The 144,179-nt window shown below is 43.2% G+C and overlaps 1 protein-coding gene and 1 pseudogene across 1 annotated transcript; one reads left to right on the forward strand and one right to left on the reverse strand.

Annotated features, from left to right (window-relative positions):
- The first annotated feature begins 445 nt into the window (after positions 1–445).
- GIPC2 (GIPC PDZ domain containing family member 2) lies at positions 446–79,122 on the forward strand. Its single transcript, XM_008139459.3, has 6 exons — positions 446–685; positions 27,714–27,899; positions 37,654–37,834; positions 57,469–57,575; positions 66,406–66,487; positions 78,971–79,122. Exons 1-6 carry the CDS (start codon positions 446–448, stop codon positions 79,120–79,122), a joined length of 948 nt encoding a protein of 315 aa, XP_008137681.3.
- A 12,969-nt stretch (positions 79,123–92,091) lies between these two features.
- LOC129150312 (E3 ubiquitin-protein ligase RNFT1-like) lies at positions 92,092–98,799 on the reverse strand (annotated as a pseudogene).
- Positions 98,800–144,179: the final 45,380 nt, after the last annotated feature.

Raw genomic sequence — 144,179 nt, forward strand, 5'->3', positions numbered from 1 at the left:
ACGAAGGCGCGTGTCCCAATCGTGTGAGTGCCTACCACACATTTATGAAAGGCACCGCAAGGGCCAGCGTGTTTATATTCTAAGACGTGTTGTTGTGTAGCTTCAGCACCCGAAAGCTTTTAAGGAAATCCAGCCATTTTTTAAAAGGGGGTTGGGGGTTGGGGAGAAACCCGGAGTTGAGGTTCGAGAATGGGTATAACTTTTCCTCTCTCCAGATTCATCCGGAGGGATGACAGAGGGCTGCTTAGGGTCCAGATGCCGCTCCTCGGGGTGGAGAAAGGGGCCCTGCCCCGCAGCAACCAGGCGGAAGCACCTGTGCCATTGGCCCAGCGGCCGCTCTCACCTGCGCGGAGCCCTAGGGACCGCGAGCGCAAAGTCCGCGGCGCCGGGCCAAGGAGAAGGCGGCCGGCAGCGCAGGTGGGCCCCCCGCCCGCTGTCAGGCACGATGCCCCTGGGGCTGCGGGTCAAGAAGAAAGCCAAGTCCAAGGAGACCTGCGCGCTGGTGGAGGGCGAGCAGGCGGGCGCGGAGGGCAGCCACCTCCCGGCACCCCCGCGTTCCCCGGCCAGGCTGGTCTTCTACACGCAGCTGGCGCACGGCAGCGCCACGGGCCGAGTGGAGAATTTCTCCAGCATCCGGGAGCTCTACACCAAGATCGCCGGCGTGTTCGAGATCTCGCCGTCCGAGGTAAGGGCCAGGTGCCCGGGCGCAGCCGCTCGCCCTCTCCCCGCCTCTCCCACCTGCGGCGCCGGCGGAAATTGGCCCGGTGCTGGGGCTCCTCCTCGGAGGCGGTGGGAAGCGCCCAGGGGCAGGGAGAGAGTCTGACCGGGAAGGGGAATGGTCAGTCCCAGGACCGGAGAAAGGGGCATTCCTCGTGCTCGGAGATCCGGCTTTTGGGAAACCAGCGACCTTCCTTTCTTCCTTAAGCAAACGGGGCCTGAGCGCCTTTCCAGACTTCAGTTCTAGCTGCGCGAAAGAGCGCCTCCACGTTATCTGGACTTGACTGTCCTGCTTCCTCTTCAGGGGTGAGAGGGCCACGCTGAGCATCTCCCAGGAGAGGGGAGAACGGAGTGCCTTTCAGGGGATACCAAGCAGAGGCCCACTTTGACCCAACTTGCCCCCCATGTCACTAATACCAGAAACCCTTTGGTGGTATTTCCAATAAGCTTATTATCTGCACTAATAAAAGAGAAAGATGCAAATTGATCATACCTTTGCAATGCCCACCAGCCAATCAGGAGTGAGTATGTAAATTAACCCAACAAATATGGCAGATTAATTTGCATATGCAGCGGCCAGGGGTGGGGGCGGGATGTTTTCGTTGTCGCCATGGTGATGACGCAGGCATTCTGCAAACCCCCCCCCCCCCCCACCCCCCCACCTCTAGCAGCTCTGGGCCTTTGGGCAGCTTGGGAAGGCAGAAAAGCAGCTCCAGCAGGAGCAAAGGCGATGCCCACAGCCAGGGGAAGGAAGGCCCATTCTTGCACGAATCTTCGTGCATCGGGCCTCTAGTTTCCAATAAGGGTGGGCAACAGAGTTATACTTCACTATGTGGGATTAGTTAACATTTTCGGAGGAAATCAGCTCTAAATTTTACACCGTATCCTCGAAAATGGACCGAAGTTTGCCTTAATTCCTAGTAGATGGACCGAATGGTGCCGGGAACTGGAGTTCGGGTATCAGTGTGATTTTGAAAGCATTAGTTTATGTGAACATTTATGCAACCACGTCATTGACGCTTGCCCGAGCGAACTGCACAGGTAGGTGTGAGACGTTAGCCCAAGAAAGTGTTGGTCCACCTTTCAAGGAAAAGCACAAGATCTCATTGCCCCGGACTCCTGAGAGCAGGGGGCTGACTTAGAGTGGCACGGAGCGTGCGGCATTTGGAGATCTGTTCTTGAATGTTGTTTATCAGGTCTGTTCCGGCGAAATTGAGGTCAAGGCAAAATTCCAGGAGGAGATGAAAGAGAGCTTGAAGTGTAACCTTTTGTTCTTTCAGGGTTCCCAGGCACTGGGGTAAATCACAAACCTATGGTGAATTATTTATATTGATGTAGCCTAGGACGTTTTCTTTGTAATAGGACGTTTCGGTTCAAAAAGCACTTTCACAGGAATAACATCCTTTGATCCTCTCTAGAAGCGGCTGGTGTCGGGTAGTTCCTTGGGTCCCTAAGGACAGGATTGGGGGACTGATAAGCCTGGCTGTGGAGCCAGGCTCTACCACTTATTGGCTGTGTGGCCTTGCAGATGTAATGTCCTTCAGTTTCAGCCACCTATACAATCTATACTATAGAGCAGGGGTCCTCAAACTTTTTAAACAGGGGGCCAGTTCACTGTCCCTCAGACTGTTGGAGGGCCGAACTATAGTTTAAAAAAAAAACTATGAACAAATTCCTATGCACACTGCTAAGTCGGCTGCTAGGCAGGACAGGCAGCGGCGGCAAAAACACCCGGCGGGCCGGATAAATGTCCTCGGCGGGCTGCATGTGGCCTGCGGGCCGTAGTTTGAGGACCCCTGCTATAGAGATCAGAACATCTACCACGAAGGGTGATTATGAAGGCTGAAGTTTACATATAAACTGCAGGGGTTCAGAACCAGTCACCCCAAGATGTGCCTCTGTGGTAGATGAGGATTGTTTTGAGCTAAAGACATCCAAAACCCTGCTGGCTCAAGAGAAACTTTTGCCCTCCCTTAACTACCTAGAAGAACTTGAATAGGGACCTTGCTTATCATATCAGAGGTAACCATTGGGTAAACTTCTAATTACTGAATATCCGCTTCTATCCTTCTGTCTTTGAACCTCTCATGTATATGGGGTAACCATATGTACCTATGTATTAAACTTGGTTATTTTCTCTTGTGAATCTGCCTCCTGTCTCTTTGATTGTTAGGCCAGCTGAAAGAACCATGAAGGTAGAGGAAAGTTTCTTTCTCCCCCACAAAACCTATCAGATCGCATGGAATATGGTCAGTGTTTAACAAATTGTAACTAATCATATTAATACCTAACAGTTAAATGAGGGGGCTGAAGTACAAAGTGATTGGGCCTTGGCCAAGGGCATGCAGCTAGCCCCCACCCCCTCCTCCCTCCCGCCCCCGCAAAAAAGCTGGGCTGTTACTTAAAGTTGGATCTTGAGTGAAGTTGTTAGCATACTTTAACTGACCCTCCTGTACCCAGGGACTCCAGATTTACTAACTTTGCATTAAGTCTTCCTCATCATAAGATGACATTATTTTGAGCTCAAGATGCATTATTTTATTCAATCCACTTAATTCCTGAGAAGTATTATTCATATCCTCGCTTCACAAAGAGGAAACTGAGGCGTTGGGGCTCAAACATTTTTTCAAAATTACACATGGTAAGTGGCAGAGCCTGAATTTAAACCCAGGTTTTTCTCTGACTGCAAATGCCATGAAGTAATATTGCTATGTTGCTTCCCAAGTTTTCCATGGTGTTCCAGCTGTCGCTTGACAGTCATGTTCAATATTTTCAGTTTTCAATGCACTGACTTGCAAGATAAATTCCAAGATAATATAAACAAGGGGTTTTGATGTGCTATATCAAAGTTCATAAATTTTTATAACCTCAAATATATTAGTATGTTTATGCATATACCAAACATTAATGCATGTTTTCCATTTGGATTAAAAAGAGTTAAGTATATCCAGGATAAAGTATTGGCTATTATAATATAGTAGGTGATAAATGTCACAATAAGTTTGAAATAGAAGTCATTTATTAAAGTAAAATGAACACCAATGAGATCCCATTACCCATCCTATTCCCTCCGCAAGAGAAATAGTGATGTAAAGTTTTGAGATGTCAGTGTGGACAAAATAAAAATTTCCCCCTTACTAGGTTGAAAACATGGTTAACTCAGAAGTCCTACCTTTTCTCTAGAGAGGTGGCTATGGAGATATAAATAGCACTGTATGAGGAGCTCTTTACTGAGGAAAACAGGGAAGGAGTGGCCTGACCTGATGTCTGGTGCAGCTGATTCAGGCAAATTTACTGGGGGTCCATGATGGCTGGTACGTAAGTCTGCAGTGTGATCGTTCCATCCTCAAGGATTCTTTTCAGTTTGCAGTTGGGCTAAGTGAGCCTTTGAGCATCTTGTCCAGAGTCAGGGACAGAGCCAACATTCGAATCCAGGTTTTCTGGTTCCAAGACCATTACATAGCAACTGTGAGATTCTTGGTCACTATACTCAAATTCCAAATACAAACCAGCAAAGCTTCTTCTTTTTTTTTTTTTTTAAATTGTCTCTTCAATTAAAGTCTCAGACTTATTGCCTCAAGAAGATGCTGTTGTGAAACTGACAACTGTGGTTTATCACCTATTCATGGTCCCTGAAGGAAAAAGCTAACAAAACCTATGACTCACTTGCAGGGTACAGTCTGTGATCATTACCTTGAAACAGATGGGCAGTTATGCAAAAATCCCTTACAGCTGACATTGTTTTTTTTACTAAAGGACTAAATGAGAAAGTAAATTAATCTTGTCTAAAAGAATAGTTAACTCATAACATTAATGCAGGGCAGTTTTACAAAAAGTTTAATATCATTTAAAAATATTCAGGTTATATAAATGAGTTGATCATTAAATTCTTGAGCCACAGTCATAAAATTTATTGAAGGGGCATTTTGAATAATTGACCACTGTAGTTATTTAGCAAGTAGTTTGTGCCATGACATGTTTTCTTAATTCTCTACTATGGGAAAAGATTGTAGGAAAAAGATAATGAATTTGAAAGAGCTTTTTAAGAAATCAGTTTTGTAGTTAGATACTTTACATGTGCAGAAACTAAAAACTCAAGTTTCTTTATATGTTTCAGAAATTATTTCCTTTAACTTGGTTATATTAAATAGTTCATTGAATAAGTGGATCAAGCAAATATAGCCCCTTCTCAATATATAAAGGCAGTCAGTCAAATAAAGCAGTGTACTTGGGAAGCAGAAAAGGCAAGAATTGTGATTTTCATTTCAAACCCCATATTCAACATAAAATCATGCTGTTATGTCTCTGAAAAATGAAACAGACCTTCTCTTTTCACCTGCTCCCATCCCTGATGCTGTTACAGAGATTCGGAACAATCAAACAATGCAGGAGAGTTTGGAGATCCACTTTATTCACTGCGGTGGGCTTAGAGAAAATGAATTCAAATTCTAAGCAAGGCTACAAGCAGAACTTCCCTTTTTATTAAGGAGCCAGCCCTATGTGTGCTTAGTGGTTATCTCACTGCTGGCCTTGAAAACAACACAGTTCTATCCAATTAAAAAGTACACCTGGCATGGCATTGAAATTATGGGCATATCTAGTCTCTGCCCTACAAGGTCAGACAGCTAAGTTTATCTTCCTCATTATTCAAGCAGGCTAAAGCAGGCTAGAAAGCAAAATTATTTTTTTTTTGGAATAAGAGTCTGTCTAAAACAACAGCAGAGAATTCCAAACAGTAGTTTTACAAAATAGGGGTTAGCCTTCTCAATGCTATTACCCCATTTCTCTCTTAGAGCAAAATTTAAAATTTGCTATCACCAATGAGATACATTCTATATCTTCTCTCTCTGCTTGAAACTCTCCATCTTAACATAGAACAAAAATCCAAAATCCAATGATAGGCTACAGGCCCTGTTCCCTCTCTAACATCATTGTTCCTTCTGCTTCAGCTAGTTTCCTGGCTATTCCTTGACCTCTGGAGCCTAAGGGCTTTTGCACTGGCTGTAGCCTCACCTGAACCTCTTCCTGCAATTGCTCTTCCTTCAAGTCTGCTCCAATATCCCCTTCTCAGTGCAGCTGGCACTAATCATCCCATTTAAAATTACAGCACCCCTGTTCCCTTCCTCACTCAATGTTCCTCCATGGACACTAACATCCTATGTATATGTAACTTACCTGTTTTGTTTATTGTCTTCCCTCACCCCGTGTACTAGAATATAAGCTCCATAAAGGCAAGGATTTTGTCTATTTTGTTTACTGATGTAGCCCCAAGGGCCTGGAACTGTACCTGAAACATAGTTGGAGCTCAGGAAATACTTGTTGAATAAAAGAAGCCTCACAAATATAGTACTTAAAATCCTGTAGCTTTAACACAAAGCTCTAATACCGGTTACAATACCAGTATCTTATGTAGGTGTTAATATTTTAATGTTGTAGTGTGAGGAAAGAGACCAGTCTGGGATGGGGGTTGGAGTGAGGAACATCACGTGTATCTTGAAGGGGGAGGAGGAGTAAGAGGGTGAAGGATGGAGACTGGGAAGCTAAGTAAGAGGCATTTGTGTGGAATGCGTCTCTACAAATTCCAGAAATTATGAATTTGGAGGCTCCGTTTGCAGGCAAAATTGCTTCCTAGATGAATTACAGTGTATGGGGAGCTGCCTTGTGAAGCTTCCCAGAAACTGCTTCCTTTTCTCAACTTGCTGGCACTGAGCTCTCGTGAAAGTCAATCTTCTGTATTTATGTGGCGCTTCTGGAGAACATGAACTGCACTGCGGACTTTATCATTTCCCGAAAGGCAGATAATTGGCAAGGGAAACCGTGGCTTTCTGCTTCATAAATAGGAATTCTGGGAAGAACAGAGTGAAGGGGGCGGGGGGGGGGGGGGCAGGTCACGGGCTTGCATATTGGCCTCCAAGGAAAAACAAATAACAAAAACACACCAAAAGTGAAGGAATTGGGAATTCAGTGTGAATTTTACTATTGAGCTCTGAGCACTATGAAGCCCAACACGCTGAGTAGAAAGAGTGTGAGAGGGAGAAAAGCAGCCCCTGATATCGGGGAGCTGGCCTGACACGCTCAGGTAGGCCTTGCACATCTCCTGTTTGACATAAATGGTTTCACAGAACACTGACCTCTGATAAGCCCACTCTGACTCTGATGGATCAAGACAAAAATAAGAATACTCTGTAATCATGTTTGAACAGAGACATGAATATGAGCGTTGTCCAAACCACAACAATGACCAGGTGACCCCATTGCACCCATTTCCTGACAGTACCTTACCCAGAGCAAACCCACATGTTGTTGGACCTGCCCCCAAATTGCCTAACACAAGCCCAAGTCCTTCCCAACACCCTCTTCCTAAGCGCCCTCCCCCCTTAATTCCCCATGGTGTGCTGTCTCCCTTGTTGTAAGTCTCAAGAAAACTAGGGGTGAGAATTCCTGATGGTCCTTGGCTGGGCGGCATTGACAGTTGTCATTGCTGGATTAGTCCAAGGTGGTTTCTAAAGAGGCATCTGACTATGGTTTCCCTGACCCCACCCATCCTCTATTTTAATATTTTGATGCTCTGATCATATGTATCTCAAAAAAAATCCTTCAGGCCTCTCAAGTACTTACAATACCACGAACTGGGTAGATCACACACAACAAAAAGTATTGCTCATGACACCAGCATGGTCACCTGGTGAGGGCCCACTTTCTGGTACATAAGCGATGCCTTCTTGTTATGTCCTCACATGGTGGGAGGGGCTGGTCTCTCTGATGAAGCACTAACACTTTTCATGAGGGCTGTACCCTCATGACTTGAGAAACTGCCTAAGACCCTACCTACTACTAATACTATCCCCTTTGGGGATTAGGATTTTGATATTTTGAAAAAATTTTTTTTGGCATATACAAACATTCAGACCATAGCACTTACAAATAACCCCCTCCAGCCAAACAATGTCTCCTATTCCTGCCTGCCTCTCAAGTCCTATATCCTATGCCTACTGCTCCAACTTCATCTAACAGTCCCTCTACTTCTTTCTGAGGCTGAGACTTTAAAAATAAAGCTTGTTCCTAGAGTCACTAGATGGTTTAGCTGCTTCATAAATGTCTGATAAATAAAAATTTGTGGATGCAGTAGGAGATAAAGCTGACGATGTAGATAGTAAGAATACAAATGTCCTTGAAGTTGTACATATACTAGTGGCCCGGTGCACGAAATTCGTGCACGGAGGGAGGGATTCACTCAGCCCAGCCTGCACCCTCTCCAACCAGGGACCCCTTGGGGGATGTCCGACTGCTGGTTTAGGGATCAGGCCTAAACCGGCAGTTGGACATCCCTCTCACAATCTGGGACCACTGGCTCCTAACTGCTCACCTGCCTGCCTGCCTGATCGCCCCTAACTCCTCTTCCTGCCTGCCTGATCACCCCTAACCTCTCTGCCTGCCTGCCTGATTGCCCCTAACTGCCCTCTTCTGCTGGCCTGATCTCACCCCTAACTGCTCTCCCCTGCCAGGCTGATCACCCCTAACTGCCTCTGCCTTCCTGATCACCCCTAACTGCCCTTCCCTGCTGGCCTGATCTCGCCTCCAATGGCCCTCCCCTGCCGGCCAATTTGGTTCTAATTGGTCGGTTTCTATGCCAGTCAGCGTCAAAAGCTCTGCCTCCTAGGCAGCCATTGGCTCCTCACAGTTCATCCAGATTTGGTTCTAATTGGTCGGTTTCTATGCCAGGCAGCATCTCCGGGCCTATCTCCGGGTCTGATCAGTGAGGTGGGGCTGATCAGCAGCCCCTGCAGAGGCCCAGAGAGAAACAGAGGCGCGGCTGCTGGTGAAGCCTGGAGAGAAAGAGAGAGGCAATGGCTGATCTATAGCTGCCACAGAGGCTGCGAATCAGACCCTGCCTCTCTCTTTGGGCCTCTCTCTGGGCCTGATTCGCAGCCCCCTCAGCAGTCAGTGCTGGGTCACCACACCCGCACCAGAGGCAGTCAGTGCTGGGTCGCCACGGCATCCCAGCACTGACTGCAGGACTAACTTTCGGTGTTCGGTCGAACCTTCGTTCGGTCATTACAGACCCTGGGTTTTTATGTATTAGGATTATTCTATAGGCAACAAGAATAACTCAAATGTTTTTCAGAAGAGGAATGACACGTGTTGTATAGAGTAGAGACATAATCAACCATTCATTCAGTGTGTCTTCTTTATAAATGTTTGGTTTAAGTTGGATACAATGATTTTCTGGAATTTCATAGTGTCATCTGAGATGTTCTAAATATATTACAATCATTATGTATGCTTATTCTCTCTCATGAGCATCAGCCTCATTTTTGTATGAAAAACTCAAGCAACAAAACCCAAAAAACAAAACAAACCCAAACATGACTCATTTTGAGAACTGGGATGGTAATCTAACCAGTTACCTTTTAAAACCTCATTGCTAATAGGAAGATAAGAAATGGATAAACCTGGCCAGTGTGGCTCAGTGGTTGAGTGTTGACCCAAATCAGGAGGTCATGGTTTGATTCCTGGTCAGGGCTCATGCCCAGGTTTTGGGCTTGATCCCCAGTTAGGAGCATTCAGGAGGCAGCCGATCAATGATTTTCTCTTATCATTGATGTTTCTATCATTCTCTTTCCCTTCTTCTCTGAAATCAATAAAAATATATCATTTTAAAAAAAGAATTGGATAATACTTTTTTTTTTTTTGTGTGCTGGAAATCTCTTGAAGTTTCAGTGTGGACACAATTCTAGAATAACGTCCAAATTCCTGGGTAGGTGCCAACCACTCCCAAAGCCCCTATTACCTCACAGGCTGAGGGCTGGCCCCTTCTCTCACTGGCTCCCGGCACTCCAGTGGGCATGGAAGGCTCTTATAGGTTGCAAGAGATGGGGACACTTAGGATACCTTGGGCAATTGTATGTATGTGTCTGATTGTTTATATTACTAGGTTACAGGGAGGTAAGGAAGCTTGGGATAGCCTCTGCACTGGGCAGTCAGGTGCCATGGACATCTAGAACATAATTCATGCCGTCCAGGTGAAAACAGTAGCTCTAGGCTCTGGAGAATCAAGAACATGTCAAGGTGTCCTTCACTTTCCATCCCGGCCTCTCTCTCCCTCTCTCTGCTTCTTACTCTGTTCTTGACTGATTCTCTCTTCTCATCCTTTTGACTTTGCACCTTTAAGGCTCTTATTGTATCATCCTTCTGTATCTCTTGTTTCTTTGCCTCTCTACTTTTTTTGTGCCTCACTCTGTGTCAAATTCAAACTCCCTAGGAGAGAGTCTCTGTGTTGGTGAGTTAGGGGACAGTGCAGGTGGGGTAGAACTCTTGGGCCTCTGGGTCAGGGCCTCATCTCTGGTCTAGTGTGCAGGGTCATGTGGTACAAAGACAGGTGAATAGTGGTTAAAGGGGTCCTGTTGGAGAGGATCATGGGCATGATCATGAGCAAGATTTCTTGAATTAGGGGTTTGGCAGGTATCTTCCATATCCTATCCAGAACATGAAACTTTTTTCAGTTCCCTATGACTTTTATGCATTGTTCTTCCCTTTACCTGGAAATTTTTCTTCTACTCTTTCCCTGTTAACTCTGTTGAAAGATAATCTGAGGCATATAAATAACTTTGAGCAAAAATTGATTATAATTTGGGCAGCATCAAACCACAAGTGGTTAGGAGCCCTTCATAGACAGGAGCTAGGGGCCAGGATTTTATGGAGAAGATGTGGACTCAAAGCAAGGACATTATTTAATTGGCTATAGCTTAAGCAGTCGAATTATTTGGGAAAGCCTCCTTGGCTGCTTGCCCTTAGATTTTGATTTCTTAACCTTGGGGCATGTATACTAGTAGGTTTAGGTTTTGGTTTGCTTCTGCAGGCTGCTGAAAGAAATTACTCTGTGAAGCAGAAGTCCACAATGGAGCTACATCCAAAATGATGTTAAAACCAATTTTTACCTTAATTGAAAAAATAATCTATGCACATAGTAAAAGCCATCACCCACTACCATGGTCTCCCAGTTCTCTTTTCCAGAAACTTTAGCTGTGGCACTTTCTGGACCATCCTTCCAGAAAATACTCTATGAATTTGTAAGTAGGTATGTATGTGCAAAGGAACATGCATATCTCTGTGAGTATAACTCCCCCCCACCTCACTTTTGTTTTAACCCAATTAGGACTACTCTGTACTTACGTTCTGCACAGTTGATAGTGGCAGAAGCAAAGGTGTGAACCTAAGAAAGAGGAAACCTGGGAATGGCAGAGTCACTGGGGTCCTTGTGGCGTTCCCAGAGAGTCACCAGTGTGTGTGTCTTTAATGGCAATGAGTCCATTTTTAAGTCTGCTTGTCTTCTTGAAAGGGTTTTCTGTGCTCTTTGCTTCCTGGATAAGCCCCCATCACCTGAGGTAAACAAAGGTGTTCCTTGATATACTCAGATTGACGTTACTGATTAACGAAACCCTTTTGGCTAGATACTCGCAGAGGGAGACAAAGAAAAGAGGAAGCCAACCAAGGCCCGTCACTGCTGCTCTGGATTGGGATCTAAAACCCCCTGGCCTTTCTCATTCATCTTAGAAACTAGCCCTGCTGGCTTGGGTGTGGTGAGAGTTCTGAGGCTTTGGTGATTGAAAGGTGTGGTGAGAAGTTGAAGCTTGGGCGTGACTAATACCAAGGAGGTCCTGGGGCTTCTACGGATCAGTGAAAGGCAGGAAGGGACCTTTGGCCCTGTCCATGATAGAATATTTGTTTTTTTAGAAACTTATCTGACCCACGATAAGTGGCAACTGAGAGGCTCAAGAATCTGAGCATTTAGAAAGTATATTTGCTTTGTATAAACATCTCCCTGGAGATAATCAAATCACATGCCAAAGAACAGTTCCAGCTTTTTTTCTTTTTTTTGAAATGGCTAAAACCCAGGACCTACATCTCAGTCTGTAAAAGTCACAGGTTCTTAAGTTACAGTGTTAACTGTAAGGGCCTTAAAGGGACACACTGTGACAAGGTTGAGAAAATGGTAATTCTGTTCCATTCTTGAAAGGATTTATATACGTGTTTATTGCCTTAATGTAGCAGTGGTTATGTGACTGCTATAAACACTATGTTGTTCTTGACCCAGGGCCAGAACCCAATTTAACCACCTGAACCTTCTCACTAAAAGCATAAAACCAACAGGAGGTTTTCTGGTGGTTCTGGGTGTGGGTTGGTAGTAGGTGCTGGTTGTGATTCCTGTCCCTCCCTTTCTCCTTCTATGTCTTTTATACTTTCCCTATCCTATCTTAATTTTCTGAAAGGTGATTGGGGGAAGAGAAGCATATCTTGAGCATTAAAGAGAAATAAATTATCGTTGAATACCTACCACCATGACGTAACCTGTGTTATCTTGTCTGAAAGAGCAATTCTTACCAGAACCCCCATAACTGATTACAGTCTATAGATGAGGCAGCTGGATCTCAGAGCAAAAGGAAATTACTCAAGTCACACAGTTCAAAGAGATGTCTTTGATCTTAGGTTTATCTGACTCCAAAGCCTATGTTCTTTTCTTTACTTAAGTGGTTCTTAACCTCATTGGACTAAAAGCTCTCCTTTTAATAACAAATATTTAAAAAATGTTTTTATTGATGTTAGAGAGCAAGGAAGGGAGAGGGAGAGAGAGAAACATTAAGGATCGGCTGCCTACTGCACACCCCCTACTGGGGATCAAGCCCACAACCCGGGCCCATAACCGGGGCATTTGTCCTGAACATGAATCGAACCGGCAACTTCTCCATGCATGAGATGATGCTCAACCAACTGAGCCACACTGGCCATGGCATCAAATATTTTATGGCACCACTTTTACTATCCGGAAATAAAGTTTAAAATATTACTTACCTATATACATAATTAAAAAAAATTAATGAATGTCTTACCTCTAATATTAGAAATAAATATGGATTTTAATATGCAAATACTTGGAAAAATCTATCTTAGAAGACATAATGTAGCAGTCAGGTGCTTGTACCTAACTTCTAGTGAATAAGTTTGGATTTAAGCAGAGTAAGAGCTTCCGCGCTACCCTGGGAGGGCTCCATACGGCTTTGTTCTCGGTTCTCATGTAACTTACAGGGAAACCATTCACAAAGTCCAGAGCCCTTGATGTCCTACGGATGAAGGAGGAGGAGTCCTCAAATTCCGTGCAGCAGGAACCCCCCTAGGTGGCACCAACCGTGACTTCCAAACGGAGCAGTGCGTCTACAGAAGGAAGCGTGATGGCACCCACAGCAGGAATCTGAGGAGCACCTGGGAGAGGTTCCTGCGGGCCGCTCGGGCCATTGTTGCCTTGAACACCCCGCTGATGTCGGTGTCACATGGTCCAGAAAAACCGGCCAGCGAGCTGTGCTGAAGTTTGCTGCTGCCACTGGAGCCACTCCTGTTGCTGCCGCTTCACCCCTGGAACCTTCCCCACCCAGATCCAGGCAGCCTTCCGGGAGCCAGGACCTCTGGTGGTTACTGACCCAGGGCTGAGCGCCGGCCTCTCACAGAGGCGTCTTCTGTTAACCTGCCCACCATCGCTCCATGTAACACAGACTCTCCTCTGCGCTATGTGGACATTGCCATCCCTTGCAACAACAAGGGGGCTCACTCAGTGGGGCTGATGCAGTGGATGCTGCCGGGGAAGTACTGCGCATGCGTGGCACCATCTCCTGTGAACACCCGTGGGAAGTCATGCCTGATCTTTACTTCTACAGAGATCCTGAAGCGATTGAAAAGGAAGAGCAGGCCGCTGCTGAAAAGGCTGTGGCCAAGGAGGAATTTGGGGAGAATGGGCTGCTCCAGCTCCTGAGTTCACGGCTGCTCAGCCTGGGGTCACAGACAGTCTGAAGGCTCAGGTGCCCTCTGTGCCCATGCAGCAGTTTTCTGCTGAAGCCCGGAGCGCTCAGCTGCCACCAAAGACTGGTCTCAGCCCCCACTGCTCAGGCCTCCAAATGGGTAGGAACAACCTCTGAGTGGTCCTAAGTTGTTCTCCCACAAACTCTTAACAGAACGGAACTAAGGTTGATGGAAAATAAAGTTTCTAAAAATAAATAGAGTAAGAATAAGACAATATTCAACTGACTGTTGACTTTTTTTCTTTATATGTTATATTTTAAATGAGGATAAATAATATTTACCCTTTAGATATTGATAGAATTACATAATCTAATGACAATAGAAGCAGGCTGATATACTTTTTTAAAAATTAAAATTTTTTAAAAATTGATTTCAGAGAGGAAGGGAGAAGGAGAGAGATAGAAACATTAATGATGAGAAAGAACATTGATTGGCTGCCTCCTGCACGCCCCCTACTGGGGATTGAACCCACTCCTGGGCATGTGCCCTTGACCGGAATAGAACCTGAGACCCTTCAGTCCACAGGCCAACTCTCTATCCACTGAGCAAAACCAGCTAGGGCTGATATAAATTTTTTATGTTGAAAATTCAAATAACATGATCAGCATTGTTGTCAGTGATTTGATTTTCTGAAATTATGTACAATCTTTGGTAAGGTTCTGCACAATTACCTTGATTTACAAAGGCAGCCCAGAAAATCAATCAATCAATCAATCAATCAATCAATTTATTACAGTTAAAGAGAAAGAGGAAGAAAAAGAGAGGGGGGGGAGGAGAGAGAGAGAGAGAGAGAGAGAGAGAGAGATATTTGTTGTTCTACTTTTCTACTTGATTGGGGATTTAACCTGTTACTTTGGTCTATCAGGACATTGCTACCTGGCCAGGACTTCAGGAAAATTCTTAACAAAATATATACTTTATCTGTAACACAGAATTAGGGTCTAGGCTTATATAATTATACGAGAGGCTGGGTGCATGAAATTTGTGCATGGGGGGTGGGGGTGGGTCCCTCAGCCCGGCCTGCACCCTCTCACAATCTGGGAATGCTGGCTCCTAACTGCTTACCTGCCTGCCTGATCACCCCTAACCACTCTGCCTGCCTCCCTGATTGCCCCTAACCGCTCCCTGGGGGGTGGGGCCAGCTGGGGTGAGGGGCCCTGGTCATTCTGGTCTCTGGTCATTCTGGTCATTCCACCATTTCAGTTGCTGGGCTTTTATTATATAAGATACATTTATTTTCTTTTCCCAACATGACTCTCTAGTAGGACATTTGAAAATCATGTGGAATGCCAGACAGTTCTTCACTGAGTGGGGCATCTAAGTGATAGAGTTCATACAGTCTTCTTACCTCATCCCTTGTCTCTCCCAAATGCCAGTTGTGTCACACAATCATTGTAACAACAAAAAAGCCACCACAGAATTTCCACATGTTTCATTAGAGGCCAATGTCACCCTACCACCTAGCAATATTGCTTTATGCCAGGTTGCCTGAGGTTAAGTCCTTGCTCTACACTGTGAAGTTAGGAGGTAAGGGGAAGGAAGTGGGAAAGCAAGAGAGAGGTTTGGAAACCAGTAGAAAGACCTCCTGTTGGTTTTATAGTTTTGTTTTAGCATCAGTATTCTAGGATTGTAATTATACAGAGTGGGACATGTGGTTGGTTTGTTAAATTTGTGATGTTTCAAAATTTGTGACAATTTCACATGTTTACTGGGTCCTGTGATAGATAAGAGAGTTAGGCCGGTATATGGAAAAGCTTTGAGGTCAGTCCAGTGGGGAGGTGGGTTTTAGGGTAGGTTGGCATGCCCTGGGTTTGATTCTGGAGATGCCACCATATAGCCTCAATTTCTGACTGGGAGAATATAAAAATAATATATTATAGGATTATTATGAGAATTGAATGAAGTCGCTTGTTAGATATCTAGAACAATGGTTCAATAAATGTTACTTCTCTTTCCTTCTTTTCCTAAAAAAAAAAAAATCTTTTTTTTTTGGTCAATTTATATATATTTGCATTTTTTTTCTTATAATTTTTCTCTTCTAGCTCTATAATTTTCATTCTCCTACCCTTTGCCTAACCCCAGGAAATAAAGAAAACAAATTTAAAACTATATCTCTATACATGATCCTTAAACTAAGTTTTCTCAGTGTGGAATTCAATTTTATAGTAACTATTCTGGACTCTTCCGATGAGGCTTCTTCAGGACAGTGTAGTACAAACCTAATAAACAATTTTCATCAACAAAGTGGAAGATCCCAATTAAACTTGAGAAATATTAAATATACCACTTTAGTCAGAATTGTCTTGCATTGCATTTGTCAGTGCTTATTTCTCCTGATCCAAAAATAACTCTTTAGTAAAACCCATATATTTTTTTAGACAAAAACATATTTTTATTGATTTCAGAGAGGAAGGGAGAAGGAGAGAGAGATAGAGACATCAGTGATGAGAGAGAATCATCGATCAGCTGCCTCCTGCACACACACACCTCACCCGCCCCCCCTCACCCCCACTGGAGATTGAGCCCACAACGTGGGCCTGTGCCCTTACCGGGAATCAAACCATGACCTCCTGGTTCATAGGTCAAGCCACCCCAATCGGGCCCCCTATTTCTTTGTATCCTATTTCTATGCATAGAGAATTGCTTTGACATGCTTTATCTCAGCATTTAATTCTATTATTCTACTCTCTTTTCCCCACTGAACATTTAGAGCTCATTTTCAATTCTCCCCACACTTATTAAGTCTCCTAGAATCTTAATTGTGCTCAAGTCACAGACACTGATTTTTTGCTTTTGGGGAAGATTACTTAGATGCTGAGGGACAGAAAAACTCCACCATTCCTTTTTCTCAACACCCAAATCCTGTGTTTTTATTTTAATTTTAAAATCTCGTGCTGTCTTAATCTTACCACTCTGAAATGGGAACATGTTTATTTGATCAGACAGAGAATGCATTCAAAAATAGGTGGCCCCATAATTTATATTCCAAACCCAGACCCTTCAGACAGTGAAAGGGGTAACTCACTGGGACCTGTGCCATCCTCAGAATAACCAAATTGCCCGCTCAAAAAGGAGAAAGAAGAAAAATATGTGAGAAGGTTTATCATCCATTTGTTAATTAAGCACCAACAACACACAAGCCCAGTTTCCTGGGCAGTAAGGAAGGTTTTGAACTGTAGGCATTTAGGGATGAGGTGGGGAGAGGGGAGTGTGGTCATAAAAATAGAAGCAGGTAGTGAGGGCGCAGTGTCAGCACGGAGCCTGGAGCCAGGGGACTCTGGTACTCCTTGTCCTGGCTCTAGCCTGGTGACACATTCCTGGGAGTTGGGATGGAGTCCTGGGGGAGCCTGCCAGCTTCTTCGGGAAGCCCCCTGACACTGCTGGGTCCCCCTCCCCTCTTCTCTGCCTGCCCAGTCCCAGGAGTCTCACAGGCAGGCATGGCAGGAATGTTGGCACGAAGAGGGTGGGAAGAAGTGGCTCAGAATGGGGAGCAGGAGCTAGTAAGAACTCCAAGCAAAGGTGACAGTTTTCCATCAGGGCTGTGCCTGGGTGTCTCCGATTCTGTGACAGAATTCTATTTTTGGCAGCTCCTCTCCGCCTCTTCCAGGCCTCAGTTCTGGGGGCTCTCTATCCCTGGGTGGCAGATAGCTCAAAATTGGGTGACCCCGAGCCTAGAAGAATCTACACACACACTCTCCAGATTTAGGGCTAAATTCACTGTGTCACACCGGCCCTGCCTATTGGCATATTTTTTAATGCTTCTCAAATTTTCTAATGCACAATTTAAGGGTTTATGGTAGTCAGTGAGCTAGCCTCCGCCCCCTTCCCTCAACTCTTTGTCACCTCTCACCTAGGGAACCCTGTAGTACATTTTCCTTTGTCACCTCTTACCCTGCTACTCTATAGTACATTTTCTTTCAGGTGTCCTAGTTTTAGAAGAAAAAAATCAATTTCAGTCTTTCTCTCTCAAGATGTTTATAGTTTCACACATGGCCCAGTTTTTCCCACAAAGTGCTCATCTTTATTGTCAGAAATTTTGTTCTAGGAAATAGTAAGAAATAGACTACCCTCCTCCATCACTCCATCTTGACACCTGAGCAGCTCACCATGCTTGCTTTTTCAGTGTTCCATGATTTATTTGGGCGGTTGTAAAATATCACATGCTTTGTAGACATTTCACTGTAAGACTGAGTCCGCTTCCTGTGCTAATATGAAAACAGTGCTGAGCATTCTGTCAAACTTTAAAATTGTGTTTAAGGACCCTTTGGGACCCAATGGCCATGTTTAAATAAATTATATTTGTGTATTTATTTGGTAAACTGGAATGTTTGACCACAGGTCTTTTTAGTAGTAATGATAATCATAATATCATGTTTCACAAACCGCCCTACTGTGTTGCTCTCATTGTTTCCATGGAGATGTGAAATGGCTCCTTGTCAGTCTCTCCTTGCCCTTTCTGTTTTCTTCCTTCCTAAGTGTCCAGCAAGAGGAGGCTTTTGAGAAAAGATGTGGTTTAGAAAGCCGGAAACTTTGAGGCTGCACCTGACCAGGGCAATAGCAGTGATTTATGATGTCTTTAAAGTTGGCAGGTAACCTTGTAGCATTATTAGACTAGGATGGAGCTCAGATAACTCCTCTGACTGGAAGAATATTGTGGAAGAGGATGCTATTTATAGCGACACGCATTGGATTTATTTTACTTGTTGGGTTAGTGTCTATGTAATGTCCACAAAGGCAAGACTAAATCCTTTACCCTATTCCTTTAACCTTTTCTGTGTTTCAAGAATTGATTGGAGATTTTGACTTTCTTTGATACATAGTTGCTTTGATTAGACTTCACTAACAAAATAAAGTAATTATTTTGCTTACTCTGGGAAGTCATTTGGTAGATTAAAAAATGTGAATTTTATTCCCCCCCCCTCTGTTTTTGGATATATTGCTTTTTGTCACATTATTTTGCTTATTAAAAATACTAGGGGAAGAAAAGTAGTGGTACCAGAGAAGGAAGAGTACAAAGGATGATTCACCTTTTATTTAAGGCTGGCCACTGCTGACACATGGCTAATTTAGAAGTGAATCATTTATAGAAAGTTCTACACAGTTCGAGGCAGGGCTTTGTACTATATCCTTGTGAAGGTCTAAATAGAGCATACAGTATCAGGTTTCTAAATCTCTGTCTTGGAGCCAATTTTATATCTTTCCTAAACTGTGGAACTTATTTCTAGATGACTGTGACTGTTGACAAGGTTAAGGCAAAGGCACTGTATGATGAAAAAAATGTATTTTTAATAACAAATCTTAGAAATTTATTATGTATATTACACTGAGATTTTATTTTTTACAGAGAGGAAGGGAGAGGGATAGAGAGTTAGAAACATCGATGAGAGAGAAACATCGATCAGCTGCCTCCTGCAAACCCCTACTGGGGATGTGCCCGCAACCAAGGTACATGCCCTTGACGGGAATCGAACCTGGGACCCTTCAGTCCACAGGCCGATGCTCTATCCACTGAGCCAAACCGGTTTGGGCTTACACTGAGATTTTAAATGTCTGTATTTATAATACAAATAAGTTATTGTAGCTAGGAAGTTTTATTTTATATTTTAATCCTCACCTGAGGATATGCGTATTGATTTTAGAGAGAGGGGAAGAGAGAGAGAGAAACATATTTTTGAGAGAGAACATTGTTGGTTGCCTTCTTTATGTGCCCCGACTGGGTATCAAATCCGCAAACTTTTGGTATACGGATGATGCTCCAACCAACTGAACCACACCAGCCAGGGCATAACTTCTCAGTTTTAAAATGATTTAACTGGAAGAAATAATTTAAAAATTACTTATTTAAAATAGATCAAATTAAATAATGTTATTAATATTTTTTATATTTATTAATCACCCAATACATTTGACTTTTAAAGTCCAATGATGCACAGATACTTTTTGTAAGCTGTCTTCACCATTTTTAGGAAGTGGGTGGTTTACTAAATAAACAGTGTACTTGGCTCCATATAGATAAAAAACCAAAACTGCGTAGTCTCTGCCTTCTAGAGGTTTTAAATTCAAAGCTGAATTTATATTTACGTCATCGGTATAGTATTATGGGTTAGAAAAGCCCAAAAGTCCGAATTCCAGTTTTGACTCTGTTATTGACTAGCCATGTGACCCTAGGCAAATTACCTGAAGGGTCTGAGTTGGTTTTCTCCTGTGCACACAGGGCATAGTAATGCCTGATGATAATCTCACTCACAAGATGAGTTGAGCTGTTGCTTTAGGAAGTGATCAGTAATTTAGGTGTCCGAATGCAGATATTAGGTGGCAGAGAGTTGAACAGTCAGGGCTGCGGTTACATTTGTACCAAATACTACTTCACCACAAGCCAGCTTATCTTTCTAAGCCTTTGCTTTCTAATCTGTAAAAAAAATGGGTATACTAATACCACTCACAGAATTGCTGTAAAAATTAAATGAGATAATATGTGAAAGTACCTGGTACACATAAAGAATCAATTAGTGTTTCTTTGACCTTACTTTTGATTAAAAAAAAAAAATTCTTCTAGAACTTTATCTCCCCAGTTCCTTCACTCTCACAGTACTTTACTGGAAGTGGGAGCCAGTATGTACACTAAGTACAGCTAAGAGGGATGAGCGGGTGCCTCAGACTGTGACTGTAGCTGAAGAATTGTTTGAGTTCTAGAAGTTCCTTGATACAACACATTTACCGGATATTTTTTGGGGAGTCATGTTGGATAAGACATACAGAGTTTTAGGGAAGAGTTTGGAGTAACACAAGTCTGACACTGTAGCTTGGCTAAAGTTACTTCCTCTGTTCAGGCATTCAGAGTAAAGGGGTAATGCTTCCCCCTAATAATGATTTTGTTCTTAGTTTCAGGTTGTTTGTAATTCCTGATGTTTTAAGGGTAATTAACTAGACAGAGGTAAGGTAAGTTTTTTTTTCTTTTTGAGAAAAAGTCTTTGAGACTTACATAATAAAAACAGCCTAGATAAAAATATTGGTCATTAACAAAGGAAATATAATCCAAGTGGTTTTCTTGGGTATAAAGGTGTGGTATTAACTTCTGATGAAAGTATGGCTTCGTTAATTACCAGGTTTATTATTATTATGCACTTCCTTTTCTTTGTTTTCTATAATGACATTGGCTGATATTTCTATAATGCTTACTTTAGAAAATATAAAAAGTTAGCAAGGTTCTTGGGGGTGGATTGAGATGTAGGAAAGTAGTGTTAAAATATTTAGTAACACTGCTGTTTTAGATAACCACAAGAGGTAACTGTTCCAGTTGCTTATACTTAAAATCATATCCACAAATAATGTAATATAAGCATGCCAGCTACACAAACCCATAATTTCTTCCAGAGATTTTTGGAACATGTGGAATCTTGGGCCAACCCAGTTCCTGTTTAAGGAAAGCACTAAACAAAAGAAAGTTGAAAATGAACTTCCTGGAGTTGTAGAAATGAATTTTGATGTGTTTTTGAGACATTTGTAATCTGTTTGTGGTATGTTAATGGGCTCTACACAGTAATTCAGACTTTCATCATCCTAGCCATATTGAGTTTCAAGGATGAATAAACATAGAAGAACTATAAAGTAGCAATTGGTATATAGAGGCATGGTAAGATTACTGTCTATGAATTATCTTTCAACAACAAAAGAAAGTTGAAGGATAATGTAATTTATGGGGGAAAATGAAATTTGTTCTGGTTGTGACATTAAAAAGCAGCAAAATCTGTTATCTTTAGGAAAAGCAATGCAATTTAAGAAGCTGTTAAGCATAGGGATATTATTCAAGAAGCACCTGTATTCTAGGAATAATAACAATAACCTTCATATAGAGCTTTTTATTTTAAAAAGCATTTTTATATACACCCGGCCAGTGTGGCTCAGTGGATGAGCATTGATCTGTGGACCAGGAGGTCCTGGTTTGATTCCTGGTCAGGGCACATACCCGGGTTGTGGGCTCGATCCCCAGTAGGGGGGTGCAGGAGGCAGCCGATCAATGAGTCTCTCTCATCATTGATGTTTCTATCTCTCTCTCCTTGTCCCTTCCTCTCTGAAATCAATAAAATATATATTTTAAAAATATAGATCCAGATCTCTTACCTCTAAATTCATTGTGCTTTTCTCTTTCCTTTTATAACCTTTTCTTTCTTTTTAACAATCATTACAAGGATGACATAGCTCCTCTTTAGAGACCTATTTATTTTGCTGATATTGGAAATATTGGCACTTTTTTTTTGTTCCTGAAATTTTTGATAGAGAGGATAGAATATGAAATTAAGATAACTGCATAATATCTTAATGCATTAAAGGAAACACAATTTACCATGCACCTCAGTTTTCTTTTTAAAGTAGGTAGGAAGAACTTGTAAACTGTGAAGAATTATGAAGATCCAAAGGATAATGATTCTATTAGTCATGAATCTTTTAGTTGAAAGCAACAGAAAATCCAATCCGGAATGGGCTGGTGAAATTATTGGCTCATGTAACTAAATGTTCTGGGATAGGACTGTATAACATATAGGATGTTTTCAGCTGCAAGTAGCACAAAACTATTTATTCAAAGTGGCTTAAACAAAAGCATTATTTTATGCAAGGCAGAGTGGGCTCCATAGTTGGAAAATAGATCAACTCCCAATGTCAACAACCTAGGCCTACTCCATCTCTGCTTTGCCTTTCTTGGCATTAGTGTCTTGCTCAGTTGGTAAGTAAGATGGTGCAGGAAATTCCTAGACCATATACAGATGAGGCAACATCCAGGGGAAGAAGAAGATATCTTTTACTGTTTGTTTCCTAGTAAAAAATAAATATTTTCCATAAGCTTCCTGGATGTCTTCCTCCCATATCATTTTGGCCAAGATTGGGCCATATGCCTACTCCTAAATCAACACTTAGTCTGGTTTTTGTCTTATGCCTGAAACAGAGGATATGAATCATTTTCCTCTACAAGACATAGGAGATATAGATACTTGATATCTGCAGATTATGTTAAGAGGGGAAAAGGGTAGACAACTCTCAGTGTCCACCCTTTAAGTAAGACACTGGATCCAGAGGCTCTGCCTTTTTTCATGTGTTGGCTTTGTCCCCAGGCTCACTCTTCTAATATTGCAATGGTGGCTGCAGTAGTTTAGGACTCCATGTGAGGGGGAAGATGGAGGAGGGGGGAAGCAAGGAAGAGGGGAGAGGAAGGGAACAAGGGAGGGAGAGACCTTTTCGATAGTTTCCATGGAAAAGAGGATTCTTTCCCCAGAATCCTCAACAAATTTTTTCTTGGATATTGTTGGCTTAAATTAAAGTCCGAATTAATCATAATGGATTTAAACCTAATCATGATTCATTCCCTGTGAAACTGAGGATGGGGTCACTGTCACTGAAGCTACCATGTGGCTTAACATGGGAAGGAAAGGTTTCCCAAGGAAAATCAGGAGGGAGGGGAATGGATACTATAGATATTGATGTCCTGCATGAAAGCAGTGTAAGGCCCTCCATCATGTGGCCCCAAAGGGCAACAGCTTCTCCTCCCATTAATCCATTTCTCCTGTAGATAGGCACACAATAAGACAAATAAGACAATAAGATAACTCTTTACATACTAAAATTATAGAAAGGAGCATGTAAGTCTCATAAAAGGTGTATGAAGTCTAATAGGTATATAGAAGACGAAGAAGTAACGTTAGCCTATGGTGATAATAATAGAAAATGTAGTATTTTAGCTAGGCTTTATTGGATGGGAAATTTTTTTTTTTTTTTTTTTTTTTTACATACACAGACTGGGTTTAGAAGTTGTGTTTAAGCTATGACATTTTTGGCTAAGGGAACAACATGTGTAGACATATGGAGATGGAAAAAATACAAAGTACAAAACTGATAAAGACATGACGTTCTAAAATTGAACTGCCCAGTATAATAGCTGCTAGCCAGATATGGATAATGAGCACTTTAAATGTGGCCAATTCAAATTGAGGGTAAGGTGTAAGGGTAAATAACCACCAGATCTTAAAAACCTAATAAAAATGGAAATTATTTTGCCCTAGCCGGTTTGGCTCAGTGGATAGAGCATTGGTTTGCAGACTGAAGGGTCCGGGGTTCGATTTTGGTCAAGGGCATATGCCCGGTTGTGGACTCGATCCCCAGTAGGGGACATGCAGAAGGCAGCCTATCAATGATTCTCTCTCATCATTGATGTTTCTCTCTCTCTCTCTCCCTCTACCTTCTTCTCTGAAATCAATAAAAAAAAAATCTCAATTTTTATATTTATTATATGTTGAAATTATATTTTGGGTGTATGGCGTTATATAATTGAGGAAATTAAATTAGATTAATTTCTTCTATTTACTTTTGTTAATGTGATTGTTAGAACATTGAAAATTATGTGGCTTGCATTATACTTCTATTGGGCATTGCTGCTCTAGATAATCGAATAGTCATGAGTACTCATTCTCTCCTATGAATATTGGCAATGATGGTGGTGCAACACCAAATATAGATACCCCAGAAGATGTTAAGCATTACAGTTTATAATGAAAAACCTCAGAAAGGTTTATCTAATAATAGATATTTTTCTTTATATGACACCTTGCCTTGAGAGTACTACATCTTATCTAGTATACTTATACTCTGGAAGCAAATATTTCTTAAAGGAACATTGATAATATAACTGCCTCACTGTGTTTTTTCCTGTTATTTAAAAAAAATCTTTTACCATTAAGCATTTATAGCTGTGTTAATTGTATAAAATCATAATTTTCTCATCTACAAAATGAGGACAATACAACCTAGTACACAGCTATGTTGTATTCAGTGAGATAAGTGGATGTGTACTGTGAATGCCCTTGGGATATAACCTGAGCAGAGCACTGTTAGACATTCTCGGAGAGAGGAAGATGACCAGGTTCTCATCTCTCTCAGAGTGAGAGTGACAAATATGTGTTACAGCAACTGGTCTTCAAGGCAAGGTGACTCAGACACTGCCGTGAGGTACGAGATTTAAATGATGTGAGAAAAGTGGAAAGCGTGATTGATTCCACCTGGGCAGTCACATTTGAACAGAGTGTCAATGGACAAGGGCATAGGGATGGAGTGGGCAGACAGGCATTTCAGATTTTGGATGGAAGGAAATGTATGAATGAAAGCAGGAAAGTTTACAATATGTATTTGAGTTTCCTTTGGTTTAAATATTCATGGATTTTAATAAATTACAACTGGCTCATGTTGCCTCATGGTACCTCAGTGGAGCATCTGCCAGCCAGGCAGTTCCTTGTATATGGGGACTGGTCATACTCCTCTTGGTACATCCAGAGTGCAGCACAGAACCTGGCAAAGGCAGGTGCCCCAAGTGGTGAGTAGATGAATGCAACATTTAGAACGTGGTGTTTCACGTTCTTATTTTTTAGTTCAAAATACAGTACAGAGGATGTGTTTGAATTTCTAGATCTTTATCATATACTTACAGATAGACTTGCTGATAGTTGTGCCTTGAGGTTGTTTGAGTGTTAGGTTGTTATTCTCCCGTGAAGAGCTGATCTGAAGCCATGGAGCTTTATTTACCTGCTGCTGCTGAGAGCTAGCCCTTACTCCACCTCCCAGGGACCATTACATTCCTGCAGGTATTCAACACGGCTCCCTGTGGAGCTCCATTCCATGAAGGATGTAGCTGGCTCCACTCCTTCCTCCAGAAAATAAATGATGCCTTGTCTGCCAACTGTTGGCTACCTGGAATGGAACATTATTTTGCAGGGGAGAGAACACAGTGGAAAAGGGGTATACCTACAGGAAATCTAGTTGCTCTGCAGTGAATCATGTGAAAAATGGAAATAAAGGAAGCAGCTTACGAACTAGAATTTCATTTTGCGTGCGATTTCCTTTTTGGGTCTCTCCCTCCCCCCGCCAGCTCTGTTATATTATCAGTATGTTTTAATGTTTTATTTCCTGTCTACCTGGTAATTTGCTTTTATATTACTGGTGTTTTGGATCCACTATGAATACCATGAACAGATTCATGGGAAAAGAACAAGGAGAAAACTAAGTTTATTTCTTTATTCGCTTCTCATCATTTTGAGAAAGGAAGTCAGGAAAAGCTGCTTTCTATGCATACTCCTTTCACCCTCCACCCACTATTAATGATTTTTGCTAGTGGGCTAATTAAACCATTGATTTACCATTAAAATAAGAAATATGAGCCATTCTTGTCTTGAATGACTTTTTTTTTTTCTGTGAATAATACAATTTTTACAGTAGGGAACATTTGCAAAAACTTACTAACTTTGAAGTCAAATATATTATGTCCTCACTGAGAACAGAAAGGGTTAAATTTAAAGGCCAACCAGTTAGCACAGCTCATAGACTTGGATGAAAAGGGGAAAGGGTGGGGGCAGTAGTTTTCCTTGTCAGCTTTTATTTGGTACCCTGCAGGCCTCTTGCCCTGTCCTCATCTCTAGCTTCTTTCACACACCTCTGAGGTTTGGTCAGAGCTGTGCAGGCCACGCTGGACTTTTAATTGCATAAGAGGGAGAGCTGTTTCTATTCAGATACATTTTTATGTGGCTTAAAAAGCCATTTGATAATTAGTAATTATACCATTTCTGAGATTCATGAGGCTTCTGAGATTCATGGATATGTTAAGACTCAAGGTTCCAGTGGGAATTGGGAATGGTGTGAAACTTAGAAATATAGGGAGAGGGTTGGAGCAAGGCTCCGGGATGAAAGGACTAACAATATTTGTGGCAAATATTCCTTAATAAAAAAGTTAAGCCCTGGCCAGTGTGGCTCAGTGGGTTGAGCACCATCCCATATATCAGGAGGTTGCCAGTTCAATTTAGGGTTAGGGCACATGCCCAGGTTGTGGGCTCCATCCCTGGTGGGGGGGGGGGGGCGTGCTGGAAGCAGCCGATCGATCCATGTTGCGCTCACATCGATGTTTCTTTCTCTGTCCCTCTCCCTCTCTAAAAATTAAAAACATTTTTCATTTAGCCATTTTGGTATAAAACTGTTCTGTTAAAATGTCATTCTTCGGTTTGGTACATTAAATTTACTCAATAAATGTTCGTTAAACCTTATTTCTAAACCAAGGCCAATCCTCCTTCTCCTCTTCCATAGTTTTGTATGTGGGCCCACAAATTACCCAAAGGATGGTTGACAAACTTAAGAATAGCAGGGCAGATTTCAGTAAAATGAATCCTATTTTTGAAGGAAAATGAGGTCAAATAAAAACTTGATCAACATAAGAAGTGCCTTTAAAATCTCCACACAACTTTCCAGTGTTCCAGTTTTTTATTCTGTCTCTACCATCATGTGAATTTGGCAAGCTGCATTACACGCTCCAGAATTCAGTTTCCTCTTTTTTAAAATTAAGGAATTGGATTAATCTTTAAGGTCCATTTTAGACATGCTTTAGACATTTTTATTTTAGCCCCTCATTCACTACTTAAATTACTTTTCTCAAGCACTGTAATGTAAAATAAAATTTTCCTCATTAAATTTTTTTTTACCAGTTTTTAAAAATAGTCTTGCATGTATTTTCATTGTGGCATAGAGAGCATGACCTGACCTTTGGGAACACAATCTTTGATTTCAGCACTGTAAATGGGAGGTGACAGAAGATTAAACCACTTTGAAATTGGCAAGACCTGATCTGAGTCCTGACTGACAAGTACTGGCTTAGTGACCTAAGGCAAATTATTTACTCTCACTAAGACTCAATTTCCTCATCTGTAATGTGGAGATGATAATGTATTTACAAAGTTATTGTGAGCATTAAATCAGATACTGGATGTAAATTGCCTAGCACAGAGCCTGGTTTATGGGAAACAATAAAAAGTAACTAAAATTGTTGATATAACCTTTTTTTAAATTGCTTTTTTAAAATTACCATTTACACTTAGTGTTATTTTGTATTAGTTTCAGGTATACAGCCCTGTAGTTAGACAATCCCATACCCTACAAAGTGTTCCCCTGAAATTCTAGCACCTGACCACGCCATTGACAATATTTCCTATCCTGTACTTTATTGATGTAACTAACCTCTTATGTCATAAATCAGGACTATTTCATTCAAATATTTATTAAGTAAATGAATGACCAGAATGTTTTTCTGATGGAAACTGACCTAAGATGTTTTTTTCTTCTTGCAGATCTTATATTGCACTTTAAACACACCTAAAGTTGACATGGAAAAACTCTTAGGATCACAAATAGGTCTTGAAGATTTCATATTTGCCCATGTGAAAGGGATCAAAAAAGAAGTGAATGTGTATAAATCTGAGGATTCACTTGGTCTCACCATTACAGATAATGGTATTGGCTGTGCTTTTATAAAGGTAAGTCTTAAAAAATTCCTGTGTGACCTGAGAGTAACACTTAAGAAAATCTACCAGGTCAAAGACAGTTGGAAATGAACTTCAGGATAAGAGCCAGCTAAGAAGGGATGGATAGATTGGTAATGGTTCATTAAAAAATGTTTTAAAGACATCGTTTTTTGTTTACCCTTTCCTTGAGTTTCTTCTGTTCAGTTTAAACTTCCTCTAGAATTTAGAACTTACTGAAAACCTGGCCCTGGTGCCTACTCATCCATATGAACTCTCTTAGGTCTGTAGTTCATTAACATCTGATGATTTCCATGCTGATTTTCTGATTTAGTGTTATTTCCAAGTGCACATACTTTTGGCCATCTTATTTACTTCTTTAAAAATACTCTTCAAACTTTCCTAAATGTTATAATTCCTTTACTGAAATACAAAGAGAGCACTATGGAGCTGCAAAGGCAAGAGAAGGAAGTTTGAAATGGTATGAAAAAACTATAAGAACTGAGGAGTGGCGAAAAGAAAAGTAGATTCATCTCTTAAAAATAACAGTTCTATTATTGTAATAAGTAGTTGTAAGAACACTGACTTATCATGAACTTGGAACTTTGCATACATTTTCTCATTTAATCCTTATAATAGTTCTATTTGGTTGGTACTGTGTTTTTCATTTTATTTACTTTTTTGTTGAGGTGTAACAAATTTTTAATGTACAGCTTAATGAATATTTATATATTTACTCCTGTGTAACCGCCACCCAAATGAAGGAAAACTTAATTTCTACCACCCAGAAGACTCCCTTCCCAATCAGTATCTTTAGCTCTTCCCCACAAAGGCAGCCACTCTTCTGACCTCTATCACCATAGTTTTGCTTCTTCTTGAACATCATATAGGTAGAATCATATATTACGTACTCTACTGTTTCTGGCTTCTTTTGTTCAACATAATGCCTGAGATTCATCCAAGGGCACTATTATCAACCTCTATTTTACAGATGTAGAAAACAGGACCAGGGGGTCTAAGTAGCTTGCTCTAAGTTTTCCAGCTGGACAAATTCAGGATTTGACTCCAAGAGATTTGACTCCAGAGCTGGCCGTCCTACTACCGAGCTAAGAATACATGATAAACTTCATGCAACAGAGCATGCTTCCATGCCTGTACTTTGTCCAAATCCTGGATTTGCTGATGCACTGTCATCATTAAAAAAATAGTCTTAGGGAAGTTATCTTCTTATTGTAAATAGTACCTTATTTAACTTCCCGTTTGATAGAATAGCTATTTTTAGCTGTGCAAAAGATAGGACAGTGCTGAAGGTTGAGTGGGTGACCAAATGGAAAGTCTGTGAGTTGGAAAGTCATGTGGGATTATCTGGGGGAAGCTCAGGACATGGGGCACATGCAGCAATGCCTTTCTAATGTCAGCAGGGAAGGGCTTGGAAGTTTTGCAAACATGCATGGATTTTTTATATCTTAGCCTCTGATGTTCAGAGCTTTGTGTTTCTATTTTTTATTTGATGCCTTGTCAAACACGTGCCTGCCTCAGAGCTCTAGTCACTGGCCCCGTAGAGACAGAGAACATGATGGCAAAGAGAAGTGGTACATACACCAAACTGATGACATATAGTTCAACTTAGAAGAGAAAAGAGTATTATACTGTGTACACAGTTGCCGGGATTTTCTAAAAATTGAGGGGGGATAATTTCAAACTTACTGAAAGAAGGTAATAATAACATAAAGAACTCCTATAAAGCCCTTTGCTCAGATCTCCAATTTCTACCATATGCTACATTTGCTTTCTTCTCTCTGTCACACATGTATTGTGTGTACAGACACACACATAGACATACATGTAATTTTCCCTGAACCATTTGAAAAGGTGGATTGCATATGTCTGCTCTTTATCCCTTAATACTTCAGAATGCAGTTACTTAGCACAATGATGTTCTCTTATATATAACTATATTACAACTATGAAATTCAGGAAATATGTCAGTGACAAATGCTTTTAAACTAATCTAATGTGTCCATATTGCAATTTTATCAGTTGTCCTAATAAATTCCTCTATAGCTCCCCTCCCCGCCCCAGAATAAGTCCAAAATAGGATTATGGATTTCATTTAGTTGTCATGTCTTTTTAGTCATCTTTATTCTAGAAAAGTTCCTCAGCCTTTTATAGAATATCCCTCAATTTGGGCTTTTATGATTTTTCCTCATGTTGAAAAGCAGGTTATGCATTTTTGGCAGGAAAATTAGATAAATGATGTTGTGTCCTTCTCAGAGTACTTCATTAGAAGGTGTGTCGTGTTGGTTTGTCTCATTTATGACGTTAATTTTTGTCACTTGTCTAAGTGAGTGTCTGCCAGTCTTATTCACTGCAGAGTTATATTTTCTTTTGCAGCAATTTGTAGGGAGATACTATGAGATTATGAAAATATCCTATTCTCTTACTTGTACCCCACAGATTTTGCATCTATTGGTAAGTTTTGCCAGAATCAGTCTTTATTATAATGGTTGTAAAATGGCAGTTTTTCTAATTTCATCATTCCTTACATATTTCTTTAAAACATTCTATTGAAAAAAGCACTCCACTTATTTTTTTGCTTATCTATTATCAGCACGGACAGCTGGTTTCTTATTTTATTCAGTGGGTTATGGTCCATTACTGTTGTTTTCTTTGATGCTCAAATCCTCTGAGAGTGGCCTGCAGGAATCCCCCTCAGCTGCTCCTGTATCCTTTTGACACAGCTCCTGTCATTTTGGTGAGCAGTTCTTTCCTTTTGGCACAAGATGTTCTAGTTTCACCTTATATGTTTTTTTCCCCAGGTCTGGAATCAACCATTTCTGTAAGGAGCTCTTGTTTTTTTAGTGAGGACTGATATTTCAAAATCAAGATTGGATACTTGTTGTACTCATTCATTGCTGCTGGAGTGTCATTGTTTCTAGGTCCTTTCAGGGGCAGGGTTAAAAAACATGCATTTTAGAATTTATAAATTTACTAGAGGCCTGATGCCCAAAATTTGTGCAAGACTAGGCCTTCGCAGTCACGGCTGCCTGGATCCCTCCCTCGCAGCCCAGGCAGCTGCCTGGATCCCTCCCTCGCAGCCACGGTGGCTGCAGCCCCAGCTTACTCCCGGAAGGACAGAAGGATGTCCAGTCTAATTAGCATATTATGCTTTTATTATTATAGATTATTATGCTTCCAATCATATTCCTGCCCACAGAGTTCTTCTAGGTTTCCCCATACTTTTCAAAATCATTGAAATATTTTCTCATTTGCTTAGTATTACACTATACATAGAGTAGTTTTAGAATTGCTATAGTCATACTGTGAAAAATAGACCTATTAAGAAGAGTTTAGGATTTGTATGCATCTTTTGTCTTTAAACTAAATGGATGTATATAATCAAAGGATTCTATTCAAAAGTTTCTGGGAATTGATTTTCTCCTGCTCCCATGGCCCCCATAATTGTTATTCATTTGAAATACTGTTGAATCCAATTGCTTCTCTCAGTTGAGGTTGAGTTATTCCTCTCATTCTTGACTTATTTTTTTTCTGAATATGTGAAATATTAACATGATTCAAAAGTCAAAACTATGTTAAAAGATATTCAGAGATGTGTTACTTTCCCCCCACCCCCCATCCCTTCTATCCCATTACTCATTTCCCCCACCCGGTAGAAGCAATCAATTTCATTAATTTCTGGCTCACCATTTCCAAGTTTACTTTTGCCAAGATAAGCAGAAAAAAAAAAAGGGACTTTGCAAGAGTTTAGCATGGTCCCTGTGCAAGGATGATATGTAATCTTCTCTGCATAGTTCCAGTTTTAGTGTATGTGTTGTTGAAGTGAGTATTTGATATGCTTTTAGCAGTGGCTGGAAGTTGGGTAGTTGAAGTCAGAGTAGGAAAGTGTGGTAGGGCTTCAGACAAGGGGAAGGTCAGGAGGGAGGATTCCAAGCCTAGGAAGGCAGTACAGTGCGTAGGAACATGACTTACAATCAGACAGGCCTGCTTTTAGTCTAGGTTTAACCACTCATTAACTTGCTGTGTGACTTTGGACAAGTCATTAAACCTCTCTATGCCTTCTCTCAAATGGGAATATTAGCACCTACTTTATAGGATTATTTAAGTATAAAATGATGACACATATGAGATGTTTTACATACTTATAATTGACTAGAGGCCTGATGCACAAAAATCGTGCAAGGGTAGGCCTTCCTTCCTCTGGCTGCCAGCACCGGCTTCCCTCTGGCACCCAGGACCCGGACTTCCCTCGAAGACCCGGCTTCATTGGGAAGGTCATCCTGAAGGATGTCCAGTCTAATTAGCATATTATTCTTTTATTATTATAGATAGCTAGTTCCTGAATAATAGTAATAATAACAAATCATCACATAATTAAGGGATGAGATCAATGCAGATAAATACATTGAATAGTGCTGCATGGCCCAAACTCTTCAGGTGAAAAGATAACAGACTTAAACATTTATGATTTTAGTACTGAAGTCTTAATATTTCCCAGGAAAAATTTTCTATACTTATAATAGAGTAATATGCAAATTGGTCAGGATGCTGTCATGTAACGACCAATCAGCAGGAGGGTAGGGCAGCAAGCTACGTGCGGTGAAGGGCTACGGAGTGGCGGTGGGGGGGGGGCGGCCAGCTGAGGCAAGTGGGAGCGAGCTACTTGTGCATGGATTTGTGCACAGGGCCACTAGTATATATATATAAGTCAGTCAGAAAATTGAGTATATTTAAAAAACAAAATCTTTACATTCTTATAACATTTTAAGACTGGATTTGACAAACATTTTCTATAAAGGGCCAGATAGTAAATATTTTAGGGTTCATTATAATTTAGGGTCACACACTCTCTGTTGCAACTACTCAGCTCAGCCATTGCAGCACAGAAGCAGTTATATACAACACTTAAATGATAAGCATAGATGTATTCTAAATAAGTACAACTTTATCTATAGGCACTGTAATTTAAATTTAGTATAATTTTCACATGTCACAATTATTCTTCCCCCCAAACACTTAAAATGTAAGAATCACTCATATCTCATGAGCTATATAAAAACAAGTGGTTATTTGAGCCATTGTTAGCTGCTTCCCTACTTTAAGAGAAGACTTATACTTTGATTCAAAATAGAAATAAGGGCTTATACCAGGTGATTAAGGAATGAGGCTAAATTAACTTAAGAAAACTAAATTTATTTTGAATTAAGTGATTTATAAATATCCACAAAATGGTCATTATAGAATATCCTCTTGTAGAAATATTTATGATTTGGGGTACTTTTACTTTAGTAGAATTAAGTTAATCACATTTTATTTAGCATGATCATTATTTTGAGAAATATGGTATTTATATATTTCTAACTTTTTGATTACTTAATTACCCAGAACTAATAGTCAGTAAGGATGGAAACATGCAAGTTCAAGGGGCCAGAGGATTCTAGGATGGAAGTTAGAACATGTGAGAAGAGGCAGGTAAAGCCAGAAGAGAAGTGATCTGAGGAAATAACTAATATTTGAGATCTGGAAGCTATGATATGGATGAAGAGCAGCTTTAGGAGAAGTAAGCAAAAGTAAAGTGGAAAGGTGGGGTTGTCAAAAAAGAGATTTCAGAGTTCAAAGGTGATAGGTCATTTTCTCCCCCAGATTTATTGAGATTAAATTGACATATGGAACATTATGTAAGTTTAATCTGTACAGCATATTGATTTGATACATTTATGTATTGCCAAATGATTACCAAAGTGATAGATCATTTTGGACAGCTATAACCAAAAACTCTGCTCTTGAGGTCATCTCATCTGACTTTTCTTTTTTTAACTAGATATTTGATCTTAGGTTAGTTAGATCTGTCTGATTCTTAGTGTTTTGTGGAAAGAGCATGGCATTTTATAATTATACCACCTCCATTTGAAACTCAATTCTGTTGTTTATTAGCTGTGTTATTTTGGGTAAGCCATGTTTCATTGTGCTTTGATTTCCTCATCCACTAATGAGATATTAAATATCCTCCTCCTAGATTTGTTGTGAGGAGTAAATGAAATAATTATTTCCAAATGTGAATAAGGTTTGAGGACAGTGTTGGGAGGGTCAGCAGCACAGATCTCAAAGTTGCTGACCATGGCGGTGGGGCATGCAGCTCAAACAACTTTGAATCTGGTGCTTAAGACTTTGGGGAGGGTGGGAGGCCACCTTAGAGTTCTGCTGATGCATGTGATGAGAAGACAGAGTTCTTTAAATATATGGGGTGTAATAATGGAAGATACTATCATAATATCTAAAATGGTTGGGAACCTCTAAGTTTAATAATGTTGTAAATTCCTATCTTCCAAAAAAATATTTAATGTCTCCTTTGCTTTTTTCAGCATCAACCTCCAAAGTCAGGTGAAGGAAAGTTCTGAGTGTTATAGTGAATGATATTAAGTGATGCAGTAAATATAAGTATAGAATTAATGCCTCTTTTTACCCCTTCCTAGTCTTTTGTGCTTTTAGCAAAATTATTAATCTCTATCAAATTATGGTTATGATTATCAAAGTATATTAGATTTCAGAAATTTGTCTCAATTGCCACTTCCTTCTTTATCTACTTAGGAAGCTAAGGCTCAGGTACATGTAATTAATGTCTCCCACTTTACTTCTGTATCTGGTTCACCTTATGGTACTCTTCTACCAAGTTTCTTATATTGACTTTCCTGTCTCTTTATCCCAGATTCATATCTGCTGCCCGTGATGATTACATATGCTTTGACTTTTCTCTTGCTCACCTGGATTCTCACCTGCTGACTTCTGTAACTGCCTCCCCTCCCTCTGTCTGGGCACTCTCTGGTGGCTTCCGTGGCTACTCACAGGGCCAGCTGACTCTGGATTTCTGTTACTCTGCCCATTAATTTACCGGTAAGATTCATACAGGTCTTTAAAGACTTTTATTTAGTTAGTTTTATATAACACTTATTTTTAACAAAATTATAACCATGTCTTAAATGAAAAATTATATGTGAAACTGAAATCTGTATGGTACAGTTGATTGAGAAAAATAGGTTCAGAAGGTATCAAGAAATAACTTAGAATAAAAAATTAAGAAGAAAGTCAAGAGTTACAGATTTTCACATTCTCTAGTGCTTTAAGAATGGTTAGGTGACAGAATATTAGGGATTTCTTTGGTTGAGAGTATTACAGATGTCCCCCATTTCCCCCCTTTTGCCCCCCTCCACTGGCTCCCACCTCACCCCAGGCCTTTCACCTCACCATTGTCTGTGTTTATGGGCTATGGAGATTTTTTTGTTTGTCTGTTTCTTTGGATTCTAGTGTTCTGTTTAATCTGGCTTATGTTTCTGTGAGTGGTGTGTTGTAGTTACCCTTCATTGTTTCCATAGCTTATAAGGCTAATGTGCACTTATCATAAAACAATGCCAGTTAGATTATGAAATTTCTGGTTTCTTTGCTTTATAATGAACTATTGTAGTAATAGTGATAAGCTCTGTTTGAATCAGCATTATTGTGTCATTGGCATAAAGCATAGTAACTATTACAATGAACATAGCAGTGCTTTTAAAATTTCAGGGTAAAAAAGAAACTTGTTGCGAGTTTTGGAATATTAGTAATAAAATTTAAAAATTAAAAATGCCCAACCTGCCCTAGCTGGTTTGGCTCAGTGAATAGAGCGTCAGCCTGCAGACTGAAGGGTCCTGGGTTCAATTCTGGTCAAGGGCACATGCCCAAGGTTGCGGGCTTGATCTCCAGTAGGGGGCATGCAGGAGGCAGCCAATCAATGATTCTCTCTCATCATTGATGTTTCTATCTCTCTCCCTCTCCCTTCTTCTCTGAAATCAATAAAAATATATTTTTATAAAAATGCCCAACCTTCCCAGGTTAGTCTTTTACAACTTTTTTTTTCTCTTGGCAATATTATGGAGATGCTGGGGTACATTAGATCAATATCTCTCTTAACTATTGGACACAGTGATATATCAACCAGCTGATTCAGATGTTATTCTTCTACCTGGCAAGAGTGAAGAATACTCATACTTTTATCACATAACTAGAGTCCTGGTGCATGAAATTTGTGCACCAGGGAGGTGGGGTGCTTAAGCCCAGCCTGTGCCCTCTTGCAGTCCAGGAGCCCTTGGGGGAATGTCTGACTGATGGCTTAGGCCTGCTCCCCCTGTGAGTATCTGCCCCCTGGTGGTCAGTGTGCGTCATAGTGACCAGTCATTCTGTCATTCGGTCGGTTTGCATATTAGCCTTTTATGCCTGCAGGATCAGGCCAAAGCCGGCTCTCTGACATTCCCTGAGGGGTCCCGGATTATGAGAGGGTGCAGGCCAGGTTGTGGGACCCCACAAGTGCACGATCAGGGCTGACAAGGGACACGGGAGGTTGGCCAGCTGGGGAGGGACCGCGGGAGGGCTCCAGGGCATGTCCAGCATGTCTTGCTCAGTCCCAATCAGCCAGACCCCAGCAGCAAGCTAACCTACCGGTTGGAGCATCTGCCCCCTAGTGGTCAGTGCATGTCATAGCAACTGGTCAAACAGTCGACTGTCTGCCCCCTGGTGATCAGTGCACGTCATAGCAAGTGGTTCAGCAGCCTTAGCATATCATTAGCATATTATGTTTTGATTGGTTAAACAGATGACTGGATGACCGGACACTTAGCATATTAGGCTTTTATTATATAGGATAGCAGCAGCCCCTGGTATTCCTATTCTGTTATTCCAAGGAAGGATTTGTGACACCTGAGGCTGATCGTGGCCTTCATTTTGCTCCACTTCTTATCTCCATGGAGGAACTTGTCTATCCTTTGCAGGGTTGTCATTTGTACAGTTTTCTGGAGTTCCTGTTCCTAAAATTCCTTCAGAAATTCTTAGTGCTCTCTTAGGAAGTCTTAGCCCTCATTTTTTGGCTGTAGTATTGTATCCAGGTAAGATAGATTTAAGAATAATCAATTTGAAATTTCTCTTTGACTCCTAAGTTCTCCTCACCTAAAATATATAAGTGGAAAATGATGCTATAAAAATAATTCTTATTGGCTCCCCAAACGGTAAACACACCTGTCTTTTATTAAGTGTCAATTTTCTTAGCTAAGGTTGTATGAAGTCTTGAGTCACGGCATTTGTAGTGAAGGTTTAAAAAATATAGCCAGTAGAAAAAGCTCAAGCTCTGTTCTTATGTAATGGGGTTCATGTTGAAATGATTTAATAATCATTTATGGAGGGACTCTTCTCTGCAGGCATTGTGCTAGCTACAGGGCATACAATGGTAAATAAGACCATCTCCATCCCTAAGGTAAATAAACAATTGCACTGTGGTTATGTTGAACTTGGCAAATTACTTGATCTTCCTAAGTCTCAATTTTCCTAATCTATGACATGAGACTCTCATTAAGGTTGTTAAAATTAAACGAGACAGTAAATATAAAGTGCTTAGCTTAGAGCTCAGCATATGTAGCAAAAAGTACCGTAGAAGCATGATGAGAGTGGTACCTTACCTAATCTCGGGGGAGTGGGCTGGGGAAGGTGTCAGGAAGAGGTTCTCAGAGGAGGTGGTGACTATGATGGGGCTGAATTCTGAATGATAAGGAAGAAGAAGAATGGTTGGAGGTAAGATGGTTGTCTTTTGTTGCTTGGTCTTCCATCTTTAACTGAGCATTAAATTGCATTGTTAATATGTTAATATATTCTATGTTATGCCTCAAGAACATGAAAAGTAATGTTACAAAGTTCTATTTTACATTAAGCAATATCCTTAATTTTTTTTCAGAGAATTAAAGAGGGCAGCATAATTGACTCAGTTAAAACAATCTGTGTGGGAGATCACATTGAATCCATAAATGGAGAAAATATTGTTGGGTGGCGTCATTTTGATGTTGCTAAGAAGTTAAAGGAATTAAAAAAAGAGGAACTCTTTACCATGAAGTTAATAGAACCTAAGAAGGCATTTGGTAAGTTGGTTTTATGTGTGTGTGTGTGTGAATATTCCTTACCCCTGACATCTTTCTTTTTTAAAATCACTTTATTACCACTATTTATATCATACTTACACTTTTCTCTTTGTGCTGAATTGTTATTTCTTTTTTACATTTTCTATTTATAAGTGTTTTCAATTACAGTTTATACTTAATATTATTTTGTATTGGTTTCAGATGTACAGTATAGTGGTTAGATACTTGTCCCCCCTGAAATTTCCAGTTTCCCTGACTTCACTCTCTAAGGGAAATGAGTACGGTGGTGTGGTGCCACGTGCTTCTGGTGTATCATTTAAAAACATAGGAAATAATAGAGAGTACTACTTATTAGGAAAACAAACACTGAAGGATAAAAAAATGGCCTAGAAGGACATTTTCTAAAAAAGGCATTTGGAGTTACAGAGTCTTTGAGTTTGATGTGGTTGTTTCAAGCCAAGAACAGCACATTGTGTTGTGTTCATCTTCCTAAGCAGTTCGATTTTTATGAAGCTCTCTAAACTATAGTAACTGTCATTCCTGGACCGCAATAGCGAAAACTTCAGTTACACACAGAGGTGGAATTTAAAATAGTTGTCTAGTCTATTTTAAAGACTTCCTTCCATACTTTTCCTCCTTTGGCATTCTGAATTGGCAGGGTGGGATGGTATGAAATTACTTTGGTGTGACATCTGTACTTGCTTGGTTTTAGCCATGGCAGCTGTGTTCCAGCTCTTGTCCAAACCCCCAGGGCCATCTCATCCCCAGGAAAAGGTGCCAGCTTCTCTCAGTACCCAGCACTATTTTAATAAGCCAAATGACGGCCTAGTGTTCATCAGTGTGAAAATATCTTCAGAATTATTCTGGGCCTGCCCTTCCTCACCCATGACCCCACCCACTTGATGTTCTTCCCTTTGCTCAGAGAACAGAACTATTCCTTGTGGCTTCTCTCATGGCTCTTTCCTCAGGGTAGTCAATGACCGTGATGGGAGGATGCAGTGGGTCTGGGGAATTACACTTCTTCCTTGAGCAAGGAAATGGCAGATCCTAGCCATATGGAATTGGAAAATGTTTTCTGCTTCCGTGTGGTTCTGTGCCATTTAATAGAAATACAGGATAGGTTACATTACTTGCGGGAGACAGAGATCCAAGAAGATGTAAGGAAAGAATGCTTTATGCCAGTGCTGCTCTGGAGGGACCACTCTGGAAACCACGGCCATGGATAAGGTGATGCTGCGTGGTGCATTGCAGCATCGCTTCTCACAGAGGAAGGTGGGCCAGCACTTGGATTTCTATCCAGCAGTTCCTTTTGAAGTGGCTTTGCTTGGTAACCAACTTCCCAGGGGTCATAGTATATAAATTGATAGGTTGAGAGAAATAGTATTTGATTTATTTATTATATAAAAAATATTTTTATTGATTTCAGAGAGGAAGGGAGAGGGAGAGATAGAAACATCAATGATGAGAGAGAATTATTGATCAACTGCCTCCTGCATGCCCCACACTGGGGATTGAGTACATAACCCAGGCATATGCCATGACCAGGAATCGAACCGTGACCTCCTGGTTCATAGGTCGACGCTCAACCACTGAGCCATGCTGGCTGGGCAGAAATAGTATTTGAGTTAGACTTTGTAAATCAAAGTCATTCTCATAGTACAGCCCAAGGAATATAATTTTCTTTCTACATTCATCTCTGCCTCATAATCTTGTTTTTCAGAGTTAACCTTTTCCTATTTTTTCTTTGTTGCCTCATAAGAATTCCATGAATAGATTTGAGAAGAGCACTGGGTACAATTTTCCTAAAGAAGGTATATTATTTCAGCATCCCAAATTCTGGTGGTGCTGTGGGTTAGGATACCTGGAGGTTGATATTGGAACAGTGACAGATTTTCATTTTCCAAGGGTTCTATGGCAGTTTATCTTAACACAACATATGTCTGCTGGGTTACATGCATTTTCCATTCTGTGGGTTGGTTCTTGCCTCTGGGCCCCAGCCTGGGGACTTTTCTCTTAGATGTAGGCCTTACTGCCCTGCCCATTCTTCAGCCCTTAATTTTGCAGTTTATCTTTTTGCCTCTGAGATAAAGGCAACACTACACGTTTGTTCCACATCCTCTGGCTTCATCCCAGCATGTCACTCTTTGCCAGGGAGAGCGTATACTGGTATATACATCTGGAGGTACTTGGGTAACTAGGCTTCCCCCAATTCTCTTGGTCCTAATCTTACTTTTTGCTATGTTTTCTTTCTTCCTTTGTTTTTCTAGCATTATCCTGGATGCATTGACTCAAATTTCATATTTTGTTTTTATTTGAAATGATTATTTGACTCTCTGCCATCTTGGATTTCTACCAGGAGAAAGGACCAGTCTAGGTGAGGTAGAATTTTCTCTTTTCTCATTCAAATAGGCCATATTGGCTGAAGCTAAGTCATTTCTGGGATTTTACCAAAAGCTGACAGAAATGGCCATACACTCCAATATTTCCCTACCAATTTCCCTAAAGATTTAGCCTCAAAAGCATGTGGACTGTGTGCGTCCCAAAATACAGGAGGGAGTAGTGTAGTTAGCTGCCTTGTAATGGAGTAACATGGATGATGAACACAACTCAGCTATGAAGAGGGGCATGCTCCCTACCTGCTCCCATTTCCATAGTTAGGTCTACCACTAGTCATATCCCATATCTAGGGGCCGTTATATGTATCAAGATTTTTGAGAACTATAGAATAAGCACTATCTAACTTAAGGAAAATATGTTTTTCTCCAAAGTTTAACAGGTAGATCTCAGAAACAAAGACTGTTGATCAAGCCGTGGGAAGCTTAGGAACCAAGGTTGTTTCAAGGATATGTGAACCAGGAACCCTTCATTGTACCGGCTTAATTGATCCCTTCCAATTATTTTCTGCCTCTGCTCATGATTCAAATTCCTGGGATAGAGGAGGGAACTGATTAGGTCACATGCCCATCTTGATAGTGGGAAGGCAAGCTACATGATGGATAGGCCCACCAAAATCACACAGAACAGTGAAGGGGAAGTTTCCTTTTGGGTAGGAAAGAGGCAGATGCCCACATTACCATTTCTCCTAAGCTCTTACCTTTTGGCAAAGCAGTGTTAGTTTTCTTTTGACTTTGAATCTGACTTTAGACATACCTGGTACAATCAGTCTGGGTGTATCAGAATGAATCTGGAGGGGTGAGTTGGCTTTGGGTGACGGGTCTTAAAGGTTTTTCTGGTAGGTGTTGGGTACTATAAAAATGATTGTCTGACAATGGGCTATCTAGAGACCATGATAGCATCAAATCGTTCTTTCAGGGGAAAGGAAAAGCCATATTCTTCTTTGTGTTGGCCACCAGATTTAGAAGGGGTTGTGCTCTACAGATATGGACTATACTTCTGGGAAGGTCCTTCATTTATGTATCACACAAATAATTTGAGAAGCTGCTGTTTTAGGTACTCTGCTAGTCATAAAAGATGCTAAGAAAGAAGACTAAGTTATAGATTTTGTCTTTTTAGGGCCTCATTGGAGGCTGTTATATTCTGAATTGTGTCCCCCTAAAATTCCTATGTTAAAGTCCTAATTTCCAGCACCTCAGAATGTGGCTGTATTTGGAGATAGGGTCTCTAAAGATGTAATTAAGTTTAACTGAGGTCTTTAGGGTGAGCCCTGATCAAATTGACTGATGTACTTATATGAAGAGGAAATTTGAACCTGGAGACATAGATGGAGAAAGCCATGTGAACACGAAGATAGTCATCTGCAAGCCAAGGAGAGAGGTCTCAGAAGTAAGCAACTCTGGTGACACATTGATCTTGGACTTCCAGCCTCCAGAAGTATAAGGAAATAAGTTTCTGTTGTTTAAGCCAGGTGTTACTTTGTTGTGGCAGCCCTAAGAAAGTAATACAGAAGTCAGTAAGAAAAAAAAAAAATATGTGGTGCAATTTCTTTGACTATGACAGTAGATCATGGGCTCTCTAACAATCTGAAAGGTACAGGTTGGGTATCTTTGCAGTCCTTTGGCCTTGGCAGATGGCAAGAACATACTACTGATATTTTTTCATTCAACAGATATTTGAATAGTTAGTATATGCTTGTTTTAGGATGCTAGTTGTTGGGATAATAGTCACTGTTCTATTCCATTGCCATACTACATGATTGGTATATCCATGAATAAGATCCACTTCTTGCCTACAGCAAGTTCCTGGCTAATGAGAAGAGATGGATATATATAAAAAAAATTCAATGAAGCTCTTAGAGGTGCTGAAACGTACTAGAGGTATAAAAGTGGAGACATCAAGTCTACCTTAGGAGTTTAGGAAACACTTTCTGGAGAAGGGATTTGAGCTGAATCTCTTATTTTTAAATATATTTTATTGATTTTTTACAGAGAGGAAGGGAGAGGGATAGAGAGTTAAAAATATAGATGAGAGAGAAACATCGACCAGCTGCCTCCTGCACACCCCCTACCGGGGATGTGCCCTCAACCAAGGTACATGCCCTTGACCAGAATTGAACCTAGGATCCTTCAGTCTGCAGACTGACGCTCTATCCACTGAGCCAAACTGGTTAGGGCTGAGCTGAATCTTAAAAGAGGCTTGCTCAATGAACAAATAAGGAAAGTTGTCCTAGGGAGTAGGAACAGAATAAGCAAATATGCAAAGGTATGGAGCAGTATTATATATCTGGGAATATGATATATAATATTTGGCCATTCGGTCGATTTGCATATTACACTTTTATTATTATAGATAAAGAGTAGGTAATGGAAAGCTAGTGAAAGGTTTTAGGTAGGGGAGTAACATGACGAGACTTGGATTTTAGAAAGAATTTTTAAAGACTATGTCAGACAGTGGGGTGGGCTATGAGATAGAGGTTAGGAAATCCATAAAGATTCAATTGTGTTACTTGAGGAGAAGAAAATAAAATTCTGAATTTAGACTTGGAGATAAGAAATGGTTCAAAGGAATAGACAATGGTTTGCTGGCACCATTTGTGCATACCTCTTTTCAGCTTCATGTTCAGTGACATCAAGTTGGTTGTTTAAAATTGGCTATGGTGGGGTGTTTACATCACAGAAATAAGCAAGTGCTGTAAATTGGAGCTTTGTCGCCTGGAAAGGTGATTGTTAAATATTTACCTGCATACCACTCAATGTTAAGAAGGTAGAATTAGTTACCCATTGGAGGTAGAGGTAAAGGAAAAGAATTTGCAAATGATGACTCACAGATTTGTGGCTTGTGTGAGGGACTGAGTGTGGTGCTATTCTTTGAAGTGAGGAATTCTTTAAAAAAAGAAGATTTGACTGAGAAGATAGAGAAGAGGTTAAACTTATAGTACAATTTTGGATCTTAAGAATTTGAAATCTGTGAGGCAATTCTGTTGGAAATGTGCAAGAGGTAGAGGGATGTTGAAAACAGGGGTCTAGGGAATGGGATTTATGAGTATAGTTGTATGCTGTTTAACAACAGGGATACATTTTGAGAAGTGTTATTAGGTGACTTTGTAGTTGAGCAAACATTGGAGTGCGCTTGCACAAACTTAGATGGTATAGCCTACTACACACCTAAGCTACACGTTATGGCCTGTTTCTCTATAGGCGATGAAAAATAAATTCTCCTTACTCTTTGAGTTGTTGGGTTTTAGGTAGGGGGCCCCGATTACCCCTCAGGAGCATGGAGGGGGTGGTGGAGAAGCTCTGAGGGTCAATCGGGGTTAGCAGCCGCCACTCGCACCTGCTGATGGTGCCAGCAGCAGGTGTGAGTGCCCGGTGGGACCGTGGTGCGTGGAAGCAAAGAATTTTCAGTAACCAACAGAGGCTCGCCCCGATGACTGTGATTGGCGCCCCACCTTTGTCTGGCGCCCCTGCTCACCTGCTCCACCATCCCGCTGTAGCCGATGCCCGCCATGTTCCACGCTCTGCCGCCTGCTGCCAACACCCACCATGTTCTGTGTGTGCCCCCTGGTGGCCAGCGCACATCATAGCGACTGGTTGTTTGGTTGTTCCACCATTTGGTCTATTTGCATATTAGGGTTTTATATATATATAGATGTGTGTGTATCTATATCTACCTAGATATAGATATTGTATACTTATGGGTCATGATATAATGCACATATTTCTCACTCTGTGTCATTGCAAAAAACATTTGAAAGCCACTGGTTTAAATGACTCTCTTATTGAAAGTCTGTAGTTTAATGGGAAATCTCCCATATCCAGGTTGATTTCTCTTGGTCAGCTGCTTTCTGATCCAAATTTTCCTTCTTCTAGCCATGAGTTGATGGCAACCGTCCCAGTCCTTATCAAGTAGCGGCTGGAATGTCTCTGGTGCTATTTTCTTTCTTTCTTTTTTTTTTTAAGGGCATGGCTCACTTCCTTCCCTCTTTTGCCAATGAAAAGGAACATGTCTCCACAATGAGCTCAACCCTGCAGAGTTTGCCCTGTAAACCCAGATTTTCCCAAGGCTATGAAAATTCACTCTTCCATTTAACTGGCTTTAGGACCAGACTGGCTCAACTGGTTTGTTTTCCTATGAGGCCTTTTAATGGCAGAAAAATAATTATTAAATGTATGAGGCTTTGATTCCATTTTACTTAGAGGAACCTCTGTTTGGTTTATCCTGGAGTCTTTTTAAAATTTGCAGTTGTTGCTCTTCATGGAAAGAGGTTTGTGGAAAGAGGCCTGAAATGTTTCTGTAAAGTGTTTTGAAAGTGAGAAAGGGAATTGAAAGAAAGTTTACTTCCTAAAGCGTGGGTAGTCTTTATTTTGGGGTTAGATTTTGTAACAGCCCTCTGGCCTCTGTCTTCTTTTAGAGGCTTCATTTCTGGGCTATGTGTCCATCGGAATAGGATGTTCAGTATGTGAATTATGTCTGAGTCCTTTGAGTCATTCACAGCTGGAAAACTCGGACCTCAGCTTCGTGATTCAGCTTAATGCAAGCACTCGTTTTTAAAGATTAAATACATTGGATTTTAAAGAGGAACTCTGGCTTTTAAGTTTTGTATGACTTTTCAGATATCTCAAACATTTAGATATTTCAAACTTTCTATTATTCATGCTATTTCAAATGACAAATGTTTGTGGTACTTTTTCATGTATATTGATCTCTATCAGATATCCTGGGGAATATGGACAAAGTTACAAAAGAGACAACAAAAGTGCAAGTCATTAAGTACATACACTCTGCCACATATGGCTGATAATGTGGCGTCAGGTGAATTAAATTAACCTTTCTTTGCTTTGGTTACCTCACACATAAAACTGAAGATGAGGATAGTATCTGCCACACGGGGCTGTTGTGCGTTTTAAAATGATAAACATCTGTAAAAAGTCATAGAACAGTCCTTAATGCAGAGTAAGTCCAATAAGCGTTAGCTGATATTACTACTGTTATTATGAAAGTGTAATCTTTTCTTTAAGTAGTGAATTTAGAAACAAGATGACCCTACATGAAACAGGAAAACCAATGTGGGTGAGTTGCTGATTAGCAAGTGTTTGTTGAGAATTCTGGTACTCTTCCAGATCCTGGAAAGACAGATGGTAATATCACATCTCATATCAAATAGTGAATATATCAGTCTATCATTGTCATGGCTGCGATTTACTTTTCTAAGTACTTGCTAAGCAGGAAATCATTTAATCCTTACAACCATTCTAGAAGGGTAAGCAGTTTGTTCCAGATTTTGGAGCTCTCTGGCCAGTGAGGGAGGCAGGCTTCTAATGTAGGCAGTGAGTCTCTGGAGCCAGCTCTCTCAGAACTATTACGTTGTCAGCACTTTCGTTGTCTTCCAGGAGCTTACAATTTACATAAAGCAGCAGGTGCCTTAAGAATCCAGTAATCAAAAGAGGGGGCATCTGTAATACTTTCAACAGTAAACATAGATTAAAAAGAAAAAGAATCAAGTAATTGCCCTGGCTCAGGTAGCTCAGTTGATTAAAAATGTTGTCCCCATACATCAAGGCTGCGGGTTCGATGGTTTGATCCCCGGTCAGGGCACATACAAAAATCAACCTGTAATTGCATAAATAAGTGGAACAACAAATGCACCTCTCTCTCTCTCTCTCTCTCTCTCTCTCTCTCTCTCTCTCTCTCTCTGTCTCTCTCTCCCTCTCTGTCTCTCTCTCCCTCTCCCTCTCCCCTTTCCTCTCTCTCTCAAACCAATAATAAAAAAAAAAGGATCAAGTAATTCTATTAATAGCAGCGATAGCTACCATTTATTGAATGCTTATTAGAAGCAATATGATGTTGTGGTCTAGAGCAGTGGTCGGCAAACCGCGGCTCGCGAGCCACATGCGGCTCTTTGGCCCCTTGAGTGTGGCTCTTCCACAAAATACCACGGCCTGGGCGAGTCTATTTTGAAGAAGTGGCATTAGAGGAAGTTTAAGTTTAAAAAATTTGGCTCTCAAAAGAAATTTCAATCGTTGTACTGTTGATATTTGGCTCTGTTGACTAATGAGTTTGCCGACCACCGGTCTAGAGCATAGACTCTGGGTTTAATTTCTGTCTCTGCTGCTGGTTACCTGTGTGATCTTGGACTAGTTACTTACTCCCTTTATGCCTGTTTACTAATCCATAAAGTGTTGTGAGGATTAAATGAGTTAATGTATGTATAGTACTCAGGATAGTGCTTGGCACATAGTGCTACATAAATATTAGTCATTGCTACAAGGACTACTACTCTTAGGGCCTGATTTAATCCTCATGCCATTCCTATGAAGTTTTCCAGATAAGTGACTGAGGCTTTGGGCAATTAAATACCTCACTGAGGTCACTCAGTGGTGGGCGGGAAGTGCAAGGATAACACTCCAGTCCTCTTTGCTCCCCAGGCTGGTGCTCTCAACGTTATGTGTTACTGCCTTTTTAGAACTGTGATATGCGCTGTAATGCAGATTTAAGCAAAGTGGAATTCTGCTGACCTGTCCATGATTGGGAGGGGTTCTAAAGCTCAGAGTGGGAGGGTGGCTGGGATAAGTGGTAATATTGGGAAGGACTTCCCCAATGAGAAAGCCATGGGACAGATGTTTGGCAGGTCCCACTATTATCAGGGACCCGTGCCCCATTCCCATGTAACTTCCCTTGCGAGGTGACGGGATGCCCGACAGAGTTGCATGGGGATGTTAGAGCTGTAAGAGCCGTGGCCTTGCAGCCTGAGGTGAAAGACTCCCTGTGCCCTGGGCTTGGCACACTGACTTTGACAGAGAGCTTCAGGGTGGAATCTATGTACACTCTGAGCCTAAGATCAGCCCTCCAGATCTTGAGAGGGGAGAGACTTCTCAAGTATAACCAAGACTCAATTTCTTACCAAACCTGTGGTGCAGGGAGCTTAAAGTCAGGTTCAGTCTGACATTTCTTTTTTTCCAGAATTGTGGAGTAAAATTTAAATCCACTACAGAAATTTAAATGGGTGTTCAGAAAAAGGAAAGATACCAGCAGGCTGGACTAGGTGAGAAAGATTCCTAGAGAAGATTGCACTTGAACTTGGCCGTGGAAGGATGGTTTCCTGTGGGAAGTGTTCAGGACAGTAAAGAGTCTAGCCTTGGAGGGACTGCAGCAAATCAGGCTGCAAAAGTAGCTCCAGGCCATAGTAAGAGGAGCTCGGAAAACTAGGAGGGGGACCTGAGCTTGTCTTAGAGGATAATAGGGAGTCATTTTGATATTAGAACTGAAGAATGACATGATTTTAAGGAATTAAGCCCAGAGGAACAATGAAGCCATATTTGGTTAGAGGAGAAACCATGTAAGAGGCCGTTGCAACAGTTGAGGGGTAAATGAGAAGGGCTGGGATTAGGGGCAGCAGTGGGAATTCAAAGAAAAGAAAGTCTTGTGTAGTATTGTAAAGGCAGAAATGGGGGTTGAGGTACATTGATGGTCTTTAGCTAAAGCAGACAGGAAAGTTGAGAAGAAGCAAATGTGACTCCCAAGATTTCTACCTCGAGAGCCTGTGATAAAAGTGATAATTGGAAATGAGGCAGTTGGGGTGTAGAAATGGTTGGGGGAATGTCAGGGAGAAAAGTTCAGTTTGAGATGTTTTGCATTTTATCTGACATTGGCACTCTTTTTCATTTTTTTTTTTTTTTTTTTGCAAAGGTTTAAAGTGTTTACAATGACAAATTTTGCCACTTAATCTTTTTATGTCAGAGTTTGTTCTGCCCTTCTTATATCTAGTTAGACATGCCTTTGGCATCTACCACAAAGACACTATGGAAAAAGATAAATGAAGAGCAAGTTCTTTTGTGGGGTGTGGCGGATGTGTTAGATGAATTCTGAGTGTAACTGAGACATGTGTGTCCAATGTAAAGACCCAGCTGGACAAATACCCTGGCTAAATATGCACTCTTTTCTACTCTCGTTGTTGTTGACCTAAGAATATCCAAACTTGTAGAGAATTTTTATAAAAACTTATTTGAGCAAAGCAGAGAGTACAATATGCTTAAAAGCAAGATCTCAACAGACTGAGAAAGATGCTTCTCAGGATGACCATTGCACCTTCTTTTCTGCATTTGGAATTAAGGAGGGAACAAAAGGAAGATTACTGAAGACGAAAGAAAGCAAGGCGGGGATTGGATTACAGGATAGTTAACAGGGTTATGTGCACTTTTGAGGGTGGTTTCTCTTCTGAGGGGTCTGATGAGAGGCAATTTAAAGGTGTGTTAACCTAGATGCATGGAAACAATGGACTTGCTTAAGGCAAAGATAAACCTTTTACCAAAGAAGTTGTATGTCTGGGGCGTGACCTGCCCATTTAGGAACTTATGATCACATTACTCCATGAGGTTATTTTCCGCACAACCTCTTTTCATCCACATTGTAAACTCTCATTAATAGAAAATTTAGTAAATGCTCACGTTTTTAATCTGAGAAAAGTGTAATTATCATAATTTATAATACTAAAATCGATGTAATCTGTATTTCCCAAGACACCCTAAACAGTGATTGACTACTTAGGATGATGTTTAAGGAGCATTTAGAATGAATATCAACTCTAGAGTAGAAGGTAGACAACAGCATTCAGCTGTTTTTAAGCTTAGCAATTAAAATAGGAATGTAGGATGAAGGGATCAAAAATGATGCTAAATGTAAGTGGCTTCCTTAATTTGTTGAATAGTATGAGTATAATATAACTTATTAGAAAAACAGCAATGATACCAATAATACACATTTTATCAGAAAGTATTTGTAAAATGGTAGTTATATAATTATAGGAATTTAAGAAATTATGCTCAACTGGCTGGGTGCTCAGTTGGTTTGAGTGTCATCCTGATATGCCCAGGTTTCAGTTTTAATCCCTGGTCAGGGCATATATAAGAATCAACCAGTGAACACTGGCTGGGTAGCTCAGTTGATTAGAGCATCCTCCTGTCCCCTGACCTCCCCCCCCACCCTGCTGTGCCTGATATACCAAGGTTGTGGGTTGATTCCAGGTCAGGACACATATAAGAATCAAGCAATGAATGCATAAATAAGTGGAACAACAAATCGATCCCCCCCCTCTCAAATAAATAAATTAAAAAGAGGAGAAATTATGCTCAAAATTGTGGTTGGAGTATGTTTTCAGAAAATGTTAGTGTATAAGCAATTCTTGTTATGTATGAAAAAATGTTTGATATATTACGTGAAAAGGCAGATTATAAAACAATGTATAGTACTATCTCATTTGTAAAAGCTATCTTTAAATGTAGAAGAAAAATGACTTATAGTGTATGCATGTTGAAATGTTAGCAGTTATCTTTACATGTTGAGTTTATTTTTTTATTTTTAAAATATATTTTATTGAATTTTTACAGAAAGGAAGAAAAAGGGAGAGGGATAGAGAGTTAGAAACATCGATTCAGCTGCCTCCTGCACACTCCCTTCTGGGGATGTGCCCGCAACCAAGGTACATGCTCTTGACCGGGATCGAACCTGGGATCCTTCAGGCCGATGCTCTATCCACTGAGCCAAACCGGTTAGGGCATGTGTTGAGTTTATTAATAATTTCTTTCTTTCTTTAGGCTTCTTGTGTTTTTTACATTTTAAATATAAAATGAACAGACTTATTTTCATAACCAGAAAACAACTATTTTAAAAATGGAGGCTAGCATTCCTAGTCTAAGAAGTAGAGAAACTGAATCATTCCACTTTTAGTGGCTTTATAATTTCTAACTATATGATTATTCTCATTTTAAACAGTTTTCTTTAATATTATTATAAATGGGTCCCATGTTAGAAATGTGGTAGAATATTACATTGTATTATCTCTTTAAAGTGCCAGGATTGTTTTTTGTAATACTTTTAACTTTTTAAAGGCCAGGGGGAAATATGTATAATAAATCATAATAAAAGTTAAGTTCAATTTTTTAGTTTTGAATTCCCATGATAAAATCATACTGTGGAATAAAAGAAGTATAAAAGGGTAAGAAGAAAATATTTTAGCCATCACTCTTTTAAAAAAAAACTTTCATATATTAGAATTTAGAGGTCTAGAATCTGTTTTTTAGCATAGTTCCCTCTGGGTTAAAGATATGCACCTTCTTCCTAGACATACACATTAACTGTTGCCTGTAGTTTCAGGAGTTATAAAAACACAGCTAAGTGTTTCTCAAATGACACTTTAACCAAAGAACAAAGAGATTTTGGGGTATAGTTATTCCACTTCTGACACTTGTCCTACACTGCTCATCTCAGCAAAGGAACAGTTAAGAGCAACTTTGTGTGTTTTTTGTGGGATTGTTTCATGTGTTGCCAGACCTCATGATCCAACAGACAACTGATGCCTTGCACACGTGGCTTCCTCTTGCTTTTTATCTGTCCCAGTACCGCTTTAAAACTCGACATAACAGAAATCCATAGCTATTCTAAAGAAAGCTAAGAAATTTTGGAGAGAGGAAGGACACATGGACAAAGGGAATGCACAGTCAAAATATTGAATTCTGGGATGTAAGCGAGGTTTTGTCAAACTATTCTGAGAAAAGTGTGTGTGTGTGTGTGTGTGTGTGTGTGTGTGTGTGTTATGTATGTTGGTGGTGAAAGTAAGGTAGGGAGCCCATGAACTGTCTATGGACAGTGCCATTTGTGTATGTCCAAGCTCATAGGAATGTGTCACTCTCCAAGAGAAACTTAGAGCGTGTGTTTTTATGAGAAATCTTTAAAATTAGATATGCATTAAGGCTGTGATTGTATACGGAGGATAATAGAACTCTGATTTGTGTCCAACTTTTAAATGTTGGCAACTAATTAAAAAACCAGAGAACATTGCATACGTCACAAACATGTCTATGGACCCCATGTAACTATGGACTCCGTTTGCAGCCTTGGCCTAAGAGAATTGTCTTTCATGCCCGAGCCCTTTGCTCTGGTGGCATCTGTGCGCACTAAGCTCCTCAGGTACCCAGAGTGAAGAAGGTTTCAAGTGAATCATTCCCAGGAGGGGCAGAGGCCTAGTGAGCGGAGAGTCACCCCGTTGGGAGGGACTCTGAACCATAAACTCTCCATTGCTTGCTTTTGGAGTCTTTGCATCCATGGCCTGGAACCCTTCTCTTCTCCCTCCTTTCCCCCTTAGTTTTGCTCTCTTAATCCTGGATGGTTGGGTCTCTGCTTGGACATCACTTCCTCCAAGACGTTTCAGGCTCATGCGAATGAAGCATGAAAGCCCACTTGGACCTTTGACACCTTCCCTCCTATGGATTACTAAATTGAGGTGATGACGTCTGTTCCTTGTGAATTTCATGAGTGTGACTCAACCTCCGAGACTCTCAGGTCTGCCTTGGGAACACTGGAAAAAAAGAGGAAAAGACAAGAAAAGGAAAGCATTTCTGAGCCTGCAATGCTGAGGAACATTGGTGGCCACGTCCCACAAAATCCGCCCTGAGTTGCCATTTGGCCACTCTTTTGATGTTTCTCGTGATGTGTCACTCCGGAGAGGGAAGTTACAGACGTGGATGAGTGACTTTGTGTGTTTTTTGTGGGGTTGTTTCGTGTGTTGCCAGACCTCATGATCCAACTGACAACTGATGCCTTGCACACGTGGCTTCTTCCTCTTGCTTCCTTTTTCTTGCTTTTTATCTGTCCCAGTACCGCTTTAAAACTCGACATAACAGAAATCCATAGCTATTTTAAAGAAAGCTGACAAATTTTGGAGAGAGGAAGGACACATGGACAAAGGGAATGCACAGTCAAAATATTGAATTCTGGGATATAAGCGAGGTTTTGTCAAACTATTCTGAGAAAAGTGTGTGTGTAACTCTAATGTCATGTAACTCTAATAGGGGGATTTTGGCTAGGGGAGGGGGCTGCATGTTTCCTTTTCTGTGATGGAGTGGTGATATGTGTGGGCACTTGCTCACGTGATGTCATGTAACTCTAATAGGGGGATTTTGTGTGTGTGGGGGTGTCATCATCCAATAAGATGGACTCTGGAGGGCCTCCAGGGCTGAGGGCCCCCAGGATAAGTTGGGCTTAAACTCAGCCACTTGGTGGAGTCTGAGAAGAGCAAGGGAGGGTCATCTGTTGTTACTACCCCCCTGTAAATTGAAGGGGAAAGTCATAGTTGTATAGAATAGATAAAATAGAATAAAAAAGAGACCTTTGTATTTGAAGTGACAATTTTCTGAATAATGGAAGAGAGACCTTTGCCTGTTTCTCACTCTAAGAGAGAAAACCAGCGCGTATGGTGCGGATGGGGAGGGAGTGGGAAGAGCAGATCGCTCTCTCCAGCAGCACTAACACCAGCCAGGCCAGTGGGCTGAGCACCTTTCAAGCATTAGCCCGTTGAATGCTTAAAACAAGACTGTACCCAAGTGCTTTTCTCATTTTACTGAAAAGGACTGATTCCTCAAGGTCACACAATTTGCAAATGGAGGAGCTGGGGCTTTAAGCGCAGGTTCTCTGAGTCTCAAGTCCAGCTCTTGTTCATTGAGCAACCGTTGGCATAGCTGTGTCCGTCTGTGCCCACCTCCCCTTGAAATCGTGGCTCTGCCCTGCTGTGAAAGCTGTGCTCTGTACTCCAGGCCAACGGGGGCCCTCTTGGGACCAGAGCAAGAGCTTGTGCGGAAGCAGGAGAATGCCGGGCTTCCCCCCTTGTCATCCTGTGTGAGCTGGGGATCTAAGTCGTGTTGCATGTGCTCCTCCTGCAAATAGGGCTTTGGCTTCCGTCAGTCCTTCTTCTTTCCCTGGGGTTCACGAAAGGACTAGAGACATCTTTTCTGTCACCTCCATTTTCCTGTCTCTCTGATATAGCAGAGACTGGGGTTGGTCTGTTTACTGAAAATGCTAGTTGAAATGGGGTGTTATAAACAATGAAACAAGTGTTTATGAACAATTTAAGACCTATAACTATACATTCTTTTACCACTTATGATATAAAAGACCCTTTCTTTGAGTAGAAGACACAAATCAGAGCTCTATTATCCTCCTTATGTAATCACAACCTTCATGCATGTCTATGGGTTCTGTTTCATTTTTTTAAAAACCAGATATGTGAAATGAATGTTGAAAGATATATATTTTTTCTCATCTCCTAGCATCATCGTGCCCACACCTAATTTTTTTTGCAACTCACTCTTATGGAGTCTTTCCAAAGCAGTTAACCTAGTTTTCCTAGCAATAAGAACTTTCTGTTTCACACCTACCAGCTCATGTACTTTTAAATTAAATTACATAATTAGAGTAGCAGATATAATTGCCCCAAAAGGGCTTGGGAGCACACAGGATTGCTTCTTGGTGCCCGGGAGCAGCTGTGAGTGTCCTGTGCCCCAAGTGACCTGCTGCAGGCACTCAGCATGCTTGGGGGGGGTGAGGTGGGGGGAGCCCCAGGAGAATCTAGGGGGTCCAGCTACTGCAGGCCCCTTCCTAGTGTCTACTGTGCGAACTGAACCCCTCTGATTGTCCAGCCCCTAGAGAGGCCCCATGCAGATGCATTAATGAGAAGTGAAGTGGCTGATGATTTAGGGCTTGGCCTGGTTGGTTAGACATGCTTAGGCAGGCCAGCATCCCCAAAGTAGGCCGACTGAAAATCTCCACAATCTTAAAAAAATTAAAAAAAACACAGAACTTATTCCCCCCTCCCCCTGTGGGCAAATAGAAGTATCCTGCCTGTTTTCATGTATAAACTGGTTGATATATATTCCTGAATCATAGGATCATAAAGATGGCTTCTATTTCCTCAGCGGTGAAAACTGCCTTTTTGGAGGCCTCCAAGCCAGAACGTAAAATTTAACTTCTGCTTTGGTGCCACCAAGTGGTTGGTTGTGAGATACCACTCTCGAAGAGAAAGCCGAATAAACACTGCGATAACAAGAAATCTGAGCTGAATAGGCAGAACACAGGATTTTTAGGGCAGTGAAACTATTTTGGATGAGATTACAATAGTGGATTCATGTCATTATTTATTTGTTCAAACTTACAGAATGTACACCATCAAGAGTGAACCCTAACCTAAACTGTGAACTCTAGGTGATAACGTATCAGTATAGATTTATTGATTGTTAACAGTGTGCCACTATGGTGGGGATGTTGGTAATGGGGGAGGTGATGCATATATGGGGGTAGGGGGTGTATGGAAACATCTGTATTTTATGCTCACTTCTGCTGTGAACCTAAAACTGCTTAAAAAAAAAAAAAAGCTTATTGCCCCAGCTGGATGGCTCATTTTATTGGAGTGTCTTCTTGTACAACCAATTGTTGTTTCTCTCTCTCTCTCTCTCTCTCTCTCTCTCTCTCTCTCTCTCTCTCTCTCTCTCTCTCCTTCCCCTCTCTAAAATCAATAAACATATCCTCAGGCGAGGGTTTAAAAAAAGCTTATTAATTAAAAAAATCTTTTATTCTACATATTTTCCCCCTTGAGCAACTGGTGTTGCAGGTAAGAGCAAGGTAAGATAGAGACACCCTCTGAGAGGCTGGCTGGCTTCTCAGGCATGAATGAAAACCCCTTCATGAACCTCCCATATTCCAGAGTCTGGGTCCTTAGCTCTGTGAATCCCAGAAACCGTTTATTTTTTCAGTGTATCCGGAGTTGTTCACTTTTCCAGGGTTATATCATGCTCACCAAACTTACAGGAGACTTGTTGCTAAGTCAGAACGCCAGGCTATCACTATACAACTGGAAATGTAGTTGTAGCCGTAGACCAAAACACGTTAGCTGAGCGGTGCATTTCCCGCCCAGCAGCAAATTTATATGGGAAGACAAATTATATCGAGCAGGTCATTTGGTGAAGTCTCAGTGGCATGATGGATGTGTGGTCAGGGGGGCGGGGAGCATAAGGTTGTTTTTTAAGTTGACTCTGACTTGACCACTGTAGGTCTGTATATAATTCAGATGATAACACTCACATGGCTGGGTGTACAGAATCCTGGACAGTGCAGATTGACCTTGTCTGCTTCTTTGGGCCCCTTTTTGGGAAGTCTATGCAGGGCATCTTGCTTCTGTTAATCCATTCTCCTCAAATGGGACACAGTGTAACTGACAATATTAATGCTGTAGACTCACTGATGTAGCTCCAGGCTCCTTAGAATTTGGTCTCCTGAGAATTTGGTCACCAGGATTAGCATTAGCACCATCAGTCACCATTTATAGGTTTTTGCTTAGGGGATCTGTTCTACTTTACCTCATGATAGTTTTTAGTTCTTTCATTCTCGGAGAAAAACTCATGTTTTTGGTGATTCTGTCCCTGAATGCAGGTCAAAATTTCTATATATAAAAGCCTAAGTGACCTAATGACTGAATGACCGAATGACCGGTTGACCAGTTGCTGTGACACACACTGACCACCAGGGGGCAGATGCTCAATGCAGGAGCTGCCTTCTGATGGTCAGTGTGCTCCTACAGCCAATCTCCCACGGCTGGCCAACCTCCTGTGATCCCTTCCCCTGGCTGGCCAGCCCCTCTGATCGGCCGATCACCAGCCAGGCTGAGGGACCCCACCCATGCACGAATTCGTGCACTGGGCCTCTAGTTAAAACATAAAATCCTTAATCACTTTGGAGTAGATTCTCACTGGCAAAACAGTACTTGCTGATGATGGGAATTATTCTAGGTTCTGAGTCAGTAAGAAGGCATTTGTGCAGTGGACCTCACTACCTGCTTGCATTTACCAGCCTTGTCCTGCGATTCCTCATTGAAGCTCAGGTATCTCCGGTTCTTGCTGCAGCACCTCCCCCCCTCCCTCTGTTCTTGCCCCAAACTTCTGCCACATAGGTCCTCAGTCAAGGGGACTTGGAGAATATTTGCAGAATTGATAAACTGGTGGCTTATAGTTGGAATCTGATCCACAGATTTTATTTATTTATTTATTTATTTATTTATTTATTTATTATCTTTACCTGAGCAGTGAGGATGTTTTTTCCATTGATTTTTAGAGAGTGGAAAGGAGATGGGAGGGGGACACACACACACACACACACACACACACACACACACACACACACACGTCAATTGGTTGCCTCCTGCTTGCGTCCTGACTGGGGCCAGGGATTGAACCTGCAACCAGGGTACATGCCCTTGACCTGGAATGGAACCCATGACCCTTCAGTTCAAGGGCTGATGCTCTAACTACTGAGGCAAACTGGCCAGGGAAGATCTCCTTCATTTTTGCCAAAATGTTTTTTAAAGTTTGACTCGATGGCCAAAACTTAAAATCAGGAGATTCATAAAATACTCTTGAGTATACAGTTTCTTTGCAAACAAGTAGGTCTGGCTATGAAGGGCCTGCGTTCCCACAGGGAATAAGTTACTGGAGTAGCCTAGGTAGGGCATGTCTCTTCCAGCTATCCTCGGTCCCCACCCTAACCTTTCACTCATCTATGGTACTGCTTGGTATTGGGGCGGGTGGGACTCTTTGTGACTTGGAAAATCAAAACCAGAAATAAAACACAGACACAAACCAAGCATAAGGAAAGCAGTGGCTGCCCCTGGACTCGCTCCCTGTCTCTTACCTGCCTCCTGAGGAGATGCCTTCCTTGGATCCTCTTCCCAGACTCTTCTTCTTTAGAACCTCCTTCTCTCTTTATGCCACCTCTGAGTCTATCCCTCGTGCTTCCAAGAGGTGTGATGACGGAGTGTCGTTGAGGAAAGCATACAGACTTTGGGATCAAGAGACTTGGGTTTGAATCCCAGCTCTGTGCCACAGTGAGCTTAGTTCCCTTCTCTGTAAAGTGAGGGCTGTACCTCGCCTCATAGATTGGTATGAGTACCACATGGGATTTTGTGTATGAAGCACCAAACAGAAGGTGGGTACTCATATAAGAGTGTTTCTGCTCCCCTCTCTCTCTCTCTAAAATCAAGATATGGCTCTTTCTCTGCTTCATGACCTTGAAGAAGTCAGCTGCACTTCCAGCTCTGCTTTCCCACCACACACATCTCTTTACTCTCACGATAAAGCCAACTATTTTACTTATTCCTCATAACTTCCAGTCTTTACCATCTGTACATTTCAAATATTTTCCTTTTCCTTTTGTAGCCAGACCTCTCTTAGAGACTCCCATCTGAGATGCCTGAATGGCAGGTGAATTTGTTTGGGGAAATTCTGTAAGGACGCATAACTTTTAGCAAACCTCTACAAGCCTTGTACATAGTTTTGTGATGGCAAATACTTTAGCTTTTACAGAAGTGTGTTGGAATTCTTTATAAATATATGCACCTTTCCCCATCTATTTTATCTCTACAGAAGTAGAGCCAAGGTCAAAAGCCGGAAATACCTCAACAGGAAAAATTGGTACTGAAAGGGGGACACTTCGCCTGAGGTCAAAAGGTCCTGCCACTGTGGAAGAAGTGGTATGTTATGTTCCTTTAGTCCTCATTCTGCTTGGACATGTATGGGCATGTATGGTTATTAGAGCTGAAAAGAAAGGTAAAACCATGAGGTTAAATAAGGTGCTATACACTCCAATTAAAGCACAGAATTTAATTCATTGCCTACTTACCCATATTAAAATCATTGAAAGATTTAAGAAGGAATATAGAAACTAAGTGTATGAGAAGAGACTGTGATCCAAAGCAATCCTCAGCTACCTGCAGACAACTTCTTTTTCTGGAGCCTGTGGACATCTGATTGGCTCAAAATGTTTACGATATCAGCCAAAGCTCTGAGAGCCAAGAAAAGTCTCAGAGCTACCTGTAGGAGTAAATATACTTATGATTTTGATAATCTATCTAATAATAGGATAATATGCAAATTGGTTGGGATGCCATTATGTAACTGCGTCCCTGCCCCCTGCGCCGGCCCAGAGACATGAGGCCCAAATCCCTGCCCCCGGCAACGGGCCCTGGGATGTGAAGCTCGCGTCCCCTCCCCCTGCACCAGCCCGGGGGTCTGCAGGCTCGTGGAGAGGCCCCTCCGCCGCGGGCCTGGCCGGGGGTCCACAGGCATGTGGAGGTCCGCAGGCCTCTGCCATGGCCTGGCCCGGGAGTCCGCAGGTCTCCCCTGGCTCTGGCCTACTCTTTGGGGCAATCCACCGAGGAGCCCCGGATGGGTGAGCGGGGCCTACCTCTTTGGGACAATGGATCGTGGGGCTCCCACACTGTGACAGGGCACAGGACAGGCTGGGGGACCCCGCCCCCCTGCCCCGAGTGCATGAATTTCGTGCACTGGGCCACTAGTATAAGATAATATGCATGAATTCCAGTCTCCTCAGGTGAAACATTCTATAGTCATCTTTGACTGTTCTCTGTCATGTCCCACATCCCTCCCATCAGCAAATCCTGGTGGATCTACGTCCACAATAGGCCAGAATCCAACAACAATTCACCACCTCTACTCCCACCACTTGGGTCCAAGGCACCAGGTCTTATCTTGAACATTACAATCACCTGGTCAGTCTTCCTGTGTTCACCCTGGCCCTCTTCCCTCTGTGCTCAGCACAGCAGCCAGAATTTTCATTCAAAAACACCAATAAGGTTAAATTTCTTTTCTGTTCAGAACCCTCCATTAGCTTCCCATGTTACTCTGGATAAAAGCCGAAGTCCTCAGCATGACTGACATGATCCAACCCTGCATTGCTTCTCTGATCTCATTTCCCACCACTGTTCCTGTCTTCCTGTGTCAGCCACCTGAGTCTCCTTGCTGTCCCCACACAGGCCAGACGTATGCTGCCACCGCAGGGTCTTTGTACTGCTGTTTCCTCTACCCGAATGCTTTGCCCACTTGTGAGCATGGCTCCCTCTCTGGCCTTCTTCAGGTTTCTGCCACATATCACCTTCTCTGAAAGGATGCTTCTGGGTATCTTGTATAAAGAGCTATTCCTGCCACCCCTCCCCCTGCCTATTTTTTCTTCCTTTAATTTTCTCCAAAGCAGGAAACACAATAGGACTCATTATCTCCTTGTTTCCTTTTTGTCTATTGTCTGGCTCCTTGGCTCACATGTCTTGTTCACTGTGGTATCCCAGCACCTAGAATAATAGTACCTGACACATCAAAGGAGCTCAAATCTTGGCTGAATTAATAAATTAACCAATGATTCATTTAAGCTTGAGCAGAGGAAGGGTTTCACTGATTAACTGGGTCAGTATTTGAGTGAAAACACCAGAAGTAGAAGAGACAAATGGAAGGAGGAAGGGTGGACAAGGAGGGCAGCAGGGGTGAGGGGCAGGATTCGAAGTGGCAAGCGGCAGGTCAGGCCCACTCACAGCAGCAAAGACAGCGGTGATGTGACGGTTGCCCTGTGGGCACAGGGGAGATGAGGCAGCTGCCTGAGGCCAGGGGGCTCCTGAAGGCAGGGGCCCAGGCACTGGGCCCGTGTAGTCCCTCTGTGTGCGCATATTGTCCAAGCACCCTCCCCCCACCAAGGTGTCTGAAGAGCAAAAGAATGAGACAGGTGAGCCACTAGGAGGCTCTTTCTACAGACCAGGATCCCAGAGCTTGTGGGGTGACCATGGTCAGAGTCAGCCATGGGGGTAGGCTTGATGGGGCAGATACTCAACAAACCATGAGGCCGGAACCATGAGGCCAAGATTATCCTTCTGAATGTTTGAGTCACCCAGGATGTTGTGAGTTTTGGGGAATCTAGGGGAAGATTTTGAGTCAGGTGTCTTGGTTCTGAATGTATGAAAGGACTGATTTGGAAGTAAAGGGCAATGAAGAGATTTGGAGGGTCAAAGGCATTTTGAAAGTGAGATATGATGAGGTATGTGAAAAACAAAAACAAAAACCCAGGGCAGTGATTTCTGGTCATTCTGAGTCTTTACCTTTCCTGTGCCCAGCACACTCCCGGGCATATTGCTGAAGTCTGTTAAGTGTGTAGTGAATGAATGAACAAACCTCAGTGGGAGAAAGGAACATGTAGGAGAATGGAAAAAGAGTGGGAGGGAGCTGGCCACGACCAGTTAGGGGGATGCGGCTGGTCTGCAAAGGAAGCAGGGGTGGTAGGGGAAGCTGCAGGTCACTGCGGGAGAAGTGTCTTCTGATAGTTAACATGGCTAATATTTTTGAACACCTGCTTTGTATGAGCTGCTGGAATGAAGAGAAACTGAAGATCCATGTGGGGAGGTAGGAAAGATTTATTCAAAGATAAACATCTAAAACTCCATTCCTATTTGCGTAGCCTGTTTCATTAAGTAGGGCAATTAAAATAGCTCATAATGGGAGGAAAAAGCTAGTTTGGTGCTAACGTTAAATTTGGTACAAATAACTTATAATCTATTTCACACACTAAAGGGTTTATAGGTTTTAAAAAAACATCCCCTCATAACCTCGCACCACTTCTGATGTTAACTAGACTTATTGTGATGATGATTTTGTGAGCAATACTCCACCTACATATCTCCTAATTTATTCAATATATGTTGTTGAGACAGGCATGGTCCAGGTGCTGATGATAGGATACCAAGATGAACAAAGACCGTGCTTTCCTTTTAAAGGAGAGAGACATGAAAAGAAGCGAGTACACACCAGAGCGATAGGGTTAAGGTCCCAAAGCAGGGGCTGATCAGCTGCTGTCAGGGATGGGGAGAGAGAGGGGAGGTCAGAGACAGTTCCCCCCAGAAGAAAAGAAGGTGGTGAGAAGAGTGTTCCAGGCATGAAGCTATGATGGGCTTGGGGGCCTTCTAGCGTCCATGGGATTGGAGTGTGAGTGCTGGAAGTACGTGGTGGGGTTGGTGAGGCTGGAGGTATAGGCCTGGGTCAAGGATGTGAGGGTCCATGGATCATGGGGGAGCCATTTAGGAACTATGAGGGGAGCAGCACAATTTTGAATTTTAGAAAAATTCCTTGGTTCTGGGGATGGATTGTTGAGCAGGGTAGGTGTGAGAGGGAAGATTATAGGCAGAGAGACAAAGGAGGAAAGCCTTGCAAATAAGAAAAGATGGAGAATATTATTCAACCTTAAAAAGGAAGGAAATCCTGCCATTTGTGACAGCATGGATGAACCCTGAGGGCATTATGCTAAATGAAATAAATTGGACAAAGAAAAATGCCACATGCTCTCACTTATATGTTGATTCTAAAGAAAAAGAAAACAAACCTAAACTCATAGATACAGAGAACAGAACGGTGGTTGTTAGAGGCAGTGTGGGGGATGGGCAAAATGGGTAAAGGTGGTCAAAAGGAACAAACTTCCAATTACAAATATGTCCTGGGGATGTAATGCACAGCATGCTGGCTGTGGTTAATAATACTGTGCTGTATATTTGAAAGTTGCTAAGAGAGTAGATCTTAAAAGTTCTCATCACAAGAAATAAAAATTTGTAACTATGTGTGGTGATGCATATTAATTAGATTTATTGTGGTGATGATTTTGCAATACCCACATACATCCCATCATTGTGTTGTACACCTGAAACTAATGTAGTGTTATGTCAAGTATAGCTCAATTAAGAAAAGAAAAGAAAATAAAAGGAAAGAAAAGGGAAGAAAAGATGAGCTCTACCCAGGCAATCGGAATGTGAATGGAAGAAAGGGGATGAGATCAAGAGCTTTTTGGAATAGTAAAACTCTGTGGCTATTTTGTATGGGAAGGTCTGTAATACTTGTTGCAGTAACTTACACAATGGCTGGATAGGTACAAAGGTAAACACCTAAGTTACTTTGCACAGCCTGTTGCTTTACACCGACCATTCAGAAGACACTGTAAAGAAAGCAAGAGTGAGGTATGTGGTCTGTTATTGTTTTAAAGGCTTAGTGAATATAATAAAAATATGAGAAAGTTGTAACAACATCCTCAAGGAAATAAAAATTTTATTTGCTATAAACGTTTTGAGACTACAAAGCAACATACATTTATGACAATACTAGAGGCCCGGTGCACGAAATTCGTGCACGGAGGGGGGTTGTCCCTCAGCCCAGCCTGTACCCTCTCCAATCTGGGACCCCTCAAGGGACCCCACTGGGATCGGGCCTAAACGGGCAGTCAGACATCCCTCTCACAATCCAGGACTGCTGGCTCCCAACTGCTTGCCTGCCTGCCTTCCTGATTGCCCCTAACTGCTTCTGCCTGCCACCCTGATCACCCCCTAATCACTCTGCTGCCAGCCTGTTTGCCCCCAACTTCCCTCCTCTGCTGGCCTGGTCACTCCTAACTGCCCTCTCCTGCAGGGTTGATCACCTCCAACTGCTCTTTCTTGCAGGCCTGGTCCCTCTCAACTGCCCTCCCTTGCAGGCCTGGTCCTTCTCAACTGCCCTCCCTTGCAGGCCGGGTGCCTCCCAACTGCCCTCTCCTGCTGGCCATCTGTGGTGGCCATCTTGTGTCCACATGGGGGCAGGATCTTTGACCACATGGGGGCAGCTATATTGTGTGTTGCAGTGATGATCAATCTGCATATTACTCTTTTATTAGATAGGATAGAGGCATGGTACAGGGGTGGGGGCCAGCTGGTTTGCCCTGAAGGGCGTCCCAGATCAGGTGGGGGTTCCCTTGGGGCGTGGGGTGGCCTGAGCGAGGGGCCTGTGGTGGTTTGTAGGCGGGCCATGTCCCCTGGCAACGCAAGCGGAGGCCCTGGTATCTGGAATTTATTTTCCTTCTACAATTGAAACTTTGTAGCCTGGAGCAGAGCCAAGCCTGGGGCTCCCTCTGAGGCCGGTAGCCATTTGTGTTGGGGTTATAATTGAAACTTTGTTGCCTTAAGTGGGTGGGCCCAGCCAGGGTGTGCAGAAAGCTTTGCTTCCCCTGGTGCCAGCGGCAACCCTGGCCTGCTCTCTCAAGCTCCATTTTGCCGCCATTTGTTTGAATTTGTTTACCTTCTATAATTGAAACTTTGTAGCTTGAGTGGAGGCTTAGGCCTGCAACGGCTATGGGAAAGCTTGGCTTCCTCTGTTACCTAGGAAACCTTGCTCTCTGTGGCTGTAGCCATCTTGGTTTGGGTTAATTTGCATACTCGCTCTGATTGGATGGTGGGTGTGTCTTGTGGGCGTGGTTTGTGGGTGTGTCGGAGGTATGGTCAATTTGCATATTTGTCTATTATTAGATTAGATTAAAAGTATTATGAATCTTTTACAATGTAATCGTGAATTCAACACTTGCACTTATAGTTATTTAACATCTTTGGGCATTTCTTTTTCAGCTGTGAAGCCATTTAAAATCAAGTATTGAAATAAACAGCATAGGACAAGACTTTATCAAATATAAAACTAAGATTGTAAAAGAATAATAAAATACAGAGTGGGGCAAAAGTAGGTTTACAGTTGTGAGTATGCAAAACAGTTTATTCTTATATTAATATTTATTAATTACTAGAGGCCTGGTGCACGAATTCGTGCATGGGTGGGGTCCTTAGGCCTGGCTGGCGATCAGGGCTGATTGGGGCCATCTTGCCCAGTCCCTATCGGGGCCGGGCTGATCAGGGCCTGCCGGCTGCGGGGAGGGATGAAGGAAGGGACCGCAGGAGGTTGGCCAGCTGGCTGGGGGGTGGTACTGGCCTGAGGGAGGGACCATGGGAGGTTGGCCAGCCATGGGAGGTTGGCTGTGGGAGCTCACTGACCACCAGGGGGCAGCTCTTACATTGAGCGTCTGCCCCCTGGAGGTCAATGCACGTCATAGTGACTGGTCGACTGGTCGTTCTGGTCATTTGGTCGTAATGGTCACTTAGGCTTTTATATATATAGACTAGAGGCTCGGTGCATGAAATTTGTGCATGGGAGGGGGGTCCTTCAGCCCAACCAGCACCCTCTCCAATCCGGGACCCCTCGGGGGATGTCCGACTGCCTCTCGCAATCTGGGACCGCTGGCTCCTAACTGCTTGCCTGCCTGCCTGCCTTATCACCCCTAACTGCTCCCCTGCTGGCCTGATTGCCCCTAACCGCTTCTGCCTTGCCCTGCACCCAGGACCCAGGATTCCCTCCTCTGGCTGGTTACAGGCACCTGGGACCCAGGCTTTCCTCCTTCTGGCAAGCCGCAGGCACCCAGGACCCAAGCCGACTTCTCCTGGGCTGGCTGCAGCCGCAGAGAACCATGGATGGGTGGCTTTGCCTGGGCTGCATCCACAGGTGCCTGGGACCATGAAGCGGGTGGCTTGTCCCTCTTCTGGGCTGCAGGAACAGGCACAGGCACAGCCATTGGCACGCGGGGTGGGCGGCTTGCCCCTCTTCTGGGCTGCAGGTGCAGCCACTGGCGCCCGGGACCAGGGGGACCATGGGGTGGGCAGCTTGTCCCTCTCCCAGGCTGCAGCCCCAGCCACTGGTGCCTTGGACTGCGGGGCGTGTGGCTTGGCCCTCTCCCGGGCCGGGCCACAGGCGCAGGTGCAGCTGCTGGTGCCCAGGACTGCTGGGCATGTGGCTTGTCCCTCTCCTGGGCTACAGGCACAGCCACTGGCACCTGGGCTACAGGCGCAGCTGCTGGCACCTGGTGGGATCGGGCCTAAATGGGCAGTCGGAAATTCCTCTCACAATCCAGGACTGCTGGCTCCCAACCGCTCGCCTGCCTGCCTGCCTGATTGTCCCTAACCACTTCTGCCTGCCAGCCTGATCACCCCCTAACCACTCCCCTGTCAGCCTGATTGATGCCTAACTGCTCCCCTGCCAGCCCAATTGCCCCTAACTTCTCTCCCTTGCCAGCCTGGTGCCCCTAACTGCCCTCCCCTGCCGGCTGGTCACCCCTAACTGCCCTCCCTTGCCAGCCTGGCTGCCCCTATCTGCTCTCCCCTGCTGGCCTGGTCATCCCCAACTGCCCTCCCCTGCTGACCTGATCACCCACAACTGCCCTCCCCTGCAGGGCTGGTCCCTCCCAACTGCCCTCCCCTGCTGGCCTGATCGCCCACAACTGCCCTCCCCTGCTGGTCATCTTGTGTCCACATAGGGGCGGCCATCTTTGACAACATGGGGGTGGCCATCTTGTGTGTTGGAGTGATGGTCAATTTGCATATTACCACTTTATTATATAGGATTGTATTTTCTATACAAACAACAATAAACCTACTTTTTCCCCACATTGTATATCCAATCATGTTTTTCACTGAAACTTTTTTAAAACATTGATTTGTATCATTCTATTAGTTTGAGATGTCCAACATAATGTTTTGATATTTGTATATACTACAATTCACTGAAACTTTGAATAACAATTTTAAGAACAGAAATGTTTTGGTAGCATTAAAACATAAGACAAAAGTTACTTTAAAAATATTTCATTATGACCTTATCCTTAAATTTTTTTTAAAAAATGTATTTTTATTGATTTCAGAGAGGAAGGGAGAGGGAGAGAGAGAAAGATAGAAATGTCAATGATGATAGAGAATCATTGATCGGCTGCATCCTGCACGCCCCTACTGGGGATGGAGCCCACAACCCGGGCATGTGCCCTTCACCGGAATCAAACCCAGGACCTTTCAGTCTGCAGGCCGATGCTCTATCCACTGAGCTAAACTGGTTAGGGCCTTATAAATTTTTTTGGTTTGTGTATTTTATAATGTCCATAATAGATTAATATGGTAACACATGTGTATAATTTATAAAAACTTCAAATAACACAGTTAAATAAAAAGTAACCAATAAGGGTATGTGTTCAGAAATGTTTTATCTTGGGGTGAGCTTTGTTAAACAGTTTGGAGACTCTGGCTGGCCTGCAGGACAAAGACCAGGGCCCTTTTCATGGCACCCAGGACCCCTTAGGATCTAGTCATATGTCTGCCAGTGTGTGGACTTTTTGAAGTTCCTGTGGCAGGCTATGATCTTTTATCAAACTCTACGACCTCGACTAGACTTTATACAGTTAGCCCCTTCTACATGCAGCACCCTCTCCAGCTGGTCTGACACCACTTATCTTTGAAAACACAATCCTTGTTACCTTCTTTCTGAAGTCTTCCATGACTCTTAGAGATTTAAATTTACTTCCCCCATGATACCTCTGTACCTTAAATATCATTAAAAATTATCTTTATTATTGTCATATAGCTATTTATTTTCACATCTTTATCCCCTTCTAGATTGTTAGCTACGTGGAGACTGAGTTCTTGGCCTTTTTTTGAATCCATGACACTTAACACTGACGCTAAAAATAAGTATTTATTGTAAAGATTTGTATTGAGTTGCAGAGCACACTCTAGATATATTTCCATTCAAATTAGCTGAAGTAAACAACCATGAACTGGCTCCATCTCAGATTTCCCCCTATGTATGCCCTGACGTTCAAGAGATTTCATATACAAGTGTAATAGCTTATTTCTCTTTTCTTTGATAAAGCCCTCTGAAACTAATGCTAAGGCAATTGAAAAGGTCGATGATCTTCTTGAGATGTACATGGGAATTCGAGATATTGAATTAGGTAAGATTATACTCTTTTAAAAAGTCTATTTTTTAATTTGATGGAACTTAATGCTTATTTGTATCTTTCTTGCATTGATAGTTACTGATACTTTTCAAGATGAAAAGTAATCGTATAGTAATGAAAATAGAAATAATGAAGAATAATGAAAAGAAGGTGTGGCCGTTACCACCTACCAGCTGGGAAGCCTTAGAGTCAAGTTAACATTTCTAAACTTCTGTTTTTCATCTAGTAGCTATAATGATATTTTCTTCATAGGTTTGTTTTATAGATTTAAACATATATATGAAAAGAATTTTGTAAATGATACATAAACACAGTATTATTTGATATATTAGCTGCACATCTATTACATTGTATGTTTATTATATTAAAGATGTGCACATTTATAAGATTAATGAAGCCCTGTGATAAATGAACCTGGTATATGACTGATAAGGGCAGTTAAGCAGTGAACTTCTGTGTATTTCTTTAAAAAAATATTTTTATTGATTTCAGAGAGGAAGGGAGAGGGAGAGAGAATCAATGATGAGAGAGAATCATTGGTCGGCTGCCTCCTGTAGGCCCCACACCAGGGACTGAGCCTGCAACCCTGACCAGGTGGGGTTGTGACCTCCTGGTGGTTCATAGGTCGATGCTCAACCACTGAGCCAATCTGGCTGGGCAATGCTCTCTGTGTATTTCTTATGTCACCATTAAGATGTCAGAGCCTTGATTTATCAATTAAGACTTTCTCCGTTATAAATAATAAAACAACAAACTGAATTCCAACTGACTTAAGGAAAAAATAAGGTGTATTGGGGCGGGGGGATGTATTGGTTCTTATAACTGAAAAGTCCAGAAGTAGATTCTAGCTTCAAGAATGGCTAGGTCCAGAGTTCTCATGCTATCATCAGGATGTGATTTCTCTGGTCTCCATTCTGGTTTCATTTTAGGCCCCCATGGTATCCCTTGGTAGCTTCAGGCCCTCCCTCATGAGCTCAAAATGACTGTCATGGCTCTTGTTGTCAAACACAATGGGGAAGAGGGAGGGCCTTTGCCAAGTCATTCAAACAAAATGCTCAGGATTGTCTCTGATTGGTTTGATTGACCCACTTGATCCAGACACTGAGGCTGGGGGATGGTTAGGTCAGGGTCAAACCTCTAGAGCTGAGAGTAATTTCTGAAATACAAAGGCTGAGATTGTGAAAGACCTGGTGCCTTCTACGAAGGAAGAAAGATAAATATTCCCTTAAGAAGGGGAGTTGGCTGCTGGGTGTGGAAAGAGTATATGTGCACTTAGTGGTGGGGTTTGTGCCTGTATGCATTCTTGTGTGTGTGCTTGGGTGTGTGTTGCATCAAGTACTTAATAAATTGTTTTTTTAATAAGCTTTGAAAAAGTTGATTTTAGAGAGAGGAAAGGGGAGGGAGGGAGCGAGGGAGGGATAGATAAAGGGAGAGAGAGAGAGAAAGAGAGAGAGAGAGAGAGAGAGAGAGAGAGAGAGAGAGAGAGAGAGAGAGAGAGAAACATCCATATAAGAGAGAAACATCTATTGGTTGCCTCCTGCATGCACCCTGCAACCTGGGTATGTGCCCCAATTGGAAATGGAACTGGCCACTTCTTGGTGTATGGCAAGACGCTCTAACCAACTGAGCCACACTGGCTGTTTTGATGACTATGGCCTTGTAATGTAGTTTGATATCAGGTAGCCTGATTCCTCCCACTTTGGAGAACCCCACTTTTAACAGGTGAAAACTTAAAACAGTCCTCAACTTTAAAACTTAATTTTACATAGTTCAGTAAATTAGTTTTACTCCTTTGTTATTAAAAATACACAGTATATAAGGAAGAGCATTGGGCAGTGCTACAAGTAATTATATAGGAATTTAAGAATCAGTTTTTGAAGAATTAATTTTCTTTCACTCTGACATATTCAGGGAACTAAATGTTCCTTGAAAATTTCTTATAAATTAAATAGAAATACCTTCATAATTAATCATCTATAGCAAGTTCCTCCATTGACATGAATAGTCATTATCATTGTATATGATTTAGCAATGTGTTCACCAAGGGAGGTAAAGTTCAAAGAAAGTAATTATTTGAAGAATGCAAACATTGTTAAATTAGGAATTTCTCTCATTCAGATCTAATTAACATGAAATGTAAATCACAAATGTGAAACTGCTTCAACAGATGAATTATTTTTATTCCCTGTGCTTCTTAGTTTTCAGAAATGTTAATTCTTTTAAAAATATTTTTATTGATTTTTGAGAGAGAGAGGAAGGGAGAGGAGTAGAGAGATAGAAATATTGATGAGAGAGAAACATTGATAGATGGGCTGCCTCCTGCACGCCCTCCACTGGGGATCAAGCCACAACCCAGCATGTGCCCTGACCCAGAATGGAACCAGTGACCTCTTGGTTAATGGATTGATGCTCAACCACTTAGCCACGCTGGCAAGACTTGAAATGTTAACTCTTAATGAAAATGACACTGATATTATGTTATTATGAGTTTATACTAAAAAATTTAAAAAGTAATATGGCAATTAAATATCTAAGAACAAAACAGTAACCTCAAAAACAAACAAACAAAAACCCCAACACATTGGGATCTATTTACTATTTGAAAATGAAAAATAATTCAAATGAGTTTCTGGACCAAGTAACCCTGAAGATAAAAGTGCTCTGTTTGGTTGTAAAGTTAAGTTGTGAAATATGACTTTTCAAATGACCTAGTGCCTTGGAATGTTACCCATTGAAAAAAAAAAGTTCTGGAAGATTGTGAATTAAGACCTTATATAGAAACATTGATGAGAGAGAAACATTAACTTAGTGGGAAATTGTATAATATAAATTTCTTAATGAATATTAAGATGTAGTATAATCTCTATAATAAAGAGCCAGGGTGTAACGACTGATCATAACCAAAGGCTGACTAACTGAAAGTCAGCTGACTACTGCAGCTGCAGGCCTGGTAACCCAGCAGTGACTGCTGTGGGGGCTTTGAATCAGGCCCGGAAAGAGACCTGTAGAGAGAAGCAGGGGCTGATCTGTAGAGTCCGAGGCAGTTTTTGACCAGCACTTGCCTCTCTCTTTCCCTCCGAGCCTGGCCAGCAGCCTTGTGACCATTTCTTTCCAGGCCTCCACTGAGGCTGCTGATCAGCCCCGCCTTTCTGATCAGGCCCCGTTGATAAGCCCAGAGATGCTGACTGGCATAGAAACCGGCCAATCAGAACCAAATCTGGGTCAACTGTGAGGAGGCAGTGGCTGCCTAGGAGGCGGAGCTTTTGATGCTCATTGGCATAGAAATTGACCAATTAGAACCAAATCTGGGTCAATTGTGAGGAGCCAATAGCTGTCTAGGAGGTGGAGCTTTTGATACTGACCAATTAGAACCAAACTGGCCAGCAGAGGAGGGCAGTTGGGGGCAAGATCAGGCCAACAGGGGAAGGCCTTTGGGGGAGAGATCAGGCCGGCAGGGGAGGGCAGTTGGGGGCAACCAAGCTGGCAGGGGAGGGCAGTTGGGGGTGAGATCAGGCCGGCAGGAGAGGGCAGTTAGGGGTGATCAGGCAGGCAGAGGCAGTTAGGAGCAATCAGGCAGGCAGGTGAGCAGTTAGGAGCCAGCGGTCCCAGATTGCAAGAGGGATGTCTGACTGCCAGTTTAGGCCCGATTCCCCAAGCGGTCCCCGATTGGAGAGGGTGCAGGCTGGGCTGAGGGAACTGCCCCCTCTGTGCACGAATTTTGTGCACCGGGCCACTAGTTTGTATATAGAACTATAATATTTTCTAGTGATATCAATTTAGGAGTTTGATGATTATTCTAAGAACTTTTGAAATTTTTGGATTTCTAATTTATGAAGAGATCCAGAAATGTTTAGTAAGGAAATCTGAGTGCTAGTTTCTAAGTCAGATTTTCCTATAAAGTCTTTTTAGCTCTTTTAAAAGTATATGATAATGGTATTTTAATCAAGATAGTGACATTTCTTCCTAGGATGATTTTTCCTTTTTGAGTAACTTTAAAACAATAAATATTATAAAAAGTTATCCTTCTCGGTAAAGCCAATAAAGTTTTGGAAATAGATTTCATTAAAAGAAACTACATTGGCTCTATTTTGATGTTTGACTCATGTGGCTTGTTTGACAAGAGTTGACATTATGAAAAGTCTTAGGGAAAATAAGTGTTGAAGACCTTCCATAGAAAGAGATACAGTTACAGATTTAAAGGTTAAATTAACAATGGTGGTAGTTAATCTTTTTTTTTTTTTAGTGCTCACCCAAGGATATTTTCCCATTGATTTTTAGAGAGAATGGAAGAGAGAGAGACAGAGAGAAACATCAATGTGAGAGAAACACATAGATTGGTTGCCTCCAGGGCCTGGGCTAGGGAGAAGCCTGCAACACACGTACATGCCCTTGACCAGAATCAAACCAGGGACCCTTCGGTCTGCAGGCTGACACTCTACCCACTAGTGGTGGTTAATCTTTATCTAAATTCTGCCATGTGCCATTTTATTAAAACAGATTCAGAGAAGTTTGGTAACTTGTTCAAAGTCAGCTAACATGTTAAGAGCTGAGATTCAATTCTGATACTTTGATACCAAGATTTTTCACCTGCAGTAATGTTGTATGTCTAAAGTTCTGTTTAAGTATTTAAGAACTTAGTGGAAAATACAGGTTGATCAGTATCACCAAAATATGTGTCATTAATAATGTAAAAGTTGTTCAGTATTGGTAATGATATAAAGATATCCTTGAAATAGCCACAAGAGGTCAGCACTTAGCTGTTACATGTGGTATGACAAGTCTACTTTTAGTGGAGTATTTTTCCCCAAATTGTATTCAGATGTTAAATATTATTGCAGTGTATTGCAAATGCATTATAGTTAACAGATGAGAAGCATTTTAATAGCTGTTGTTATGTTAATGTGATACATTTTCCTAGTTCCTTTGCATTTCTCTTAAATCAGAGATACAGCCTTTTATGATAAAGAATAAAATCATGCCAGTTTATTTCTCCTGTAAGGATGTTTCAAATCTATGTTTATACTTTATGTATTAGCAAAAATTCATAACATGTTCAGTGCATGCTGCATTCTCAAGTTCTGTTAAAAATTTTGTAGCAAATTTGATTTTTAAAAGATTTATGGAGCCCTAACCGGTTTGGCTTAGTGGATAGAGCGTTGGCCTGTGGACTCAAGGGTCCCAGGTTTGATTCCGGTCAAGGGCATGTACCTTGGTTGCGGGCACATCCCCAGTAGAAGGTGTGCAGGAGGCAGCTGGTCGATGTTTCTCTCTCATCGATGTTTCTAACTTTCTTTTTTTTTTTTTTTTAAATTTCTTTATTGATTAAGGTGTCACATATTTGTCCTCATCCCCCCATTCCCATCCCACCCCTCTCCCCACGCATGCCCCAATCCCCTGTTGAACTTAACCGTTGGATAGGCTTATATGCATGCATACAGGTCCTTTGGTTGAACTCTCCCCCTCCCCCCACCCTCCCCCTACCCTCCCCTATCCTCCCTCTGAGGCCCGATAGTCCGATCGATGCCTCCTTGCTTCTGGTTCTGTTCTTGTTCCTCAGTCTATGTTGTTCATCATTTCCCCTAGATGAGCGAGATCATATGTCACTAGATATATACTAATAAGAACTGAATGTGAGACGAGCAATAATAGTTATGCTGACAGGCAAATGAATCAATCTGTAGCGAGCTTCCCCCTGGACCAACAGTTCTTTTGAGACCCAATTTCAATGTCCAGTAGTTCCTTATGTGTACATGTCAGCACTGACCCCTCAGCTCTGGATGGTGGACAAATGGTGGTAATGGAGGTCCGACTCCCTCTGGTTTGGTCTCGGCCGAACCCAGGGGCACAGCGTCACCCAGACTAAGGGGCACGTGGCCTCACCCATACCCAAGGGGCGCGTGGTCTCACCCGGGCCTGGGACCCAGCCTCACCCGGATGGATCCAGGGGCGCACGGCCTCACCCGGACCCAGGATCTGGCTTCACCCGTACCCAGGGACGCTTGGCCTCTCCCAGACCCAGGGGCACGTGGCCTCACCCGGGCCTAGGTGCACGAGGCCTCACCCGGATCCAGGGACGCATGGTCTCACCCGGACCCAGGGACGCTTGGCCTCTCCCAGACCCAGGGCCACTTGGGCTCACCCGGGCCTAGGTGCACGAGGCCTCACCCGGATCCAGGGACACATGGTCTCACCCGGACCGAGGGACGCTTGGCCTCTCCCAGACTCAGGGCCACTTGGGCTCACCCGGGCCTAGGTGCACGAGGCCTCACCCGGATCCAGGGACACATGGTCGCACCCGGACCCAGGGACGCTTGGCCTCTCCCAGACCCAGGGCCACTTGGGCTCACCCGGGCCTAGGTGCACGCGGCCTCACCCGGATCCAGGGACACATGGTCTCACCCGGACCCAGGGATGCTTGGCCTCTCCCAGACCCAGGGCCACTTGGGCTCACCCGGGCCTAGATGCACGAGGCCTCACCCGGATCCAGGGACACATGGTCTCACCCGGACCGAGGGACGCTTGGCCTCTCCCAGACCCAGGGCCACTTGGGCTCACCCGGGCCTAGGTGCACGAGGCCTCACCCAGATCCTGGGACACATGGTCTCACCCGGACCGAGGGACGCTTGGCCTCTCCCAGACCCAGGGCCACTTGGGCTCACCCGGGCCTAGGTGCACGCGGCCTCATCCGGATCCAGGGACACATGGTCGCACCCGGACCCAGGGACGCTTGGCCTCTCCCAGACCCAGGGCCACTTGGGCTCACCCGGGCCTAGGTGCACGCGGCCTCACCCGGATCCAGGGACACATGGTCTCACCCGGACCCAGGGATGCTTGGCCTCTCCCAGACCCAGGGCCACTTGGGCTCACCCGGGCCTAGATGCACGAGGCCTCACCCGGATCCAGGGACACATGGTCTCACCCGGACCGAGGGACGCTTGGCCTCTCCCAGACCCAGGGCCACTTGGGCTCACCCGGGCCTAGGTGCACGAGGCCTCACCCAGATCCTGGGACACATGGTCTCACCCGGACCGAGGGACGCTTGGCCTCTCCCAGACCCAGGGCCACTTGGGCTCACCCGGGCCTAGGTGCACGCGGCCTCATCCGGATCCAGGGACACATGGTCGCACCCGGACCCAGGGACGCTTGGCCTCTCCCAGACCCAGGGCCACTTGGGCTCACCCGGGCCTAGATGCACGAGGCCTCACCCGGATCCAGGGACACATGGTCTCACCCGGACCCAGGGATGCTTGGCCTCTCCCAGACCCAGGGCCACTTGGGCTCACCCGGGCCTAGGTGCACGAGGCCTCACCCGGATCCAGGGACACATGGTCTCACCCGGACCGAGGGACGCTTGGCCTCTCCCAGACCCAGGGCCACTTGGGCTCACCCGGGCCTAGGTGCACGAGGCCTCATCCGGATCCAGGGACACATGGTCGCACCCGGACCCAGGGACGCTTGGCCTCTCCCAGACCCAGGGCCACTTGGGCTCACCCGGGCCTAGGTGCACGCGGCCTCACCCAGATCCAGGGACACATGGTCTCACCCGGACCCAGGGATGCTTGGCCTCTCCCAGACCCAGGGCCACTTGGGCTCACCCGGGCCTAGGTGCACGAGGCCTCACCCGGATCCAGGGACACATGGTCTCACCCGGACCGAGGGATGCTTGGCCTCTCCCAGACCCAGGGCCACTTGGGCTCACCCGGGCCTAGGTGCACGAGGCTTCATCCAGATCCAGGGACGCATGGTCTCACCCGGACCCAGGGACGCTTGGCCTCTCCCAGACCCAGGGGCACGTGGCCTCACCCGGGCCTAGGTGCACGAGGCCTCAGCCGGATCCAGGGACACATGGTCTCACCCGGACCCAGGGACTCTTGGCCTCTTCCAGACCCAGGGCCACTTGGGCTCACCCGGGCCTAGGTGCACGAGGCCTCATCCGGATCCAGGGACACATGGTCGCACCCGGACCCAGGGACGCTTGGCCTCTCCCAGACCCAGGGGCACGTGGCCTCACCCGGGCCTAGGTGCACGAGGCCTCAGCCGGATCCAGGGACACATGGTCTCACCCGGACCCAGGGACTCTTGGCCTCTTCCAGACCCAGGGCCACTTGGGCTCACCCGGGCCTAGGTGCACGAGGCCTCACCCGGATCCAGGGACACATGGTCTCACCCGGACCCAGGGACGCTTGGCCTCTCCCAGACCCAGGGGCACGTGGCCTCACCCGGGCCTAGGTGCACAAGGCCTCATCCGGCTCCAGGGACTCATGGTCGCACCCGGACCCAGGGACGCTTGGCCTCTCCCAGACCCAGGGCCACTTGGGCTCACCCGGGTCTAGGTGCTCGCGGCCTCACCCGGATCCAGGGACACATGGTCTCACCCGGACCCAGGGACACTTGGCCTCTCAGACCCCGGGGCACGTGACCTCACCCATGCCTAGGTGCACAAGGTCTCACCTGGATCCAGGGACATACGGTCTCACCCGGACCCAGGGACGCCTGGCCTCCCCCAGACCCAGGGGCACGTGGCCTCACCCGGGCCTAGGCGCACGAGGCCTCACCCGGATCCAGGGACACACGGTCTCACCCGGACCCAGGGACGCCTGGCCTCCCCCAGACCCAGGGGCACGTGGCCTCACCCGGGCCTAGGCGCACGAGGCTTCACCCGGATCCAGGGACACACGGTCTCGCCCGGACCCAGGGACGCCTGACCTCCCCCAGACCCAGGGGCACGCGGCCCCACCCGGGCCTAGGTGCACAAGGCCCCACCCAAATCCAGGGACACATGGTCTCGCCCGGACCTAGGGGTGCGTGGCCTCTCTCAGACCCAGGGGCACGTGGCCTCACCTGGACCTAGGTGCACGAAGCCACCCGGACCCAGGGGCGCGTTACCTCTCTCAGACCCCTGGTCGCGTGGTCTCACCCAGATCCAGGTGCTCACGGCCTCACCCGTACTGGGGACCCAGCCTTACCCGGATCCAGGGGCCCACGGCCTCACCCGGACCCAGGGTTCAGATTCGCCCGGACCCAGGGGCACATGGCCTCACCCGAACCCGGAATCCAGCTTCACCTGGACCCAGGGGCGTGTGGCCTCACCCAAACCCATGGGCGTGAGGCCTCACCTAGACCCAGAGGCGTGTGACCACATCTGAGCCCAGAGGCTCGCAGGCTCGCCTGGATTCGGGTCTCAGCGGGGTTTCGTCTTCTTGATCCCAATTCCTGTTGGTCAATTCCCTCTCAGCAATTCCTTCAGTCATTTTCTCAGGGCTCCAGGGCGGCTGCCGCAGAACTCGTTGGGCGGCGGGCTCGGCAAGGCTCCGGTGTGCCCGGTGCCCGGCGGTGGGCTGGTCCGGTGTCGCTGCGTCGGCCCTTGGGTCTGCAACGGTGGCCAGTCGCTGAGCGTGCGCACCTGGCCACTTCGGGGCATTGAGATTCTTGAAGGACTCGGAGGTCAGCAAGCACGGAGTCTCCCACCCCATGTCTCCCAGGGGCTCGTCTGTCCATGCTCGGCAGCGAGTGGAGCTGTCCCCTCAGCCGGAGACTGCCGGGGGAACTGCGCCGAGCACGTTCCAGGCCGCCATTGTGTCGCCTGAGCCATAGTTCTTAAAGTGTGGACTTTGGGTCACCGGCATCAGCATCATCCTGCGTACCCCTCTCTTTTATTCTAGTTGTAGAGCATCTGCTCAGCCAGCCCCCCGGTCTTTCTGGCTGGTGTCTGCTCTGCTCTCCCGTCGTAGTCTCAATATTGTTGTGGTAGGCAACGATCAGGCTGCCACCCTATGTCTCCATCTTGGTCCTCCTTTGTACAGTTAAGTCTTGATTGTTGTTGGTGTCACTGGGAGGAATTGTCCTCCAGGCCAATTGGCCGTGAGGACCCTCTTTGTCCATATAGGAAGAGTTGCTGTGCAGGAGACATGTTTGTGGGCCGGGTCTTGATGCAGCAATGCCTTGGCGCTCACTGAGTCTGCCTCTAGAATGCCTCCCTTATGCAGGTGATTGAAATCTGATGTCATCTCCCACCAACCACTAGATGCCCTCGTTTCTGGGTCTCCAATGCAGTGTGGGTCAGCCACTACCTGAGGCACTCAGCAGGAAAAAGCTTCTGCTCAGCTTGGCTGGGGCGGAGCTACAGGGTGGAGCCTACAACCTTGGCTTCCTGTCAGCCCCGCCCTATGAGGCTCCTGTGTCTGTGTCCCTCTGTATTCCTTGCAAACACCTCTGAGAGAAACGCGCCCTGGAATTTCGCCCACTGCCAAACAGTCCAGTCCCTCCCCTAATGAATCTGGACTCCCAGATTCTCTCCTGGAACTGGGTTTCAGTGCAGTTGGAACTGGGTCTCAGCGCAGTCTGGCGTCCCTGTCTCCTTCCCAGCAGGGTCACCCAGTGGCGCAGGCAAAAGTCCGTCCTCTGCGCACCTTCCAGTGCGCGCGTCTGGAGCCGCCGCTTCTCTGTGCCTCCGCCACCACAGCCCAAATTCATTCCCCCAGCGTGCGCCTGGCTTCCCAGGGTTTCGCCCGGAACTGGGGTTCAGTGCAGTCGGAACTGGGGTTCAGCACGGTCCTGAGCTTATGTCTCCTTCCCGCTAGGGCAGTTCAGTGGTGCAGGCAACAGTCCGTCCTTTGCGCCCCTTCCCGTGCGCGCCTCTGGAGCTCTGCCTTCCCCCGCTCCTCTGTGCCTGCGCCCCACAGCCCAGGTTCATTCCCCCAGCCTGCGCCTGGCTTCCCAGGGTTTCGCCCGGAACTGGCGCTCAGTGCAGTCGGAGCCGGCGCTTAGCGCACTCCGGAGCCTTTATCTCCTTCCTGCCAGTGAACGCCGGCCAGGCCGTCAGCCGCCCCCTCCTCTCCGGCTCCATCCTCCCCGCAGGCGCGCGCGCTCGTGTCTCCGCCAGTTTCTCCATACCTCAGGCTTTTACGGCTCCCCCGATTGTCCCCGTGGCCCTCTCCTTCCCCCCAGCTGTGGGCATTTCAGTCCGCCAGCTCTCCTGTGGTTCTGGACGATGTCCATTCTGACCTCTAGTTGTGCCTTTGAAATTGTTGTGCCCGGCTGCAGGTTAGGTGTTTCACCTATGCCGCCATCTTGGTTTCTCCGTTTCTAACTTTCTATCCCTCTCCCTTCCTCTCTGTAAAAAATCAATAAAATATATTTTAAAAAAAGATGTATGGAGCACTGTATTTCATACACACAATATTTCCCACACAATTATGACACTGCCTAATTGGTATTTTTATTGCTTCTACAAGATCAGGAGTTTCTTGAAGGCACATACCATGTCTTACTCAGGTCTTAATCCCAGCTCCTACCATAGTACTTCTTCCATAGTAAATACTTGCTGAATATCTGTTGATCAAATGTCTGATGAGAGGCACAAAAATGAGAGTCCCTAGGGAGTCTGAGTCCCAATTTCATTAGTTTGAAGCATTAGCCTTTGAGCAAGTTATTAAACTTTGAGTCTTAATTTCTACATCTGTAAAATGGGTACAATAAAAACTTCATAGGGTTGTCAAAGCATTCTACTATGTATTAAGTTTCTCTCACATCATAATTAATAGACATAGCTATTATCATCCATAGCAGTGATCATTACTAATTATTACTAGTAATAATGGTCATGGAGTGAGAACATGTAGGGATGTATAACTGGAGGTGGGACCAACTCTGGGACTATATTGTGTGTACGAGTTTTTCTTCACTTTTCTCCTCTCTGGGCCAGCATGAGCGTATGAGTGAAATTACACAGCTTGGGCTGTCAGGGTATAGTATGGGGATTTTAAATAATAATTTTTCTCATTTTGTGACCAAGGAACCCAAACCAGAGATTACAAATGAGAGCAGACCAGGTCTGAGCATGGTGTTCCTGGGGTCAGTACACCAGACAATGCTACTGAGCTTCCTGAGGTACAAGAAAACCATGTACCAAGCATTTTCTCACAGCTGCGTGTGTGTGTGTGTGTGTGTGTGTGTGTGTGTGTGTGTGTGTGTGTGAGAGAGAGAGAGAGAGAGAGAGAGAGAGAGAGAGAGGGAGGGAGAGAGGTGGAGAGAGAGAGAAAGGGAGAGAGATGGGTTGATTCAGTGTCCATCAGTGACCTTGTTTTCCTCACTGTTCAAGAGCATCAGTCATCTGCACTGTTAGCCCTGGCCGGGTAGCTCAGTTGGTTAGAGCATCGTCCTGACACACCAAGGTTATGGGTTTGATCCCCAGTCAGGGCACATACAAGGAGCAACCAATGAATGTATAAATGAGTAGAACAACAAATCGACGGCTCCAAGGTGGAGGAGAGGCCTGCAGTAGCAGCTGCAAACCTGGGTATAGTGGGTAGATTGTTTAAAAAAATATCTTTGCTACTTGGATATGTAGTATTTATACTAGAAATATGTGATATCTAAGCATATTCCTTTTAGAAAGTAAATTTTCTGGTGCTATTTTTCTTAGTCCTCTGATGCTGTCTCAAGTATCAATAATTTTTAAAATCTATTTTTTGATAGCTACCACAATATTTGAAGCTGGAAAGGACAAAGGTAATCCAGATGAGTTCGCTGTGGCACTTGACAAAACTCTTGGAGACTTTGCGTTCCCAGATGAATTTGTCTTTGATGTTTGGGGAGCCGTTGGTGATGCCAGACGAGGAGGATTATGATGTGGCTGGTCCATCACTGGAGAAATGAACCATCGTTCCTGTGTGTGTTTGTATGTGTGTTTTTAAATAAACCTATAAGATCTGCTTTTAGACACTGGTTTGGTTTTATGTGTATGGAATACATTCTTGCTTTTTTTTGAAATATAATTATGATTTCTGGGTACTTTTTAATGCAGTTGAATATATAGGATGCTTAAGAAAAATTACCTAAAATTTGATCAATTTTAATATTCACTTAAAAGTTATTTTTGAAGCAAGTTTTAGGGAGTGTTTCTGGATAGATAATTTTGTTCCCCACTGGTTTTCTTACATGTAAGCAGTTGATTGCAATAGCTTTGTAGTTCTTTTGCAAAATCTTAATGCAGCGAAAATTAGGATTGGAGTATGATTTGCTTCATAGCATCTTCATTTTGTTATGTTAGCTTGAATAGGATATGTTCAGGAAATAACATGTGAATTACACCTACTATAGGTCTAGAAGCATTGTTTTAATTTTTCATCCACTGAGTAAGGGGAAGAGGATTTCTATAGCCTGTTGATGTCAATGACCTACTTTCTCTCTTTGTAAAACAAGGATTGATTGACTTTTATATTTTGCTTCTTTGTAATTTGCTGCTTTGGTTCTTAAAACCTATTATTGAAATCTATTGTGCTGTGCATTTGTTTGCATGTGCGGAAGAAGGGTGAAAAGGGCAGATAGGGTAGAAATCACTTATACTTGATTTTTGCAAAACACTTCTTGAAACATTATTTCTTTTTCCACCCGTACCTGCTTTTTACATTACCCTTTATAAGCACTCCAGGGAAAGTTTTTATAGTCTTTGTAGAACTTTTCTTTTGAAAGCGATGTACTCAGAAAATAACTATGTTTGAGAACACTTTTTGGGTGAAAGAGCAAGGCTTTTAAGCCCCCTAAACTTTAGAGAAGATAGTGTCAGAAATAGACCTCCCCCCAGTGGAAATAAAGGAGGAAGGGAGCATTGAGAAAATACGTTAGCCTATTATTTTAGAGTTCTAACAGACCCTCTCTAAAACCTTTCATTATTGAGAAAATTGAGCGTAAATGATCGTCTTATCACTTTTATTGGACATTTTACAGAGGTAAGGGAAATGGAAATGAATGGCTTCAACTTAGATCAGTAATAAGGAAGAGCCTGGTGTGACCGAGCATTCTGCTGAAGTGTGAGATGGAAAATGCTGAGCGCGGCCATGGGAATCAGAAATCATAGCCTGTGAGGCCTGTATTCTAGGAAATCAGAAGTAGTTCCCTTTTCATGCTGGGTTAATGATTAGATAACGCTCGTTTTCTGGTGCAACTTTACTTTTGCTGCCATCCACTCCACTTTCACATAAGTTTAATGCCCTGTAGCTGATCTCCTGTGTCTCATTAATCTGAAACCTGCACAGAAGCTGTTTTAGTCATTAATGTGTAATAAAAGTAATTATAGGCTGTGGATGGTCTTATTGCTCTTGCCCCCCATTTGAAAACAGGATCCAGCTCAGGCTGTAATTTGTTGCTATTTTTTTCTTGGTGTTTTTTTTTTTTTTTTTTGGAAGTCCTCGAATGACTATTAATTCTTAATATCACCTCTCTTAGATGGACACACACAAAAAAGAACTAATATTTTTAGAAATGGGAAAGTTATGGGCTGATTTAGCCCATAGAAACATTTTAGTTTGAACAACGAAATAATTTCTTGGCACTAGAAGTTAGATTTGAAATGATGAGTCATTGTTTGTTATTGATGGATGTTTCTTCTTCCTTTCTGGGCATGCATGAAGATTGAAACATGGTGCTGATTCCCTGTAATTTATGGAATCTCAAGTTTACAAAGTGAGTGTGCTCACCATGATCTTTCTAGGATTTTGGTGTGTAAGGTACTGATGCCCATGTTCAGTGGTCACTGTAATTGTCAGCATCCAACAGGCAGTTATCATTATTAAGAGCTTCATCTGGGCACAGGTGCTTTACTACTAATAGATTTTCCCTTCAAATGTCTTCATCTCTCACCTCTACTGCTAAACTGATAACAGGGACAGTTCCTTTACATTATTTTATTCCCTTACCTGAAAACACATATATTTGTGAACTTCGTGACTCTCAGTGCACAAAAGGAGCTCGCTTTCTTTTTAGTTGTCGCAGTCTATTGCTACAATAAAATAAATCATATGTGTTTTTTTTTAAAAAAAACATGCCATTTTGCCCAGCTGGTGTGGCTCAGTGATTGAGCATCAACCTATGAATCAGGAGGTCATGGTTTGATTCCTGGTCAGGGCACATGCACAGGTTGTGGGCTGGATCCCCACGAGGGGGCGTGCAGGAGGCAGCCAATCAATGATTATCTCTTATCATTGATGTTTCTATCTCCCGCTCTCCCTTCCTCTCTGAAATCAATAAAAATACATTAAACAAACAAACAGACAGCATGCCATTTCATTGGCACCACTAAACATTTCCAAAGGCCTCTGTCATTTTCTCTTGTTCTATAGGTCCCCCCTCCTCCCCACCCCCCTAGTGGAGAATGATTCTTTTATTACTGAGTAGAGACCCAGTGCATGATTGAATCATGCACGTGTAGGGACTCCTACACGCTTTCGCTTTTGATGGCGGGTGAGCTGGGTGCCTGTCTGCTGGTGCACCAGGCCTTTCAGAAGCCTCCGCATCGCCGGAAGCTTCCGAAAGGCCTGGTGCCGGAGCGGACAGGCACCCAGCTCCCACGCTTTTGATGGTCCGTGGTGGGACGTGAGCTCACTACCCCAGAGGCCCCTTCTGTTTCGCAGCACAGCCATGGCACAGACGCTGAGCTCGCGTCGCCAGCGCGAGCTCAGTGTCCCACTGGCCCAATCGGCTACCCTGGCCACCCCGAGTCCCGCCCCCTGCGCCTCCCGCTGGCCCAATTGTGGGCATAGCGGAGTGATGGTAATTTACATATTACCATTTTATTAGGTAGGATTTCCTTCCATGCAAAACAGCCTCTTCCAGTGGCCACTAAGAGCACACCGTATGTTTTCTTCATGGCAGAGCAGGTAGATGATGATTGACCATTAGGCTCAATGGGGCCTTGAACATAGCTTGGTCCTCATCGAATGTACACACTCTGATGGTTACAAATAAGCATACTTTGGGTTTTTGTCATGTTTTAAAAATATAATTACATGATTATATGTTGTGAAACTTTCAGAATTTGATATTAAAGCAGTGATCAGTTAACTGCTTGGGGCTGCTATATCCAATATTACAAAATGACTAAATAGAGATAATTAACTAGAGATAACTTAATTTTTCCAACTGATTTTTAATTTGCAGTATTTCCCCTGTAACTTTAACAAATAGATATTTCCCAAGTAAAACATACTTTATTGAGATCCATGATAGACCTTCATTAGGTCTAGAGTGAGCCTTCTTCAGATCTGTCAGTTATCATTGCCTACCTAGCATAGTAGCAAGATGAAGTTCATTTGCAAGTGACATTTTTGAAATGATGGTTTTTCTAAATAGAGCACAGTTTATCCATCAAAGATGTAAGAGACTGATCATGTAATGACCCACTTACTCTCTAATACATCTAAAAATACGTGGAGACCAATAGCATTTCTGTTAGTATGAAGGAAGTATTAGGTTAGAAGCTATGAGTGAATAAAGAGGGAGGAGATGCTGTTCAATTCATAGTCCCAAGTATTAGTGCTCTGTGTAAAATGTGCATTATTATCTTCTTGACACACATTGAAAGAGATATCAGAGTAATTACATGTCCTTACACATATGATGGTTGTAAAATGTTTCTGAGATTGTGAAGTGTACAAATGGCACAGCCTGTCCCTCCCTATTTACCTGAAGACCTAATTCTAAGAAATGACTCATGGTTATTATCAGTTAGGAGAGTGAAAATTGGATATGACATCTTTATTTCAATTGGAGACATTAAGTTTCTATAAGACTTAACATAGCCATAGATATTTTTGAAGCTGTACTAAAGAAATTTAAAAAATTCTGAAAGATGGGTTTAAGTGAACATTTAATATTTTTAACTGTTTGTGCCATGCAAGAGTTTTGGTTATATATAGGTAAAATATTCCACATTTTTTTGGGAAAAAAAGTTTTTCCTCTTTTATAAAAATCATAGCATATACTTTAAAATGTTTTTCTGAGATTGAATTTTAGAAATCTATTAAGCAATACATGAAATTGTAAATTATATTTTGATATTGTTTAAAAATATATTACTGTTTTTCTATTTATCAATGTATAAATAAATCTTCATGTATCAATCAAAAGTAAATTACTTGTAAAGCTATAATAATTTTATATTTTATATATTTAAAATGACTCCTTAAAATAAAAATCTTTTCATTAAAAATGTGATGTTTTTAACATGAAAAATAATAAAGATTTGAGGTTTTTCAGAGGGAAGGTGGGGGTAAGGGGGGAGATCAACCAAAGGACTTGTATGCATGCATATAAGCCTAACCAGTGGACACAGACAACAGGGGGGTGAGAGCATGAGTGGGGGGGGGGGTTGGGAAGGTAATGGGGGGATGAGGACAAATATGTAATACCTTAATCAATAAAGAAATTAAAATGCAAAAAAGAACTTTATTAAAAAAACATTTGAGGTTTTAAATATTAGACCTTTTAGTTTTGTTTAAATAAATGATGGGAATAACATCAGGCCTGTGATTGTTCAGACGTTTGGGTTTTTAACATAGCTTTGGTATATTTCTTTCTCAGCTTATTTTGTACAAGGCATAACTTCTAAGGTCTAGTTTTAAAATCCCCCAATTTTTGCTTTGATTCAATGAAAATACATGAATATACATTGCCACAGTACTTCAGGATAAAATAGTCATAAGCTGTTTCTGATATGAGATGGAGGTTTAGCCAGGGTGACATTTCCCCCTTTGTTTGACCAGTTTTATGGCAGTAGTTTCCAAAAATATATTGTAAGTTGAAGGTATATCAGCCTATAGCTCTTAGGTAGTTATGGATTACTTTGGACTCATTACCTTCTTGATACAGTTTGAAGGCCCTATCTGGACTGTTACAAATATCATGTTTCCTTAAAAATATCATGCTAATTCCGTATGTTTGGGGTGCGGTACAGGAATCCCCATTTTGACATATCCTCCAGATGGATTCCAGTGAAAGTAAATTATGGACCTTTACTCTGAGGTCTCTGAAGGTCCTGGCCTAGCACTAAGGTGGGATTATAGATGTAACTTCAAGAATTCTAAACAGACATATAAAGACATCTCTAACACAGATAAATGGAAAAATGGATGTAAAGTAATATGGAAAAAAGCTGTATATGACTGTAGGAATTCTTTTAATTTCACTTCAGTGGGTGATTTTCTAAATATAACTTGGTATTCTAGAAGTATTTATCTTAGAGAAATAGACTTCCCAGAAATATTCGCCAATGATACATCTGATAAGAGGTTAAGATCCAAAATTTATAAAGAGCTCATAAAACTCAACACCAAAAAACCAAACAATCCAATTAAAAAATGGGCAGAGGACCTGAACAAACATGTCTCCAAAGGGACATACAGATGGCCAAGACTTAGGAAAAAATGCTCAGCATCACTAATCATCAGGGAGATGCAAATTAAAATCACAATGCGATATCACCTCTCACCTGTCAAAATGGCTACCATCAATAAATCAACAAACAACAAGTGCTAGTGAGGATGTGGAGAAAAGGGAACCCGTGTGCACTGTTAGTAGGAATGCAGATCCTTGCAGCCAATGTAGAAAACAGTATGGAGTTTACTAAAAAAATTAAAAATGGAACTGCCTTACGACCCAGAGATTCCACTTTTGGGAATTTATCTGAAGGAATACAAAACACTAATTCAAAAGAATATATGCACTCCTATGTTCATTGCAGCATTACTTACAATAGCCAAGTTATGGAAGCAACTCAAGTGCCCATCAATAAGATGAGTGGATAAATAGTGGTGGTACATATATACAATGGAATATTACTTGACCATAAAAATGAATGAAGCTTTACTATTTGTAACAGCATGGATGGACCTAAAAAGTATTATGCTAAGTGAAATAAGTCAGCCAGAGAAAGACAGATACCATATGATTTCATTTGCATGTGGATCTAAAGAACAAAATAAATAAAATTGAAACAGAATCACAGATACAGAGAACGTTTTGATGGTTGCCAGATGGGAAGGGAATTGAGGGGATGGGCGAAAAAGATGAAAGGATTAAAAAATAAATTTGTAGTTACAAAATAGTTACAGGTCTGTGAAGTACAGCATAGGAAATAGGGTCAATAATATTGTACTAACTCTGTATGGTGCTGGGTGGGTACTGGAAATATTGGGGGTGAGAACATTTTGTAGAGTATCTGATTGTCTAACCACTAGGCCAGTGGTCGGCAAACTCATTAGTCAACAGAGCCAAATATCAACAGTACAACAATTGAAATTTCTTTTGAGAGCCAAATGTTTTAAACTTAAACTATATAGGTACCTAATTATTAACTTAATTAGGTACTCCTAAGCTGGCCTTTGCTAAAAACGTCCTCAATCTGCTTGAGGCATGTGGCTCGCGAGCTGCGGTTTGCCGACCACTGCACTAGGCTATATACCTGACACAAATACAAAATAATATTGAATGTCAACTGTAATGGAAAAAAAAAGAAGAAATAGACTTCCCAGTTGGCTCACCATGTGATGGTTTTGCTTTAGTTTACATCTATATTTCATGCTTAATGCCTATAAATATTGGCTACTTATCTTACCCGTATTAGGTGTTTTATCCTCTTCTAGTTTTGTAGATGAGGATCCTCTGAAACAATGGTTTCTAAAGAACATTTTTGCTTTTAGTGGAATGGAATTGACATGAATAATAAGAAGAGTGACTTGTCCCAGTGAGAGTAACTAAAGTGGGTGCTGTGGTTTTGATTATGGAAAGGCTAAGTTTGTAAATATGCTACTTGAATTCTCGTATAGATGTTTCTCTTACCCAGGTCCCTTCATGTACAGGTAGAGTGCTGAACATGATTTTCTGTATTGTCTTATGTGTCATCTAAAAATATGGGGGAAATAATGCTTATGATTTTTTTTTGCTTTTTAAAATGTTTTTGCTTATGATTTTTAAATATTATAGAGCCAATGAATTAATTTAGCCTTGAGAAAGTGGTTTCTTTAAAAGTTAAAATTTCTACCTCATTATTTGATAGGTTATTATAAAAATAACTTGATTTGTTTTAATTTTAATAGCTTTCCATTGAAAAGTCAACAGAAAATTAAAATGAAATAAACCAAAGACTTCTTTCTGCATGAAACAAAAAGAAAACTTCCTCTTCTGCACTGAGAAAAAAAAAAGAGGAAATACAATCCTGCACATTTAAGGAATGATGGAAGAACAGTGGCATACTTTAGCTTCGGGAGAAGGATAATGGGAACATTGTAACCACCTTCCTTCACTGTCCTTCCCTCCTCTCCACTCCTTCCATTCCTGGCTCTTTCGATTCTACCCAACCTCCCTTCATGGGTTTCCTCAGGCCTTGGACCTGGGTTCTTAGACGCCACTCCACACTCTCCGTAGGTGACTCATCCATTCCCCCATGGATTTAAAATCTTTATATTTACAATATATATATATATATATATATATATATATATATATATATATATATATCCAGTTGGGATCTCGTTTCTGAGCTCTAGACTTAGATGTTCAACTGCTTTCTTGACATCCCCACTTGGTGTGTCAAAACTTGAACACTTCAGACTTTTCTTAGAAGTCTTATTTCCCTCAGTTTTTTCTAACAGTGCCATCATAATTCACCTCATTGCTGCTTCGCCTACCGCGTCTAATTTAGCAGCAAGTCCTTTTTATTGTATCTCCAGAAATGCCTCCCAAGTACTAGTATATCCACTTCTTTCCAGTTTCCTGTCACCTGTTTACTCCACACCTCATTTCTCATCTGGGCCAACTGCCACAGGCTCTCGGCATTGCTCCCCCTTCTTTCGCTCCTGCCCCGCTCTAATTTATATTACACGGTAATGTGTGCTCTAAAATGTTTATTGAAGGACATAGTGTTCAGCTTTCTTTGAAATGAAAATGTCAGGACCTCAGTTTTTCCTCCCCGGAAGGGTTGACAGTAAGCTCTTTTTTTGTCTTTTAGGGAAGGGGTACTAATTTGGGGATGATTTAGCTTCTACTGTGAAAGAACGAGGAGCAAAGAGGAGGCAAGAGGAAAAACTCTCACTTTAGGTGTAGACTAAAGGCTGTGAAGTGTGTGTGTGTGTGTGTGTGTGTGTGTGTGTGTGTGTGTGTGTGTGTGTGTGTTGGACGGGGGAGAGGGAGAGATATCTTTAGAGGCCCACACAGAGGAGGATTGTGCCTTGTTTTCCTGTAGGCACATTGTGGCTAGGTGGAGTGTTAGATCCACAGGAACCAAGGCCTTCTAAAGATTCCTGATCTCTCATTATGGCACAGAAGCTGTAAGGCCCACAGTGAGAGATGGTGTTTGATCACCCAACACCCTTGTGGGAGCCTGAGCCATTGACCAGAGCCTGCCAGCTGCCACAGAACCAGCACTTCCCACCCCTTATTTGTTTCTATCATCAGTGCTTGGAGAGGATTTTGTTTGTCCGCAGTCTTGCCTATTATTATCCAGCAGGATGTCACCCCCATCAGCCCAAACCTCTGGCTTATTTTGGCGACTACTCCAAGGCTCTTTTTTTTTGCAATGATCCAACCTACATACATGAAGCTTAGAAAAGAGAAGTGGTCCTTGGATGCCTGGTGGAGAGGTGGGGGAAACCTTGGCTTCTGTACTTGGGAGGTTGAAGTGAACTAGTACAGACCCTGACTGGGACATGGGCACAAATGGCCCTTTGTGCTTCTTGTTAATGGGAGCACATCACTCCCCTTGAAACTCCTTACAGTGGCTTTCAAAGCCTTGCCCGCCTCATTGCCATATCCCCCCTAGCTTTGTGCTCTACTTACATCAAACTTTCTTTCCACTTCCAAGCTCTTACCTTTCTCAGAGCTTTTTTCATTGGCTATTTTTTTTTCTGCCTTGAACACCCTTCCTCCTGGCTGGTCAGGGCCTTGTCATCCTTCAGTTATTAGTTTAAATGCCACTTCTTTGAAGAAGACTTTTGTGACCTTCTCCCTCCCTTACTGTATGCTTGATTTCAGCCCTTGTTTGTTTCCACCTTACACATCATTATTTGTAACTCTTTTATTGGTTTGCCTTTATTCTATATTCTTCACTTGCATATAGGCTTTTTGGGGGGCCAGATTGCTTATATCTTTCTTACCATTGTGTCCCCAGCACGTAGCATGGGGCCCAAGATACATTAAGCACTAAAAATAATCATTGACGGTGAACTTCAACAAGTATTTGTCATGCTTACGGTGTGCGCAGTTGCAGGATCACCTCACCTAATCCTCAGCCACCTCTGAGGTAGGTAATAATTATTCCCATTTTAAAGATGAAGAATCCTAGAGAAATTAAATAACTTGCACTAAGGCACATATTGGTTAGTGGCAAAGACAAGATTTGAGTCCAGTTTTGCACTTAAATCCTGAAATCTCTTCAAAATCGATCCTGTTAATACTTTACCAGAGCAATGTTCTGAGTCGCTCAACTGAAGAAAGTTGTGGTGGGGACTAACGCCCAGAGAACGGGGTTAGAGATTCAGTTAACTGCTCTTTTCAGCCGGAGTAAAGGGAACAGCCACGCAAGGTCAGGCCAACAAGTCGACTGAAATGACCAAGTGACGGATATTTGGTTAGAAACCATATGCTGAAGGATTTCAGTGGTTCTCTAGGTTAAAAAAATTTCAATTGCTAATAATTATCTGGATTTAAAAAAATGTAATCACTGGTATAATAAGGTTTTGCTAGATTTAGAAAAAAAAGGTGTTGACCATTTTTTGGAGAATGAAGGCTTTTAAAGCTTCTTCTGGTTAAAGTGATTTCATGGTTTAATCGTTTTGACGTGGGCTGTGGGTATTTTGCTTCTGGAGTCATTAAGGGTAGTTTATGTTTCAGAAAATTATTAAAGGAGGATTACTGTGTTCTTTACATTTTTAAAAAAATAGTGTGAAACACATTTTAAAAAGTATCAGCTTGTTATCAAATGCTCTGTGTGTCATTTACTGTTTGAAAATGTCATTAGCATTTGAAGTTTCATGGACCATGGAATCTTATCATTTACCATTTTTAAGCCTCTTAGACCCTTGAGTTCTGAGAAATGACTTGGGAACTTATATTGCCTCAGAAGGCCCATTTCTGGACTACAACTCTAATTTATATTCTGAAGAGGTGAGTTTATAGAGATGATTATAAATTCCCTGAATATATTCCCTCTTCATTTCTTTTCTATACATAAGCATGGTCAGTTTCAACATATTATAATAAATCATGCATTGATAAATAGGGACTATTTGTGATGTTTCCCTCAATATTAAACCCAAAGTAACCTTATTTGTAACTGTGGGATTTAAAAATGAAATCAATCATGTTCCTTTCCAGAGAATCAAATATGCATTGTAATCAGGACATTTAAAAAAATTGAATATATTGGGGTGACATTGGTTAATAAAATTGTATAGGTTTTAGGTATACAATTCTACAATACATCATCTATATATTGTATTTTATGTTTAGCATTGCAAGTCAAGTCTCCTTCCATCACCATTTATCCCCCTTTACCTCCACTCCTTCCCTCCCCTTCCCTCTGGCAATCACCATACCATTCTCTCTCTCTCTCTCTCTCTCTCTCTCTCTCTCTTTCTCTCTCTCTCTCTCTCTCTCTCCCCTTCACTCTTCTCATGCAGCCCCCAACCCTAGGACATGTGTTGTCCATTCTTATTTCAATGACATTCAAAGAAATTCTGAGGTAAGATGTTATAATGATTGACAGAGACAGGCTACATTTTCAAGAGTGATCATTCTAAAATTCTATGGAGTATGTCTTTGGTTGTCTTTTTTTTTTTTTTTTACTTTCTTGATAAACACTATTAATCACCTTGATTTAATCTTTTAAAATAATTTAATTAGCTTCCAGAAAAATTCCCCCAGGTTTCAATGATTAGAAGATGTCCCAGCTATCCACCACCTCGCCACCCAATATGACAGAAGTGAATTCACTAGGCAATTAAAAAAACTACCGTGGCTGACCAATGGTAGCATTGCCTGCCCTGGCTGCAATTCAGGCCGGTCAGAAACTGAGTAGCAAGTCAGGTATTTTTTATACTCTTGTATCGTTTCTTGTCCAGTCTGATTTTTGAGCTCATCTGTGATCTCCTTAGGGATAGCCCTTAACAGCCAACTTGTCTTTGGTATCCCAGACAGCTTCTCTTCTGAATCCTGGGGATCCTATCACATGGTCTGGGAGAGTATTCAGTAATTCTGCAAAACCAACCAAAGTTGCTCTAGACCCGAGAGACAAAGAAATGACTGAGCACTGAAGTATTGCCAAGGTGATTATGGTTAATAACCGGTAAAAGTTATATATGGCTTCATACCAAGCGTTAAATTAAATGGGTACATTAAAAACTTTAAAATCTCATTCTGACTTCAAAACCTTTAAAGTTTTAAGCAAGCAGTTAATTTTGAATTTATTTGTTCTTTGCCTGAATAAATAAAAGAAATTGAGCTTCTTTGTGTTTAGTAATTAATATCATGTGGATGATACTGATTCATATATTACTACTTCAACAGCTGTCACTTGAGGTAACTTTTCTTCTCTGATGTTTTTCACATTTCAGTAATTGACCAACATCTTTGAGGTACAATACTTTGTACTTATCATAGGATATTTTCCTTTTGTTTATTGTACATTAGCTCTATTATCACCTGATGTTACTTGGGAGAATCATTAGCTATAGTTAAGTGACATTTATTAGAAACAAGAGTTTTTAAAGTTGGAATTGCAACATTTTTTTAAATAATTATAATAACATAGAACTGCTTCCTCAGAGACTCTACTTGTCAATTTATGTCCGGGGACTATATGAATGATTTTCTGTTACTGTATGAGGTAGAGGTGCCCATGAGAGAAGCAGCTGAATCATAAATCAATACCCTCAATTCAAACTTTTTTCTCTGAGCTTTATAACTGGTCTCATTCTCTTTTTCTTAAAAAAAAAAAAATCCTTCCTCCCTATGCATAAGGTGGTTCACTTGAAAGAATTTTACTAGGCTTGTTTCATTATTATAGAGCAGTGGTTGGCAAACTGCGGCTCACGAGCCACATGCGGCTCTTTGGCCCCTTGAGTGTGGCTCTTCCACAAAATATCACGTGCGGGCACGCACGTACAGTGCAATTGAAACTTCGTGGCCCATGCGCAGAAGTTGGTTTTCGGCTCTCAAAAGAAATTTCAATCATTGTACTGTTGATATTTGGCTCTGTTGACTAATGAGTTTGCCGACCACTGTTATAGAGCATCTCAGTGCAAAGAATATAGGCAAATCATATTAAGGAACTAATTGCTATTAATTGATCTAAATGAGCAAATGGCTTTTTTTGCCTCTCTCTGGATCATGCTAAAGTATCTTCTCAATGAATTGCATATTTACTTTCCTAATTGAATTTTATAAACAATGCTAAATGGTAGTGATATTTTCCTTTATTTGTGCTAAGAACTGATCTAAGCTAATGTTTATTTTCCTTTAATTATTTTAAACTGACTCTTGATTCATATAATTCCATCTTTGATTGTTGAGGAACTAGTTCAGTCATTCTCATAATAGCTATCTCCACTTTAGTTTTAAAAATTACAGATAATTAATGTTTTAAATGTCCTATACACTGAAAAATTCATTCTGCTGCAAATCTCCTGGCTCTAAGATAAAAAGGAATAAAAATATCATTCCTATATCATTTAATGTACTACAGACCAAGCCCTGCACTTAGAATTTCATTTAGGCAAGAAAATTCAGAATGTGTAACATTTTTAGTTTTTGGAAAAGTCTGGTATTTTCTAAGCCCATCCCTCTTGCAACATGGTGATGAAGTTTTTGTATCTAATAGCATTAGATTGTCTTTCTTGTTTTTTTAGTTTAGATTCTTTCATCATCTGCAACATGTAAGAGAAATAGTTAATGTTTATAAACATATCAAATTAAGAAGTACATTAAAGAGCATACTGATGAAGCAAGCTGCGTGTAGGAGAGGCACACATGGCAAGGAAATGAGGGAAACCTCTGGACAACAGTCAGCAAAGAATCGAGGTCTTTAGTCCAACAGCCTATGTGGAAGTGAATACTGCTAACAACCACTGATCAAACTTGGGAGGCCAGTCCTTCACCAGTTGAACCTCCAGATGAGACTATAGATTGTGGACCAACCTCATTGACTGAGAGACCATGAAGCAAAGGATCCAGATAAGCTGTGCAAATTCTTTTGCAGCAATAGAAAGTAAGACAGATTTAACTAGAAACAAGGGGCAAGAATGAATTCAAAGACGATTGAAAAGATGCTTATATGGAACATCAGAGAAAAGATGGCAACTTTTACTTTCTCAGGTACCTTTTGCTGAGTGGATGAGAGTGGCTGCATTTTTTTTAACAATTATTTTTAATCTATTTGATAAAATAACATTTTCTATAGAACAATTAGAAATATAGAAATGTTAAAAGAAAAGATAAAAATCACACATTATTTTATCCCAATATAACTACAATTATTATTTTGGTATACAGAATCAGGATTAATAGTGTTTTATAACCTGGCTTCTACCTAAACATATCTTACATTTTCCATTTCATATTCTTCCACACATCATTTAAATGGCTGTAAAGTTGCCCATTGTATGATGTATTACAACTTATTTAACAAAACATATTATTTGACACTTAATACTATATTTTAATATATAAAATTTGAATTATCCCTGAAAATCAAGGTCACATGGATGACATTTGTGTGTTTTTTATTTTCATGCTTTGCTTTATCTCAAAGATGTAAGTGACACATTTTTAGAGCTAAAAGAGGACATAATTTTCAAAGCCCATTTTCCCAGGCCAACAGCACATTATTTTCCAGAAAAACTCATCAGTGGCCTTTCTGTCTAGTATTAAATGAAAGGATTTAGAAAATTGAATTAAGTTAATAACTAGTGGAAATAAGCTTGGGAAGTGTTAAGCATCTATGACCTTATTTAAACAAAGTCTTGGACTCCAGGGGAAAAGTAAATAAATCATCTTTGAAATAGAGCTAATATAAAGAAATAGAGACATTTTATAATAAAATACCTGCCTCTGTTGGCCTTAGTAGAGCTTGAAGGCGAAGCAGCTGACCTATGTCAGTGAAACAGGGATCCCATTGTGGGCCCTAGAGCCAACAGGGCCATGGGCTGTGATCATGGTTTTCACATTTGAAAGAGAAATAATGTACATAAAAGCATATCAGAATTTTCCAAATAACCACCCTCCTAAATGTTTCCTACTGCACTTTATTGGTTTTTGGCAAGTTTTTTTTTTAAGTTCAAGCTGGAAGTAAAATTGCCAATAACTTTATAATCAAGCTTTTTTTTTTTTTTTGCTTGTCTCCAAATACATTTCATTAAGCATAAGAAATGAATTAATAAAATATGGATAGTCATGTGTTTAATGCAGTATTTTGCTCTGGAATCTAGATGATATGTTAATACCTCTTCCAATCCTAAGATTCTATGATTTTATGATTTAGTTAGTAAGAGTGATTAGAAAATCACTGGATAACGTCTAACCCTGAGGTTAATGATTTTGATTCCTCTCTGACCACACCTAAATTTTAATGAATTCTCTCCTTCTATATCTACTTTCTGGTGAGCTGACTCTGTCCACACAATTGTCTGTGCTTATTCTTCCAGACAGAATATTGGAGTTTGAAGGCTCTCAGGCACTTTTCTCAGATGTAGAGGTCCTAGGCCAGAAGTTTTGCTCTTGCTCGGAAAGCTTTGCGATGACAGTTTTATTTAAATGGTGTTTTATGTATATTGATTATGGAACTTTTGGGTTTCTTCCCAGGAAAGGTACTATATTAAGTGAGAAGGTTTTTGAGTTGCTATATATGTATCTATGAGAGAATTCTGTGGTTTTGAAGGAGCGTCTGACCTCTGATTGCATCAGAATTCCTGTAATGCTGTACATGAAGTAAAGCTGACCTTGCATTTCTACTTGGAACTGAGATTGACAAAAATCTCTGTGTGTATGTGTTTCAAAAAATATTTTTCAAGGTGAAAAACAAAGCTCAAACATTTGGAGGTGGTAAAAAGAAAAAAAAAACACATAAAAAAGAATTAGATATAAACTATCTTTCTCCCTAATTAACCTAGAAAAGTTATTATCTTTGTAGGGGAAAAAAAGCCATGTGGGTGGAGGGAAGATAGAGTGAGGGTTCTTAAGTAATGAATATTTTATATGTTCTATTGCCATATTTAACAAATATTTAACGCTTGCCATAGAAATGTAAGCAGAGCCATGATTTGGGAACTTGCCTTCATGTACACTCTACTTCTTTAAATAATCCAGAGAGGTGTTGGAGTCAGCCTCAGTATCCAGTAATCCTGTAACAAAGCCACCTCACATACCAAGACATCACCTAAGTTTTTATTTTGTTCTATTCCCTTCTACTAAATTATTTTTCTCCAGATGCCCATTCTTTCTTAACTTCAAAACTTACGGAGCACCTGTCATGTAAGACCTGTCTTATACAGTGGCCTACATGGCATTCACAGCTCTGCAGAGGACTCCGCTCAGCCTTTCTTCTCTGATGAAGCTGACAATGTGTGATCCTCTTGACATAAATCATAACGGGCCAATGCTTTGAAAATAGTGGTCTGAATTCTTGTAGTATCGATTGATTTTTTTTAAAATGTAAAACTTTTATTTTTGCATGTTTCCATCAACCAAGGGAACACATAATGACAAAAACTTCTAAGGAATCAGGAACACTTTTAAGTGAATTTATATAAGAACTCATTTCCCAAGGCTCCTAAGTCCCAAGTCCCTCAAGATCAGATTAAGTAGGCGAGACCTCCATTTCCAGGGCCGGTAACAGGCAATGTGCTGCTCATGTTTCCTTGAGTTTCCCTCATTTAAATTCCTCATGCTTCCCTTCACTCTCACTTTCTTGCTGTTTGGGATGAGCCTTAGGTCAAATCCAGAAGCTCAGTCTCTTAAACTTTCCCATAAAAATTAATCATAACTAGGATTTTATGTATGTGGTAATTTTCCTGAAGATCTGAGAGGGCCTACTGCTCACATCATAGCCTTATGCCATCTTGCTGGCTGCATCCCTCTCACTTTTCTGCTCAGGGCCTTTCAAAGCCCAGTCTCCTGCCATGACCCCTTTCACTGATCATGTGTCCCCCCCCCAGTGAGTTCTCTCCCTCCCTCTGACAGCTCTTCCCATGTGAGTGTGACCCTACAGGATCAGCCTGCCTGGCTTCCCCAATCTGCCTGAACATTTTGTTGCTCATCAGTAAGCATATATGTATTTATGTCAAATAGAAATGCATATATGTTAGGCATATGATTTGCATGTCATAGACAAGGTTTGCTGTGTGAATGTAGTTAAGGTCTCTTTATAATAATTACAGTGGTTGAGGGGCCTCAGAACCCAACAGGTTGGGAACTAGTTCCACAAAAATCTCTCTACTTTAATAACTATGGAGATATTGCCCATTGATTTATTTATATTTTCATTCTTATGTGCCTTTGTTTCTTAAGTTAACAAAAACCTAAAGTTTACCCTCTTAAAAAACTTGTACATATTTCTACTTACCCTAAGTTTGTTCTCACTTAGACTTTAAGCATATATCTCCTTTATTATATTCCTGATTTTAGTGAACACATTCAGTACACTTCAGTATTTTATTGACATTGATCTGTTCTACTTTAGGCTTTGACATTCCATACTGAATAATGATGATTTGTCCCAATATTTTAGCTTCCAGTTCTCTTACATCACCAATGTGGGAACATTACAGATAATCAATACTTCCTCCTCACCCACCTACTAATGGTCTAGCCCTGGTGTGTCAATACCATTTGCTAATGGTATTGATATTAGAAGGGGAGGCAACTGCCCATATTCTCCTCACTGGATTGTTTAAGAGAAAATGTTGATATGACATTTTCAAAGTTAAATAAGTTTCTTCTATAAAAAAATTGTTTTTCAGTAAAGAACTTGCAAAAATTGGATTTCAATTTCTTTTAATCAGCAATCTAAGATATTTGCTCATGGGACAGTTTTAATTTTTGTGATACAACTAGGCACTATTTTTACTTTTTCTGTTCATTATCACTAAATCCTCTTGCAAAATTGCCCTCCTCCCATGAGAAAACATCAGACATTACCCAACAGTTAAGCTCTGGACCAAAGAGCACAGTGACTACTGGTGTGTGCAGAGTCAGCATCCAGGGAGTGGGTTTTGAGCTCAACATTCTAACATTCAGAAAATGCTTGTTGAGCATCCACTGTGTATATACAGGTGCTATACCTGGTACGGGGAATATAAAAAGGAGTAGAAATATTAGTAGAAAAGGTAGGGGGATCACAATTTAGAGTGGAGATCAGAAAAGACCAGTAAGTCAGAAAATAGCTCTGCTGCAAAGCAGAGTGGTAACTTCCTGAGTGACAGGGAGAGCTGACAGACTTCAGAGAAGGGAGGGAACCCACCCCCTGGAATCAGAGATTTCACAGGAAGAATCTTAATAGCACCTCACTTAGTTGCTGTTTTTGGTAACATTAACAAGAAAACACATTTATACTTTTATACTGCAATTATCTGTCAAGTAAGTCGGGTAGAAAAATATTCACACATATATGTAGTTGAATATTTCATATTTTTAAAAACACTGTTCTTTTATTCATTGAAATACATACTTAAATCTTATTTTAGTATTCAAAAATGTTTGGAAAACTTTTTCTTAATTTTTAGCACTGAAATCTATCCTAATGCCTTTAGTAATAGTCATTGTAACCCAATGAAATTAATGCTTTGTGGTCTGAATTGTATTTGAAGGTGTGATGCAGTAGCCCCATCTTTCTGTTTGTTTATATGGTCTGGAATCACAGTTCTGCACGCTGGACATGTTTTCTCTCTGTACAACCATAAGGTAACAAATACACTCTTTGGACAATATAGGCTGACAGATGGGGAGAAGTGCTGAAATTCTGCTTGACATATTGAACAAAGGCCATCCATACCTGAACAAGTCATTCCATAATGAGGTTGTGTAAAACATAGTCACAAAACCTGTCTGGAAGGTTTTGTGACCAGATTACTGAGTGGCCAGATTATTATGACCACCCCATCAGTACTTCGTTTGGCCACCTTTTGCCTTCAATACTGCGGCAATTCTTCTTGGCATTGACTCCACGAGATGTTGAAAGGTGATGCGAGGAATCTGACACCATGCCTGATGAATAGCACTGTCCAGTTCTGTGAGATTTGATGGTTGTGGAACCAGCTGCCTGATGGCTCTTTTAACTTCGTCCCACAAATGCTCAATTGGATTGAGATCTGGTGATTGTGGGGGCCACCTAAGCAAGATAAAGTCTCCCTCATGTTCTTGAAACCACTCCTGCACAATATGAGCACCATGGCATGGCGCATTGTCTTGTTGGAAGAAGCCATCTCCATTGGGATACACCATCAACATAATAGGATGAACTTGATCAGCAAAGATACTTAGGTATGTTGTGCTATTCAGACGTTGTTCCACATGAAATAAAGGGCCCAAATCATGCCAGGAAAACATGCCCCAAACCATAACACTGCCCCCACCAGCTTGAAGGGTTGTATTCATGCCTGTGGGGTGCATGCTTTCATGCCATTTCCGCGAAATTCTCACTCTGCCATCTGCATGAATGTAATTGGAAAAGTGATTCATCGACCACATGACTTTTTTCCAATGCTCGACTGTCCAATCCTTGTGTTCCTGTGCAAATTGGAGACGTTTTATCTTGGTAACTGCAGTCAGCAAAGGTGTTCGAACAGGCCTTTGGCTTCCATATCCCATATGATGCAGTGTATGGCTAATTTGCCTACAAACGTCAGGTGGTTATAATAATCTGGCCACTCAGTGTGTGTGTGTGTGTGTGTGTGTGTGTGTGTGTGTGTGTGTATACATATATAGCCAAAAGCTTTAAAATGGGTTAGAACAAAGTCAATAATATCCCAAGGATATATCTAGTTATATGAGCAAACTCCCCATAGCTAATGAAGTAATGAAACAAAACTGATATGGGAACGAAATTCAGCAATATGTACTGATATAATTCTTCTAAGAGCTTACACCAGTAACTCTTAGATTTTAAAGGAACTATGAAAGAAGGCACCAATAGAATAAAGCTTGTTGAGCCTATGAAAAGAAATTTCAAAATGAAGTGTAATGCCGACAATCCAAAGTCCTTCCCAGAAGCTCAAATCACCAAAAGTAAAATTTAAAAAGATTAAGTTACAATAAAGTGACAGAATGAGAGAGCAGAGGTCCTGCAAACAATACCAGTCACCAAGCATACCAGATCTCTGAGCATCTACCTTTCTCTTAGAAAAGTCTGCTTTACAATGCTTTTTTTTTTTCCCATATAGAGAAGTTGTTAGAAGCCCAATTCTAAGAGAAATTCTATGTTCGGAACATCTTTTGGGCATGGATTTTATCTTGATAGAACATCTCCAGAATGAAGGCAAGGCCATCTATCTTGATGAATAGCTTTTGTAAATTTTCTAGTCAGGCCTCCAATTTTTAGATCCTCAATTTCTGCTTGCAAAGTAGCCAATTATTTCCTGAGCTCATCTCTTGTAACACTTTGCCTGAAGTACAAAGTAAAAGCGAGCCCACAGTTATTCTCTGGCCAACAACCATTTCCCCCAGAGCTATAGACTCAGTAGGCTTGTGGCCTACTTTCCCAGTTATCTCAGACAGCAATGTTGCCCCTCTTTAATTTGGTTGTCCATCTTTATAGCTCTGTTATAGACTCCTTTATAATAAGTCTTGAAATCAAATGGTGGAAGTATTCCAATTTTGTTCTTTTTCAAAGCTGTTTGGACTATCATGGGACCTTCGCAGTTCTAGATGAATGTTAGACTCATCTTTCCAATTGCTACAAACAACAACAACAACAACAAAACAAAACAACAACAACAAAAATCCCCAAAACCCCCCTGCTGGAGCCAAAGGCTGAAGCTGGAAAAGTAGGGGGTCTGGGATGAGAGTTGGCTAATCAGGGCAGTCTCTAAGTAAAACCCTCCTAAGCACAGGCATGGAGGACAAGTGAGAGCTTGAGGGGAACCTGCTGAGAGGGACTGCAAAGGGGTCTATGGAAAACCTGGTCCTAGTTCTTGGCTGTGAGTTTGCTGTCAGGCATCTGATGGTGGGTCAGTGGGGCGGGCAGAGGGGAAAAAGAGCTGGAAGAGGCAGAAGAGGGTGCAGGGTGTGGAAGAGAGAGGACAGCCTGGCACTTGCTGGCATCTCTGTGTCTATCTCTCCTCACTTCTAACCATGTCGACCTTCAGAGCATACTGATGGCTGCTTCATGTCACTTTCCAATTCTTGCGCAAGTTTCTGTTTTGGTTTAGTCTAATCCAGAACCGAACGGGAAAGGTGATTCTAAAATGTAGTTCCAATTTAGCGAGACTGACTAAAAAACCCACTCTCTCTTTGACTGCTCTCTCTGCATCACCATCGTCATCTAACCAGCTGCATTATGACCCTGTTCTTAGTCATTAATAGTGCTGCATTATGACCCTGTTCTTTTCTCTGTCACTGCCCTTCTTTAGTTCCACCCTTCCTACAGTTTATGTCTGTAATCACCTCCTGGCTTGCAGTTACATTAAATATGGCCATGGAGGTTGTCACTGCACAACTGCAGGGTTGCCACTCAGATCTAGCCTCACTTCTTTCCCTCATTAACTTGGACCATCCTTTTAAAAGGCAATACTGACCATGTCATTCTTTTGCCTTAAATCCTTCTTAGCCTCCGTGGCCTTGAAGATAAAGTTCAAATTCCTTATCGTGACATAAAAATCCATTCATGATTAGCCGATGAGCCTAAGTTCTGGAATCAGAACTTCTAGTTGCAGTGTATCTTAGCCACTTGCAAAATATATCTTGGGCAAGTTACTTAATCTCATTGGGCTTCCGTTTCTTCAACTATGAATTGGGGGAGGAGGGTAAGAATAATTTTTTCCACATCGAAATTTTTTTTGTCAGCATACATTGATATGTCAAAGACTTAATAAGGTAACTAGCAGATGGTAAATTTTCAATAATAAAATTTGAAATATTATTATTGTTCCTTCTGTAGTGCAGTCTCTCATCATTGTCCGGCCCACCCTAACTCTGTGCCTTAGCTAAACAGAACTCCATGTTGTGACCCATTCTGCCTACACAGGCCTTACTTAGCCCCTCTCCCCCCTTTTTTTTGGTTAGAACCTGCTCATCCTCCAGGACTCTTCACTTCCTCTTGGAAGTCTCTTCTGATTTCCTCAGCCGCAGTCAGTGGCTGCTCCCTTGGGTTGTCTTAGCAGCCAGTGCTTGGTTATGTCACAGTGAATTCTAATTTTCTTGTTGTCTACCCATCTCTCCTACTATGTAAGCTATGGACTAACTATCTGCCCTCCTAGACCATAAACTCTAGACCAGGTTTTCCTTGAGGGTAGGAACAGTTTAACTTGTCTTTGTAATCTTAGCTCCTAATGTAGCACAAACTAAGTTCTTAAGGATGTTTGCTAGCAGGTTCTTAAAAACATTCATTAAAAAAATGTTTATTGAATTAATGAATAGTGATGTATGATGAGGGCTCTAACAAGCATTGTAATACCTTATGGAGAAATATAAAGATGATGGAGGAAAGTTTTGGCATAATACTAATAGTAGAAATTCCAGAATTCTGCTATTTAGTGCTTTGGTAGATTTTAAGGTGTACATGTTTCTGCTAAGAATGGAAATTCTCTTAATAGGAAGAATGACTATTGGTCAAGGCATTGTTTACTAGCATTTATTCAATATCCATTACTTTAAGACCCCTTACACAAATATTATTGAATAATCCATTCTTTAAAGAGTAGTCTGTTTGTCAGGATCAATTGTAATACCTAAAAATAATAAAATTGTTATCCTTGGCAAATTCTGGATCAAAATCCTGGGAACTATCTGTTAATTCTATAAATTATGTGTGAGTTCAATCATTTTAACAGTGTACCTTGCCTCAGTCAATAGTTTATATCTGAAGGTTCTAGCAATCCCTTAATAAAGAGAACAAGTAATTACTCTGAGTTATTTTTTTTCTCAAAAATTTCAGATATCCATGTGCTATATAATGCTTGGAATAAAGTATATCTGTAAAGATTTTTTATATTAGAAATTTCTGGGTCAATAATGTTTCTCAAAATTTGGAATAAAAATGTCAGAGCATAGACTTAATTATCAAGTGATATTAAATATAAGCATGTCTGTGGGCTATAGATATTGACCTTTTCTGAAAACCTTTTTATTAAATAGATTCTTGCTTTGGTATAAGTAAAAGTTGTAATATAGATAGAAATAATCACTCTCAACATCAGTATCATGCTTTATTAGGTTTATGATTCTAACTGCCACTCAAATGCATCACAATGCTAAGATTAAGAAGAGTGACTTACTTAAATATTTTTACATCATGTAAGTGAATAAGAACAAGATGAAAATCTCACTAGAGGAATGGGCAAAGGGCATATCAAGGGAGTCAGAAAAGAAGAAATAGAAATGGTAAATAAAGAAAGAAATGCAAACTCCAACATGATGAGATATCATTTTAATCTACCACAATAGCAAAGGGTGTGAAGAAGTGGACACTTCCACCCGCTGCTGTTGGGAGTGTAAATCTGTGCGGGCAGTCTCTGCTATTTGATAGAAAGGCTTTTACCTTCGACTTAGGAATCCCACTTCCAGAAATTTGTTCCAAGACAATAATAGGACACTTGCATCGAGGTGTAAATTTAAGCATATTCACTGCAGTCTTGTTTTTAAAGTGGCCTTGGGTGGGCAACTGCCTTTTGCTTGGTTCCTGTGTGGAAGGACAGCCACTTCTGTGATATTTATAGTTCCTTTCCCACCACACACTCCTTTCCAGGGGAAAGGAAGTAACTTGTTTGGCTGAGCAGTCAGGACTCTGCTGCCTCCATTCTCACACCCTGGCAGCTGTCTGCCTGCAGAGAGCATGTGCTCTTATTGGCTTCCTGCCACCTGGAGCTTTTATGGGGAAGGCCTCCCTCCACTGGGAGGCCTGCACTTTTCCAGCTTTGTCTGTGCCTGTCTGGGGAATTCTGTTTAATTCTAGCTACCGTGTCAAGAATCTCATTGGGCTGCACACCTGATCCACGTCCTCCATCCAACTTTTACAAAAATAAGGCTGATATTTTTACTTTCATCTTTTTGATGCTTCTTTATTGCTCAGTTACTATTGAAGTAAGGTTCCTGATATAACAGCAATAAAAATAACAAGAAATAACAGCAATAAAAAATAAAATTTGGATATCCAAAACCATGGATCGATCAAAAAGTTACGTTTATAAAATTTAAAATGATGCATCATTTCAAATTGATCCCATTGATGTATATATTGATAAGTGAAGAAGATTCTAATATTCATTTTGCATATGAACAAACTTAATATGTATTTATATAGACACTTAATATATATATTTATACAGTCTTCTCTTTTCCTTTTTTTCTTACCTTACCTATATTTTCTAAAGCTCTGTAACTATGTAAAAAAGGTTAATTATATTTTTGCCTCATATAGGCTGTATTTATGGCTTTGTTTACTATGTTAATGGTAGCTGATAGGAGCTTTCTTTCATTCTTTTGCTTCTTAAGCACTTTCCTTAGGGGTTAAATAGGGTCTTGGCCACTGATAGGAGATCTGGAATTGGGTTAGCTTTTCCCAGCTCCTCCTCCTCCTCCTCCTCCTCCTCCTTCTCCTCCTTCTCCTCTTTCTCTTCCTCCTCCTCCTTCTTCCTCCTCCTCCTTCTTTCTTTGACATACCAGGCCTAACAAGAACTTATTTTTTTTTAACCATTTTTTACTGAATTTATTGGGATGACATTGGTAAATAAAATTATATAGGTTTCAACTGTACAATTCTGTGAGATATCATTTGTATATTGTATTATGTGCTCATTACCCAAAGTCAAGTCTCCTTCTGTCACCATATATCCTCCCTTTATCCTCTTCCACCCCCCTCCTCAACCTCCCTTCCCCTCTGGTATTTACTACACTGTTGTCTATGTCTGTGAGTTTTTTTTCTTAATCCATTCACCTTTTCACCCAGCTGAGCAACCCACCTCCCCTCTGACAGCTGTCCATCTATTCTCTGTTTATGAATCAGTTTCTATTTTGTTTGTTAGTTTATTTGGTTTATTAGATTCCAAATATAACTGAAATCTTATGGTGTTTGTTTTTCTTTGAGTGGCTTATTTCAATTAGCATCATACCCCTTCAGTCATCCCTGGGCTGTTGAAGGCTGGGAGAATTCTCCCACTCAGAGGAATAAAACCATAAATAATAAGCTCAGAGAGAGGAGGTGCACAGAGTTCCTCTAATTCATGGTGATGCCAAAAATCATCATTATTTTGTAATGGCTTCTGGGAAATAGAATTTTTTTACATTAGTGAAGTTTCTAGTTACTACTTTAAGAGTCTATACTATTTTTCTTAGTCATTGTTAATGAAAAAAATTAAAAAAACTTATTTCCATAAACATTCATCATTTTCTTGGTGACTCAGCCTCCTCCTTATGGAGAATATGTTATTGTGCGGTGGAATGGTGATGTTCTTTGAGTGTATTAGTGCATGTAGTCCTGAAGAGCAGCTCCTGGTTGTACTTTCAAGGTCATGTCAGTGTTTGTTAGATTGTCGGCCCTACTTCCCCTGCTGGAAAATGTCCATTTGACATTCTGTGAGCCCTGGCTGAGACTCTGCTATATTGAATTAGCATTTGGTTGGAATGGCTCCGATTAGCATAAAAATTCAATGTCTTGTGGCAGACACATTTCTGCCACTGTGAGGCCGTTTCCATGTTTGTGGCTGGGTTTCGGCTGTTCTGGTTATAGTTGTCAGCAATATGACTTCTGTTTGAACGGACTATTCTTATACTTTGCAGAAAGGTATCTATTTACCTTTTTGACGACCAAATTAAAATTTGCATTTTCCTTACAAACAGACTTTCCTATATGTTAACGATCACTTATGTTATAATTTTAGCAACTGTGGTTAGACGAATGAAGTCATTTTTTAAATCTTGTTCACAATGAAACGTTTATGAATTCAGGGTCTGTTCCTGGGGCTATCAGGCTGGAAATCACAAGCTACTCCAAGGGGACAATTGAGTGATCATGCTCTCATCCATTTAATAACTCCATTCAACTAAAGAAATTAATTCTTGTATTGATTTTCTATTACCTAAAGTATAAAGTGCAATTGCTTTAACATTCTATGAGGCTGCCTAAAAGCACCCAAAACATAGTGGTTTAAAATGTAAAAAGTTCCAGTATGTTTTATGATTTATGGAACAGTGGACAGCTCTTTTGGTCTGTTTTGGCTTGGGTGGAGTTAGATGGTCTCGGCTGGCCTCGTGCACGTGTCTGGGATGGCTGGGGCCTCTCACCACCAGGTCTTTCATCTCCCAGGGGGCTAGCCTGGGTGTGTCACGTGGGGGCAGAAGGGTTTCCAGCAGCAAGATAGGGCAAACCGCAGAGTATCTGTAGTTTCAAGCCTCTCCATGTGTCACATTTACCAATGCCCCTTTGGCCAAAGAAAATCACATTGGCTCCAGAGCAGGGGTACAGAGAGGCCTGATTCATGGGGGTCATTATTACATTGATCTATCACAGCATGCTCTGAACTATCATTCTTCCCCTGCAGTTCCCAAACTTCAGCTGAGGTGCCCTGAGATGCCACAATGAATTCACAGGGGGTGTTGTGGGATATTTTTTAAATTTTGAGGGAAACAGAATTATACTCTGTGACTGTTGGACATCATGCAAACTACTAGCTTGATGTAGGTTACAGTGTCAACATTACAGCAATACATTCCTGTTGGTGCTGCTGCATCCTTGCAAAGCGGGATTTTTGGTGGTTGCTGTGATAAAAAGTAAGTATTGCATAAGAATCATTGTGGAACCGGAAGTGAGGGTGGCGGTGTCCAATTTGATTCCAAGATTGCAAAGTTGTGCAGAGCCCACCAGGTGCATATATGCCATTATTAAGGAAGTGTGCTTTAAGAATAAAAGAAAATATTATTTAAAATATATATGTATTATTTTTAAATGTATTTAAGTTATTAGGACATACATACTTACAAAGCTGTTTGGCTCTAACTACTTAATAAAATGGAAGTAATAAGTATTTCTTTTGGTCTAGAGGTACTATGAAAAAATTAGCAAGACACTAAGGATGCTGTGAACCAGAAAAATTTGGGAACTGCTGTTCTAACGTCATTTTCAGTTGCTGATAAAAGAAGAAGATCAAGAAGGGAGGCTAGTTTGATGGAAGGGTGAATGAATTCAATTTTGGATATGGTGAGGAACAAGTGGGATTGAAGTAGGAGGTTTGGAGTGGAGCTAATTCCAAATAGCTACATGTAGGCTCCCTTTCCTATTGCTTTAGATATTGCATATATTCTAGAATTAACTGTAAAAAAAAGGTAGGGTTGCTGAAAGAGAAGGAAGCTAAAAACCAAAACTCAAAACCAATCTGCAAAACAAATGTTCTTGGCTTAATATTTTTGCAAATGCTAAATGGGTGCATTTTAATTTCCTTCTTATGTTATATTTTGTTGCAAAGGGCAGACCTCTGAAGGGGAGCCATGAGCTTTAGTATCCTAGAGAAAGAGAAGATAACCTTTGACCTCTTAGGTGTTGTGGAGATAGAAGGTTTGATAAATTACTTCATTTTCCATTTCACTCATCACTAGCTGGGCCTAGGAAACTCAAGGTCATAGAGGGGGTCCCCATTGTATAGAGAAGACACTCCTGCACACACTTTAGGCTTAAAAAGATCAGCATCAAGAAGCAGGTCGTTTGGCCAAGGAAAGTGTGAAAAAGAATGGGAAGAGAAGATAGGGATTTGTGCCTTGTAATTTTCCCCATGGCTTGGAAAGGAGCTGTGTTACAAAAAAAGAGAGTATCAATAAACACAAAGAGGGAAGACTGACCGTTACCAAGTTGGGGGAACCTTGGAAAGTTCAGCTCTTGTCCTGTTCACTTGTACCAACTTGAGGGTCTGACCATAACAACTTGGCCATGCACCAAGGACAGAAGGAGATTTTATAGTTTTGTTTTCCTGTGCTGCTCCTAATTCCCATGTTTTATGCATGGGATGACCATTGTCAGTAGGTCTTCCAAGTCATCATCTACTCATCCTGCCCTGACAAGGCAGGGTGAACTTCCAGGCCAGTCGCCTGGATGAGGGGAGTAGTCATTCCACAGTCTGCAGCCAACATAGCTGGGGTGAGGCTGAGCCATGCAGAGGTGTAACTTGCTTCCTGACCAAGCAGGAAGTCCCCAGTGAATAATGGTCATTGTCTTGAGACTTGCATTAACTTTCCACTGCATGCCAGTGACCCCCCACGAGGCCAGGAGGCCCTTCCCTCAGGGTCGTGCGGACCTATCAACACCTCTCTCCTCAGCTATCTAGGTGTCATCTTGGGGAGAGAAGTAGGGGTAGAGGGCAGCTGTGTGAGGGCCTGCATTGGCTATATACTTTTCTGGCTCTAGTGCAAAATGAAAATACAAGTCCCTTGCTCAAAAATGAAGAACTGAAACACTCTTACAGTGTGGGGCCTCTTTAGTGCAGGGCCTTGTGCAGCAGCACAGGTGTCGGACCCATGAAGCTGGCCCTGCTGGGAGCCCAACTAGTTTTTCTCTCCTAGAGACTCTCAACATTACCCAAAGGGGTTGTTTAAATGATCAGACAGGATTAAATTTAAACTGCATTAGACATATAGTTAATTATTTTCCCATTAACCAGTGAATGGGAGCCTGGGAGAAATGCCAGATTAGTTTATGGACAATTAAGACATTGCTGAGTTGTGTGTGAGTTAAATTTGTGGTCCTGCTGCAAAGACATCATTGTTCCCTTTTTACAGAAGAACTGGTGATCAGAGAGGATGAGGGATTGCTCCAGGTCACCCAGGTCATTGGTGGTGAAACATGTTTCTACTCTTCTGATGCAGATGATGGTCAAAGTGAAGTCTGAGAAGTTGAATTTTAAAGTGAGATTTCTTTTAAACTGTGCTTGTTATACTCCTCTCTAGCATTTTGGAATATTGGGGGATGTTTGGTTCTGGGGGGATGCTATCGGCAATTTATGAGTAAAGGTTAGGGATACAAGAAAACTGCAATTCGCTGGACAGCCCTGCACAAGGAAGAATTGTGTGATGTTCTGCATAATTTCTGAATCCCTCACCAGTCACTCAGGTATGTGAAAAACTTGTTTATTATTATGAGTCTAGGACCTAATAACATTTTATATATAAACTCATAATATTTTTTGCAAGATTTAAAAACAGACTGAAGTTTTCATGACTACAACAATTGTGTAAATTGAAGAAAGGAAATACTTGATTTGTTTTTAACTTTACCAAGAGTTGTTCCCCATTTAGGGAAAGCACATTACCAAAGGCCCAGCTGCTTTTAAAATTTGAGTCAGCAAAATAACACACCCAAATCAGTCTATGTTAGTAGATGTCAAATTCCCATGAATCCTACATGTAGATGCATTGATTACTTCACTAGTCTTCTGGTATAGTTGGGCCTGAGCCTACTGGCACACACATTATCTATAATAATAAAAGGGTAATATGCTAATTAGGCCAGACATCCTAGGTGTCTGCCGGCAGCGGAAGGGAAGCCTGGGTCCTGGGTGCCGGAGGGAAGCCCGTGCCGGCAGCCAGGGGAAGGAAGGCCTATTCTTGCATGAATTTTCGTGCATCGGGCCTCTAGTTTTATTATACATTCCATTCTTTTTATTTCTCCTCTGTGTGGTAGTCAGGGCATTATGCTCTTTTGTTAAAAAGTTGCATGTGCCCTTGTTTGGGTCTGAGGGCTGCACCCAGCAGTGACTTTGAGGGACCCTCTACTGTCCTGAAAGGCCTTCTGCAGAGCCTGTCAGAGACTAAACTGTTTGGCTTGGGGAAAGGGGAAAGGTCTCTCCCACCTGGAGCACAGGTAAGAAGCATTCCTGTGGAGCTGCCTGGCCTGCCCTGTCCTGCTGGGTTGGCAGCACAGGGCAGCATCACAGTCTGAGAGTCTGGCTTGCACTGTGGAGTTCGGAGCCTGAGTGTAGCTGGGAATTTCAGCCTCTGCTTTGCTGAGACCAACTGCGTGGAAAGATTGAAGTCCTGTTCAGGGCTTATTTTCTACCCACTTCTGCTGGGTTCTGTCGTGTAAGAGGAGTGGTACCACACAGAGGTGGGGTTTTTGAACTGTATCCTCTTGGGGAGGCTCAGTTGGGGAGAAAGATAGGTGAGTGCTGGGATCTGGGACTGCCTTGTAAGGATGCTGAGCCGAGCTTCATGCGAGTTCCATTGAAGGGGAATATAAGACATTTGGGGGGGGGGGGGGGTCTAGCAATCTGAATCTGTGCCAGGAACCAGTATTCTGCCACACAGTCTTGCTAGTATAATTAAGCTCCATCCTTCTTATCTGTAATGCTTGTACAGAGGCCATAAACCATGAACTGTACACTAACCGTGGAGGGGGTTGGCAGTGCTGGCGCCAGACAGGCCAAGCCTCTGAGTATAATCTCACTTCCCCCATTACAACCCACAGCGGGATGGGGAGGCTGCAAGGCCTGTGAAAGATCCCGAAGCCTAATCCATATTTGGGAGACAAAGGAACTAAAGGGTATAAAGGGAAAGCTTCATCCATATTCACTCACTCAGGCTTTGGAGAACTGACTGCCCTGAGTCACTATACTAGTACATCTGCAAATAAAGGGTTTTTCTTGGAAAAAAAAAAAAAGTTGCATGTGTTTTGGTATGTTATAATTTTGTTTGAATTCCATTTTTGGACAGTAGTTGAGATCAGTAAAGAGCAGATTTCTTTTTGCAAGAAAATCCGAGTTATTGACTTTTCCCGAAGGATTTATTGGCTCCAAGGGCAATATTATTGGGCCTGGTGTGAAAGAGTTACTAAATCCTTCAAGAGACTATATTCTGTGTGTGAGGCGTCAAGATGCCTGACCTGATTTACCCAAGGAATCAGGCTTTTCAGGTGTCCTCCTTTTTTTCTTTTTGCAAAGTTAATTTTTGTCCTCTTGGCTGAGCACAGTTATGTTTTTCATCTCAAGGACCAAGCTTGACAGGAAAAAAAAAAGAGGAAAACTCTTTCAATTTAGGTTTTTCTTTTTTATTCCTTTCGGGAAAATATCCCTTAGGACAGTGGTCGGCAATCTGCGGCTCATGAGCCACATGTGGCTCGTGAGCCTTGGTTTGCCGCTCTGTTGACTAATGAGTTTGCCGACAACTGCCTTAGGAAGTAAGATAATTATGTGAGACATTCACATGGCAACTCAAAAGGCTTCCTATTACTGTTATGAGGAAGCTGGAATCATGAGGGTTTTGGGCAAAAGTCCCATTCTGTTGAGTTTCTTTATATAACTACAGGACCTGTCCCCCCCCTCCCCCTTTTGTGGGAGGAAATGTCTTACTGCCTATTATAGCAATGTTACTTTTGCCAGTCAATCTTATAAAAATTTTTTTGTGGCCCGGCCAATGTGGCTCAGTGGTTGAGCATTGACCTATGAACCAGGAGGTCACTGTTCAATTCCTGGTCAGGGCACATGCCCGGATTGCAGGCTTAATCCCCAGTATGGGGTGTGCAGGAGGCAGCCGATCAATGATTCTCTCTCATCAGTGATGTTTGTATCTCTCTCTCCCTTTCCCTTCCTCTTAGAAATCAATAAAAATATTTAGAAAAAAAATGAAATTGTTGTGAAGGTAAAAGTATACTTTACTTTGAGTTTGAGTCTTATCTTTTTTTTTTTTTTTAATTTCTTTATTGATTAAGGTGTCACATATTTGTCCTCATCCCCCCATTCCCATCCCACCCCTCTCCCCACGCATGCCCCAATCCCCTGTTGAACTTAACCGTTGGATAGGCTTATATGCATGCATACAGGTCCTTTGGTTGAACTCTCCCCCTCCGCCCACCCTCCCTCTACCCTCCCCTATCCTCCCTCTGAGGCCCGATAGTCCGATCGATGCCTCCTTGCTTCTGGTTCTGTTCTTGTTCCTCAGTCTATGTTGTTCATCATTTCCCCTAGATGAGCGAGATCATATGTCACTAGATATATACTAATAAGAACTGAATGTGAGACGAGCAATAATAGTTATGCTGACAGGCAAATGAATCAATCTGTAGTGAGCTTCCCCCTGGACCAACAGTTCTTTTGAGACCCAATTTCAATGTCCAGTAGTTCCTTATGTGTACATGTCAGCACTGACCCCTCAGCTCTGGATGGTGGACAAATGGTGGTAATGGAGGTCCGACTCCCTCTGGTTTGGTCTCGGCCGAACCCAGGGGCACGGCGTCACCCGGACTAAGGGGCATGTGGCCTCACCCATACCCAAGGGGCGCGTGGTCTCACCCGGGCCTGGGACCCAGCCTCACCCGGATGGATCCAGGGGCGCACGGCCTCACCCGGACCCAGGATCTGGCTTCACCCGTACCCAGGGATGCTTGGCCTCTCCCAGACCCAGGGGCACGTGGCCTCACCCGGGCCTAGGTGCACGAGGCCTCATCCGGATCCAGGGACACATGGTCGCACCCGGACCCAGGGACGCTTGGCCTCTCCCAGACCCAGGGCCACTTGGGCTCACCCGGGCCTAGGTGCACGAGGCCTCATCCGGATCCAGGGACACATGGTCTCACCCAGACCGAGGGACGCTTGGCCTCTCCCAGACCCAGGGCCACTTGGGCTCACCCGGGCCTAGGTGCACGAGGCCTCATCCGGATCCAGGGACACATGGTCGCACCCGGACCCAGGGACGCTTGGCCTCTCCCAGACCCAGGGCCACTTGGGCTCACCCGGGCCTAGGTGCACGCGGCCTCACCCGGATCCAGGGACACATGGTCTCACCCGGACCCAGGGACGCTTGGCCTCTCAGACCCCGGGGCACGTGACCTCACCCATGCCTAGGTGCACGAGGTCTCACCCGGATCCAGGGACACACGGTCTCACCCAGACCCAGGGACGCCTGGCCTCCCCCAGACCCAGGGGCACGTGGCCTCACCCGGGCCTAGGCGCACGAGGCCTCACCCGGATCCAGGGACACACGGTCTCACCCGGACCCAGGGACGCCTGGCCTCCCCCAGACCCAGGGGCACGTGGCCTCACCCGGGCCTAGGCGCACGAGGCCTCACCCGGATCCAGGGACACACGGTCTCACCCGGACCCAGGGACGCCTGGCCTCCCCCAGACCCAGGGGCACGCGGCCCCACCCGGGCCTAGGTGCACGAGGCCCCACCCGGATCCAGGGACACATGGTCTCGCCCGGACCTAGGGGTGCGTGGCCTCTCTCAGACCCAGGGGCATGTGGCCTCACCTGGACCTAGGTGCACGAAGCCACCCGGACCCAGGGGCGCGTTACCTCTCTCAGATCCCTGGTCGCGTGGTCTCACCCGGATCCAGGGGCTCACGGCCTCACCCGTACTCGGGACCCAGCCTTACCCGGATCCAGGGGCCCACAGCCTCACCCGGACCCAGGGTTCAGATTCGCCCGGACCCAGGGGCACATGGCCTCACCCGAACCCGGAATCCAGCTTCACCTGGACCCAGGTTGGGTGTAGCCTCACCCAAACCCAGGGGCGTGAGGCCTCACCTAGACCCAGAGGCGTGTGACCACATCTGAGTCCAGAGGCTCGCAGGCTCGCCTGGACTCGGGTCTCAGCGGGGTTTCGTCTTCTTGATCCCAATTCCTGTTGGTCAATTCCCTCTCAGCAATTCCTTCGGTCATTTTCTCAGAGCTCCAGGGCGGCTGCCGCAGAACTCGTTGGGCGGCGGGCTCGGCAAGGCTCCGGTGTGCCCGGTGCCCGGCGGTGGGCTGGTCCGGTGTCGCTGCGTCGGCCCTTGGGTCTGCAACGGTGGCCAGTCGCTGAGCGTGCGCACCTGGCCACTTCGGGGCATTGAGATTCTTGAAGGACTCGGAGGTCAGCAAGCACGGAGTCACCCACCCCATGTCTCCCAGGGGCTCGTCTGTCCGTGCTCGGCAGCGAGTGGAGCCGTCCCCTCAGCCGGAGACCGCCGGGGGAACTGCGCCGAGCACGTTCCAGGCCACCATTGTGTCGCCTGAGCCATAGTTCTTAAAGTGTGGACTTTGGGTCACCGGCATCAGCATCATCCTGCGTACCCCTCTCTTTTATTCTAGTTGTAGAGCATCTGCTCAGCCAGCCCCCCGGTCTTTCTGGCTGGTGTCTGCTCTGCTCTCCCGTCGTAGTCTCAATATTGTTGTGGTAGGCAACGATCAGGCTGCCGCCCTATGTCTCCATCTTGGTCCTCCTTTGTACAGTTAAGTCTTGATTGTTGTTGGTGTCACTGGGAGGAATTGTCCTCCAGGCCAATTGGCCGTGAGGACCCTCTTTGTCCATATAGGAAGAGTTGCTGTGCAGGAGACATGTCTGTGGGCCGGGTCCTGATGCAGCAATGCCTTGGCGCTCACTGAGTCTGCCTCTAGAATGCCTCCCTTATGCAAGTGATTGAAATCTGGTGTCATCTCCCACCAACCACCAGATGCCCTCGTCTCTGGGTCTCCAATGCAGTGTGGGTCAGCCACTACCTGAGGCACTCAGCAGGAAAAAGCTTCTGCTCAGCTTGGCTGGGGCGGAGCTACAGGGTGGAGCCTACAACCTTGGCTTCCTGTCAGCCCCGCCCTATGAGGCTCCTGTGTCTGTGTCCCTCTGTATTCCTTGCAAACACCTCTGAGAGAAACGCGCCCTGGAATTTCGCCCACTGCCAAACAGTCCAGTCCCTCCCCTAATGAATCTGGACTCCCAGATTCTCGCCTGGAACTGGGTTTCAGTGCAGTTGGAACTGGGTCTCAGCGCAGTCTGGCGTCCCTGTCTCCTTCCCAGCAGGGCCACCCAGTGGCGCAGGCAAAAGTCTGTCCTCTGCGCACCTTCCAGTGCGCGCGTCTGGAGCCGCCGCTTCTCTGTGCCTCCGCCACCACAGCCCAAATTCATTCCCCCAGCGTGCGCCTGGCTTCCCAGGGTTTCGCTCGGAACTGGGGTTCAGTGCAGTCGGAACTGGGGTTCAGCACGGTCCTGAGCTTATGTCTCCTTCCCGCTAGGGCAGTTCAGTGGCGCAGGCAACAGTCCGTCCTTTGCGCCCCTTCCCGTGCGCGCCTCTGGAATTCTGCCTTCCCCCGCTCCTCTGTGCCTGCGCCCCACAGCCCAGATTCATTCCCCCAGCCTGCGCCTGGCTTCCCAGGGTTTCGCCCGGAACTGGCGCTCAGTGCAGTCGGAGCCGGCGCTTAGCGCACTCCGGAGCCTTTATCTCCTTCCTGCCAGTGAACGCCGGCCAGGCCGTCAGCCGCCCCTTCCTCTCCGGCTCCATCCTCCCCGCAGGCGCGCGCGCTCGTGTCTCCGCCAGTTTCTCCATACCTCAGGCTTTTACGGCTCCCCCGATTGTCCCCGTGGCCCTCTCCTTCCCCCCAGCTGTGGGCATTTCAGTCCGCCAGCTCTCCTGTGGTTCTGGACGATGTCCGTTCTGACCTCTAGTTGTGCCTTTGAAATTGTTGTGCCTGGCTGCAGGTTAGGTGTTTCACCTATGCCGCCATCTTGGTTTCTCCTCGAAATTAGAACTTTTCAACTTGTGCTTCCGACAGAAAAAGCCACCTGACACCCAAGGAAATGCCTCAGGGCTTCCATGAACGGGAGCCATGCGGCTAACACGCGCGTCCGGTCATGTGATCTTGAGTCTTATCTTCCAACCAGGGGGCTGGTCCAGCTCTAGAATGGCAGCTCTATTTGATTTGACTTACCCTGCTTCTAAAAAAGAGCGAGTTCTTTGTTCTAGACACTTGGGGTCACTCCATGTCATGATGTCTATTATGGTTATTAGAGAAAAATCTTCCTCTCCCTCCTTTGGGTCCTCTTTCTGCTTGAAACCTCTCCTCCACCCCTGTCTTGACTCAGTGGGATAAGTGCTTCCTCAGGAATTTGCCTCTAAGTCTGCTCAATCTCTGGTCTGGGTGATTGGGCAATGTGGACTGAGGGGAGGGTGGGACAGGAAAGTCCCTGTGCATTGTTCAGGCAGGATAGCTACCCCTTAATGTAAGGAGTTGATTAGAATGTTTAAGAGCCTAGTCTCTGGAACCAGATGGCCAGGATTTCACTTCTGGCTCTATGATCAATAGTTGCGCAACTTGGATTCTCTGTGCCTCAGTTTCCTCATCTATAAAATAGAAATTATAATAATACCCAACCCTCAGGGTTGGTGTGATGATTAAATATGTTAATATGTATGAATGGAAAGAGGGTGTCAGGGGGAACCTTCTCACCACACTGAGACATTTAAACAAAAGAATGTTCTGTTTGCCTGTTTCCTAGTTGGTGTTTTACTGCAAATTGGTTGAGCTTAATGGACTTCTTTAATCATTTGGATGGTGGGACTAGGAGAAAAACTGGATAAAAGCAAACTAGGAGCCATCATGTTGGGCTATAGATTTAGCAACCCAGGTAGATCCATCTTAGCCCAGACAGATTAGTGACTGATAGGAAATGACTGCCTTAGTGAACATTCATTTTAATGATGAGCACCTGCAACATTTCAAACACTGTGGATATACTGGTGACCAAGACATAAACAAATACATAAAAACTAAACAAGATAACTTCATGTGCTAGGAATACTTTGGAGATGATAGAACCAAATTGCTACTTTAGTTGGAGGGGGTCAGAGAAGCCCTAATCACCCTTGAGCTGTATGGTGAATTTAAAAATCTGGAGGGAAAACATTGGAGGTACAGTGAACAGCAAATATAGATAAAAGTCCTGTAGATGTAGGACTAGTCAGGTTATCTATTTTTTCTTGAGTGAGCTTTGGCAGTGTGACTTTCAAGGAATTTTCCTAGTTTATTCACAGGTGTAGAGTTTTTCATAATATTCTTTTACTATCTGTAGAATCTATAATGACATCTTCTCTTTTGTTCCTGATATTTTTAAATTTGTGACTTTTCTTGACCAACCTGGCCAAGAGTTTACAAATGTTATTGATCTTAAGAATCAGCCTTTTGTTTTTTTTCTATTGCTTTTCTTTCCTAAATTTTATTGATTTCTGCTGTTACCTTGTTCTTTTGCTCTTGCTGCTTGCTTTGCTCTTTTTTTTTTTTTGTCTGTCAAGGCAGAAACTTAGATAATTAATTTGAGAATTTTCTTATTTTTTTTAACATAATAATTTAATGCTCCAAATTTCCTTCCAAGGAGCATTCTGTGTTAGCTGCATCCCACAAATTTGACCGGCTGTGTTTTCATTCTTGCTTAGAATTTTTTATTGAAAGCCAGACATCTGGAAACAAGCATACTTACTCTTTTGCTAGGACTTTATTGGGGGGACTTGAGTTCATCACAAGCTTTCCCATTTTCTCCTAACCTCTATCTTAGACAGATAGGGATAAGGACCAGAGCAGGGCTTTGTTCCTTTTCTACCTCACTAGTGTTTCTTCTTAATCTCCCATGGTTGTTCCTTTTCTTCTCCCTGACCTCTTTAGTTGGCAAGCTCTCTTAGTGGTCCATTTCCTTCTGTCTTCTATCTACACTCATCCTTGGAGATCTCATCCAGTCATTCCATTTAAAATACTATTTATATGGCAATGGTGCCACCATTTTTATCTTTAGCCCAGATCTCTCACGCAGTTTATATCTAACAGTGAACTCCTGGTGTTCCTTCATAAATTTGCTCCAGCCTCAGCTGCTTTCTCAGTTGATGACTACTTCATCTTTTTATTGGTGAGAGGAAGGAAGAGAAAAAGAGAGCTAGAAACAACAACGATGAGAGAGAATCATTGATCTGCTGCCTCTTGCACACCCAACACTGGGGATTGAGACCACAACCCAGGCATGTGCCCTGACTGGGAAATTGAACTCTGACCTCATGGTTCATAGTTCGATGCTCAACCGCTGAGCCATGCTGGCCAGGAAGCATGGCTCTCTCTTACACATATTTCAAGTCTTTGCTTAAATCTCACTTTCTCTCAATTTTAATATTACAACCTACTTCTTACCTCTACCACTGGCACTTCCATTCCCTTTCCTCTGCTCCACTTTTTTCTCATGTCATTGATCTTCTAATACACCATATAATTTCCTTAGGTATCATATTTGTTGTTTCTGACCTGTCTTTCTCCATTAGAATAGAAACTTCAAAAGGATAGGAGAGTTTCTGCTTTTTCACTTGTATCCTTAGTCTTGAGAATTTGCACATAGGGAGGTACTCAATACATTTTATAGAATGAATGTATGATTCACCCACTAAAGCTGAGCACATTGATGACCTAATTAGATCAAGGTTCTCCAGCAAGAAAGAAGGGAGAATAGCTGTTGGGTGGGAAGTTAACAATACCTAACATGGATTCTAAGGTGCCCAGCTACACTTGGGGAAAATTGGATTATGAACCGATTGAGTAGTTATGTGAGCCTTTCCCCAAATCTGGCATGCAAATTAAACAGGAGCTACATTTTATTTCCTGAATTTATTTTATTAACAAGAAGAAAAGTAGGTCATCTTATGGCTTATATGAAAGAGTGGTAGCATTGAAATGGTTTTTCTTAAAGAGATGCAACATTACCAGGGATGGAGTGAGGTAAGGAACATGTATAAAGGCACATGGTCCTGGCACATAGGGAACACAATAGATATCTGTTGAATTTGTCTTAGGGATATTTTTACCAATAAAAGTAATCAGAGGATAAATAATATAACATATTGAATGTATCAGAGAATCTCACTGTTGGAAAGGATTGGAGTCATGTACATCCCCTTCAGTGTCCTTCACAGATGAGTAAAAATGAGTTGAGCACAAAAATGAGCACAGATGAGCTGAAATCTGCCTTCCTTTAAATTTTACCCTCTGGCATGCCAAAACAAATCTATTCACTTAAAAAATATATATTTTTATTGATTTCAGAGAGGAAGGGAGAGGGAGAGAGATAGGTAGAAACATCAATGATGAGAGAGAGTTATTGATCAGCTGCCTCCTGCCACCCCCCACTGGGGATTGAGCTCACAACCCAACTGGGAATCTAACTGTGACCTTCTGGGTCATAGATCGATGCTCAACCACTGAGCCACACAGGCTGGGCAAATCTATTCACTTTTATACATGAGATCCCTTCAAATATTTGAAGGTGACCATCGTGTTTTCCCTTCTGTAGTGTAAACATCTTCAATTTCTTATGTAACTTAGTTTCAAGAATCTTCACTATCTTGGTCACCTTGTTTTAGATGAAATACATTTCCCAGTGTAGTTTTAAAAAGTTAGTGGCCAAAGTGGTTCACAGTGTTCCTAACCAAGTCTAGTAAAATGAAGAGCTTTTAACGAGCCATTATGCTGAATGTATTAGCAAGGACTCTTGGTCATGTATTACAAAAGATCCAGTTTAAATAAGTTCACAAAAATAAACAAATACATGAATAAATAAATACATAAGTAAGTAAATAAATTAAATAAGTAGGTAAGTAAGTAAAAGGAAGAAGTGTATTGACTAACAATGAGAAAGTCAGAGGTAGGGCTGGAGATCCAGGGGCTCAGATATCGTCTGAACTCTGTCTTCATTGCTTAGCTCTGTTTTCCTTTGTGTTTTCTTCACTCCCAGGCAGACTTTTTCCAAATATTTCTTCTTAGAAGCTCTAGGTTTACAACTTACCAAATTAGCAACTCTACTCAGTGCTGAGTACAGAATTCTGGAGAAAAGCCAGCATTTAATGGATGAGAAAGACACTTTGCTGATCTTCCAGAATGTAAATTCTGTCATAAAGGAAATGATTTCAGAGTAGTGTGACTTGCTATAACTGGCTCCACGTTGGCTTCCAGTGACAGCTACTTCCTCTTGAATGCACTCACAGTGCTTCTTTGTTTTGTGCCTTCCAGAATTCTTTCTGGAGTTGTCATCAAATTCATGATTTGACAGTTGTAGAATCTATCCTTTGCACATTTGGGAAATTAAGATGTTGTTTCTCCTGTCTTTTATCTTTTGATCCTTTCCCAGTTCATACGGATTCTTCAGAGATCCATGGTAGTTCAACAAACATTTATTGAATACTACATAACAGCATATTCCTCATTCACATTTGCAAGTTCTTGCCCTCTGAAACAGGAATTCATTTAGGCTTAGAAAACTGAATCCCTTTAAATCAACTATTTAAATCATACCTCTCATAATCTACCCACTTGACTTGACATTCTAGTTTCACATCAAAGCCACTTTTTGGTTTTAAGAAATAAAGAGTCAAAGAGTCAATGAATAAAGCTTTACTATGAGGTTACATGCAGCAATGAAGAAGAAAGGGAGCTCATAGAACAGAACAGATTTCAAGGAGTCTGGTGTCTATGAGGCAGGCCCTAAGCAGCAGGAATATGTGAATCTTCCCTCTAGTATCATATCAGTTTTTGATTCAGTCAATTGTGACTGTGATCTGTGACTCACTGTGTTTCTTTTGATGTGTCTTTTTTTTTCATTAAAAAAAAACAGCTTTATTGAACTATTACTGACATACAATAAACTATACATATTTAAAATATACAATTTAATAACTTTTAACATGTTACATCTGTAAACCATTACCACAATCAAGACAATGAACATCTTTATCATGCCCAAGAGATTCCTTCTGCCCTTCTGTAGTCCCTCCATCCTCCTCCTCTGACTTCACTTCACCCTTGACCCATCTGTCACTATGGATTGGTTTGCATTTTTTAGATTTTTATATAAATAGGATCATAGTATGTACATGTTTCACTATTATCACTAGTATAAGTATTTTGAGATTCATCCATGTAATGGTGTGTACCAACAGTTTATTCCTTTTTATTGCTGATAATATCTCATTATAAGGTTATTCCATATTTTGCTTATCCATTAGCCTGCTGAATAACATTTGGGTTGTTTGAGAGCTTGGCCATTACAAATAAAAGTATTATGAACATCTGTGTACAAGTCTTTGTATATTTGAACTTAGGCCTTTATTTCTTTTGGGTAAGTAACTAGAAATGGAATAGCTGGAGCATATGATAGATGTATACTTAATGTTTTATGAAATTGCCAAACTGTTTCCAGAGTGGTTGTACCACTTAATATTCTCACCAGCAGTATGTAGGAGTCACAGTTACTTCACATCATCATCTCTTGGTGTGGTCAGTCTTTTAATTTTTAGCTATTCTAGTGTAGTGGTAGTTCATTGTCACTTTAATTTGCATTTCTCTAATGACTAATGATGTTGAACATCTTTTCGTGTGCTTGCTGATTATTTGTATATCTTCTTTGTTGTCATGTCTATTAAAATATTTTCCCATTTTTTGAGATATAATTGACATATAACATTGTATAAATTTAAGATGTACAACTTAATAATTTTATAAATGTATGTATTTCCACAGTAAGTTTAGTTAATCATCACCACACATAGCTATAATTTTTTTCTTGTAGATCTTTTAAGATCTATTCTTTTAATCAATTTCAAATATACAATATGCTATTGTCAACTAGGAGCACCATTACATCCTCAGAAATTATTTATCTTATAACTAGAAGTTTGTACTTTTTGACCACCTTCACCCTTTTCCACCACACCCACCTCTGTCAACTACCAATCTGATCTCTGTTGTTATGAGTTTGGTTTTTCCACATTCCACATATACTCTCTGCCCTCAAGACCCATTCATGTTGTCACAAAAGGCAGGATTTTCTTATTTTTATGGCCAAATAGTGTTCCTCTCTCTCTCTCTCCCTCCCGCCCCCTCTCTAAAGTGATATCTCATTTTGGTCTCGATTTGCATTTCCCTAATGATTAGTGATGTTGAGCACCTTTTCACATACCTGTTAGCCACTTGAATATCTACTTTGGAAAAAATGTCTATATAGGTCCTTTGTCCATCTTTTATTTAGATTATTGTTATTATTTTCTGTCTTTCAGGGATCAGTGTTCCTCATTGCCTGATGTCAAGTATCTTGAAAACCATTGCTCAATATGTTTGTCTGGGTTTTTAATTGTTTCTGAAGGGAGGATAACTCTGGTCCCTCTTACTCCATCTTGACCAAAAGTTCACGTTGTTAGGTGTGTCCTGTTGCATTTTCTTGTCTTACCAATATGGCTTCTTTTTCTGTGCTAGATTTATATTTACTCATTGCTTTTTCTTGCTCATTGTTTCTTTCCTTGAAACTGCAACTTTATTATTGCTCCTCTTGTCTTTTTGTATGCATCAGTTTAGCTCTAGTTTTTATGGGCAATCTGCAGATGAGCTGCCTTTGTGTTAAATGCCCTGCTCTGACTGAGCTGCCTGGATGTTGTGGAACTGGTCCTATGATACAAAAAGAGACTTGTCCTATGATACAAAAAAAGACAGAATGCACTTTCCCCATGGCAACCAAATGCTGGACAGTTTTGTTTCACCCCTGTCCCCTCCACAAGACAGACCCTATGCAGAACAAAGCCCATTTTTATTTTATGGAAACCAAATAATAGATGAATAATTCAATTTAGCTTCGTCTCATCTTATGTCCCTTGACTATACTAAAGTGTAAGCTCCCTGGGAGAAGAGGCAGTGTCTAATTTATCACTGTATTCTCACCATCCTATCTAATAAAAGAGTAACATGCAAATTAACCAGCACTCTGCTACACCCACCAGCCAATCAGGAGTGAGTATGCAAATTAACCCAACCAAGATGGCTGTGGCCATGGAGCGAGCAGGAGGCTTGGGTTTCCCCAGCAATGGAGGAAGCCAAGCTTTCCACACACTCTGGCCAGCCCAGGCCTCCACTCAAGGCTACAAAGTTTCAATTATAGAAGATAAATAAATCCCAACAAAAATGGCTGTGGCCACAGAGCAAGCAGGAGGCTTGGCTCCATTCAAGGCTACAAAATTTCAATTATAGAAGATAAATAAATTTCAGATATCAGGGCCTCCGCTTGGGTCATCGGGGTGTGTGGCTGGCCTGAAAACCACCACAGGCCCCTCGCCCAGACTGCCCCATGCCCCAAGGGAACCCCATCCTGATCCAGGACACCCTTCAGGGCAAACCAGCTGCCCCCCACCCATGCACCAGGCCTCTATCCTATCTAATAAAAGCGTAATATGCAAATTGACCATCATTCCAACACACAAGATGGCTGCCTCCATGTGGTCAAAGATGGCTGCCCCCATGTGAACAAAAGATGGCCAGCAGGGGAGGGCAGTTGTGAGTGATCAGGCCAGCAGGGGAGGGCAGTTAGGGGTGAGCAGGCCAGCAGAGGAGGGAAGTTGGGGGCAACTGAGCCTGCAGGGAAGGGCAGTTGGGGGAGACCCAGGCCAGGAGGAGAGGGCAGTTAGGGGTGACCAGGCCAGGAGGGGAGGGCAGTTAGGGGCAAACAGGCTGGCAGGGGAGCAGTTAGGCATGAATTAGGCTGGCAGGGGAGTGGTTAGGGGGTGATCAGGCTGGCAGGCAGAAGCAGTTAGGGGCAATCAGGAAGGCAAGCAGGTGAGCAATTGGGAGCCAGCAGTCCTGGATTGTGAAAGGGATGTCCGACTGCCCGTTTAGGCCCGATCCCAGTAGGTGGGATCGGGCCTAAACGGGCAGTCGGACATCCCTCGAGGGGTCCCAGATTGGAGAGGGTGCAGGCTGGGCTGAGGGACACCCTCCTGCCCTCTCCCTCCCCCCCACCACATGAATTTCGTGCACCGGGCTTCTAGTCTAATATAATGACTGGTACTTAATATCTGTCCTCATATCTATGGAACGAATGAGTATGTATCTGTTGTCTGCCCCCAAGTGATCCTACTATGAACATAACTCAACAAAGTCCCTTTCATTGTACTAAACTGTTTTTAGTTTTCTTATGATTATATGCCATTCCTACTTTTTCTGACTTTACACAGTAAATTTCACCTTAGGAGATGATTATTTTGTCACTTAAAAGAAGCTAAAGAGGTTGGTATTTAGAGGAAGACTTTTGAGAAGTCTTTAGCCCTGATCCACTTATTTGAAGTGTACTGGAGTATGTCTTTGTGTTGTGGTGCTCATGTCCTTTTAAAGTGATTCTATGCTAATATGTAAATTCTAAGCAACATTGGCCCATGTGGCTCATTGGTTGAGTGCCCCAAAGGGTTTCCAGTTCGATTTCCAGTCAGGTTTTGTGCTGGAGGTGGCTGATTGAGTCACATTGATACTTCTCTCCCTCTCCCTCCCTTCTTCTCTCTCTAACATCAATAAAAATGTATAGTTTAAAAAAAATTGGTGAAATGACCTGTGGGATAAACCTTAGCCTGTGGGATAAACCTTAGCCTAAATTTGTTCTTAGTAGGTGTATATAGCCTCTGATTCTAAACACTTAGGCATAGCCTTATGGAATAGCCACATCTCTCCTATCGCAAGAGATTTCTTATAGGGTCAACACTGGTGATCTTCATTATTCTTATAATAAAGAATGCAGACCTTATTGAGTACCTATGTGCAACATGCCACAACAACCACAGCAAACACTTTACTCACATTGCCTCTTTTAGTTTCCACCACAATCTTGCAATGTAGTTATTATGCTCATTTTACATATGAGCATATATAAGCTCAGGGAGGTTCAGGAGTGGATCCAAGTTCACTCAGCTACTATGTGTTTGTTTTCTTTGCTATGTAATAAATCACTACAAACTTAGCAGCTTAAAGCAATATCTGTTTATTAGCTTACAATTCTGTAGGTCAGAACCCTGGTCATTGTGAAGCTGGGTGTTCTGCTCATGGTCTTACAAGGCTAAAATCTGGGCATTGGCCAGGATTTTGTTTCCCCGCTGGAGGCTCTTGGGAAGAATCTGCTTACAAGCTCATTCTTGTTGTTGGCCTCAATTCCCTGAGGTTGTAGGACTAAAGTCACTGTGTTGTTGCTAGTTGTCAGCTAGAACCACTGCATTCCTTGTCACATGGCTTCCTCCATCTTCAAAGCCAGTAATAGAGACTCTCCCTTGTGTTGAACCCCTCTCATACTTTTCTCTTTTGCAGAAAAAGCCCCATCTCTTTTAAGGGTTTACCTGATAGACCAAGCCCACTGAGGCTCTGTTTAAGGTCAACTATTGCATCCTATCTAATAGAGGGAATATGCTAATCGACAATCATGCCCTTACAAAGATGGCAGCGCCCACAGCCAATAAGGAGGGAATATGCTAATTGACTGCCATGCCCTCAAAGATGGTGGCACCCACAGCCACAAGATGGCGGTGCCCAGTCCCCTCAGCCCCACCAGGGCAGCAGGCACGCGGCAAGGCTGGTCCCGCCCCCAGGCGCCTGGCCACTCCGCGCGCCTGCCTCAGGAGTCCTTCAGTCCCCTAAGCCCCCCAGATGCCCAGGGCCAGCCCAAGGTGCAGGTAGGCCTCAGATGTCAGCTGCCCAGCCACCCAGGGCCAGCCTGAGGCACAGGCAAGCCCAGCCGCCCAGGGCCAGCCCGAGGCGCAGGCAAGCCTCGGATGGTGGCTACCCAGCTTCCCAGGGCTGGCCTGAGGTGCAGGCAAGCCTTGGATGGTGGCTTCCCAGCCAATGCCCAGGGCACAGGCAAGCCCGCCCAGGGCCACTTGAAGCTCAGGTAACCAGGGCTGGCCGGGGCTTGCACTGCCGGCAGTGGCAGCAGCAGAGGTGTGATGGGGATGTCACCTTCCCTGATCGCTGGGTTGCCTCCCGCCTCTGAGGGCTCCCAGACTGTGAGAGGGGGGCAAGCCGGGCTGAGGGACCCCCATCTAGTGCATGAATTTTCATGCACTGGGCCTCTAGTATAATATAAACCAATTAAGGGAGTAATATCCCATCATATTCACAGATCAAGGGGAGGAAATTTTGTAAGGACATGAGCCACTGGGCATATGGTAGAATTCTGCTTACCTCAAACGGATAAAGTCAGGCTTGAAGTCATATATATTGGATTCCAAGGCCTGTGATCTTTGTACTAGGCCAGTTTGCATGCAAAGACAAAGATCCTTATTTCTTCCAACAGGCATCATGCTCAGAGAGCAGTTCAGGGCCCTACGTGCTGCTGAAGGCCATATGTATTGTTTGACCTGCTGGATCTTCTGGTTCGTGTGGGGCAGGCTCTGTGTCCACAGCTCCTGTGGCTCTTGCCAGATCTCCTCTTTCAACTTCTCCAAGTGCTCGGCCAGGAATGAGTGCATTCCCTGGCAAAGTTTCTTCCACATGGCTCCTGCACTGTTAGTTAGAGACAGGTGCTGGCTCCAGTTTGTCTTTGTAGGCTCCAGGTTTTCCTCACAGGTTCCTGTTCATCTTCAGGGTCTGGTTTTTCCTGATTTATGTGCAGCTTTCCCCTCTCATCTGCCAGCTCTGCTGACCCACAGTGATTTCAGACTGACCACCAGACCCAGGTAACTGCTTTCATTTCTTTCTTCGCCAGCTCCCATTTTTGTGGTCTCTAGCTAGTGACTTTTCTCTGATCCTTTATCCTTCCCTTTCTAGGCTTTTACTTTCATAACTTTTCCTACAGTTGTGTAAGGTTAAATCTTTACAGAGTCACCAGTCACTGGGTAATAGAACATCTCTAAGCCTTTGTATAAGCTGTTTCTTCCATCTGGAAAACTTTATTCCCCTTTCTTTGTTGTTTCAATTCATCCTTTGGGGATGAGCTCAGATATCACCTCTTTTATTAGTGTGTCCCTGATCATTTGTCCCTGAGCACTGATGCTCCTTCTGAGATGCCACAGGACCCTGACCACCTCTCTGTTAGGAACTCTGCTGTTTTATGATAGCTTCATTAGTGTCACTGCCTCTCTGGAGTGGAACACAACATTAGGCTCATAAAAAGAACCTAAAATCTGTAGGAGTAGTAGTAATAGTGTTAGTCCCAGCATTTTGGAGTAAAGAAGGATGCATATACAGATTTACAGACTTTTATTCATTTTATTTTTTACTTTTACTAAATAAATACAGTATGTAAATATCATCATACTCATGATATGAGGTGAAGAATGTACTGGCCCAGGGAACAGCCTGGGTGAAGGGCCTGTGGTGGGAGGGAGCGTGCAGTGTCTGGGTGGCTGTGAGGTCAGTGTGGTTGCAGTGGAGAGAGCAGGCATGAGAGGCAGACTGGCATGGCCCGGTGGGGCCAGAACGAGCAGAGCCTGGAAAGAACGTTCTGGCTGTGGAGAGTGGAGGGAGGGGGCCAAAGAGTGGGTTGTGGTGTAGATAGACCGTGAGGAACTTGCAGTACTCTCCACCCAGAAGAGGATGGGGCCATGGTGGAAATGGAAGCGATGAAGTACAGTGACTGGATTCAAGAGATATTTAGGAGGAAAATCTCAGGAGTTGGTGATGGATTGGATGTAGGCGTGGAGGGGACACTTGTGAGTGAATGAGATGGCTCTAAAACATCAAACAGTGTAACAAAATGTGGCAGACATGGTTGCACAGCCTACACCTTCATTTACTCTCTGACATGTAAGGCACATAATCAGGGATCACGAGGCCTTCCGGACAGATGCAGCAGCAATAGCAAAACATCATCTGCCTTATCACAAGCTCCCTGGATGCAAAGGGGAATGGTGAGACCAGGGGTGAGGAGTTCAGTCATTAGATTGGATTCCTTTAACTAAACTACACATAACTTTCCTTTGAAGATGTCTGGAAAAGAATGAATAGGACATGTAAAGACACTGAGTTTTCTGATATAACTGCAAAATTAATTTTAAAAACCCATTAAATCTTAGCTTCAAAGTATGCAAAATACCAGTTTAAAAAGTCCCATGTGAATTAGTCATTTATTGTTATCAGAATTATTAAGATTTTAATCTAATGATATAGTTTATATGAGTGGGAAAATGAATTGAAGTGAGACTTCTGAAACTACTTGATTTAAATAAAATCCACCTTAATTGAAACTCACTGTGCAAGATGGTAAAGAGATGGTTTGTTCAGAATCAGTCATGACGTAATGGAAGAGTTATGTTTGAGGACAATGTATTTTAAAAAGAGAACTTACTTGATAAAAGACATAGGGATATTATGAATTTTGATTCCCTTAGCAAAACATATATTAATTTAATTATGACTTTATTTATCTGGTAGAACTGCACTTGACATGAAGTAATACTAACACTAGACCAAGAGATATACTCAAAATATAAAATATACAGTAATTTTCTTTATAATATAATTCACAACAGCTTTGAAAATAGTAAGAGGGGGACATCTGTAATACTGTCAACAACTATATATATATATTCAGGCAAGTGTGGCTCAGTGGTTGAGTATTGACCTATGAACCAGGAGGTCATGGTTTGATTCCTGGTCAGGGCACATGCCTGGGTTGCGGGCTCAATTCCCAGTGTGCAGCATGCAGGAAACAGCTGATCAATGATTCTCATCATTGATGCTTTGATCTCTCTATCCCTCTCCCTTTCTTTCTGAAGTCAATAAAAAAATATATATTTAAAAAAACCACAAAAACAAAAAACACACAAAACAAACCACCACATCAGTCTCCCTTCCCACCATGTACATTTTGTCTGTATTATTATCTGTCACTTGATCAAGGAAACAGTTAAATACTTGAAGATTATCTGAAAGAGAAAATGCTTTCTCCAATTAATCTTGCTCAGTCATCTGATTGTAGGAGAACATTTTGTGTCGTACAGTTATTTGTGTGCTAGAAACTTCTGACCTGGGTTATTTAATATTCACAACTACTGAAATAGTTTGTGTGCTTGGAAAAGCAGAGTGTAAAAACTATTACAATTTTATAATTAACTCTCAGTTCTTGTGTAGTGTTCTCTTTGTTTGAATAGTGTCATTAAAAAAAATCAGAGATTCTTACAAAAGCAAGTGTGATTTTCCTAATTATTTTAAAATCTTACTATAATTCATTAACATGTTACACCATCATTAATTCAATTCATCCAGACTTAGAATGTTTTGCATTGCTATGTCTATCTTAACTGTAATCAAATTCCTTTGACCAAAGGATTTTCCCCCCCTTTATTTACTAGGCCTTACTTTTTCTTAGTCTAAGTGTCTTCTATTTTGAAGATACGTTTTTCATTGTTTCAAGAATATTAGATACGCGTGGTAGAGCTCAATTTTTAAGGCCAGTATAGTATGACTTCGCGGTATAGTGGAAAGAGCATTGGTATTGGTGTTGATGTTGACAGACTTGGGTATGAATCCCAACCCCACTATTTACTTAGCTAGGTCATCCTTGATTAGTTACATAAATTTTTGAATTGTACTTTTCTCATCTGTACTATGGAGATAATAACCTCTTCTTCATAGGGTTGACAAGATTAAATGAGATGATGTATGTAAAGCACAGCATAGCGCCTATCACTTGGTCTTTGGCAGGTCAGAATTGTATTTCAAATAGTGGGATAGATTTGGACTGGTTCTTCTATATTCTCCCATGCAGTCCCTTTGTGTCTCAGGACACATTTATTTCTCACTGGGATGGAGGAAAGGGTTGCTGGGTGGCACAAGGAGGGAGCAGCAGAATGTCACACTACCTTGATCTGGAGATTGATTGTGTAGCTGGGGTGGGCTGCTAAGGAAAGACCAAGCCAGTGTTTAAGTAAAATGTCCCAACCTTGGGGGAAAAATGGTGGTTGGGAGCTAACTTCAAAAGTGCAAAATAGCCACAAAACCAGGCCATTCATTCAGAAAACATGGATTGAGAAACTGCCATGTGTCAGGCCCTATGCTAAGCACGTAGCTCAAAGTGAACAAAGCACGGTGCCTAAGGGGGTTCAGGGTGCAGAAGGGGAACCCCGTGATTACAACAGAGTGCAGTAAGTGCCATCATAATGACGCCGAGCAGGGAAAGGGTCCGGGGACCTGAGAGGTTGAAGGAACAAGGACCATTTTATATTTCTGGGGGATAGATGGGAGACAAAGAGATCCAGAAACACACACCAAAGCAAAGAATGAAACAAATAATTTACCAATCAGTAACAAGGATAGAAAGGTAAGTTGTGGGTTAAGTAGTGAAGAGTTGGTTTTATTATATGTGGAACTTAATGAACAAACTGAGCTACCAAGCAAAATAGAGACAGACTCATAAAGACCAGGCAGACAGCTCTGGTGGGTGAGGGGGCCTTGGGGTGGGTTGGAGGGATTAAACAAAAAAAATAGAGAGTGAGGACTCATGGACATGATGTGATTGTGTGTGTGTGTGTGTGTGTGTGTGTGTGTGTGTGTGTGTGTGTCGGGGGGGGGGAGGCAGGTGGAGAGGAAGTGGAGGTGGAAGAGGGTATAGAGGGGATAAATGGTAATGGAAATAAAAAAAGAATTGGTTTCAAATCACTCAGTTTTAGGTCCTTAAAGGGGCCAGACAAGGAGCCAAGCAAGCAAGGTAATCAGATTGGTTCTGACAGTACCAGTGGGATGCTCTCTGGAGGGTTGAACATTGCTCCAATGACAGAGAGATGCTGCATGCCCCTCCCACCACAGGCCCTTCACACGTGCTCTTCCCTGGGCCAGGGCATTCTTCTTCACCTCCTTGTCTAACTCCGTTTCCTTCGGATTTCAGCTCAAGCTTCAATTCACTACCTCAGGAAGGTCCTCTGGTCACCTAACTCAGTCAAATCCCTGTGTTTCAGGCCTGGAGAGGACCATGAACCTCTGCTCTAGAGCACTCATCTCAGTTGCACAGTGACGTTACTGTCCCTAACCCCAACTAGGCTGTAAGCCCATGAGACAGGGACCATACCTGCATCTGTGTGCCTTCCTACCCAAGGCACTTAGCCCCTCTTATTTTTGTGGGAGCTCTTATTACCCTTATTTTAATTATTTTCATTGACTTGTAGCAGAAATGATTTCAACAGCTACAGGGACCTGAAACAGTTCATATGTAACTTCCATAGGATGTAGCGCAGAGTAGGATAAGATTTATCTACGGATTATAAAAATTTCTGATTTTACGGGAGGGAGAAATAGCAGTGGAAATGCTAGTGGACTTTCTGTGTTTGGGAACATTTTGAAACTTCGCTAAGTATTCCAGCTGGAAATCTCCTCACTAAAGATTTTCTGTTGCTGGTTGTGGGTGGTCAGAGGGGGTCGAAATTGGTTTATTCCATTCACCTTGTCTGGCAGCGTCCAGCTGCACAGATGTGGTGTGATGATCCTCCCGACGCTGATCTACAAGACAATAGCTCATCTGTGGGAGCCAGGAGACCAGTCATTTGTTCAGTTCTGGTTATTGTCATTCTATTCGTCTCTTTTTCTTTAAAATGCACTCTCAGGAGACCCGTGTGGAGAGATTAGAAATATTTACCATCTTTCTCTGCAGCCAAGGCTTGTCAGGTTGATTTCCTAGTGAGATTTCACTTGAGAATAAACAGCAACACCAACTTGGGTTTACAGTATGATGTCAGAATAACTGTGTTCCAAAATTTTCTCAAGTATTGCAATTCTGGGGAAGTGAGGATTTTATATAGGAAATATTTTATTTTTTACTATAGTTTATTCCCACAGTTCCTACTGTTTCCTATTTCTTCAGTTCACAGACATAACTAAGTCAGTAAAAATCTGCAAGTTATTTGCAATGAGGTAGAAGCTACTCACTGGTGGAATTATTGAAATCTGTGAATGTCATTTAAAAATCGTCAGGGGATTTAAAAATTACCATTTAAGTCTACTTCTCCTTTCTGATTGTTACACAGAGAACTCTGTTACCTGGCTTGTTGGTTAAGCCGCTTTGTTTTGGGGTGATTTGTGGGAGCTCTTATTACCCTTAGCAATAGGTAACTACTAGTGTAACAGTGGATCTATAGCATCTGGTTAATGATGGGCAGCTGGGGTCTTGTGGAAGCATTTAGTCTCAGCTGGGCCCATAACAAGCTTAGGAATGGTTTCTTAAAAGGTGAGTAGGTATCAGAAGAGGACCCCAGGGTTCTTTGCTGGGAGTCTTTCATTGGTGCTTGCCGTGTCTTCATTTACTATAGCCACTTGGAGTTCCCCTGAATCTACTACAGGTCATGAGCAGGGAATGGAAGGTGAGAGAGCATGAAAGCTTGGACTTCCTGCAGAGACTCCTTTTTACTAAACTGTAGTCACCATGCCACACAATACAGCTCCAGGACTTATTTATCTTATAACTAGCACAATGCTCTCTGGGTCCATTTATGATGTTGCAAATGGTAGGATTTCATTTTTTATGGCTGAATAATATTCCATTATATACACCTGCTGGGACAAAGTAGATTAGTTATTCATATGGAAAAGAACACAAGATTAAATAAATAATAATACAAGAATAAACCCCGTGTTTCATGCACTCACAGCTATAAACCTATTTTTGCCCCCCCTCCCCCATGTATATACATATGACATTTCTTTATCCATTCATTCACTGATGGACACCATGTCTTGGCTGTTGTAAACAATGCTGCAGTGAACATGGGGGTGGAGATATCTTTTCAGTTTAGTGTTTTTCTTTTCTTTCGATAAACATTCAAAAGTGAAATTGCTGGATCATATGGTCGTTCTGATTTTAATTCTTTGAGGAGCCTCCATCCTGGTTTCCATAGTGGCTGCAGCAGAGACTTTTTTTTTGCTCAGGGCCCCACTCAAAACTAGTGCAAACCCAAATGCACTATCAGTTCCTCCAACCCCATCAATACTGAATTGCTCTCCAGGGCTTATACATACTCCCACTAGCAGTTTATGAGGATCCCCATTCCTTCACATCCTTTACTATGCTTGTTATAGCCAGGCCTTTTAATGTTAACCAATGCATTTGGTGTAAAATAAAATATCATTGTGGTGTTAATGCATTTTGCTAATTACTAATAAGGTAAAACAACTTTTTACATATTTATAATTTTTGTTTCCTCTCTTTTGAGGTGGAATTCATTTCCTTGTGGTTATATGTCTGAGGTCCTCATTTTCTTTCTAGCTGTCGGCCAGGAACCACTCAGCTTCTAGTGACACCCTCATGTCTTTGCCATGTGGTCCTCTCACAGGCCCTCCTCACAACTAGGGTGTTTGCTTCTTCAAGGCCAATAGAGGTAACTACTTCACTTCCAATCTCTTCCTACAGGGAAGACCTTCTAAAGACCAGCTCACCCAGTGTAATCTCCCTTTTGGTTAATGCAAAGCCAACTGATTAGTCCTCTTAATCCCATCTTCACATTTCCTCCACCTTGCCATGTAAGATAACCTAATCACAGTTGTAAAATCTCTGGTCATTTTCACAAATGCTATCCCACTCAAGGGGAGGGGAGTGTACAGGGCAGACACGGAACATCTCAGAACACTGCAGGACTCTCAGGGCTGTGGTTCTCTCTGCTAACTTCTGCCTCTCTCTTGGAGTCTGGGGCAGGCGAATTTCAGACACTCTGCTGTGTCTCTCAGGGACTGAGAGGAAACTCGGGGCTCTTTCCAGCCCCGCCAAGCAGTGCACCATTCCTCTCTGTGGCTGAGGGCCAGCAGGGCAGTGGGCTTCTCACTGAGGTCTGTCTGGGATTCCTAAGCTTAAAGGGAGAACCACCTCCCTTTCATCTCGCAAGTCCCTGGCTGGAGTGGACAAAGAACAGGACCCTCAAATCACTTCTAATTCCATTGCTTTTTTCTCTAAATTCTTGCTTTCCCCTCCAATCCACAAAGATGTTATTTGCCCTTTCCATTGGGGGTTGGGGAGGGATGGAAGAGATGGCTGGTTGAGTCATCTTCCAAATCTATTGCTTATGTAAGGATCTCAGCCCTGGAAGCTTAAAGGCTAAACATTAACTTCTTTTGTTCCTATTTGCATTTCAAATATGGCTTAGATTTTCTGGGGGCAGCAGAGGCCAGGATTAGTTTATAGCAGTGGTGGGAGCCGCAGGGTAAACAAAGGGATTGCAGGCTATCTCATGACTCCCCTCCCCCTGATATATATGGGTTACTATTTCATATACAACCTGCCACCATAATTTCCAAAACAGTTTAGGTTTTCTGAATCATCCCGAGAATTGGATTAGTTTCCTGTTAATTTTTATACCTCACCTACTGAATTCTTTATCTATGAACATTTCACCCCTTTCTCTGAGGGGGTGGAAACCCCACAGAAGGACAAACTGAAACAGTTCTAGAAATTAACAAAATGTTAATTAAGTTTCCCCTGGCTGGGGGGAAAGCTGAACTTGGCAGTGTTTCCGATAACATAAAGGACTCGTGCTTAAACACTAATGAGGAGTGTTACTCAAGTGAAATTAGTGGAAGTCACTATAAACCCCAAAGCTTAGTACTGTAAATATAAAGAGTGGTTCTGGGTTGGCATAAAAGTAAGTGGGTAAAAGGATGTGTCAAAAAAAAGCAGTTAGTACTTCTCACCAGAACAGTTATGTTAGGAAAATTTTACACTCAGCTGCTAACCACCCTTTCCCTCCATCCCCAACGCTCAACACACAGGCTTGATTGTCATGTAAACAGTCTGCTAATCTTGTGGCATTAATGCAACTCATGGAAAAATCTCTAAGGAAAACACAGTGACCTTGGTTGGCCTGCTTCCTCAAAGCCAGATGGGGACACTGTCAGGTTGCTAACTCACCAGGCAGAGCTTCCGGGGTATTGCTTGTCTTTCCTTCGCATATTCTGTCTTCCCGACCACCTTCTTCACCCTGTTTCCAAAGGCATAGGGTTATCCCAGATCTCATTTCCACGCAGCTAATTTCAGAATGCTCATTCCCTTCTGATTTTTGAACTATTTTTTCTTTTGAATTGATATTTCCTTTACATGGATAGTATTACCATTTTGGTGAAGAGTTGATTTTTATTTTTGCATCCCCAGCATCTAATCTGAACACCTGGATCATAACAGCTGCTTATATTGTTGATTATGTGAATACATCCTGACCTATCTTCCCACTAGACAGTGACCACTTTGAAGGTAAGAACCTGATTGATCCATTTTTGAATTCCTAGGATCCAACACACTGCCGGGCACATAGTAGATTCTCAAGCAAATTTTACTGGACAAATAAATAGTAGCCAGAGATTTACTGATATATCTCAGCATACTGTAAAAGAATAATAAGCTCCGATGTTCTAATTTTAGGATATATTACCATAGAAGTAGATAAGCAAAGGCTGCCGAGTGGGCCTTCAAACAATGACTGGGAAATTGAACAGAAGAGGAATGCAATGAGGAATAGTTTTTAAGAGATTACAGGTGACTGTTCACTCTATGCAATCTTTACTAAGTCAAGAACATTTCTGATTTGAAGCAGAGAACAAATGCATCCTTTCTTTTCTTAAGGTGAAATACAAACTTTATATGCTCTCTTGAAAATTATAATGAAATCCTTTCAACCAAATGACCAGAGGGAGATGAAATCTCAGCTGACATCTGAGTCAGACAGCTGGAATAATTTTCATTAGCAGTACTGCTTGTGCCTCTGTTGATTTGCTAACTACCTCAGAGTGCATCCCATTTATCCCAGAGTGGATGAACTTAATTTGCTTCAGCCAAAAATGAACTAAGCAATGATGAACAGAGCCTGTTTCTTTCTCAGTGGGAGGCTCAGGTTTGAAAATAAGAGGAGATGATGATCTTATTTTTTTCCCTGTTTCCCTCAAAATTTTCCAACTTCCTTACCTTTCCTCCGCTTTGGCCCATAGTTTCCTACACATTTTAATTACCTGAATATAGTCCTTTTCCCTGCCATGTTAACCTTACAGAGTCTAATGTTCTCTGATATAATTTAGGATGTAATTAGTTTGATTCCACATATGCCATATTTTTTTTCTTGTCAATGCAAACTTCCATATTGATAACGCATATCCAAATTTGAAAAGTATCTCAGTTTCTTTGAGGTAGTGTTATGCACTGGAAAGACCATAGGTTTTGGAAGCAGACATATCTGTTTCAGACTCCCTACTATTACTTAATCCAAAGTGTGTGACCTTGAGTATATTTCTTAATATCTCCTGATTAGCAACATCTGGAAAAAAACAACTAACGTCATAGGGATTGCTTGAGATTTAAATGATTTAAAAAAGCCTCCTTAATAAATGGCAAACTTTTTCCAAGAAAATATTTTAACTAACATTGAAGTTTATCATTGATTCTCAATTTTACTTTTAAGGAGCCTAGTTAATGACTGGTCAGCATCAGTAAGTGCAGGAATATTTAGCAATAGGAATTAAGATTTTGTGAAATTTAAAATTAATATTTTGGTGATACAACTCTACCATCTGTAAATTACTTTAAGAGTAGTTAAAAAGAAAATGACAATCCATAGTTAATACGACATTTTTTTTTTTTTAATGAGGAAAGTGTAATTGATCAGGAGTTGATTAACTTGGCAAAGATCACACAGACAGGTAAATCTGTCTTTTCTATTCATGGATTTCCAATTGAGGGCTAATACCCTGCAGCCAGTGGTTTCTCACTTCTGTCTTCTATCTGTTGGTACAGTTTCCATCCTACTTCACAATCTCACTATTTTTTACTGGCATTAGATCAAGAGCATCCTACTTGGCATCTCTGTCTCAAAGTTGCCCTTTTTTTCAAACCCATCTTCCTTGTTGGTCAGATTACTCAGATGATTACATTCTCCTGCTCAAATACCTCTACTGACTCCCCAGGGTCTACTAAGTCAATTCCAAACTCATTAGCCTGGCACTCAGTGTCTTTCATAATATGGCCTCAGGTTCATACATTTATTTAATGAGCATTTTTGAGTGCCTACTATAGGCCAGGTCTAGGTGCTTGGAATATAACAGAGAATTAAATGTAATCTCTGCCTTCGCTGAGTTTATATTCTAGTTCAGTGGTTCTCAAAGTGTAGTCAGGGGACCCTGAGGGGTTCTGAGAGCCTCTCAAGGTGTCTACAAAGTGAAAATTGTTTTCGTAATAATAGTAAGATGTTACTTTTTGTTATTTTCACTCTCATTTTTTTAATTAAATTTTTTTTGATTTTTAGAGAGAAACATCATTTTTTGTTGTTCCACTTATTTATGTATTCATTGGTTGATTATTATATGTGCCCTGACTGGGGATTGAACCCACAACCTTGGTGTATTGGGATGATGCTCTAACCAACTGAGCTATCTGGCCAGGGCCTCATTTTCTTTTAAAATGTATGTACAGTAAAGTTTTTCAGAGGCTACCTAATATGTGATATCAGCATTGAGTAAGTGTGGAAGCTGATGTGGGAATCCAGGTGTCTTCTCTTAGGTCAGATATCAAGGAGGATTATCCTATCTAATAAAAGAGTAATATGCAAACTAACCATTACTCCGTTACACCCACAAGCCATGCCCACCAGCCAATCAGGAGCAAGTATGCAAATTAACCCCAACCAAGATGGCTTCGGCCATGGAGCGAGCAGGAGGGAGGCTTGGGTTTCCCTGGTGATGGAGGAAGCCAAGCTTTCCACACACCCTGGCAGGCCCAGGCCTCCACTCAATGCTACAAAGTTTCAATTATAGAAGATAAATAAATCCCAACGAAAATGGCGGCAGCCACGGAGCTGGAGAGAGCAGGAGGTTAGGGTTGCCCCCAGTGATGGAGGAAGCCAAGCTTCTGCAGCCCTGGCCTCTGCTTAAGGCTACAAAGTTTCAATTATAGAAGATAAATAAATCCCAACAGAAATGGCTGCCGGCATGGAGCGAGCAGGAGGCTTGGCTCTGCTCCAGGCTACAAAGTTTCAATTGTAGAAGATAAATAAATCCCAGATACCAGGGCCTCCGCTTGGGTCACCGGGGGACGTGGCCTGCCTGCAAACCACTACAGGCCCCTAGCCCAGGCCGCCCCATGCCCCAAGGGAACCTCCACCCTGATCTGGGACACCTTTCAGGGCAAACCAGCTGGCCCCCACCCATGCACTAGGCCTCTATTCTATCTAATAAAAGAGTAATATGCAGATTGAGCATCACTCCAACACACAAGATGGCTGCCCCCATGTGATCAAAGATCCTGCCCCCATGTGGACACAAGATGGCCACCACAAGATGTCCAGCTGGGGAGGGCAGTTGGGAGGGACCAGGCCTACAGGGGAGAGCAGTTAGGGGTGATCAGGCTGACAGAGGAGGGAAGTTGGGGGTGACCAGGCCTGCAGGGAAGGGCAGTTGGGGCAGGGGGAAACCTAGGCCTGCAGGGGAGAGCAGTTGGGGGGGACCAGGCCTGCAGGGGAGGACAATTAGGGGTGACCAGGCCTGTAGGAGAGGGCAGTTAGGGGCAAACAGTCTGGCAGGGGAGCAGTTAGGCATCAATCAAGCTGGCAGGGGAGTTGTTAGGGGGTGATCAGGCTGGCAGGCAGAAGCAGTTAGGGGCAATCAGGAACGAAGGCAGGTGAGCAGTTGGGAACCAGCAGTCCTGGATTGTGAGAGGGATGTCCAACTGCCCGTTTAGGCCTGATCCCACCGGGGGGTTCCCAGATTGGAGAGGGTGCAGGCTGGGCTGAGGGACACCCCACTGTGCATGAATTTCGTGCTCTGGGTCTCTAGTCTATATTTATAAAAGGCTAATATGCTAAGTGTCCTTCCCTCCATTCGGGTAATGACATCACATAGCAAAGCCCGCCATCCTCTCCCTAGTGACAACTAGCCTCCTTACAGTTTCTGTAGCCCAAGAACACGACATGTTTTATAGCCAGGTGGAAACACTTTTCACTGTAATCAGTATATGCACAATTGTAAATTTATACAAAGTACTAAATTATGAATGTCACAAGATTAAAATATTATTATTATTTGTTCTCCCCATTTTCATGTATCAAAATTCAATTCTTATTTTAGGGCCAACCTCAAATGTCACCTGAGCCATGATTCTTTCCCTAATTTTCTTCTAAGAGAAGTGACTTACCTTTTTAAAAAAAATTGTTCCCATCCTCAATGACAATATTTTAATCTTGTGACATTCATAATTTAATGCTTTGTACAAATTTATAGTTATGCATATACCACTCATATTCTTCTCAAGTTTATGAAACTTCTTAGAGTTGAGGACTATTTATTATTATACAAACCTCTGTATCAATGAGACTTAGGTTCAGCAATAATAGGCTTAGGTTCAGCAATAACAGAAAACCTCCAAATATTAGTGGTTTCATCAAGACAGAAGTGGTTGTCTCTCACGTAAGTCAGAAGGCCCGGGAGTTGAGGGCTGAAGTATTGACTCACTCTAAAAGTCTTCAGGGCTGTAGGCTCCTTTGGGCTCACTGCTCCTCCATCCCAAGAATGTGGTCTTCAGCCTCCAGTGGCAGCATCTTTGTTGCAGGAGGAAAAAAGGAGAGATAAAGATTGGGGCTAAGGAGATACACCAACTCCCTCTTAGGCAATTCTTCTATTTATACCTTATTGGTAGAACTTAGCCACATGAGCATACCTAAACTGCAAGGGAATCTGGGAACTGTAGTCTTTATTTTTTGTGGTCTTGTGCTCAGGGGAGAATAGATACTGGGGGCTAACTTTTAGTGTCCATTATATCCCCCAAAGTGTCTACCACAGGCTTTAATTCAGATAAAGGCTTAAAATGAACTTTTAGCAGGTGACAGTGAGCTTTAATCTCAGAATTACTTTTGGATAATGAATGCCAGGACACTTTTATTTATAACTAGAGGCCCAGTGCACAGGATTCGTGCACTGGTGGGGGGTGTGGCCTGTGGGGATTGGCCTGCTGTGGGAGTGCCACTCATCCCAGGCAGCTGAGCGGCTGTGGACCCGCCCTCTGAGCGGCTGCTCCTGCTGCAAACCCCGGGTGACAGGCAGGAACCCAGGTTGCGATCGTCACCTCCTTGCCCCAGGTTCCTCCTCCTCACTCCCTGCTGCCTCCTCCAGATGCCCACAGGCCACGCAGCACCACTCATCCTGGTCAGCTGACAGCACTCCCACTGTGGTAGCACACTGACCACCAGGGGGCAGCTCCTGCATTGAGCATCTGCCCCTTGGTGTCAGTGTGTGTCATAGCAACTGGTCGACTGGTTGTTCTGGTTGTTCCACTGTTTGGTTGCTGGGCTTTTATTATATAGGATAATTTTCTGGATTTTTTTTTTTTAATTTCTTTATTGATTAAGGTGTCACATATTTGTCCTCATCCCCCTGTTCCCATCCCACCCCTCTCCCCACGCATGCCCCAACCCCCTGCATGCATACAGGTCCTTTGGTTGAATTCTCCCCCTCCCCCCACCCTCCCCCCACCCTCCCCTATCCTCCCTCTGAGGCCCGATAGTCCGATCGATGCCTCCTTGCTTCTGGTTCTGTTCTTGTTCCTCAGTCTATGTTGTTCATCATTTCCCCTAGATGAGCGAGATCATATGTCACTAGATATATACTTATAAGAACTGAATGTGAGACGAGCAATAATAGTTATGTTGACAGGCAAATGAATCAGTCTGTAGCGAGCTTCCCCCTGGACCAACAGTTCTTTTGAGACCCAATTTCAATGTCCAGCAGTTCCTTATGTGTACATGTCAGCACTGACCCCTCAGCTCTGGATGGTGGACAAATGGTGGTAACGGAGGTCCGACTCCCTCTGGTTTGGTCTCGGCCGGACCCAGGGGCACGGCGTCACCCGGACTAAGGGGCATGTGGCCTCACCCATACCCAAGGGGCGCGTGGTCTCACCCGGGCCTGGGACCCAGCCTCACCCGGATGGATCCAGGGGCACACGGCCTCACCCGGACCCAGGATCAGGCTTCACCCGTACCCAGGGACGCTTGGCCTCTCCCAGACCCAGGGGCACGTGGCCTCACCCGGACCTAGGTGCACGAGGCCTCACCCGGATCCAGGGACCCATGGTCTCACCCGGACCCAGGGGCGTTTGGCCTCTCCCAGGCCCAGGGGCACGTGGCCTCACCAGGGCCTAGGTGCACGAGGCCTCACCCAGATCCAGGGACACATGGTCTCACCCGGACCCAGGGACGCTTGGCCTCTCCTAGACCCAGGGACACGTGGCCTCACCCGGGCCTAGGTGCACAAGGTCTCACCCGGATCCAGGGACACATGGTCTCACCCGGATCCAGGGACGCCTGGTCTCTCCCAGACCCAGGGGCACGTGGCCTCACCTGGGCCTAGGTGCACGAGGCCTCATCCGGATCCAGGGACGCATGGTCTCACCCGGACCCAGGGACACTTGGCCTCTCCCAGACCCAGGGGCACGTAGCCTCACCCAGGCCTAGGTGCGCGAGGCCTCACCCGGATCCAGGGACACATGGTCTCGCCCGGACCCAGGGGTGCGTGGCCTCTCCCAGACCCAGGGGCACGTGGCCTCACCCGGACCTAGGTGCACGAGGCCTCACCCGGATCCGGGGACCCATGGTCTCACACGGACCCAGGGGTGCTTGGCCTCTCCCATACCCAGGTGTACGTGGCCTCACCCGGGCCTAGGTGCACAAGGCCTCTCCCGGATCCAGGGACACATGGTCTCACCCGGACCCAGGGACGCTTGGCCTCTCCTAGTCCCAGGGGCACGTGGCCTCACCCGGGCCTAGGTGCACAAGGCCTCACCCGGATCCAGGGACACATGGTCTCACCTGGACCCAGGGACGCTTGGCCTCTCCCAGACCCAGGGGCACGTGGCCTCACCCAGGCCTAGGTGCACGAGACCTCACCCGGATCCAGGGACACATGGTCTCGCCCGGACCCAGGGGTGCGTGGCCTCTCCCAGACCCAGGGGCACGTGGCCTCACCCGGACCTAGGTGCACGAGGCCTCACTCGGATCCGGGGACCCATGGTCTCACACGGACCCAGGGGCGCTTGGCCTCTCCCATACCCAGGTGTACGTGGCCTCACCCGGGCCTAGGTGCACAAGGCCTCTCCCGGATCCAGGGACACATGGTCTCACCCGGACCCAGGGACGCTTGGCCTCTCCTAGTCCCAGGGGCACGTGGCCTCACCCGGGCCTAGGTGCACAAGGCCTCACCCGGATCCAGGGACACATGGTCTCACCTGGACCCAGGGACGCTTGGCCTCTCCCAGACCCAGGGGCACGTGGTCTCACCCAGGCCTAGGTGCACGAGACCTCACCCGGATCCAGGGACACATGGTCTCACCCGGACCCAGGGACGCTTGGCCTCTCCTAGTCCCAGGGGTACGTGGCCTCACCCGGGCCTAGGTGCACAATGCCTCACCCGGATCCAGGGACACATGGTCTCACCCGGACCCAGGGACGCTTGGCCTCTCCTAGTCCCAGGGGCACGTGGCCTCACCTGGGCCTAGGTGCACGAGGCCTCATCCGGATCCAGGGACGCATGGTCTCACCCGGACCCAGGGACACTTGGCCTCTCCCAGACCCAGGGGCACGTAGCCTCACCCAGGCCTAGGTGCGCGAGGCCTCACCCGGATCCAGGGACACATGGTCTCGCCCGGACCCAGGAGTGCGTGGCCTCTCCCAGACCCAGGGGCACGTGGCCTCACCCGGACCTAGGTGCACGAGGCCTCACCCGGATCCGGGGACCCATGGTCTCACACGGACCCAGGGGCGCTTGGCCTCTCCCATACCCAGGTGTACGTGGCCTCACCCGGGCCTAGGTGCACAAGGCCTCTCCCGGATCCAGGGACACATGGTCTCACCCGGACCCAGGGACGCTTGGCCTCTCCTAGTCCCAGGGGCACGTGGCCTCACCCGGGCCTAGGTGCACAAGGCCTCACCCGGATCCAGGGACACATGGTCTCACCTGGACCCAGGGACGCTTGGCCTCTCCCAGACCCAGGGGCACGTGGCCTCACCCAGGCCTAGGTGCACGAGACCTCACCCGGATCCAGGGACACATGGTCTCGCCCGGACCCAGGGGTGCGTGGCCTCTCCCAGACCCAGGGGCGCGTGGCCTCACCCGGACCTAGGTGCACGAGGCCTCACCCGGATCCGGGGACCCATGGTCTCACACGGACCCAGGGGCGCTTGGCCTCTCCCATACCCAGGTGTACGTGGCCTCACCCGGGCCTAGGTGCACAAGGCCTCTCCCGGATCCAGGGACACATGGTCTCACCCGGACCCAGGGACGCTTGGCCTCTCCTAGTCCCAGGGGCACGTGGCCTCACCCGGGCCTAGGTGCACAAGGCCTCACCCGGATCCAGGGACACATGGTCTCACACGGACCCAGGGGCGCTTGGCCTCTCCCATACCCAGGTGTACGTGGCCTCACCCGGGCCTAGGTGCACAAGGCCTCTCCCGGATCCAGGGACACATGGTCTCACCCTGACCCAGGGACGCTTGGCCTCTCCTAGTCCCAGGGGCACGTGGCCTCACCCGGGCCTAGGTGCACAAGGCCTCACCCGGATCCAGGGACACATGGTCTCACCTGGACCCAGGGACGCTTGGCCTCTCCCAGACCCAGGGGCACGTGGCCTCACCCAGGCCTAGGTGCACGAGACCTCACCCGGATCCAGGGACACATGGTCTCACCCGGATCCAGGGACGCTTGGCCTCTCCTAGTCCCAGGGGCACGTGGCCTCACCCGGGCCTAGGTGCACAATGCCTCACCCGGATCCAGGGACACATGGTCTCACCCGGACCCAGGGACGCTTGGCCTCTCCCAGACCCAGGGGCACGTGGCCTCACCCAGGCCTAGGTGCACGAGGCCTCACCCGGATCCAGGGACACATGGTCTCACCCGGACCCAGGGACGCTTGGCCTCTCCTAGTCCCAGGGGCACGTGGCCTCACCCGGGCCTAGGTGCGCAATGCCTCACCCGGATCCAGGGACACATGGTTTCACCCGGACCTAGGGACGCTTGGCCTCTCCCAGACCCAGGGGCACGTGGCCTCACCCGGGCCTAGGTGCACGAGGCCTCACCGGTGGATTTTTTTTTTTTAAGGGAAGTATTAAAAACAACTAAGGAATTCTATACAGGCAGTCCTCCGGTTACATCGGACTCGACGTATGTCATTTTGTGGTTACATTGCCATCTCCCATTTATTTAAAAAAAATAGTTTCGTCATTTCGCTGTATGTGCATATATACTTTATGTTTTCTTATTATTTATTTACCACAAGTAAAAGTCAGGAATTGTTATCTTTCTTTTAATTTTTTTTTTTTTACTGTTTCACTTCATTACTGCTGTGTATGTGCTCCATGTGAGTGACGTAGGTGCTTATGTAGGTGGGTTCTGACTTATGGCAAAAATCATGTTATATTGCGCCGTAGGAATGGATCTCCAACATAACCTGAGGACCTACTGTAAGCTATCTCTTTTCAAACTCAATTATTGTAGGGTTCACCAGTTGATCAATTGCTGCTATTAGACCAGGAAGCCTTTTTTTATTAGACCTCCCATCTTACTGTTTTCACTATTTCCCCTTCTTCTGCTTCCCCTTGATAAAGATGTCACTTGACCCTTTCTTGCCATGTGTCCCTAGTTCCCTTGTCATATGATGCCCCTGTCTTCAGGTCCATCCTGTAGACCTATCACAGTGAAAAATCACTGTCAGAGAAACCCATGGTGTTTTGCTCAAGTTATTAGGTTAGTCTGCATATTTGTCCCACATAAAAGGAGATAAAAGAACATTTGTAATTTCATGGTACTAAAAGTATTGGGGCATTAAATCTGTGCTGCATGTTTGCTTTCCAATGTCTTCTCACTGCATGCAAATCTTAGTAAATGATAGAGCCCATCTTTAAATTTTGAGTCTGACTCTGTATTTCTACAAAATGTTTTATTGGGATCTACAGAGGCATCCTCAGATCCACCTCTGCCCCCTCCTCCACACCCTTCCTCCCATAATGTGTACTTCTGGTTCTTAGAGCTTTCAGGAAACAGTCATTCCTCCACAAAAGGACGTCTGGGGTTTACATGACTGAGTTTACATTTAGAATAGTCCATATGGTCATACTAAGTAGTCCACAAGCCACAAAAAATAGAAAAACTTGAAGTTTTAGGATGTTGAGAATTATCCTAGAGGTCAGTTCTTTGAAAAAAATCCTATATAATAAAAGCCCAGTGACCATAACGGCAGAATGACCAGAACAACTGCTCGACCAGTCACTATGAGGCGCACTGACCACCTCTTGGTCCCTTTCCCCCTGCCGGCAGGCTCCGATTGCCTGATGGTGAATGTGGACCCGGGGGTGGGTAGCGGGGGATGCGGATGGCTCCAGGCCAAGGCCCCTGCCCTGCCGGTTGCCCCACACACAGAGGTGACCTGAGGTGGGGTTGGGGCCATGAGCGGGCAGGAATGGCTGACCACTCAGTTCCTCCCCGCTGGCCATCAGGCTTTGATTGCCGATGGTGAACGAGGAACCAGGGTGGGTGGCAACAGGCGGTGGGGCCGGCGAGCAAGCAGAATGGCTGACCTCTTGGTTTTTCCTTCTGGCCGGCAAGCTCCAATAGCTTGATGGCGAACGGGGACCCGGAAGTGGGTGGTGGGGGATGTGGGTGGTGCCAAACCAAGGCCCCTGCCCTGTCAATCACCCACATACAGAGGGCGACCAGCGGTGGGGGTGGGGCCACTGGCTGACCTCTCGGTCCCTCCCCGCCAGCCATCAGGCTGCAATCGCCGGATGGCAAACTGGGAACCTGGGTGGGTGGTGGCAGGGGGCAGGGCTGTCTGCTGGCAGCTGGGGAAAATGGCCCTGATCGCAGGCTAAGCCTAGGGACTGTACCCGCGCACGAATTTTATGTGCCAGGCCGCTAATTGAAATATAAAGAACTTTCTAGAAATGGTATTGCCCTAGCTGGTATGGCTCAGTGGTTAGAGTGTTGGCCTGTAGACTGAAGGGTTCCAGGTTCGATTCTAGTCAAGGGCACATGCCCAGGTTGCGGGCTCGATCCCCAGTTGGGGGTGTGCAGGAGGCATCTGATCAATGATTCTCTCCAATCATTGATGTTTCTATCTTTCTCTTCCTTTCCCTTCCTCTCAGAAATCAATAAAATATGTATAAAAGAAAGAAATGGTATTACTGTGTTTGTTGTTTAATTTTTCATTTGGACATGTCTTATTTTCTTT

The sequence above is a fragment of the Eptesicus fuscus genome, chromosome 9 (assembly GCF_027574615.1).
Source record: "Eptesicus fuscus isolate TK198812 chromosome 9, DD_ASM_mEF_20220401, whole genome shotgun sequence".
NCBI classification, from domain to species: domain Eukaryota; kingdom Metazoa; phylum Chordata; class Mammalia; order Chiroptera; family Vespertilionidae; genus Eptesicus; species Eptesicus fuscus.

Coding starts and splice junctions, on each gene's coding strand:
- GIPC2 (XM_008139459.3), top strand. CDS start 446: ATGCCCCTGGGGCTGCGGGTCAAGAAGAAAGCCAAGTCCAAGGAGACC. Junction 686..27,713: donor TCGAGATCTCGCCGTCCGAG/GTAAGGGCCAGG, acceptor TTCTTCTTGCAG/ATCTTATATTGCACTTTAAA. Junction 37,835..57,468: donor AGAACCTAAGAAGGCATTTG/GTAAGTTGGTTT, acceptor TTATCTCTACAG/AAGTAGAGCCAAGGTCAAAA.